Here is a 144,179-nt window from a genome sequence, read left to right on the forward strand (position 1 = left end):
ATGATGACAATTTCATCAAGACTTTGCCACCCATACAACCACACATCTCCTGCCACTGTCCTCTGTTGGTACTGTTGGCCAATAGAGGAACCATCCTTACTAATCTTTTTAGACTGTCCTCCTGTGGTAATGTCAATAGATAGACATTCCACGAAAATTCCTGGCCAGTGTTAGCAGAAAAAGGCAGGGCATCTGGGATCCCTGTCACCAAAGCATGAAGACAGGGAACGTGATGCACATGCTTATACTGGATACCTATCCAGGGCCAGGATGGGTCTTGTTAAATTTAAGACTAGTCCACAACAGCCACAGATACTCTTTGAAGACCTTTAATGACTAGTTTATTATCTCCTCCTCTTACCCTCAAGGTAGAAGTCTATGGTATTTAGGGTCCAGATAAAGCTGAACCTAGGTTCTGATAAAAGGATACTTGAAACCCAAGAAGATCCTGAAGTCTAAGTAGCTTTTTAGATCAACAGAATTGCCTCAGGGTGTATGTGGGTGCTGGGGGAAGGAGGATTAGGTAACCAACATTTATTAAGCACCTGCTCTATGACCCAGGCTATTCTAAGTGCCTAACTAATATTGTCTCATTTGATCCTTAGGACAACCCTAACAGGTAGGTGATAGTATAATCTCCATTTTGCTGTTGAGGAAACCGAGGTAGACAGAGATCAAGAGACTTGCCCAGGGTCATACAAATAGGATGTATCGGAGGCTGGATTTCATCTCAGATCTTCTTGATTTCAGGCCCAGTTCTCCATCTATCATGCCACTAGCTGCTTCTGGGTAGCTCAGACCTCTCAGTGTGATATAGAAGAAATGAAATGCTACAGTCAGGCACTCTGGAAAATACGGATTTTGGTCAGGGCATCAGGAAATACTTTTATACTGTCTAAGCACTGGCTTGAAATGTTGCTGCCATTGAGATCTTCAATTCCTTTCTCACTTGCTAAGCCACTAGAGGATAGCTGGCTCTCTGAAATGTTCCAGAGGTTCTGGCGGGGAAGTTAGAAAGATGATTTATCAGTATGATGAAAAATTCAACACCAAGGTACAAGAGAAGAAAAGCAATAGTTTCTGTCATTTAATTTGACCAGCCTTAATAAAACACCTATTATTGATAAGGGATGGATACTTGGTGGGGGGGAGGGAAATGGAGAGGGAATCAAAAAGAAAAATGAAAAACGGACCCTGACTAGAGCTCTGGGCCTGGAATCAGGAAGACCTGGGTTTAAATTCTACTTTGGATACTCACTAGCTGTGTGACCTTGGGCAAGTCACTTAACCTGTTTTACTCAATTTTCTCAGCTATAAAATAGGAATGGTAACAGCGTAATAATGGCACCTCTCCACAAGGTGGTTACAAGGAACAAAGGATATAATACTTGCAATGCACTTAGCACATTGCCTGGCACATGATAGGGGCTATATAAATGTTGACTATTAGTATTAATATCAGTATAAGAATTATTATGTAACTTCATTTTGCTGGGAAGCTCACCATCTACTATAATATATGTAGAAATGCTCTAGGATGAACTTTGCCTTTTCAAATAGCATTGAGTCCAAGAAACCAAATTAGAGGCAGGCAGAATGTCTGGTTTAAAAAAAAAACAATTCTAATTTTAGCCTAGTGAAGAATCAATGTCTTTTATCATCATTACCCTGGGCTACTAGCCACTAGCCTTAAGGCTATTCTTGCTCACTGACTGTCATGTGCTGGTTAATCTATCAGAGACTGGTCTTCTCCACCTAGAGAGTCACTTGGGTTTTGGCTGACTTTTTAGCCACTGGTTCAAACCAACAATGTCACTCTCTAGATGATGCTTTCTGACTTCTAGGTCAGGGCGAGACTGAGAGTCCAGCACCAATTAAAACGAATTCATCTTCTGACAACGAAGGGGAGAAAAAATGTTGATTCGAATAGAGCTTCTGACCACTGATTCCTTGATTCTAGGAGAGCTTCGGACCACTGATTCTTTCACTGAGCTGTTTAAACTACTTTTCTTGCCAGAGTGGAGCTTTAAAACAAATAACATTTTCATGTTTTAGGATAAAGTAATGTTGTAACTTTAGTTCAGCACCAGGTTAATACTTGTGAGGTAAGAGGCATTTGTCAGATTCCTCTTCAAATATATACATATGCATTTATATGTGTACACATAGATACACATAGGTACACATAGATACCTATGCACATGTGTATATATGTGTGTATATGTATATATGTGTATATATGTGTATATATATGTATGTGTGTGTGTATATATACATATACATACATATATATATATATTATATATATAAAAATGTAATGAAAGCAGACAAGGCATGTTTCTACCTCTAACATATATTTTAACTTCTATCCAGAATCAGTGAATACGGAGGGCAGAGTGGTGTTATGAGGCTTTGGAGGGAAGAAAGGGAGAGAGACAGAAGATCTTTTGATTTTTTCAACATTGTGACAATTTAGGAGCAGGGAAGCGAAGAGGGTGATAAATAGTAAACTTCAGAAACATGAGCATGACATGAAAACAATATTTTCAAACAAAAGGCTACTTGAGGCAGGGCGGTGCAATAGAAAGAGCTAGATTTGGAGTCAGAGACCCTGGCTTTGTACTCTGGTTCTGCCACTTACTCCCTTAGTAACTTGGGACTGGTTACCACTTGGGCTTCAGTTTCCTTATGTGAAAAATGAAGGGATTCAGGCTAGACTATCTCCAAAATCTCTTCTAGCTCTAAATTTATGATCCTTTGATTCAAAATGAATATGATACACTACCACAAATTGACACATTCTAAAGAAATTTATAGAAAACAGTCTTCCTGCTAAATCTCATGCCATTCCCCCAAAGAGAAGTAAATAAAGGAACCAGAATAGCAGAAATGTCAAAGTTTCCTTCCAGACATGTATCGGAGGTTTCTTGTATCACACTAGGTAAAGTGTGGTGTCCATGGGCAGAATCACTTTTTCGTTAAATATTTTAATGGTTATGTCCAGGATTCACAAATATGCTTTCATTTGGCCCACCTTCCCTCCCGCCACCCCGCCCTGGCCCGTCCCCCTTTTTTCTTGCAATATTTGTCTGTTATGTTGGAAGACTTAAATGAAAATGCCTTTTAGAAAAGAAATAAATTCATTTTTGGCAGTAAAGGAAGCAGTGTATTCAACTACTTTCTTTGATCATTCTACAAAACTTTTTCTTTTGATATGCACAATTCCAAAAGTATTTCTTATTGGCAAATGTTTTTTATATGTCATAGTCTATATATCCCCACTGAAAAATTAAGTTCAACTTGAAACAATGACATTAGAAGATTAATCATCAAGAATTATTCTAATGATATTATTACCACTGATATTTTTATAGTTTTAATTAGACATTTGGTCTCAGGGATCCCTGCTAGGCATCCAGAGCACTTCCTTGGTACATAAAAAATGAAGAACACCTGGAAAATGGTTCTCCAAATGGCAAATACAAACACTTGCCCCTAAGCCTACACTGATGATATACACAATCTCAGCTGGTTTGATTAGTAGACGGGCACATATTTCCAATCTGGAAACCAGGAACACAAATCAAAAGGACTTTTCTGTCTGATTGTCCTTCACCTCCCTTCTTTGGTTTAAAACAAGCAGTTAGAGAAATAAACATTCCCAAAAAAGCAACCCCAACCCCTGCATTATTAGGACTTCCAAAGTAAATAAAAAGTGGTAGAGCTGAGAGTGAATTGCTGCAGGAATCCCAGGGAGAATCCTGATTTTAGCACCACTGTACCAAATTTGTCATTTAGGAAAGCTCTTGTTCCCTTTATTGAGTTCCACTGTAGCGAACAATTTCTGCCTGCATCCCTCGTGTGTCCTTTTGGTTTATTATCTTTCACTGTGAATTGAGCCTCCACAATCAGTTTCCCAGGAAGCCTAATTTCACTCACTGCTTATACATACGATGAGGCACCCTCTTCCCTCCTCCTTCCTCTTCCCAATGTTCTTATCAAATGAAGAATTGTGGATAAGGGTTAGGTGCAGATAAACATGAGTGTAGCACTTCCAGAAAGGTCATGACCCCCCCATAAGGTGCTCCTTGTTATGCCTGACCTTCAGATTTTCATCATCAGCCCGCCTGACAACTTAATAATGCAGAGGTGCAGGATTCATTTCTCCCCTCTGAGAGAGCCAGCACGGGACGCCCTTTTCCCTGATTATTTCCCCGCACTCCCGGCTGCCCTTTATAAGCCAACCAGAACTCCATCAATCATGCTCCTCTCTTTCCTCTCCTCCTCAGCCCCCAGTCCTTAGAGCTCTAAAGCTGCCGTGTGTGTGCCTTTTGTCTGGTGCTGGAATGTGTATACAAAAATACCCAAAAGGGGAAAGGGGAGGGAGGAAGGGTACCCTACCTTCAACAAACAACGATTCACCTTATTTTTAAAGGAAAAAAATGTTCTTAAAAGTTTTCATCTACGTTTTAATACTGTCATCACTCTTAATAAGCTCAAAGAGGTGTTATAGCATGGAACAATTTGAAGGTAAGAGTGTCTTTATTTTGGGGTGATGGTCATCGTGCTTTTATTATTCTAGAAGTACTTAATGAAGGAGAAAACTGTCTTTTTGCCATGGATTATGACTGAAGCATGTATAGATGGCTCAATATTTTCAGGGTAATTATTACAGGTTTTATCGAAACAAAGTGGCAAGAAGTTTCGAAAGGAAGGAAATAAGTGCTTTTGGAAGGGGAGGATATTGATTGGTATCAAATTTTAAAGGCTATAATAAACCTGTTCTATAAAATATGTATCGACTTCACCCCTAGCCTTGCAAGTGCTTTCCAGTGAGCAAGAAAGTGATGCCTGGAGTGAGAGCAGGATGGGACCCACTGTAGGCATTGAACCACCATGAAGCACAGTATGCTTTGTGACAGAGTCAGGGCCAATGTCTTATGGCCTGTGGCAGCTGCCATTGCTATCCTGGAGAGGGAAAACATCTCCCTTAAGCCAATATCTCAGCTGGGTATGGGAACTACACTATATCCAGCCAGCACACTTGGATCCCAGGCTGCCAGTGGCAGCAGGATAGAGATCTGTGCCCAGCTGGATAGAGAAGTTAATGTGTTAGCCCAGCTCACATTAAGCGGCTGCACTGAATCAGACTTTTTTTTTTAAGAGGGGGGTAATGCAGAGAGGAAGGAAGGAAAAAAAAAGGAAATGAAAAAGAATTAGTTACAGGAGGCACAATAGAAGTACTTGTTTGTCTAATAACCCCAACAAAATAAGGAAGGTAGCCTAAGCCCTCTCCACGGAGAAGTAGGCTATAAGCTCCATATAAAAAATCCCTGCCAACATATGTCATTAAAAATATAAATCCATTCTTTATTTTCCAATGGAAGTTCAAGCCCAGTTTAGACAAAAAAAAAAAATCAAACCCACCCACAGTTTTATTCGCTTGGCCAGGTGTGGTGGGAATGGATGAGAGCCTCTGAATACCGTCTGAATTTAATATTAGAGTTTAATTAATACACTTGCATAAGACTGCCTCTTCTGGTTAGTGGAACCAAGCGTTTGGAAGTATATTTTAGGGTAAGGAGATGAGTTCAAGTTCCGGCTCAGCTATTTAGCAACTGTGAAACCTTAAGAAAGTCACTAAACCTCCTAAGCCTGTCTCCTCTTGTATAAAACAAGGGGGTCGAACTGGATGACCTCTGATGTTCCTTCCATCTCTAATACTCCATGCACTGTTTTAGATGCCAGATTTTTGGAAAACTGTATCAATGCTTTAAATATTTATTTACGTTTTACATTCCCCACATGCAATCCACAGTGACTATGTGATTTGTACTTACAAGATTAAAAAATAAAGATTTCTGATGTTTATGCATCGTTCTATCTATGACACTGAATCTGCTGACATTGACAAGGTAGGGCATTTACAATACCTTCAGAAATGAGTGAAAATACGCTGGGAGAAGAACAGGAATCAAAGAACACAAGCTTCTCATATAAATGTTGTACAAGAACAAACTAGATTTACCTTGAGGAAAGATTAGAGCTGAAACACAACACTGTTAAGGAACCAGTTTTGGGGAATAGCAAATTCACTCACAAGGACAACAAACATTTTTGTGTCTGACATGGCTACAAAACTACCCCTAGGGCAGGGCAAATTGGGCAATCACCCAGAACCTCAGAATTTGAGTTACAATAAATGGAAGAGATTGCCTAGTCCCAAACCCAGCCTGATCCCTTCTGCAGGATCCCTGACATGTCATTCACTGTCCCACTTATCTCTAGACCTTGTTTTCCAAGAAGAAAGGGGCAGGTAATTCCAGGCTTCCAAAATAAAATTAGCAGCAGTATATAGTATAAAGGGCAGAATGGTATAGTGGATAGAGAGCAAGTCTCAGAGTCAAAATGACTCTCTTTTTCAAGTGTTCAAGTCCCATTTCAAGACCCTTATTGGCTGTGTGACTCCAGTAAAGTCACTTAACTTCTAATTGTTTTAGGTAATCTTTAAGTCTGTAAGTTGCAAAGAAGGTACCAACTTTCATTGGTAGAGGAATATTCCTCACCAGGGAGTTCCATATCCTTCTCCTACTTTTTTTTTAAAGACTAGTTTTCCCTATCTCACCCAGGTTGGAAATGAAGGGGCTACTCACATGCCCCATCCCATGAGGAATCAGTGTGGAAGTTTTGATCCAGTCCATTTCTAACCTGGGCCAGTTGGCCCTTCCTTAGGCAACCTGATGGCCCCCTGCTCCCAGGGATGGAGGATTTAGGGGTAGAGGGATGGGCTTATTATAATTCTAGAATTAGTCCAGACCCCTCATAGGCTTAGCCCACTGCAACTCAGAACTCCTGAGCACATGAGATCCACCAGCATTAGCCTTCCCAGTAGATGTGATTATAGGCAAGCACCAACAACAACCCCTATGGAGTTCCCTAACCCAAGGAAATCACAGGTCTAGTCTCTATCCCTATATAATATATAATTAACACCAGAATGCAAAATCACCCTGCTCTACCCTTTTAACTCCCTTGAATTTTTGCTTGTCTTTTTTTGTGTTCCCACCCACTCCCCCAACACAGGACACATTTTTCCCCATTGACGGCCATACCTAATGTTTATGCTCTAGGCTCTGTTAATCAAGGCTGCCCTCCACATTCATTTTAAGCAGCCATCACCTGTATAAAACATTAGACAGTGGCAGCAGGGTCTCGTGTACTGTGATTTGCCCCGGGGCCCTCCAACCCTCTAGGAATGACCCAGCATTGTAGACAGGATAAGTAGGTGGAATCTCAACAGCTGTGTCAAATCAAATCTGTCCCTTCTCTAAGGGGCAATCTGCCACTGATGGAGATGAACTTTTAGGGCAGCCAATTAGAGTTATTTGGGGGCAGGGCAGCCTGGGCTAGCAAGAGATGCAGAAGAACTGGAGAGAGGGGACAGGCTTTGTCTGCTGCCCTCCAGGAATGATTTAGACCCCTTAGGCAGTAATATAAAGTAGTCAACATTGACCTTTGTGCAGTATGTCAATACTGTTATGTCCCTAGCCTCTAGCGTCCACCTAAAGATTTAGGTTCATTACTCTCCTATCAGTTTCCAGATAATTAACAGAATTTTTCTTAAAACAACTAGAAAAATTGTTTGTTCCTTCCTACTAGAGTTGCCTGTCCTGGATCACAGAATCATTATTCAGATAGGTGTTTCTTGTGATAATTAGGTCTGCAGTACTTCTTCCAGAGATAGGCAAAAAAAAACTTCTCTTTCATACCAGGAATTTTTGGCTTTCTTGTTTTTTCTCCCAAGCACTTTTTTTCCTCCATCTAAGGTAAAGAAATCACATTTGCTCCAAGTTCAGGCTCAAGTCCAGGCCATTAGTTCAAGGATTTAAACCAAATCTAACACTGGTTTATTTTGCTCTCCCAGTGAAGTAGCTGGTTGAAGCACTTGGAGCCACATCAGGCCTTGATTGGTACTTAAAAAAATATGAAAAGAAGTGTGTGAATCCTACCCTCCCCTGTTCTTCATTCCCCTAGATTAAACTAAGGGAATGAGTTTCAGCCCCTTCCCTCAGGCCTACCAATAGAGGAATGGATTTTAGATACTTGTCAGACTAAAGTTTAGACCACATAAAGTGAAATAACTGGTTATTCAAGGAAATTAACCAAAATGGGATGGGGAACAAGAAGGGTTTTTGTTTGTTTGTTTACTTATTTCTTCAATTATACTGGTGATTCAGGAAGAAATAAGGATGTCATTTGAACTCCCTGGTCATTGTGGCTATGTAGCCTTGAGTGTCCACCTTATTTAAATATATTTGCCCTTTGCTCCCAGGTTTTCTAAGCCATGGATTATGAATATAACACATGAAATCTGAAAGTATCTTTTAATTTCTTTAATTAAGTTTTTGCTAATGTTTTCTTAGATGGGTGTAATACTATCAATGAGCATTTGTTTTAAGTTAGAAAAGTGGCTAATGTACTCATCATGTCTGTCTAAATGTATTAAAAGGCTAATTGATATACCTACAAAATTACAGGAAGAAATGCCATGTTGAAAATTTTTACAAAAATTACACTTTTTTGCCTTTACTATTAATTGATTTCTTCATTAATATAGTAACCAAATAAACAAATGAGACATCTATTGATTGGTACTGATTGATTCATTATTGTAGGCAGCTAGGTATCATAGTGAATAGAGAGCTGGACTTGGAACCAGGAAGACCTCAATTCAAATACTGCTTCAGATGCTAGTTGTATGACCCTGGGGAACTCACTTAACCTCTCTGAAACTTGTTTCCTCATCTGTAAAATGTACACAATAATAGTGCAAGGCTATTGAATCAAGTGAGAAAATATTCATAAAGCATTTTGCAAAATATAAAGATCTTTATAAATGTTAATTAGCATTATCCACTATTTCTAAGAAGGCTAGATTTGGAATCAGAAGAAATGGGTCCATATCCCAGCTCAGGGACCTAATAGTTGTGTAGCATTTTAGGGAAGTCACAAACTCTTTGAACATTGGTTTACCTGGAAAATGAGGATGTGAACGTGCTCATATCTGCATGCCTCAAAGCATTGTCAAAAAGATAAATAAAATAATATATTCGAAATCTCTTTGTAAAGAGTAAAGCACTACAGGGACATATAATACTGTATTATCATTTTTTTCAACTACTGTAACTTATTCCAACATAAATTTGCTGTCCAGTTGGTGTAATCCTTTGATTCTCTTGCTTCTTTGGGGATGGTGGGAGGGAGCAGACATTTAAAAGTCACTAAGTATTGAATGAATCACATGTGGGACAGAAAATTCATTTTCTAGCCCCTACCCACAGCCAATGACAATACTTTCCATGCCAATCCATCTGCATGTTACTGCCAGATTAATTTTCTTAAAGCATTATTTTCATTTCATAACAGCACCTACTTGCAGGGTTGTTGTGACGATCAAATGGGATAATATTTGTAAAGTATTTAGCACAGTACCTGGCACATGGCAGGCTCTCTATATATGTTTATTTCCTTTCCCAAACCCCAGTGTAGATAGATTTTATTGATTTTTTTTGTTTTTATACCAGATTTCCCCCCTGTATCCTTTTCCCTCCCCTTCCCAGGGAGCCATCCCTTATAATCAAGATTTATTTTAAAGGAAAAAAAAAGAAAAAGGGGAAAATCAGTAAAAACAGATGACAACATTTAAAAAACATACCATTACCTGCCCTACAGCCCCACTCCCTATCTCTGCAAAGGAGTGGGGGAGTGGGGCCTGGGGAGAATGTCTTTTCATAATTCTTCTTCAGGACCAGGTCTGTTTTAAAACACTATTATCATCACTACCTTGCTCAAGAATGTTGATGGGTCTTTAGTACCTGCAGAATAAATATCAAAAGTTCTGACTTTGTCATTTAAAGTGACCCATAATCTGACCCCTCCTTTCTAAAACTATATCCCAGTAGTGTCCTTAATACATAAAGTTTTCCCTACAGTCAGACAGACTGATTGACTCATTAGTCCCTAAACATAATATCTACATTCCCTCTCCCAAACCTTTGCTTATGCCATTTGTCATTCCTTCCACCTAGAATTACCTTTCCTCTTCCTCTTTGTCTTTCTAACTTCAATAGTCTTCGAGATGAGTGCAGCTGTTACTTTCTTTAAAAAGGTTCCATGAAGGAACCTTCTGTGACCATTTTAACTCACATTGATCTCTCTCTCCTATGAACTTGTAGCATTAGTAGAGTCTATACTCCTCATTAGACTCTTTGAGCGAGCTCCTTGAAGACAGGGACTGTCTTTTGTCCCTTTTGGCAGAACTTAGCACAGTGCTTAGCACATAGTAGGCACTTAATAAATGTTGATTGATTGATTTGCAAGTCATTGGCTGCTGCCTGGCAATGTCTAATGTAGCATTGATTTATGCAGTTATTTAGCTCTTGTGCAGGGAATTCCCGACTTGAGAATACTGAACTTATGAATGACTACCCCTTCTTCCCCAACACACACACACACACACACGCACGCATGCATGCACACACACACAGGAGATAGCTGGGCTCTGCTATCCTCCATACCCTCTGAGTCCATATTGCTTTGGCACAGGATCTTCGCCTGGAGACACCACCACAATCTCCCCACCCCAAAACAATTTGAAACCTAAAAACATTGAAGGTGTCCCATGAACCTCCCATGTGAGCTAGTGATGTTGAGGAAGCAAAGGCACGAGGGGAAGAGGCAGAGGGTTTTTTGGGGGGGGAGAGGGAAGAATGGAGCTATTATTGAAGTTCTGGGCTCATACATAAAGGAAAGCAAGAACAATTTATGGGAGCTGATGCCAACCTGCTTATGAAGCGGCCTTCCTTTTCCCAAAATATCTTCTTCCATTTTGCCTGAAATTTTTCATTTCATTTTGTCTCTATCTTAAAACCTACCAATTTTTATTAACATAACGTGTTAACAATTTATATCCCATTTAAAATATAAATGCTGAAGAGTTAATAGACTATCATTCTTTAGTGTGATTTAGTTGAATGTCTTATCCTTCATAGCATCTGAGCAAAATCAACCACATTGAGGAAAGTGAAGTTTTTTATTGGAATGCCAGAAATCAGGGCTTTCGATTCAATTCATTGAGCATTGATTAAGTGACTATTATGTACTGGGCACTGAGCACATCACTGAGAATATAAAGACAAAAAAAAACACCCTGCTTTCAAAGAGTTTTCACTCTGGGGGTGTGGGAGGTGGGCAGGGGAGGAAGGACAACATGTATAGGGATAATTTAATAGAATAGAATATTTAATAGAATAGAAACAATACTAAGTGATTTTGGTGGGGGAAATGGAGAGGATTGACAGCAGAAGGTATTAAGAAGTACCTTAGAAGGTGGCTCTTGATCTGAGCTTTGAAGGGAGCTGGTTATTCTAGGCCTCCAGGTAGGATGAAAGGATAAAGGATCTAGAGTTAGGAAGGACCTTACAGCTTATTTAATTAAGTATCCACTAACAAAGCAACTATTCCAGCTTTTTGCACAACAATGTAGTTAACATTCCTCTGGAATAGTTTGGTTTGTTCATTCCCAACATTGGAAACTGTCCTCAGAATAAGAAAAGAAATAGGGTTTTAGAACTCCCAGTAATCTTTCCTATCTCTCCTCCATGCCTTTGATTTTTGCCTGGGATCTTCAAAAAGTTGGGTACTCTGTATTGGTTATTCTATGAGAAAGGAAGGAACCTAGGCTCACTCCAGCTTTGAAATGGTTAAGATCTTTTGGAGCAGAAATTCCATGCATATATACATAAATACACATGTGTATATATGTATGTGCATGAACAATGGAATACTTATACATATCCATATATACATAGACAATGTAGATATGTGTATATATGTACGTATGTGTATACACATGCACATATCAGGTGTTCAGTTCGTGTTTGTTGAATCAATTAAATAATATATAGATGCTCTTATACCATAAGATTTCAGTGGCAGGGGAAAATCTGGTTTATTTTTTCCTCTTCTCTGTCATAAGCCTTGCTGGAGGCATAAGAGAATGAATGAAAAACGAAGAGGAGCTAGTATCCTGTCTGCCTGCTAAAAGTATACCTGGACTCTGAGGAGAGAATTTACCTCAATATTTTTAAGCCTTAGTCTGGTAGCAGCTTCCTTTTTTCTTTTTTTTTTCCCTAGTCTGGGAATCAATCAGTCAGGCTAGATTAGGGTGCAAAATATTTACCTTTAATATATTATAATGAAGAGTTCTTTTATATGCTGCAATACAGAAATGAATCAATGATTACCCTTTTAAAATAAATCCATTCTCATTATTGTGGAATTCATATTATTTTGGTAACTCAAGCAGTATGACCTAATTAAAACTTGATATAAAAATTCAGCATGGCATATAGTACTTTACCTGTCCAAAGTAAACAGAGACAACACAATTTATTTTACTGGAGCATCCCTTATGCAAAATTACTTGTGAGTACTTCACAACCAATTACAATCCACTGTATATGCAAATTATTACTTTTTCAATTATTTATAGGGTGTTATGAGTGTTCATAGCCCTTTATAGAGCACCAAACACACAAAAAAGGCAAGAGCCCTGAATAAGCAAAACTAAAAGCAGAAAATTTTCACAGGCTTGTGGCATGGTTGAGAAACTAAAAGCAAAATGGGAAAGAAGCTGGAGATTGGAAGGGGGTAATTCAAGACTCATGTTTTATTATTTTCTTGGGGAAAATGTTAAGAATCAGAATCCAGACCAGCGCATGAAAATAGCAATGACAATAAGGATGACAAAGATGACAACATGAATGGGTTAGATCTGAACAGGAATAAATCAGAGAAATATTTAGCATCAGTCATGTTAGGTGGACTGAGAGAGGTAGCTTCAAGGATAGGTGTTATTAACCTTTTTTGCATGTATTATGGACCCCTCAGGCAGTCCGGTAATGTCCATGGACCACTTCTCAGAAAAATGGTTTCAAATGTATAAAACAGGATTATGAAGGAAACCAGTTCTAATTTTAAATATATATGCACCTAAAAGTAACCAATTATCTATGATATTATTAATATATATAACCAATCCTAATTATACATAAATATGTGTATATTCATATGTAATTAGAATTAATTTCCTTTGTAATCCTATCTATGTATTTAAAACCCATTATTCTGAGAAGGGGTCCATGGGCTTCACCAATAACCAATTATCTATGATATTATTAATATATATAACCAATCCTCATTATATATAAATATGTGTATATTTATATATAATTAGAATTGGTTTCCTTTGTAATTCTATTTATGCATTTAAAACCATTATTCTGAGAAGGGGTCCATGGGCTTCACCAGACTGACAAAGAGTCCATGACACAACAAAGGTTAATAGCTCCCATATATAATTCTATGTATATATATAAAATCATAAATACAATAACCCATTATATCATTTCATATATAAATAAATGCATGTGGCATATATATGTGTACATGTATGTATATATATGCACATGTGTGTATGTATATATACATATGTATATATACATATGTGTGTATATATACATACATACATACATACATACATACATATCTATATATATATATATATATATATATATATATATATATATATATATATATAGTTTACAATTTTATGAACCCTATTCTGAAGGAAGGGAAAATGTATGGTTTGGAGGAAAAAATGAAAGGAAAGAATAACAGAATAGATGAAATAGAAATACAGATTTAAGCAGAACTAGCTATAAAGTACTATGTAAATACAGAACAATAATGACTGTAGAGATTGGGAAAAAAAGGAGATATCAAAAGATACCACAGTTGACAAGAAAAATTAATGAGGAATGGAAACAGACTACAAAATGAAAAAAAAGTGCGAACAAGGTGTTCTTATTCATGGGAATGTAGTCTGTTGTTTCTACGATGTGATTTGAAGGCCATTATAACATCATAACTGCCTCAATAGTTCTCCCCCATCTAGTCTGCAATGGTACCACTCCTCTCTATAATCTATAAATATATATAAATATATATATTTTATATTAAAATTATATTATTATATATGAATATCTATAATCTATAAATTCTTTGCACTAGAATCACTTTTCAGATTTAGATTACAAATAGAAGGATGCTGTCTTCAGATGGCCATCCTTAGGCATGCCAATATCTTTTCCCTCACTGGAAAATTAGCATGGATTAATTCGAAATTATCCAATTGTCACCTTTCAAAGCAGAGAGAAAACAGCCAGAGGGGATGGCATTTCCACCTAGAACCCCTACTGGTCCCTCAAACTTGTCATTACAAAAACACACTGATTTCAGCAATTTACCCAACAACCTAGTTCCTCCTAGCTTTCCAGTTTCCTGAATTAGGAAAGATATGCTTGTCTTAATATATTGAGTCTGAAGCATTGTAATATAGAAAACAAATAGGATTTATTTCAATTAGCCTCAGAGAGTAGAAGTAGGACCAAAAGCACGGTGTAGGCACATAATAATTTTTTGTTGAAATAGTGGGTGATTGAATGGATTCTGTAAATTACAGGGAAACAGATTTTGATTCACCATAAAAAAAAGTTCCCAATGAGATTGGAGCCAGACTAAAAAAAGAATGGGCTGCCCCTGGACCTAGTGAGATTCCTGTTATTCTAAGCCATTCAAGAAGAGGATTCTAGGAATTAGAGCTAAAGGCAACCTCAGAGATCATCCAGGCTCTCTAAACTTTTCATTTTACAGATGAGAACATTGTAGCTAGATCAAGGTAGATCACCAAGGTAGATCAAGAATCAGAATCCACATTTTCTGACTTCAAGCTTTTTCCTTTCCTTTCCCAGAGGGAGGAAGGCTCAAATCTCTATGGAACTGAGTTATTATTACAATGCTATTTTAAGTCCTCATTGCCAAGCAAATTGTTTTACACACATATGCTTAACATTTTTTTAAATAATGATCTTGATGAATACAATAAGTTTTAGAAACTGTACCTCTTCACCAAACTGAAATTTTTTATATCCTTAACAACAGCTGAGAATCACTCCAAGAAGTATCCAAAGGCAAAGAGATCAGTAATTTTGCTTCTACTCTCTTACTTCTATAACCTAAAGCATTAAAGAGAAAATAAGAAAAGGGTAAATTATTTTGCTTAATAAAATGTTTCCAATTTATTTACATTTTCTGAATATTTTCAAGGTAGATTTCCTAGAGTACCTTTAAAAATGTTTCTCTTCCTCCCTATTCCCCAGTCCCTAACAGAATCTACTTTGCAATTTGAATTACTCAGCCCATGGTAAATCAAGTTTCTATAACTGCCATCACTTCTCTCTTTCTCTCTCCTCTCACCTGCCTATTTCTTAGAAATTTTAATTGGGTGCCCTAGCTTTGCCAGGATCTGTCTGTCATCTTCCAAGTCTTTGGCTGGTGGCATTGGCTTTCATCCCCAGTGAAGCACAGGGATAAGCTTTGAGGAATATGAGCATGTAACCTAACCATGGTTTCACAGAGCACTATATCGATCATAAGATTAAGGTTTAGGAGCTGAAAAAGATTCTTAGATTTTAGGTTACAGTTGAGAAATCTTAAAGTTTTAGAAACAGGTCATCTCCATTTGATGTTTGAGGAATACTCTGGAGTCAGACCAAAGGACTATAGAAACATCCAAGACACTGCAAATTGACTTGGCAAGGGGAGATCCTCTAGAGGAGTGAAGAAAACCAGTGAGATGTCGCTCGTGGCAGTAAACACCATATGCTTGACTCAGCATCCGGTGCTAGTGAGGTGACAGAGCCAGAGATACTTACAGATCTGACAAGTAGGGTAATATAGAGTAAATCAAGACATAAACACCTTCTCCTCCTTCCCTAAGGAGTTCCCCAGGACAATGTGTGTGGCACAAAGCCCCACTGAAAACCAGAAGCTTCTGACATTGGAACGGGGTTTTCCATATGGATTCTGAAATGAAGTCTGGGATGTTACTAAGCAAAGGTTGGATTTAAATTAATTACAAAATCAGAAGAGGAAGATTTTTTACAAGGCATCTGAATAAACTGAGATTCATTTCTGGTCTTGAGAAAAGAAAAGAAAAGAATGAGAAGAGAGGAAGGACAATTGCATGTAGTCCACTATTGCCAGCAATTTAGAGGGTTCAATATAAACTAAAAAGATACATTAATTGAGGACTAGTTAAAAATGTCCAATGAAATAGAAAACTGTATCTTAGAGAACTTGAGGAAAATAATAAATATAGAAAAAATGTCCCACAGAATCCCTAGTTTTAGAAAATAATTTTTAAAGCATGCATGAGCTCCAAAAGAGCAGCAAGATTGGTACTTCATAAGAATATTGATGAAGTAAAAAGAACTTAGGAAAAACCAACTTAAACCATTCAGGTTCTAATTTAAATAAACACATGGTGATGTTCTCAATCAATCAACAAGCATTTATTATGTCAAGCACTGTAACAGACACTGCGTTAAATACATGAAAATGAAAAAAGTTCTTGCCCTTAGGAAGCTTACAGTCTATGTTGGTAATAAAGGGTTGTAGACAATGTTTGCATCGGTATAGTAATCCTGGAGCAAAGATAAAGGCTAATTTCTACACTGAGGATCATTGACATCTAGAGCATAAACAATTCAAGTCCACATGTAAACAAATTACACTTACTTAAGCTGTTATGTTTATTTTATCTAATTTTTTAAAAAGATAAACATAAAGAAGATTCAAGTAACCAAATTGAAATCTGGGAATAAGAAACTACTACATATACAACTTTCATATATACATATTTATTATATAAATTATATAATATACTATATTAATACTAATTAATATAGTAATAACATAATATATTAATATATATTTAACAAATAATCATAAGTTCTACAATACTGCTTGTTAATTGGAGAAGAAAGGAGGGAGAACAAGAAGAAATAGGAGAGAAAAGGAAGGAAAGAAGAAAAAAGAGAGGAGGAGGTACATATAGAAGAAGTAATAATAATAATACTACCATTTATGTAGTACTTTAAGGTTGGCAAAGTGTTTTATAAATATTATCTCATTTGGTCCTCACATCAACTCTTTAGAGAGAGACTCATAGAGAGGAAAAGAGAAATACAGAGAGAAGGAATAAAAGGGGATCTTAAGAGAAAGAGAGAGAAGTTGTATTCAGCTATTGTCTGAAAGTTACTGTTCACTAGAACTGTGAGTTTTAAATATGTTATCAGCTTTTCTTGCTATCCTTTAAAAAGTACCCAACTCTGGCACCTTGAAGTGATCACAAACTACTTCTCCCTCTACTTCTTCACTCTGATCCACTTAGAATGTCAGTCTATGATGCCTCTTCTTATAGATATCCAACCCTTCGAAGCTCAGTTCCACATTTTAGGGAATTCACTTACCTGGCAAATATGATTCTTGTGCTACCATCAGTCATCCTTAGCAAACTATGGGGGAATAAAAAGAGCTTTTTTGTTTGCCATAATATACTGTTAACTCATATCAAACTTACATTTCACTACAACCCCCTGATCTGCTGCGAAAAACATATGTCTAGCCACACCAACCCCATCTTGTATTTCTGAAATTGAATTGTTTGAACCTGAATGTAAGGTTTATCTAGACTGAACAAAGCATTTAATCAAGCGCCTTGTGCTATTCTCATGGACAATATGGAAATATGGGTTAGGAAATAGTAGCCAACAGAACTAGCTGGACTCAAAGTTTTTTTCCTATGTGATGAGATAGGACCGATACTTTGGGATGATTACAGACCTGTTCCAGGAGCCTCCTCAAGGTCTCAGAGTTTGATACCATCAGCATAGGGCCAACAAGAGCATCTGGAGGACCTCCCCATTCACACAAGGAATCCCTCCATAACCTGCATTTCACCCTAGATCTGCTCCATCAAAGTGGTGAATATCTTGACAAACGAACTCCTTTGTTTTCTACCTTGCATAGTATTTATTGTCAGAAGATCATCGAACAGGGTTATTCCATTTGTCATTGTATTTGTTTATTTTCTTCCCTCCAGTGCTTCTACGTCTATGTCATGATGACTCCACTGCTCTCTTAACCTGAGCAAGTGCCTAGGGTCTTTGCCCTCCTCTCAATATCTTTCTGCCATGGCCTCTTCCATATCTCATAGGAAGCTTCCATTTTGGTGACAGGTGTAGGCTGGCCAGGCTTTATTCCCCTGTCAATTGTGCTTCTCACTCTATAATGGGTATCCTCTAGTCCTCAATCCACTGTTTTCATGGTCCCTTCTGCATGCTGTTTTTCCATCTTAGAATCCAAGTTCCCTGAGGCCAGAACTCTCTTGTGTTTTGCTCGTATTTATATTCCTCAGGCTTGGCACAGTGCCTGGCACGTAGTAAGAATTAGACGAATCCTTGTTTGTTTGCTTGTTACATTATCCAAGGAACCCATCTTGTCTAACCAGTACTTTATGAAGAACCTCTTCTTTTGACAAAAAAATCACCTGGCCTTTGTTTGAGATCCCCTAGTGAGGGAGAACTTATTTTCTGTGACAGATCTGGAATTAGAAAACTTGTGCTTAAAAATGAGGACCCCTGTATATTTCCTAAGAGACTGTGACCACGTCACTTAACTTCTCTTACCACAGTTTCTCCATCTGTTAAAATGGGGGTGGAGGTGGGCTAGGTGGCTTCTGAAGTCTGGTTTATATTTAAGACAGCTCTACATGCTCAGAAGTGTTTGTTTATGTGAATTTAAAATCTGTCTCTACAACTTCCACATGTTTCTTCTGGTTCTACTGTCTGTGCACAAATGGAACAAGTTTAATTTCTCCTGCACATGACAGTTCTTCGAAAACTTGAAGAGAGCTATCATGTCCGCCCAAAGCTGCTTTCCTTTAATTGATCCATGTACAGCATGTTTTCTAGCTTCTTTGATCAGATCTCCACTGATTTGTGCTTGATATCATACTGTTTAACATTCTTATGGATGACTGAGACAAAATCATTATCAATGACTTTGATGGCCTGTCAATCAAATTTGAAGATGACACAAACCTGGAGGCATAACTAATATACTGAATGTCAGAGTTAGGATTGATACAGATGTGCATAAGCTAAACCATTGGATTGAATTAAACATGATAAAATTTAATAGGAATATGTAAGACTTTACAGGGTTTCAAAAAATCAGCTTAACAAGAATAAACCGGGAAAAGCAAGACTTGATAGAATTTTAGGAAGAGACAGAAAGTGATCACTTGGACCCAAAAATAATAGTAATAATAATAATAATGTAACATTTATATACTGCTTACTGTGTGCCAGGTACTGTGTTAAACACTTTATTATTTTTATTTCATTTGACCCTCAAAACAACCCTGGGACATAGGTGCTATTATTATCCCCATTTTACAGAGAAAAGAAACTATAACAAAACAAGGTTAATTGACTCACCGAGGGTAACATAGCTAATAAGTGTTTGAGGTTAAATTCGAACTAAGGTCTTCCGGACATCTGGTCCAAGATTCTATCCACTATACCACCTAGGATAAAAGAGAAGAGTTAAAGAAACAGACACTACCAGTTATGGTAGTGTCGTAACGGGAGACTTCAAATACCCACATATTACAGAAGCTTTCAGCCAAAAGAAAAATGCCTGGAAAAAGTCTTGACTGTTTCAATGATAATTTATTTCTTCTGAAGATGCTGGAAGCAACTACGGAAATGATTCTTCTGCATCTGCTTTTGACAAATAAAGAGGATCTCATTGCTGAAGTCGAAATTCTGAGATCCTTGGGAGAAAATGACCAACTTATATTAGAATTTGTGACACATGAATGGAAAACCAAGTACAATCTAACATTTATCCTAGATTTTTGGTAGAGTAGATTTCAAAAGTTAAAAGAAAGAGCAGGTAAGATTTTGTGGACTGACTTTCTACTAGGCATGTCCAGGAATGTTGAACATAGATCAAGAAAATAATTTTCACAACACACACACACACACACCCACACACACACACACACACACATACACACACACAAATGATTCCAGTTAGGAAGAAAAACTGTGAGCTGTGAACTAGTAATAATTGACCAATTCGGATTTTTTAAAAATCATGTGTAGAAAATAAAAGGAAGGACAGGTAATGAAGACTTGGGCTCATATCCTCTTTCTACTATTACAACCCATTTAACCATTTATAAGCTATGTGATATTGCTGGGGATTTGGTTTCATCATTTATAAAGGAAGATAACAAACATTTATTAAACACCTACTATATGCCAAGCACTGCTAAACTCTATACAAATATTACCTCACTTAATCCTCACAATAACCTTGGCAAGTAGGTGCTATTATTATCCTCCTTTTACAATTGAAGAAACTGAGGCAGAGAGATGTTAAGTGACTTGCCTTGCATCATTGCAGCTCATATGCATGAGTGTCTGAGGCTGGATTTGAAATCAAGTCCTCCTGATTCTAACCACTATACCACCTAGCAAAAATTAGATGTGACTGCTAATTGGACTAGGTGACTTCTAAGATTTGTTCTATTTCAAAATCTGTGATCTCTTTTTTCTCATGACAACCTTGTAAGGTAAACACAAATAATTGTTATCAGTATTTTACAGTGGAAGAAGTTGAGGCTTAAAGGGATTAAGTGACCTGCTGACTTATGTTTATTTAAGCCTAGACTCGGACCCAAGCCTTTGGATTCCAAGGTTAGGATTCTTTTCACTATTTACCATATTGCCTTTTAAGATAAATAATAATGAAAAGAAACTGCATTTTTTTATCTATAAACTCTGCCAGGAGTGCTAAATTTAAAGACATTGTAAAGTACATCTTTTTTTTTTTAAATCACATGGGACCCCCTTTAAATCATGACTTTCAATTCAGACCCTTCTACTTATCTCCACTGCATTCCATTTGCAATTTCACAGTATAATTTCTCTATGCCAAAGCAATAGGAAAATCTATATTTTTGCCATTGTATCATTTTAGTATTCATGTTAATGTTATAATATAAAAATCCTACTTTAATAAGAACATCCATAGCATAAATACCCTATAATAAGACATTTTAATTTCAGTGGCAAAAATTTGTACTCCTGGAACACTCTCGCATGATAGATAAGAGCTCCCAAATTGGGTTTTTAAAGCAACCTCTGTACTACATTAGCAAAAATAAATATTAACTTATGAAATATATGATGGAAAATCTTTAGTACAATACCAAAAATTAATTCAAAAGGGGATATTGATCCTTAAGCTACCTAAAATAAAATGTATTAGGCAATTCCTAAGTGTCTTGATAGCAGTAACCCTGTACATTTCATACAATTTGGTTCATTACTGTGAAAAAGAAGACTTGTCGCAAAGCTGAGATCCTAAACAATAGGCAGGCGAGTCTTCATGATTTGTGTAGGAAATTGCATTCTATTTTATTTTCAACATCAGTTTCCATCACTAGTGCCCTGGAAATTTCATGCATAGTCTGGTATTCAGAGAAGGAAAGTGCATTACTCTTAACGACTTTCAAGTTCAAGTTACCAGGCTTTCCCTTAAAAGGGGTGAGGACTTGGAAAGGAGGGAAGAGAGCATGCATCGCAGTTCCACTACTCAATGTGTCAGTAAATTCCCATAAAATGTGCTATCAATTATTATAGGTGTATTTGAAAGAAATAGACAGTTGAAAGGGAATTTGGCCCTTTAAACTTAAATGTGGAGATAAAGAATACTTGCCCTTTCAGGAAATACATAGTTTGAAGGTGAAAGGTCTAAGTGGAATGTGACACTGATAGCCAATTAGCACTGTCCAAAGTTATGACTCTCTATAACTCCTCAGAAGTTGTATTTGAGGGACTTTGTTTCCCCATAGCGCATCAAAATCCATCCTATTAGTTCTAAGCAAGGCAGTTAAATACACAAAATTGTCTGCATAAGATTGATTATAGGTGATTTCAAGGGGCCTACAAATTCCTAAATGCAGGTAACCCAATACAATTATTTCTTGAACTATGTAATAGACAAGCAACTATAAATTTGTGCATATATTAGAACTTTGTAAACTGTATCCTACTTTAAATGTATCAGGAAAGTACCTTATTTAAAAGAATCCTAATGATGATTTCCTAATTTTAAAAACTCCTTATTTAAAAGAATTTTTTTTAAAAAAAAAAATTTTTAAAGAATAATGCCAACAATTGCCCCATAACAAGTTGGAAGTTTTCTTGCTTGATTTTGTTTATTTTCTAAAAGTATGAAGAAACTTGCATTTTTGTAGTACTTAAAGAAACTACAAATATTTTATTCACAACAATGGTGAGGTAGGTAATTTGACATTTCTACATATCTCTAATGTCTCTATTTTATATCTAAAGAAGGTGGCATCAAAAAGGTAAAGTGACTTGTCCACAGTCACACTGCCAGAATTTAAGAGAATTGACTCACCTTTTACAGTTCAGTCTAGCTAGTCTATTCATTATCCCTCAAAAATGGTTTCTTCATTCTCTACTTTGAACCTTTCCTCAGCTTATTTTCCCTGCCTAGAATGTCCTCTGAACTATTCTTTCCCTTCAGAATCCTTCTTTTTTTCCTGATCAAGTCCTGCAACCTCCATGAAATCATCTCCATCCTTCATGTTCAGTTCAATTCACTCAATACAGTTATTGCTACTGTGTATGAATGTATCTGCACATATATATATATGTATGTATATATAATAAATATAAATGTGTATGCATGTATACATACACATATACACAGTCACTATGTGTTAAATGAATTAGACTGGATTTGAGGATTAGAAAAGAGTATTGAGCATAAAGGATATAGTGCAAGCGCAGCATAGTGTGTATGGAGCTAGCTTAGAGTCAAGAAGTCCTACATTCAAGTCCTGTCTCTGATACGTCATGGCTGGTTGACACTGGGCAAGTCACTTAGTCTTCTGTGCCTTGAGCAGCAATCTAAGATGTTATATGCAACATAGTTACTGATTTGCATTGGTAAAGGGAAGTTAGTTTCTGGGAAATGCCTACAAGAATTAAATCACAGATTTGTATCTATATTCACACGCCCAGAGCAAGAAAAAAAACTATCGGTATCTATATATCACATGTCTATATCTCCCTCTATCTCTAGCCCTATCGTATCTATCAATACCTACACCTACAGTTATACCTATGCCTATATCAATGCTTCTGAGGCAGCTAGGTGGCCCAGTGCCTAGAGTGCTGGGCCTGGAATTAGGAAGACTCAACCTCTGTAGTTCAAATCTGGACTCAAAGACTTACTAGCTGTATGACCCTGGGCAAGTCACTTAACCCCATTTGACTCAGTTTCCTCATCTGTAAAATAAGCTGGAGAAGAAAATGGAAAATCACTCTAGTATCTTTGTCAAGGAAACCCCCAATGAGGTCATGAACAGCCTACAACTAAAAAACAATTGAACATCAATAAATATCTATACTTATAGCAAAATCTATAGGCAAAACAATCTTATCTATCTATGTCTATATTTGTATCTATCTTCTCTGTGTCTCTGTCAATGCCCATACGTGTGTGTATACAGATATTATATGTGATATATAGTCATATATGTACACACATATATTTCTGTTCCTACATTATATACATGTACACACAATGCACATGTGTATCACATATGTGTATATGTGCATATATCATGTAACCATACATTATGTATATACATGCATGAGTGTATGTGTGTATATGTAAAAAAAATTGCTTGTGAATGTATGTCCCATGACCTATGTTTTAATCATGTTTAATCAGAACTTCTAATGAAAAAACTGTATCAATACAACTTACCTTTAAAATCCTCAAAGGCAGGAATGATTTCATTTTGCTAGTCATATCTGCTGCTTCTGTAGCAGCACCTGTTACATAGGAGTTGCTTACTGAGGCCGTGTATGAAGTTCACACCTAACAGAGTTTCCCAGGGCACTGAGAGGCTCAGGAACATGGCATAGTTCCTAAATGCCCAAGGCAGAACTTGAATCTTGGTCTCCTTTATTGTCTAGCTCACTCATCAGAGCAGGTATTTAATAACCTCTTGCTGAATAAATGACCACATGCATGAATGCACATTCCTTCCTCTTCCCACCCACTTTCTGTATCTCTGCAAGTCCCTGCTTGACAGAGTAGACAAAGGGCAATAAGCAGCATTGTGGCCCGGCTGCCAAAGTAATTATTCTTCAGCAAAGACCTAACCCGGTGACTTCCCTACTTAATCAAGTCCTGGGACTTCTTATTGCCTCTAGGATAAAATATAAATGCCTCTGTTTAGCTTTTAATGTCCTTCACAACCTGGTTTCAACCCATCTTTCCAGCCTCATTGGCTGTGCCTTAGTCCCCCTGCCATACTCTAAAATTCAACCAAATTGACCTTCTAGCTGCTCCTTGCACACAGTACACTGCATCTTGTCATCATATTATGTCCAGAATGACCTTCCCCCTTGCCTTCACTTCATAGGGCCCCTTTCCTTTAAGATTCAGGTCAAGCACCATCTTCTGGATGATCCTTTCCTGATTCCTCCAAAACTCCCTTGTGGTTAACTGTTTTGCATGTGTGTGTGCTTATTCACTCTATTATGCTCTACATAGTTATACACCTACTTTTTTTCTCTTCCCCATTACAACGTAAGCTCCTTGCCATTAGGGATTGTTTAGTTCATCATATCTATATTCTCAGCACCTAGCATAGTGTCTCATACGTAGTCAGTATTTATAAAAGCTTTTTGGTTGAGTGATAACAGAGGAAGTTCTGGGCTTAGAATCAGGAGGATCTGTTTTCAAACCCTGCTTTCTGTTATTTACTAGCTTTGAGACATTTAGTTCTTACCTAGGAATTATCATCACGCCTTTGTGCATATGCCTGGTACTATATTAGTATGATATGACACAGGTCCTGCCCTCAAGGAGCTGCTTTTCTAATGAGAGGAAATCCACTTACAAAAATAACCATAACACAAAGGAGAGAGAGAGAGAAAAGTCCTATAGGAAGGTTGAGGAGGGGGCATATATAAGGATAGGCTGATAAATTTTAACAATCAGCTTTCCAGGAAAAAAAAAAAAGAATTGTAGAGAGGACACATTTCTGAGTCTAATCTGCATTATAACTCTTTCCATCACTTCCTTAAATCTAGAGTCCCAGGGGTGGGGAACCTGTGGCCTGGAAGTTACATGTGGCCCTCTAGGTCCTCAAGTGCAGCCCTTTGAATCCATTCAGTGAAAGGGCCACACTTGAGGACCCAGAGGGAGGGCCACATATGGCCTCCAGGCAGGAGCTTCCCCACCCCTGGTCTAGACTATTAACAAAAGAAGAAAGCAAGTCCTGATTGTACTATTTTCTGATTTTTAAGGCCTAAAATTAACTCACACTGACTTCAGCTTACACTGAAATCTTAACAAGAGCTCTCAGGAACTGGAGCTTGCTTGAGCACACTCCTGGAATATCACTGTCATCTAGGGGTTTCAGGGAAGGCTTAATAAAATTCTTCAGCAAAGAGGAATGGATGGTGGAGAGGAGCAGGGAATGGATAACTTGTTTGCAGCCTGCTGAATGATGTGAGCAAAGTCAGAGTTGAAAGATACCTAGATGAAATGGCACCAGGGAGTTTTGCTGAAACATAGATTACATGCAGATAGGGTAGTAGCCAGAGTAGAGGCTCAGCAATTATTTATGAAGGACCTACTATGTGCCAGGCAATATATCAATTGCTGGGGATAGAAAGGAAAATAATAAATAGAAACCGAAATCAATCAAACAAACAAACAAAAGACAGTCCCTGGTTCTGAGGAGCTGGACTTGGGGGAGACAACATCAAAGCAACTATATACAAACAAGCTATGGATAAGATGAATTGGAGATAATCTCAGAGGGAAGGCTTTAAAATTAAGGAGGACTGGGAAAGACTTCTTTGCAGAAGGTGGGCCTTTAGCCAAGACTTAAAGGAAACCAGGGAAGCCACAATTAGAGAGCTTTGATTGCCTAGAAAAAGAAAATTTTATTCAGTAGGCAATGAAAAAAACACTCAAGGTTTTTGAGTAGAGTGAACTGATGACACTAGTTCATCTGGGAGGCAGCAAAGCCACAATATGAATTACAGGTTGGAGAAGGTACAGACTGACTGCAGAATGTCACAATAGTGTACACTTGAAGAAATAAAGAGCTGAATTAGAGAGACTATGGTGGGAGCAGAAAGAATAAGACATTGCAATGATAGAAATGATAAGATTTAACAAACATTTGCATATGAATTGCTCTCCTATAGAACTCCTTATTTGGGCTGCAAATTTGCTTCTTAGCAAATGATATCTCATCTTGTTATTTATCATTTTACCTCCATATCGTGTCTCCTCGACTAAATCCTAAACTCCATGAAGGCAAAGACCATGTGGCACATCATTCTGCATCCCTAGTGCCCTACACTTAATAGGCTCTCGATAAATAATAATACTTGACATATATTTATTACTTTAAGGCCTGAAAGGTAATTTACATACATTCTCATATTTGCACCTCACAAAAAAAATACTTAAATAAATAAGAACTTGTGAACAGATCCATAACTAGGACTAATTGGTAGAATAAACCACACCTAAGCCAAGGGGCACAAAATACACCCTCACATCAACCTTTTCAGGAGAGAAACCTCCTTGTCACTGTTAAGGAGCCTACCACATGGACAGGTGATTGAGTCTAGACAGAACTGAAAGGACATTGCCTGAAGTGTGAGCTATGGCAGAGTTAGGAGGAAGCTTCCTAGATTAAATAATTTTTCTTCCTGACTAGGCACACAAGTCATTTGTTTCTACATTACTGAAGTATTGTAACTGCTTTTAGTACTCTATAAATTTGACATCTTGGGGAAAAGTCTCAATTGCTTCTCTCTATATAGAACTATATCGGTGGAGTAGGCATTGTAAGTATTGTTCTCTCCAATGTACTCATGAAGAAACTGAGATTCAGAAGTGACTTGCCCATAGTCACACAGTTAGTAAGTTTCAGAGGAGGGTTTTAAATTCAGGTATTTCCTGACTCCAAATCTCAGACTCACTATGTTATGTATGCCCTATAATTTGCTCCTTATACATTAAGTATCTAAAGGTGATAATCAATAGCAAAGGTGCTAGTAGACATTAATGAAACAGAGTTGAAAGTGATATTGTAAAAATTAGAAAGGCACATTAATCTACTTTTATTCATAAAACTCCAGGTTTTTGGTTACCTTGGAAAGAAGCAGGATTAAAGAATCCATGGTCTGATTAAGTAGTAAAAAGCTTCTGATTGACAACAGCAAATATAAATGTTTGCCAACATTGATTCACAATATTTAAAATGGAGATGAAGATGATAATGTTTATCATACAGACAAACCATCGTGAGAGTGGCCTGAGACCCTTCTCCAGTTACTTAGGCAGTTTCATAGAATGCAGCCTAAAATAGAGAGCAATGTTTTTAATAAGATCAGTTGATAAGATCTCACAGGCTTCAAGTATTCCTATGAAAGATAACCAGGGCTCAAGATGTAAACCTGAGTTTGGTTGGGACTGTCTGTGGAGGAGACAACTTTTGTTCTTACCGGGGTGGTGTCGCTCCACTTGTTCTTCATGCTAAGGACTGCTGATAACATTTATGTCAATCTTGTATCCATGTTATCAGGATTCCACACTTGTCTGCATCTGTGGTTTACAGATAAAGTTGGAATTTTTTGAAATGAGTAGCTGTATCAATCAATTTGCTGCTCAAATAATCAGCCAATGTTTATTTTCTAAGCAAGGGTGCTATATTAAGAACACATATGCTTCCAGTTGGCTACAAAATGCATGGGCTCTTGAAAAGGTTAAAGAAACAGAAATAGGAGTATGGGCATGTCTGTAAGGAGCCTGGTTAAGTATCTGAGATTTTTAAATGGCAGCAATGAAGATAAAGTTCCTATAAAATGGTGGTGTTGAGACAAATTCCAGTTTGGATCAATGTTTTGGGAAATAGACTTACTTTCCTTTATTAATCTTTCATTAGAAATTCAAAATAATAAAAAAAACCCAAATGACTAATGATAATATTGTCCCTGGGAAATTAAAACAAAAACAAAAACAACCATTGAAACTTCAAGTGGAAAAAAATCTTAAACTTATAATTCTTTGTTAAGCCTGGGGGTAAGAAAGGTAAAGCAACCTCAAATAAAGCGATAGAAACCATTCGTTTCTTTTCCTCCATTTTTATAGCCTTGATTTGGAATTTCACAATTATATTTCAAAATGAATTTTACTCACTTTAGTCAAAGTCTGACTTGCACAAGTCTTCTCTAAACTATGCTTCTTAAGGTTGGTTTCATCAATATGATGATGATACAGACAGCCACCATTTTTGCTTTACTAAACACCCCATCAATTGGCTTAAAAGTTACCACACGTAGTTGTGTGTCAGGCTTGTGTATGATGTCTGGAGTCTACCTTCCTTAGAGCTTACAGTGATCAAATCACAGGCTCCTGGCTATCTTTTATGGTATAACCCCCAATGAAGGCACAATCATTAAACCTGTAATCTGCTCACGTAGAAAGGAAGAAGAGATTGTCTATAAAGATGAAATCTGCAAATAGCACAATTTTTTTTTACCAGAAGTGCCTTAATTTTAAATTCATTTCATTCAATTAACGAGTATTTATTATTGTAGACATCTACTGTGGAAAAGACAAAAGTGAGACAATCCCTACCCTCAGGCACCTTATAGTCTACTGTGCATCATTGTAAATATTATTTTGTTTTGTTTATTTATTTATTTGGTCTTCATGGAAATTTTAAGTTGAGAAATACCATACCATAATGGATAGAAGACTTGCATTAGAGACAAGAATATTTCAGTTCAAATCCTGCCTCTGATTCATACTAGCTGCCTTACCTGGGGCAAATCATTTAACTTTTCAGTGTTCCAGTTGCCTAAGATTATAAGATGCAAATAAATTTTTCTACAACCAGAGTTCCCTACTCTGATGAAATCATAGGTCCAGACACCCCCTTCAGTCCTCCCTACAATAACACCCACAAAACAATGGCCAGACTTGGTTCTCATTTTCCCACTCTTGTTTTTTAACCTTGAAAAAATCATTAGCACTAAATGGTTGCAAATGTTATGTATGCCCTCATTTGTAAAGGGAAACAATTGAACCCACATGGTTGTCAGGGCAAAACATTTGTGAGCCAGAGCTTAGGCAGAGGATACAGTTGTGTTCAGAACACTCCAGTTTTGCTGACTTGTAAAAGAGTTACAGGATGCTCAGAATCAGGTAAACATTTGAAATGGGTATTGTCTTTTTTGTTGTTGTTCAGTCATTTTCAGTCATATCTAACTCTTTGCAACCCCATTTGGGGTTTTCTTGGCAAAGATACTGGAGTGGTTTACTATTTCCTTCTCCTGCTCATTTTACAGATGAGGAAACTGAGGCAAACAGGGTTAAGTGACTTGCCCAGGGTCACACAGCTAGTAAGTGGCTAAAGCCAGTTTTGAACTCAGGAAGATAAGTCTCCCTGATTCCAGACCAGGCACTCTATTCACTGCACCACTTAGCTGCCTCATGTACTCCCTAAAATAAACATGACCTTGGATATCTTTATCCTAATGAAAAGTAACAACACTGAGATGAGGCACTCTGTATTTGGGATATGTGCATCCTTCAAAATGGAAGTGGCTGAAATGCTCCTGCAGTCTTACTTTGGCTGTTGTTATGTAAACCAAAAGGAGGCATACTTATTCCCCTTTTGATACCTCTTTCCCTGAAAGATAATAAAGTTATAGATTTAGAGTTAGAAGAAGACTGAGAGGTCATTGAGTAAACTTTCATTTGTAAAATGAGAAAAATGAGGCCTTAGAAACATAATAGGCAATTAATCCAGTCACACAGTGGCAGAGTATGTCAGAGACAGAATCTGAATACAGATCTTCTAAGTCTAAAACCATTACTGTTTCCACTGCTGGTTGCAGACCATGCTTCACATCCCAGTTAGCCATAAACTCTGGCAGTCTTCTTGCCCTCCCAAAGATGCCACTGTAACAACCTCCAGAAACCTTGTCCTGAGAGACTTTCCATTTAGCTTTGGAACTATGAGCCTATGGCAAAGCTGACGTGATTGGTGGATGAGCAAGCACAGGGTCAAAGAGCCGACCCTACAATATTTTTCTGTCCCCAGATAATGTTTCACATCCCATTCAACCATCCATCCTCCATGCTCAATGCTTTCCCCTACACCTGGTCTCCAATACTTCACTTCTGGAAAGAACATTTCAATGTCCTCTATATTCCTTGTGTTTTCCCCATGGAAAACACCTTTCCCTGGCCACTTAGGTTGTCTCCACTTATTAGAATATAAAATGCTTGAGGGCAAGGTCTGTCTCACTTTTGTATGTGCATTTTGATCACTTGTATTTCTATCTTGAGTAAGCAAGCTGATTGTCTTGGTCTGGGGAAACGCTATCTTCAAATACATTGCCAACCAACATTTCTTAAAGCCCTTCCTACCGAATGCTTTCAATTTTATTGGTACTACTGTACTGTTCCTCCTCCTCCTTCCATTACTACTCCTAGTCCTCCTCCTCATCCTCTTTCTCTTCCTCCTCTTACCACTACTATCATTCCTATCATTCTTCTTGCTCTTCCTCCTCCTCCTCCTCCTCCTATCTAATACTTGTATAGGGCTTTAACATTTGCAAGGTACTTTATATATATCATCTCATTTTAAGTAAACATTGTAATGGCATCCTCTTTCTAGCTCAATTCTAAGGAATAAAGTTTCAAAATATTCCTCAATTAGGTAATATTGTTTTTGATAAGAACTAATTATACCTCACTATAATATGCCATATTTTTAAAAAATAGGCCTCCAAAGGATTTTCCATTTATCAGACTCAATTCTGTAGCCAGAGGTATTAGGAAAGTGCAAATTTAAGGATACAATTCATTGGACGTGAAGTTGACCATGACACGTAGTTATTTTTAGCCTCAAATAGACAAGCACAGAAGTGAAAATTCACTTGGGTATTAAAAGGGGCACTACAGAAATCCATATCTAATACATATTCCTAAATACTTTGGGCAGGAAAATTTACCCAGGAACAGAGTTACCTATTAAACAATTGTCTCTGTGCAATCTAATTAATCTCCCACAATCTGTCTTCATGAAAAGAATGATGTAGATAAAAATGAGCACAAGATAATATCATCTAGGGAACAGTGCTCAGTTTATGGGAGTGTATTTCTAGCCTTACTCATCTATATTTAAGGATTTTCAAAATTAATTCCATATTCAATCCAGGGGGAAAAATGAAAATATTCAATATGTCAATACCAATTGCATCTATAAAAACACAAACAAACAAACAAAAAACCCACATGTGTGTGTGTGGGGGGGGGGGGGATAAAGGAAAACTCAATAATTAATAATTGCTTTTGCAGAAAAAATTGAATTCAGTCAAAAAATTAGTCATTTATTAAAAACTAGCTGTTTTAAACATAACTGGCTAACTAATGAATCTAATTTTACAAACGCATATCTCTGAGCACATATAGAGTATATATAACACAGTCATAATATTAAAATAACCTAGTTCCCAGCATGCTATGAATTTATGGGTATTTCTAAAAAATAAATGGGACCCAAGAAGTCTCTGCACTATTTCTGTAAATTCATGCTTGTAAGGTTTGTAATTAAAGACTCAATTCTGAGGAAAACAAAGTATTTTTTAAATCCCCAGAAAGCCAATTTGAGTTTGCTGTTGTCCTGAGTTCTTTGAACTTTCAGAAAGATGGAAGTACAGTCATAGAGAAGATGAACTACTTCCCCTAGAGTGGTACAGCACGTATCTGTGCAGACTGATGCAGCCATAAGTCACTGGAAGCTAACCTGGGCACTGCCTGAGGAAAAGCTGCAAGTTAAAATCACTCCAGGTGGTCAGCAGAAGCAGAGGACCCTAGACGTTCTCATAGGAGGTTATAAATGCTGTTCAACCACAACCCACATATAAATATTGTAGATTTATATGTTCAAAGCTTAAAGCCTCACCATAAAAATACATTTAGATTTAGACTTTATTTTTAAATGATTCTGAAGTTAGTTAAGTACCCTGTTCATTCAAGGACTTCAATGAAGTTCCTAACCAATCAGAATCCTTGAGTCATACTACGTGACTAAAAGATGAAAGCAAAGGAATGATGTCCACATCTGGAAATAATGGAAAGTGATCCAGCTGTGGGAAAGGGACCATTGCATTAAACTGATGCTATGTCTACAAAACAAAGCAATGAGGTGAACTTTTTATTTCAATGTTGACAACTCATATAAACAACAATTCAGGTCAATATGGCTCCCATATTATCCATATTTGCTCTATATTGATTAGATTAAGTTTATCACAGTGTAGTTTACAGCTTAGGATGCTCTCTGGTGAAATCTCAGAATGAAAATTCAATGTTTTTTTTTCTCCACTCACACTTCATTAAACTATATCTACACAAGGCAAATATTTCCAAACGGTATTACATATTTTGGTCCCAAATGTTTTCTATAGTGAAAATATGAAACAATAAGGGAGGAAATGAATGTGTCCATGCACAGTCCGAAGATTTTGGGTATAGAATGTGCTTTGAAATCTCTGTAAAGGAGTTTATGCAATGGTTAATTTTATCTGAAAATATTGTTTTTATAACAATTTAACACACAGCTAAAAACATAAAACACAACTAGATCTGTCTGTAGGAAGAAAAGTGGAGAATTATTGCAGGTAAGTCAAAATGAAAAGTAAGTCAGTTTTGCCTTGAGGTGAAAGTATCTATGGTTCTGTTGGTCTGAGTAATCCAGGCAATTGTCTTGTCTTCCATTTTGTACATGTAGGTCAAGTCTAAGTGTACTGCTTTGTTCCCAACACATTTTTTTAAAAAATGGTCCTCTGAAAATGTCCCAACGTGTAATTTTGAGGGAAAATCATGATTGATAAACATCATAAAATGTAGATTTATCAATAAAGATGAACACAGAATAGGCTTTCATTTTGTTTGGTCTGGTTGTGGCCATGCTATATTTGAATTACCCAAAGCATCAATGGTAGCAAAACCAATCAAGCAAGCAAGCACTTATTAAATACTCAGTATATCCCAGGCACAGTGCTGTATTCTGGAGATGCATATACAAAGAATAAAACATTGTAGGAATGTAAGGAGCTTACATTGTAATGGAGGAGAAAGCAAGTACATATGTAATCATCTGCAGAATAAAGTAAAGAGGATAAATACAACTTAATGAAAACTAGATATATAAAAGATATTTGTAAAAAAAGAAGGCATTAGCAATAGATTGGGAAGCTGGAAGGCTGTGTTACAGAATTGGTACTGTCATTTACTTGCTTTTAGACATTGAGCAAGTTACTTAATGCCTTTGGGCCACATTTTCTTTTTCTAAAAAGGAAAGAGGTTGGATAAAGGAATCCCTGAGGTCCCTTAAATGATATGATGTCAAAAAATAAGGTTACAAGGCAAAAATTAAACACCTTTTCAATGCCAATTAACCAGATGTTTTGCAGACCATGAAACATTTCAAGATGGGTAGGGGTCAAGGTTTGGGTTAAATCTCACTTGAATTATCCCACCTCTAAAAATACCTGCAAATTAATAATATATATATATATATATATATATATATATATATATATATATATATATATGATTTGTGTAGTCTTTTATTGTGTATTATTTGCTTACCTCACCATTTGCACATACTTTTTAACATGGTAGTTAAAATAGATGAGCTCGAGCTATTTTTCATTTGTCCTTACTTAACAATCACCAGGCTCAGGTTTTTAAAAACACACTTATCTACAGCTCAAATTATGCGCATAAACATCCCCAGTGTATTTGTTATTAGTCTGCATGACACCTTGTTCCTTTAAGTTTGGAGTCCTTGGACTGGACTAGCAATAGTCCCTACTTTCTGAGTAGGCTAGTTAAGATGTATCTTGCTGTTTCGCCATATCTTTAGTATGCAGGGAGCGCAGAGATGGAGATAAAAGGAGAAATGTCTATCTTTGAGTCCTCTGCAATACGGAATAAGTTATCAACCCACTAACATGCATGTCTGAATATACTCCTTTGGCAACAGTGAGATGTTATCTGCCATGACATGTGAATTCCTCCCTCATGTCAATCCATGAAAGTACTAAAGAATAAACGCTCTAGTAAAATGAATGTGGCAATACTACTGGGACTTTGAGAGCATCATATTTTTCCCCAGCTACGTTTTTTTTTTAATTCTCTAGCTGAATCCTCAATATCCATATAAATTAGTCAGTCTGAACAACTACTTGAAAATCTATTGCTTTAATCTCATAGGCTAGGGGAGGGTGGTATTCTCCACTTAATGCTTGGGAGTCCCCCCCGCCCTTCTCCTCCAACTTTGCAGTGTTCCTTCACATTAAGCCCACACAGAAGTGACTAAGACACATTTTTTTTCCTGCGAGTTTTGCAGCTGTGAAAGCCAAATGAGCAGGCTCCTGTTTGTTCAAACCAGAAGGACCTGAATTACAAGACAAGTAGCCAAAATAGGCTATCTAGCATCCACAAAACACACATCCATGCACTACTGAGAAAATGAGGACACTTTCCAATGAACAAGACACTGTCTAAATTAGGCTCTTGCTTACTTATATTTGTTTTATCAACCTGTTTTTAAGTGTTACATGTCCCTTTTTATTCTTGAGTTAGGTCTGAGGTCAAGTAATGTTATTATACCATGTTATAGATGAGGGAACCAAGGCTTCAAGAAAGTAAAGGATTTGTACTTCTCACTTCATAAAAGATAAGTGATTTGTCCATTTCATCTCCAGTGATAGAAAGGGGAAAAAAATGACATTCAAGGAAAGTATTGAAAACTGAAAGAAAACTAATTTAGCATGGGAAGGAAGATTTTATATGTATGCTCAAAATGTGCAGAAGTTTTCACTTGGCAAACCACTCACTGTCTAAACATTTTGAATTGTTCTTGGGATGTTAAGAAGGGGTCACCAATCCTCCCTTCCAAACTCCTCTCTTTGGGATGCCCTAGTGATGTGGAGAAGAGGGATGGTGCTGTTAAGAATGACAACCCCAAGAGAAGGCGAATAGGGAAGGTGCAGGATTTATAGAGCATCATTTATGTGTTATGATTCTCTGAGGTCATTCTTCTGATGCTGGTGGTTCTGCTTTGGCATGAGAGAGTGAGATGGCTCCTGGGTGTGTTTGTGACTAAGGTCGGGGTAGAGACTATGAAAGCAATTGTGATTCTGGGTTTTGGTTGCATGAGGAATAGGGGCTAGGGCTCCGGAGAGGCATGTGGATACTGCTTGTGCAGCTAGCCTATGCCCAGGTCCTAGTGCTGAGCCTCAAGGAATAACATCAGCTCTTTGACAGCTAGCAGCTAGAATAGCCAAGGCCTGGCTGATGTATATATGGGGCTGAAATTGTTCTGCATCCTTAATTCTCTCCACAATAAAGAAGAGAATGCCCAGGGAGATGCCAATGGTTTAGAGCTTGTAAGTAGTTACAAATGGGAGCCATTTATCAGTGTGTATTTAGGTCTATGTCAGTAATAATGGTTTGGTGCAAAGCTTGTTGTATTTAGAGTCAGAGGACATAGGTTCCAATTCTGTTTCTATATTATTCATATACCCATGGGCATGTCATTTAATTCCACCTAGCCTTCATTTTTTCATCTTTAAAATGAATTAGTTGATGTAGTCTATGGTCCGATGACCTTATGACTTAAGACTTGCCTGCTTGGGATGAATGTACTAGAAGTGACTGTGGATGGGAGTAACAAGAGGAAATGTTGCATAGATATTTGAATAAAGAAGAGTTGAACGCCTTGCAGGTGAAACTCTGGGGTTCAAGTTTAATACTAAGAATTGAAAATTTAAAAAACACCTAAAGAAAAGCATCCAGACTGATTATTGGGACTTCTATGAAGGATGTCTAAGAGGGCAGAGACCAGAACTACACATGATAAAAATGGAATGTGATCTACAGTAATAGAGAAAGAACACACATTGATGGCATCATGGAGATGTTGAAGTGTTGATGTACACATCCCTACAACCCATGATTTCTTAGAGCTCTGTGTGAAGAATTCAAGAAATGCCCCAGGAATTTCAGATGGAACCTCCACAAGACCTGGGGCATAAGTTTTGCTCATCATTTCTCAGTCCACAGTGTGGCTTATGGTGGATCTTGGGAAAAGAAGCTGGCGCAGGATTTTAAAAGGGGCATCACAGTCTTTATTGGTGACCTGTTGCCAATGGGGAATGTTTAGGATAGCCTTACACTACAATGTTTAATTTCCATTAATTCTGAGAATTCCATTAGTGGCTAGATAAGGTCCGAGTTTGCAAACAAAGCTCTTGCCCTGAAGTCACCTCTAGTGATGGGACCATACTTATTTTATATTAACTAATCAACTCCACTAGTCTGACATTTTCAAACTTCTGTGTGCAGGTCTTTCTCACTAAGCTAAAAATAACGTTTCAAAAAGCTTAACTTTTATTTTATGGATCAAAGGATTTCCTATAATATTAAGACTTTTCATTTTCAAATATTGAAATTTTCTTGTTTCTCTCACAGGGGAAAAGATACATGATTAGGACATGGGATAGTTAAAAACATAAGTGGGGGAGTTTCTCTGAAAAAGAGAAAATGCAAAATAAAAGGACACCAGGTTTCTCAAAACACCAGTACCCAGATGAATTAGGAGAATAACATATAAAGTTAAATAAAATAAATAAAAATTAAAATATTTTAAATAGAATTTGTCTCAAACTCAGACGACCCCTGGGGACCTAACACAACTTAAGGAGTATGAAGAAAACAAAGGTAATAGAAAATAGTCCCTGCAAAGAACCTGCAATCTAGTCCTGTACAAACGACGAACAAAAATTTTAATTGCATAAAACCAGTGTTAAAGAGAACAATGTTAAAGATACATTTTCATGGCTCAGATTCAATCTGTCTCTGTAGATTGAATATGGCCCACTTGTGAAAACAAGCATCACATATAAGACTACCCATTATGGCGAATCCTTAATAAACTTTGTCTTTTTCTTTGGCCAAAAAAAGATACATATTCAACATAAGAGCTGAGGAATCTGAAGACAGGACATGATTAATTAAGGTCAGATTTATCAGGAAAATGTTAGATGTTCAATCTCTGATATATCTATGGTTATAGCTACACAGACACACACACACACACACAAAATACATATACACACACATACACACATTTTATATATGTATATGCATATATATTTATATGTATGTGTATACAGTATGTGTGTTTGTGCAGAAAAATGAAGTTAATTACTACTGTGGCTCCCATGAAAAATCACAGCTGCCGACTTTACTCATGAGTTTGAGCCTAAATGTTTAAGGTATACAAATGTGCTATAAAATCAGCTACCACTTTTTTTCTAAGAATTCAGAATAAATATATCCATAATGGAACATAGAATTAGCTATGCTAAGTTTAAGCTATTGATCCAAGGGCATTAACAGCAGGGATTAATGCTGATGTATTAAAGAGAAGAGAACCCTCTTGTCCACCATTTAATAAGTTGTACTCTTTCTAAGAAGAGACATAAAAATAGAGTGTAATGTGAAGCATCATTGTCAAAATCCCAGGTAACATTTGTGTTTATTTATAACCTGTGTTTCTGGTGCCAAATCTAATACCTTGTAGGGTTCTCTGTGACAGAGGAGTGTGGAGTCTGGAAGTTCTTACCAAACTATATCAGCTTTGAGAATAAAGTGTCTGAGGGCCATTTAAGTTGAGAGAGGTCTATCACCAGAGTGATCAGAGGGTAAAGGATTATCTGACCCTACAGCAAATTTCAAAGATCTTTTGTTATAACACCAAGGAATTATGACATGATAAAATCACCATTCCTGAAAGCTCTGAATCATACATACATCAGTATTCATGTGCATATGTATACATGTGTGTAGGTATATGTAATGGGGTGGATATGGGCATCCTCTGAATTGTTTGATTTGGGCTTGATGGTCATGCTTCGGTTCTGCTTCATGGGAGGTCCACTAGTCTAGTAGATCAGGGGATTTCTCTAATCATTCACATACATCTGTGACTTGGATATGTCAATATTTTAATGCAGCCATGATCTCATTCATATGGATGTTTCTGGCCTAGTGCAAATCAAGCAATACATCTAAACTTTCTCATGTAATACTTGTCCAATTGTCTCTAGAAGATTTACTTAACACACTGAAAGACTTTCTCTAGATCACTTGACATTAAGGAGTTACCAGAACAGTCTAATTTCTACCCATTTGTTATTCCTTTTTCTCACTAGCATGAGTGACCCACCTTTATCTCTGGTCATAACTCTCAGGTCATATAACTCTGACAATGATTTTTGGTGCAATTTGCTATTAATGATCTATGTTTATCTACTGTATGTTCTCTTCATTGACCTCTGACACTGTGATTCACAGAATTTTACAATACTAATATTAAAAACAAGATTTGGAGACAAATTGAAATCAATGGTAAAGTCGGAAATATATTTTTAAAAATATTGCATTTCACTACCTATCAACTCAGAAAAATGAGTAGATATAAGTAAAGACTTTATCTCTTCTGCTATATTTTAAAGGAATTTAGTGAATCCAAAATAATAACTCTCTCAGAAACTCCCTTAGCGAGCAAATACTGATCATATCTGCCAAGTGAAGAGACATGGCAACCAAAGACAGTACCACTTTAGACTACAAGTTCATTTGAAGAACAATAGTGGAAGGGAATGCTAGGTATAGTGCAACCCATGGAAAAGCTAAAAACAGCTGAGAAGAAAATAAGTTTGCAGAAACCTTAGTAGTATACCCACCCATGGAAGATGGCCTTAAGAGGATATGCATATTATTAACATGGGCTCTCTGATGACTATACTAGCCTGTTAGAGTTACACAGAAACTAGCCAATTAGAAAGGCTTGGGGCAGCTAGGTGGCACAGTGAGTAGAGCACTGGCCCTGAAGTCAGGAGGACCTGAGTTCAAATCTGGCCTCAGACTCTTGATATATTTAGTAGCTGTGTAACCTTGGGCAAGTTACTTAACCCCAATTGCCCTGCCTTCCCCCCTCCAAAAAAAAAAAAAAAAGAAAGGCTTCTGAAGCCTAAAACTGCTTGACATACCAGTGATCTTTTGAGAGTGAACCCTAGCTAAATTTGGAGATGCCTATAGCAGCCAGAAACCACAGAACCAGCCTTGACCAGCTCAAGGGCAACCTTGAATAGCAGCTGCAGACTCAAGACCTTGCTTAGGACTTTCTAAACAGTCTGTTGTCTGGCTTATTGTGTCTACAGATGTCTTCTCTCTTGACCCCCTCTTCATCTGTCTGTCTGTCCATCTGTCTTTCTACTCTCTTGCCAGTTTTCTTTTGCAAGCTCTTCTCAGATAACAAATGCTTCATAATTTGTGATCAGACTATGCTTCATTTAGGATCCTTTGTGGGGCCTGGGGTCTTCCTTTGACAGTATAAAACCAGAAGAGCAAGAAGCATATATGAAATAGAACAGATGATCTATTTTCATCAGCAAGGATAACAGATGCCATATTTGGATGTCTTGATATTGGATTTTATATATGAGGAAGTGCCAAAAGCACTTAAAAAGTTGAAGTTGGGAAAAAGGGTCTAAATCTGACTAGGTATAAGACAAGCAATCTCTCTGACAGGAGATATAATATTAAAAGTATTAAGGGATTAATATCTCTGAGGGGAAGACTACAAAAGAGTAAAAAGTCATCTATAATGCTTATTCCTCCCACTTCCTCTACACAGAAAAAGAAAGTGATTAAAAAATGTCAGCACTGGGGCAGAGCCAAGATGGTGGCTGTAAAGCAGGGACTAGCGTGAGCTCCCTGCCGAGTCCCTCCATAAACCTATAAAAAATGACTCTGAACCAATTCTAGAACTGCAGAACCCACAAAACAGCACAGGGAAGCAGGGCTCCAGCCCAGGACAGCCTGGATGGTCTCTGGGTGAGGTCTATCCCACAAGTGGAGTGGAGCAGAGCCCAGCGTGAGCAGCACAGACCAACCAGACCAGGAGCTGGGTGAGGCATGCCCTAGCACCCTGAATCCATGAGCTGTGGCAGTTACCAAACTTCTCAACCCACAAACACCAAAGACAGTGGAGAAGGTTAGTGGGAAAAGCTGCCGAAGTGTAAGGAGTTCTCAGTTCAGCCACCGCCCCTGGGGCAGCGGAGGTGGGACAGCTATAGAAGTACAGCTGAAGTTGCTTCTGGCCCCAGGCCCACCTGGTGGGGGGAATTAAGTGGTGGATCAGAGCTGGAGTGAAGAGCCTGCTGAAGATCTAAGTCCAGTTCGGGTTGGGGGTTCTTGGGGAAGGAGGAGTGCTGGTGTAGCAGAGCTGGTGCATCCCCCCAGGGATGGAACATAGTTCTCTAAACTCTCCAAGCAGTCATACCCCACTGAAAAACTCAAGGGTCAAGTTAGTTGGCTGGGAATATGGCCAGGCAGCAAAAACGCACCCAGATTCAGTCTCAGACTTTGCATTCTTTCTTTGCTGACAAAGAAGACCAAAACATACAGACAGAAGTTAACAAAGTCAAAGAGCCTACAACAAAAGCCTCCAAGAAAAACAAGAACTGGTCCCAGGTCATGGAAGAGCATAAAAAGGATTTGGAAAAGCAAGTTAGAGAAGTAGAGGAAAAATTGGGAAGAGAAATGAAAAGGATGTGAGAAAACCATGAAAAACAAATCAATGACTTGCTAAAGGAGACCCAAAAAAATACTGAAAAATATACTGAAGAAAACAACACCTTAAAAAATAGACTAACTCAAATGGCAAAAGAGCTCCAAAAAGCCAATGAGGAGAAGAATGGCTTGAGAGGCAGAATTAGCCAAATGGAAAAGGAGGTCCAAAAGACCACTGAAGAAAATACTATTTTAAAAATTAGATTGGAGCAAGTGGAAGCTAGTGACTTTATGAGAAATCAGGATATTATAAAACAGAACCAAAGGAATGAAAAAATGGAAGACAATGTGAAATATCTCCTTGGAAAAACCACTGACCTGGAAAATAGATCCAGGAGAGATAATTTAAAAATAATTGGACTACCTGAAAGCCATGATCAAAAAAAGAGCCTAGATACCATCTTTCAAGAAATTATCAAGGAGAACTGCCTTGATATTCTAGAGCCACAGGGCAAAATAGAAATTGAAAGAATCCACCGATTGCCTCCTCAAATAGATCCCAAAAAGAAATCTCCTAGGAATATTGTCACCAAATTCTAGAGCTCCCAGATCAAGGAGAAAATACTGCAAGCAGCCAGAAAGAAACAATTTGAGTATTGTGGAAACCCAATCAGAATAACCCAAGATCTGGCAGCTTCTACATTAAGAGATCGAAGGGCTTGAAATACGATATTCTGGAGGTCAATGGAGTTAGGATTAAAACCTAGAATCACCTACCCAGCAAAACTGAGTATCATGCTCCAAGGCAAAATATGGATTTTCGATGAAATAGAGAACTTTCAAGCTTTCTCAGTGAAAAGACCAGAGCTGAATAGAAAATTTGACTTTCAAACACAAGAATCAAGAGAAGCATGAAAAGGTAATCAAGAAAAAGAACAAGAAAAAGAAATTGCAAGGGATTTACTAAAATTGAACTGTTTTGTTTACATTCCTACATGGAAAGATGATGTGTATGATTCATGAGACCTCAGTATTAGGGTAGCTGAAGGGAATATGCATATATATATATATATGTATATATATATATGTATATATATATGTATATATGTGTGTATATATATATATATATATATATATATAGAGAGAGAGAGAGAGAGAGAGAGAGAGAGAGAGCAGACACAGGGCGAGTTGAAGATGAAGGGAAGATATCTAAAAGAAATAAAATCAAATTAAGGAATGAGAGAGGAATATATTGAGAGAGGGAGATAGGGAGAGATAGAATGGGGTGGATTATCTCACATAAATGTGGCAAGAGGAAGCAGCTCTGTGGGAGCAGGGGAGAGGCCAGGTGATGGGGGAATGAGTGAATCTTGCTCTCATCAGATTTGGCCTTAGGAGGGAATACCATACATACTCAATTGGGTGTCTTACCCCACAGGAAAGAAGGAGGAAGAAAATAAAATAGGGGGGATGATAGAAGGGAGGGCAGATAGGGGGAAGAGGTAATCAAAAACAAACACTGTCAAAAAGGGACAGGGTCAAGGGAGAAAATTCAATAAAGGGGGATGGGTTGGGAAGGAGTAAAATGTAGTTAGTCTTTCACAACATGAGTATTGTGGAAGGGTTATACATAATGATACACATGTGGCATATGTTGAATTGCTTGACTTCTTAGGGAGGGTGGGTGGGAAGGGAAGAGGGGAGAGAATTTGGAACTCAAAGTTTTAAAAACGTATGTTCGAAAGCAAAAAAAAAGTTTTTGCATGCAACTAGTTGTATCAGGAGGGCAGAGTTTATAATCTCAAAGAGGATCATAAACATGTCTGAAAGGTTCGGAATCGCCGGATAGAAGAAACTCTCAAAGTAGAAGGCAGAAGAATCAAAACATTTATTTAGGCTCCACAGTAACCAACCCATGAACCAGCAACCCCATTTTGATATGTTGATCAAAATCTTCCAGGCCCAATAAGTACGCCTTGCAAGAGTAACCAGGAGGCTACAGAGAAGCATGATTGCGTAAAGCAAAATCATGCTTCCCCCTCGATGGTAATAAGATTACCCACTGGCCTGAAGCCTCCCGTAGATCAGCTCTGCTACTGGCAGCTCCTGCCTCAGCTGTGTCTGTGGCTGAAACTGACGTAACTGTCGTAACTGCCTCTGTAACTGCCTCTGGCTCCAACTGTCGCTGTAACTGTCGCTGGCTCCAACCGGAAAAGGAAGAGAAGAGTCTTCAAGCTGTCCTCTCCCCTCTTATAGGGCTCTTGACATCATCAAGCTCCGCCCAAATGACCAGGGCCGATTGGTTCCTGAGTTGGCCCCTCCCCCTAGCATAGACATTAACACCTCCCCTCAGCCAGCCCCATGACTCATCACACAGGAAGTTCTGGTCCTGCTTCCCGGCATGCTCCCCGGGCCTCCTGCCCCGGAAGAGCAAGCCCCAGCGTCCAGGGAAGCTCAATGAGGTAAGCTGAGTCATTCAAAGAAAACAAAGGCCATTCTGGTTACACTCCACCCCTTGTTATAGGATACATAATCTAATCAGCCATGTATCCTAGAACATACATTGTGATCCAATTACAAAGGAAACTAAAACATATCATTCATTATAAAGCAAAACATATCATTCAGTGACATTCCCAAACATTGGTTAACGATTCAAATGCGATCCACCCCTAAATCCCAGCAAAATAATCTCTTCAATCAATCATCCCCAAAATAATTATTAATAATTCAAATGTCCACCTCTAAATCCTTGTATCCATTACATAGGATCAATAATATCATAACAATAAAACAACACAGCAAGGATAACACAAAATAAGTAAACAGAACACTATCATCATTTCCACCCCCCTTGAACGATTGGGGCTCAAAATCTTGGGGTGAGGGGTGAAGGTCTCATTTTCCATAGCTTCTTCATGCTGAAATTGGATGTAGAGATGGCCCTGCCCCCAAAAAGTCCCATTCCAGAGGTCATTTCTTTAACGAGCTGGCAGGAATTCCAAGAATGCTACATGCTTAGGCAGTCACCGGAAAGTGCAGGGTGCTTAAGCCTGAAGGAAACAAAACTAGCAACAAGGTTAGCCAAAACAAAGGACAAAAAGAATAGACAAGTATGGACTATAATTCTTCAAATAAAATCATCTCAAGTTTGGTTGAGATTTCAGTTATGCAAAGATCCAACATCAGAGCCAAACTCAGGTGGGAAATGTTTCTTTTCAAAAGGAACATAATGAGGAAGCCAAGAGGATCCCACCCTAGATAGAGACTAGGATTGTCCTCCCAGCCTCTCCCCAAATGTACAAGTTTTCATCCGTTAATCACACAAGGTCACCTTCAGTCTGAGTGGCTTGTGGGCTTGCAGGAGCAGTTCTTATTTCCCTATTTCTCGTGTTATCAAGTCCTCTATACATTCTGTATAATTCATTGGTTGGAATTCCATCTATCATTTCAAAACCTACTCCTGCTCTCAATAAAGCAGTAAACATTTCTTTCCTTGTTACTCTCCTTTGGCGCCAAGTTTGCTGGTTATTCACCCTTCTCTCTCGAGGAGATCTATCCCCTCCCCAGTCACCTAAGTCATGTAACTGTAAAATCTTATTTATCACTGTTGTAAGACGGCTCCCTACTTCTCCAAGTAATAAATTCAAAATTAGTTGTTTATAAGCAGGGGGAGCTGTCTTAATTATTAAATTCCTATGAGGCAGTTCCATTGAATCATTGTAATATTTGTCTGCAGTTCCTGTCATAATGGCAGTCTTCATTACCTCCTCCTTTAGTCTCATGATACAATCTCTAAGTGAATACCAGGGTCTGTGCTCAGTGGGCCACATAGAATCAGTAGCATATCTCTTATTGCATCCCACAGCGGCTAATGCCAACAGAGTAGTCCTGCTATCACCATCTCCTTGCTGATGATGTTCCCTAAAAGCTTGTTGAACTAGAGGATCATGGCTGATACCTATGAATCTCATGCAGTCTGTCCCATCTACTGATATTCCACCGGCCCCTTGATCACTGAGTCTTACCATCCAAGATATCAATGGTTCTCCTATTCTTTGGCTGAATCTACTCAAAATATCTGTGACCTCTTGCGGTGAGAAATCTTCCTGAATTTCCCTTGTAACTGAATCTTCACCTCGGGTTTCTGTCTTCCTCCTTTGTATGGGTCGAGCCCTTGTCTGATCATTTAACCATCTCCTATTCTCTGTGTGAGGCACATCCTGAACCCCAGTAGTGTTTTGTGCCTCAGCCCCTAACATTGTCTCATTCTCTCCCCACTCACTTCCTCTGCCACCATGGCTAGGACGAAGCAGGCAGTCAGGCTCTTTCTGGGCTGGGTTGAAATGCACTCTGGGCTTTTTTGGTCTCCTGTTGCTCTTAGCCACATTAATAGAAAAGTTCTCATTTGAGTCAGTTTGGTCTCCTGCTATCTGAGATTCCTCTTCTTCCTGTGGGGTAGGAGTGCCCCCATGTCTTTCACTTAATCTCAATCTTTCGTATACTAGCCGGTAGGCTGATAACACTATCCAGCTTTGCCTAGATAGTGATGCCCCTGACTGAATCCCAACTTCTCGTAAACACTTTTCCAAATCCCTAGGATCTCCTTTCCGTAGCCTTGGTTCCCAGTTTTCACAGGGTCCAGCTTTTTTAGCCAATTCTTTTGCTAGGGAGGAATAAAATGGATCCTCCCATCCTGGGATATTCATCTCTTCCTCTGAAATTGTTCTGCTTCTAAATAGAGATCTTATACCTAGCGATCCTGTTCGTGACGCCAAATGTATCAGGAGGGCAGAGTTTATAATCTCAAAGAGGATCATAAACATGTCTGAAAGGTTCGGAATCGCCGGATAGAAGAAACTCTCAAAGTAGAAGGCAGAAGAATCAAAACATTTATTTAGGCTCCACAGTAACCAACCCATGAACCAGCAACCCCATTTTGATATGTTGATCAAAATCTTCCAGGCCCAATAAGTACGCCTTGCAAGAGTAACCAGGAGGCTACAGAGAAGCATGATTGCGTAAAGCAAAATCATGCTTCCCCCTCGATGGTAATAAGATTACCCACTGGCCTGAAGTCTTTGTTCAGCTTCCTCCCGTAGATCAGCTCTGCTACTGGCAGCTCCTGCCTCAGCTGTGTCTGTGGCTGAAACTGACGTAACTGTCGTAACTGCCTCTGTAACTGCCTCTGGCTCCAACTGTCGCTGTAACTGTCGCTGGCTCCAACCGGAAAAGGAAGAGAAGAGTCTTCAAGCTGTCCTCTCCCCTCTTATAGGGCTCTTGACATCATCAAGCTCCGCCCAAATGACCAGGGCCGATTGGTTCCTGAGTTGGCCCCTCCCCCTAGCATAGACATTAACACCTCCCCTCAGCCAGCCCCATGACTCATCACACAGGAAGTTCTGGTCCTGCTTCCCGGCATGCTCCCCGGGCCTCCTGCCCTGGAAGAGCAAGCCCCAGCGTCCAGGGAAGCTCAATGAGGTAAGCTGAGTCATTCAAAGAAAACAAAGGCCATTCTGGTTACACTAGTAAATAAGATACACAGGCAATGGGGCGTAGAAATTTATCTTGCCCTACAAAAAAGGAAGGGAAAAGGGGATGGGAGCAGAGTGGGGTGACAGAGGGGAGGGCTGACTGGAGAACAGGGCAACCAGAATATAGGCCATCTTGGAGTGGGGGGAGGGTAGAAATGGGGAGAAAATTTGTAATTCAAACTCTTGTGAAAATCGATGATGATAACTAAAACCATTAAATAAATAAATAAATAAATTTTAAAAAACAAACAAAAAAAATGTCAGCACTTCCTAGAACTATATATCTTCTTTCTTCTCTCTAAACATCTTTCTGCATATGATACTAAATGGCATGTATCCTTGATGAATATAGAAAAGGTAAAATGGTACAGTGGGAAAAATGCTAGATTTCAAATCTGGCAATTAGCTTCAAATACTAACTCTCCTACTTATTAACTTGGTGACCTTGAACCTCACTTATTTCTATGGGGTTTATTGTTTTCATCTTTAAACTCATTGGGTAGAAGATTTGAATTAAATGGTGTCAGGATTTCCTTCTAGCTCTAAGTTTATGATTCTATGAAAGAGTACAGGAAGGCCATAATGGATAATTTTGCAGAGTAGAACACATCCCTTACTAACAGGTATTTTTAAAACTTCTGTTGTATATATTGAATTTTCATTTTTGAACCATGAATATATTTAGGATTTTTCCTGGAGTCAGGTCAGCATAATAAGCCAAGGCGAGAAATTGACCCTCTCTTTGGTCAGGCCCCCAAAATGGACCCAGTTCAAATTGATCCAGAATCTAAATCTTATAAGACTATGTTGTAAATGCTACTAGGGAAGTGACTTTGTTTGGTGTTCTATTAGATACTGCCCTCAAGTGAGTTACATATGATCATATATTTAGAACTAGAATGGGACTTGGAGGTCATCAAGTTTAACTTTTCATTTTAGAAGTGAAGAGGCACAAAGAGGTCAAGTGACTTTTCCAGGGTCACATAACTAGTAAATTCCTGAAGTAGAATTTGATCCCAGGTCCTCCTGGCTCAAAGTACAGTGTTCTATCCTCTATCCAGGGCTTCATAAACTTTTTCCCCTAGCAACTCCTTCAGCACTTCTTAAACTGTGGGCTGCGACCACAACGTGACCCGCAGTTTAAGAAGTGCTGAGTCTATACCCCGTCTCCCTGGGGAGACACATGGATCCTTACAGTATTTATCAATATGTATTTTGTACAAAGTTCAAACAAAATAAAAAAAAATAATGATAAGTTGTTGACAACTTTTTTGGTGACATTTTACTAACTGCTCTGAAATCCAGAATACTACAAAGTCTTTCAGTTAAATTCACAACAAAAGAAATCAGTCTATTTACAATGGAAAAATAAAGTAGATAAAAAATAAATGCTACCAACCAAGACATTTGGCAAATAATTTATACTTGGATCATTGGGTTAATTTATCCACAGATAGCTTGGGAAGGTGCTTCAGATGGACAATGAACTTAGTTCACTATTAAGCAGAAGGAATACTTCAGATTATATTATATCTGGGAAATTGTAGAATGATGTCATTGTCCTAAAACTGCTATTTCAGCAGATGATATCTTTAATACCAATATTTTTCTATTGGCATTATATGAATGAGAATAATGAGACTACCCAATGGTGGTTATGATGTTGTCAATAATGATTGTTGAATATTAGTTACAACTCCTGGCATGTAAAAATTTGTTTAAAATAATTAACCAAGACAGGAACAACAAGAAAGACAGGTAGTCTATATTATACCAGGACAAATAAATGCTTTCAACAGTGGTGAGTGATTGAATGATTTATACAGGCATTCACAACCTATGTATATCCCTTTCATTTGTCAAAATAGTTGTACCATTCACAAGAATGACTTATATATGTATATGTGTATATATATATATATATATATATATATATATATGTAACATACATAAGATGATATAATCCCACATAAAGATGTAAACAACCTAACCTTATTGGTTAATGAAGTTTGTGGGGTTTTTCCCCCTGGTTACCTTTTTATGTCTCTCTTGAGGTTTGTATTTGGAGATCAAATTTTCCATTGAGTTCTGGCCTTTTCATCAGGAAGGTCTGGAATTCCCCTATTTCATTGAATGTCCATCGCCTTGCCTGGAAAATTATGCTTAGTTTTGCTTGGTAATTGATCCTTGATTGTAGTCCCAGCTCCTTTGCCCTTCGGAATATCATATTCCAATTTCTCCTGTCTTTTAATGTGGAAGCTGAGAGATCCTGCGTGATCCTGACTGTAGTTCCACGATATTTGAATTGCTTCTTTTTCGCTGCTTGCAGTATTTTCTCCTTGAGTTTATAGCTCTGAAATTTGGCTATAATATTTCTTGGTGTTTTCAGTTTGGGATCTCTTTCAGGGGGTGATCGGTGAATTCTTTCAATGACTATTTTGCCCTCTGGTTCTAGGACCTCTGGGCAGTTGTCTTTGATAATTTCTTCGAAGATACTGTCAAGGCTCCTTTTTTCATCGTGGATTTCCGGTAGACCAATAACTCTCAGATTGTCTCTCCTGGATCTATTTTCCAGGTCAGTAGTTTTGCCAATCAGATATTTCACATTTTTTTCTATTTTTTCATTCTTTACGTTTTGTTTTATTACTTCTTGATGCCTCATAGATTCATTAGCTTCTACTTGCTCAAGTCTAATTTTAAATGAGTTAGTGTTTACATTTTGCTTTTGAGCCTCCATTTTCAATTGGTTGATTTCACCTCTCAGGGTGTCCTTTTCTCTCTCTAGATTCTGAATCTCCATAGCCATTTCGCCAATCTTATTCTTTAGGGACTTTTCCATTTTTTCCATGTTTTCTTTTACCTCCCTAATTTGGTTTTTAAAATCCTCTTTTAGCTCTTCCAGCAGTGCTTTTTGGGCTGGAGACCAGATCATATTAGCTTTTGAGGTATCTGATGTATCTACCGTGTCATTGCTATCTTCTTCTATGTCGATATTTTGATCCTTCCTGTCTCCATAAAAAGAATCTATTGTCCTCGGTTTTTTTGTGTTCTTCTTCATGTTGGTTTGCCTTTTGCTGGCTTTACAACGAATTTCTATCTGTGGATCTCAGGGCTTTCTGTCCCAGCTTTCTTATTCTGGGGGTTGTGAGTCTAGAATTATAACCTTCAGTTTCCTGAGGTGTGGGGGAGGGGTCTGGCTCCCTGGCGTCTCACTCCCTGTGGGTGCTCTCTAGCACTTGCTTTTCAGCAATGGTCTCAGCTGTTTGTTGTTTGAGCTGATGACTGGCGCTTCCCCTGGGGGAGCAAGCTTACGTCTGGGCTCCTGGCTTGGCCCCCTGCCGACTCTTCCCCTCTGGGACTAATGAGCTTCTAGTATTTGTCCTGTGAAGCCCCGCTACTCTCTCCTCTGTTTCAGTTCTCTTTTTTTTTTCCCGAGGAATTCTCTGGGTGAGGGGGGGAGGGGTTATAGCCGGTTACCTGGCCATTGAGTCTTCCGGAAGTTCAAGAAGCCGAGTTCCTGAGTGATTGAATGATAAAGCACTTATTAAGTGTTTACTATGTTTCAGGAACTGGCCTAAGTGCTGGAAATAAATAATGAAAGCAAAAGAGTCCTTTCCCTCAAGGAGCTTACCGACCAGTGAGGGAAGATAACCCACAAATAGAAGCTAGAAAGTGGATTTGGTTCATTTGGATAGGCTGTAAAGTGTTATGGAAGCCTGGTTCTGGACAGAACTAAGTGAAAGATTAGAACCCATTGTGATGAAGATAGTCTAAGGTTCCAGTGGGAGAGGAATGGGGAGGACAAGTGGGACAGCTGACATGCAGGCTTTAGGGTTCAGAAATTATCAGGAAGTTCTAAGTCTTGTAAACCTGAAGTATTGGTAGAATAAGGAGAAGTCTTTTAGTACCTTGGGTTCATCCTTCAGAAAGGATTTATGGAAAGATGAGCAGAATTTCATAGGACAAGAAGACATAGAGGAATTGAGAGCTCTGTCAGTGGAATCTGATAAAATCATAGATTCAGCAAAGTGTCAGTGTGTTAATAATCTTATTATTCAGCAGAATAGCACTTAACTATCCATCACTTAGCTGATTCAGTTAAAGATTTTCATAAATTTGCTTTATTTCCTGGTATCTCGAATGACTTTGGTAGATTACCATTGAAAAGGGAGATCATACATGATAGCTTAGGAAAGGAAGGCAGACTTTAAGTGAATTGATGCACCAGATCATCTCCTAGTTAAATAAGTTGATAACACAGTATCGGTTGCCTGTACAGCAAAATTAGCACCAACATTTAATGGTTTGTTTTCAATTTTATTCTACATGTCTGTGTCTTATTTCCGGATGTATACTGCAGACTATTTGTAACCTTGAAAGACATCTTAATGTTCTTTCGCATTCTCTACAACTCTTAGTGCAGTGCTAAGCATAGAGTAGGTATTCCATAAATCTCCGATTGATTGATCAACCAGGTCACAGACTCAGCTAAGAACCAAAGAAATTAGCTCTATTCTCCAAGTTGCCACTGGCCCACCCATTGTTATTGATAGGACTCACATATACAATGCATGGCATACAGTTCAAATAGCCTCACTTAGGTGGAGAGTGAGTTGAATTAGTGCCATCTGAACCTTCAGCAGTGATTTCTGTGACCTTGTATGTTATGAACCTTTTAAACTCTTTCAGTGATGGAAGCATTAAATTACCTCATTCTTCTTAATAGCAATTATGATTGTTTGAACTGAGAGGCACTTGCATTAATTGACCCCCAGACTTCAGTGAGCTCATTTTCAAACCTGGATTTTCTTTTTCCTTTTTTTTTTCTTTACGCAAAGCAAAAGTTCCCTGAGGGTGGCCCTCATCTAAGGTGACAGTATGATGTAATGACACTGAGGTCACAATGTCACAAGCCATTGTCCAAAAAGTGATAACCCCATGTCCACCAATCTACTCTTCAATACTGAGGTTAGTTTCAATCTGTTCAAATTGAATGTGGCTAGTTGGGCTCAGATATTTGCCCCAAATCATCCTCTCAAAGCTATTAAAGCAACCTGATCAGTATGAAAATCACAGAGCAGTAGACAGAGCTCGATGTGCTACCTTCCTGTGGAATCAATTTCTATTACAGTGACAATTTGTTTGGTATCTTCTTGAGTTTGATGCTGCTACTGCTTTAAAAAAAAGCTGTCACTTTTTTTCCTCCTTTTTCTCCCCTCCCTCCCCCTCTTTGGGCCTCAGCTTGTGTCTGTGCGTAAGTCCTGGGGTCTTGGGTGTCAAATGTCAGGCCTTGTACTGAGCTGTCAAAGAGGAGAATAGGCTGAGATGATTGATGACTGGAAAGCCTGAAATCCAAACCTCCGCAGCAAATGCTTCTTTTACAAAAAAGCTGGGGCTACCCACAGTGGCTATATTCAAGGTCAGTTCGCATACCATTACACCCACTGCTTTAGGCTTCTAACAAGTCACAGCATTCATAGAAAGGACTTCTGCTCTTCTCAAGCCAGAGCATTCCCTCTGCCTTCTACTCCCTCCTTCACTCTCTACTGGAAACCCTTTGCCAAAATGTTTAAATACTTAATCCTGATTTAAAAAAAATCTACCCCTCCCAACACATACACACTTCTCCCCCACCCCCCCTTTTCTTCAGGCTACATTTGCTAAGAAGAGCCATGGACTGAAGCTTTCTGCCGCACAAGTCAGATGACAAGATTATTAATGGGAGCAGGGCAATGTCATATCTCATTTCATGCATATTCATGAAGGGAGTCACACAGCTGGGACCATGCACTGTGGAGAGAGGGGAAAATAAAGAATGTCTCCCTCCTCCCATCCCCACCTCTACCCCCATTGAAAAATGTCATTGTGGAAGTGAGGAGACCTACTGGCAAAGTTTAAGAAATTGTTTTCTTTATTCTTTGTTTGTTTGTTTGTTTTGTTTTGTTTTTAAGGAAGGGGGTGGGGCTTTATTTAGAACTTGTGAACCAATCTTCTGCCCAAGGTCTCCTCTTTCTTCGCCACTAAATCAATCAGGAAGTGGAACATCCCAGGACAACCCATGTCGTTGCCACATTAACCAAAATGAGTACTGTGAGAAAACCTTAGCAAATGGTCACAGTGAAGGATGTGAATGACTAGGAAGAAGAAAAATACAAACCCAAGTCAGAAAGAAGTCATTCCAATGGTAATATATGTATTTAAAAAAAAGAAGAAAAAGTGGAATATTTTATCAATTGGAGATGGAAATGTTATTTGAAGGCTCAGCTGGACAACACTAAAATTATATATCTGAAAGGAATAGTATTTGGGAACCATTACAAACTAGTTCAAATGACTTTTCAGTTACAACCAAATAATTTCTCGTCTAAGTTTTAAAATTCTATTTTTGTAAATTAGATATGACAAGACACTACCTAATAGCCTTCGAGGACACCCTGTTGTAGTATTACTATAGATGTTCTGTACAATGTGACACCCCCTTTCTCTCCACCCCCCAAAAAAATACAAAGCCACAATAAATACAATGCTGACAGAACAGATTTGAAAGAAAGACCAGCTAAGAAAGTTGGTCCAAAGAGTGCCCCATACAACTCACAGGAAACAACAGCCCCTCCAGAGAGAGTGCACTTGATAGAGAACAACTGTTGTGAAGCCGTTACCCAGCTGCTTGACACAGTTATGTAGAGCAATATGAAGAGGCTTGCCAACAGATGTCTCCAGCCAATAAAGTTGGGCACCTTTGGTATTTTTCCCTTTTGTTTGTACCACAAATAAACCATTTCTTAGTTAAAATATACAGAGCACTCTGGGCTTGGAAGAGGATCTTTCAGGAAGTTTTTATTCAAATATGTCTAAAAACCATGCAACTATTATTTTGATTTGAATGCACTGGAAACTCCAACTTCTTTACAGATATCACACAAATATAAGAATGTTCAAGGAAGGAAAAGGAAAAACAAGTATGTGCTGGTAGGATATAATATTTTTCCTCATCACATCTCAATTCAGTCTTAGAATGCCCCTCCCCTCCATTCACCCATCATCTATGCAGTTAGATACCTTAAGATCCACTTCTCTCTAGAGGAAGGAAATACTGATTCTCACTTCCCAATTAGTCTTCTCACAAAATTCCCCATACACTCTTTCTCATAAAAAGATGACCAGGGGCCAAAGGACTTGAGGGAAAACAAACAAATGCTCTCCCCCTTCTCATATCGATATGAAGAGAAAGTCATAGAAATCAAAAAGTTGTTAATAGTATTGTCTACTAATAGTCTGCAAAGCAGAGAATATAACGACTCTAAGGGTTATCAACCAAGGGAGGTTGGGTTGATGAGTTACAACCTACTCATAACACTATAGCCAATCATAGGGCTTGTCTCCAACACAACCGTAACTACCTTTCACTCATTATAGCTTAACACTCCTCCACTTCATCCCCCCCTGCCACTGGTCAAGAGCCTAAACTTCCCTTCTAAGCCAGTTGATCAATTCTTCTGGGAACCCAACCTAACTTGAGCACCTACAGTAGCAACTGAATAGTTGCTTTGGAGAAGATGCCCATCCCTACTCCTGCCTTGTATATTCTCAGAGGTCAGAACAAAGTATTAATAAAGGTGGTAGCACAATCAAAGGACTTGGAAACCATTGACTGAAACTAGAGAGTTTAGAAGATTTAGAAGATGCACAGAGATAAGAGAGTTTTAGAAACAACCCAACTTTTTCTCTTTTCCAAATGGAGAATAGCTTGGCAATGTGAAAGTAAATATATGCTTAAATAATAGCTTAGTTTCAGTACCAAGAAAAGCATAACAATTTAAAATAATGTTTCAGATGTCATGCTTGGTCACAGGCAGCAACACATTGTAGATGCAAAAGAGAAAGTGTGGCATATGGATTTAGGTATGACTTAGGAGTCAGAGTAAGGCCATGAAACATAATCAGGCAAGTAAAACACATTCAATGAGTATAAGAAATAAGGGTCCAGTTAGCAATGAGTTAGAAACTAGGCAAGCCAAATAAATGTCAGAAGGAGATAAAATACTAGCAAAGAGCAAGACAGGTGGTCAAAAGTCCAAGCAAATATGAATCAAAAGAGATGGAGAAGATTGGAAGAAAAGGGCATAATTAATAGATGTAAGAAAAGATCTTGATAACTGAGACTCCATCCAGGAAATTGGGAATAAGAAAGATAACATGGTGTAGCAGTTGGAGAGCCAACCTCAAAATCAGAAAGACTCCAGGTGAAATCTTCGCTCTGCCATATATGTGACACTCATTAAGTCACTTAATTTCTCAGTGCTTTAGGCAACTTTCTAAAGATAGAAGTTACCTTATATTTCTCTTGACTCTTGTATGTCAAATCTTCTAAGTTCAGGTTTTTTAAGCAAAATCCTGAAAGTCTGACAATTCATTAAATATCCTTATTTTTCATTCAGGATTATGCTTAGCTTTATTGGGTATACTATTTTAGGCTAGGACCCCAGTTCTGTTGCTCTTCAATATACAGTGTCTTAAGAACTGTGGTCTTTTAGTGTAGCCACTGCTAGGTCTTGTGTGATTCTAATTGTGGCACTGCCATATTTAAATTATGTTTTTTTTTTCCTTGTTGCTCATAATATTTTATCCTGGAGCTGGGGGTTTTGGAATTTGACTATGATATTCCTGTAGGTTTTCCATGTAGGATCTCTTTCAGGTGGTGATTGGTGAATTTTTTCTATTTCTAACTTTCCTCTCATGTTCTAGTGCTTCAGGACAATTTCCTTTAATTATTTCTTATATTATTGCATAATGATTCTTCTTTTAATCATAGCTTTCAGGTAGTCTGGTTATTCTTATGTTTTCTCTTCTTGATCTGTTCTCCAGATCAGTTGTTTTTCTTATGAGATGTTTCACATTCTCTTCTATTTTTTCATTCTTTATATTTTATTATTTCTTGGTCTCTTATGACTTTACTGACTTTCCCCTGCCCAGTTCTGATTTTTAATGAGCTGTTTTCTCCCTTAGGATTCTGGATCTCCTTTTTCTAATTGGTTGACTTTCTTTTCATAATATTTTATTGTTCTTATTTGTTTATTTGTTTATTTTAGTTTTTCCTCAATCTCTTTCATTTGATTTTTAAAGTCTTTTTTAAGTTCTTCTATGAATTCTTTTTGGGCAGGTGACCATTTGATGTTACTCTTTGGAGTAGAGGAAGGTTTCTTTGCTTCAGTATCCTCTTCTAAAGATGAACTGTTTCTCTATTCCCATTGTAACTTTCTATGATTGAATTCTTTCTCCTTTGCCTGTTCATTTTCTTTTATTTGTAGAAGCTTAGTTTTTGTAATCACCTCTAATCCTGAGGTATGGGGGATGGTGCCTCTGGCCTCATATGCTTGTTCAGTTCTCCCCTCTGGTCTGGAACTGAAATCAAGACTTCTAGCCTCCAGTAAGTGCTCATAGCCAGTGGTATCCCCACCCCACTGCTTCTACACTCACTGAGCTTATGCTAGTTCTTTCTCACCCAGGACCACCGCTCTACAACACAGCAGGGTCTGGCGTTTTCTGTCAGTATAGGTTCCCTCAATCTTCCTTGGCTCAGACACCCAACTCCCTTCATTATCCTGGGGGTAAAAGTTCCTGTGGGTGGGGGTAAGGCTGCCCCCAACCCAATTAACCCCAGTGCTCACCATTGTTGTTTAAGCAGAACTAGCCTGGAGGTGTTTTCTCTTCATAGGGCCCAAACCTCAATCTAGGATTTTTCTTCAGATCTTCTCCAATTGTCGCAGGAAGACTACTGTTCTACCCCAACTCTTATTTATTTTCATCTCTCTATGTTTGCCCTGAGGCACTATTTTATCCAATTTGTGGGGGTAATCTGGAGAGCTTGGAATTTTCATACTCCATCATCTTCCCAGAATCCTCTCTTCATCCCTATTTCTATTCATCATTTCCCTGGATATTCTAATGTTTTTTTCTATTTCAGAACAAATTTTGGTATTGTTTTATCAAATTCTATAAAGCATTCCCTTGGCAGTTTGATTGCTATAACATTAAAAGTGTATAGTAATTTTGGTAGATTGCCATTTTTATTATATTGCACAGCCCAAGTATGAGTACTGAATATTCCTCCAGCTATTTAAGTTCTTTTTTAAATTTTCTTCAAAGAGCACTTTGTAACTGAATCTATGTCTTTTGTGTGCTTTGGTAGGTCATTACTCAAATATTTTATGCATTTTGTAGTTATTGGGAATGGGATTTCCCTTTCTATTGTTGCTTCTTGCATTTTATTTTCATTATATAAAATACTGTTGATTTTTGAGGATTTATTTTGTAGCCTACAACTTTTCTCAATCTATTGTCTCAATAAGTATCTTTGCTGATTCCCTGGAATTTTCCAAGTCAACTACTATATTAGCAAATAGAAATAGCTTTGCCTGTTTCTTTGCCTAAGTTTATGCTTTTTATTTCTTTCTCTTGTCTTTTTGCTGTTGCTATCACTTTCAGAAGTATATCAAATAATAGAGGGGAGCATGAGCATCCTTTTTACTCCCATATTTACTAGAAAATATTCTAGTACATTCTCATTGCATATGTTTGCTTTTAGTTTTAGATAGATGATTTTTAAAGTATTTTAAAAAAGGTCCTTTTTTAGTAGAACCTATACTTTGTAAGGTTTAACATAAAAAGAGTGCTGTACTTTGTCAAAGGCTTTTTCTGCATGTATTCAGATGACCATGTGATTTTGAATATTTTGGTTTTTAATATGATTAATTATGTTGATTGTTTTTCTAATGATGAACTCTCCTTTCATCCCTGGTATAAATTCCACTTGATCATAATGAATGATTTTTTGGCTAATTCTCTGTAGTCTGACTGATGGGATTTTGTTTAATTTTTTTGAGTCAATGTTCATCAATGATATTGGTGTATATACACATACATATATACATACATGTATATGTGTAGGTACATGTGTATAGATAAGTAGATAGATAGATAGATAGATAGATATGCTTTTTTCTTTCCGCGTTTAATCTTTCACTGGTTTGGGTGTTAGGACTACATTTGTCTCCTTAAAGCACTTTGGTAATGTGCTTTATAAATTTTTGAGAATAATTTGTGAAGTATGGGTACTAAATGTTCTTTCAAAGTTTGATAGAATTCTCCCATGAATTCATAAGGACCAGGAATTTTGTTCCCCAAATAGTTCTTTTATAGCTATGCCTATTTATTTTTTTCAACAATTGGATTACAATTTCTTTGGCTCATCTGAGAGTTTGGGTATTTCATATTTCTGAAAGTCATCTATTGCTTTTGTGTTTTCAGTTTTGTTAGCATATAAGTTTGTAAAATACGTTCTGATTCTTCTTTTAATTTCTTCTGGTTTTGCTGTGATTTGACCTCGATCATTTGCTATTTTTATGCTTTTTTACTTAATCAGATTAGCTAAGGTTTTTTCAGTTTTATTAATCTTTTCAAAGAACCAACTTTTACTTTTACTTGGCATTTCTATGAGATTTTTTGTTTTCAATTTTCTCTTTCCCCTTTAATTTTAGTATGTTTACTTGTTGGCTTTCTAATTTTTAAAGTGCTATTCAGTTTATTAATCCACTCTTTTCTTCTATTTTGAATATATATACACATGTGTGTACATACATATATACATATATGTATGCATATATGTATGTATGTGTATATATATACATATATGTATATATATACAGTAAGGATATGATCTTTCTATTGAGGACTGCTTTATTTACATCTCAGAAATTTTGGTATGTTGTTCCATCATTATCATTTTCTTTTACATAGTTATTCATTGTTTCTATAATTTCTTCTTTTATACACTGGAATTCATTGTTAAGTCACCATTTGTAACTGTATCTTTTATTTGTGGTCCCTGAACCAACTACTAATTTTTTTTTGTTTTATGATCTACAAAGTATAGATGAACTATTTCTGTCTTTTAAAATTTGTTTTCACTATCTCTGTGCCTTAGTAAATGGTCGTTTTTTTTTTTTTTTTTGGTAAAAGTTCCATGAAGTACTGAGAAATATGTACATCTTTTTTTTTGCTGACTCATTTAGAAGATACCATGTCTTTTAGCTCATTTCTCCAGCAATTTTCTCAGCTGCACATTTTTCTTTTTCTTTGTCTTTCTTTTAGAATTATCCAAAACTAAAAGAGGGATATTGATGTCTCCTATCACTGTTGTGTTTCTGTTTATGTCTTCTTGTTGCTCAGATTATGTTTTCTTTATGAATTTAAATGCTTAGGCATTTGGAGTGGATAAGTTTATTACTGATGTTGATTTGTTTTTGCTTTGTCAGATAGCATGATTGAAATTCCTGCTTTTCTGAATTTTCTTGATGCAAAGTATATATATATATATATATATATATATATATATATATATATGTATGTATGTATATATATATGTATATATATATATATATATTTCCATTCCATCAGTTTTATTTTGTGTATGTCTTTGTTTTTTAAACATCTTTCTTGTAACCAACAGATTGTAGGGTTTGTTTTCTTGTCCAATTTGTCAGTTTTTTAAAATTTTATTGGATTGTTTAACTGCTTATGTATAAATTTATAGGAGTTAGATGCATATTTTCCTCCATCTGTCTCTTATATCTTATTTCAAATTTTGACCCGCCACCCATCTTCTGCTAAAAGCGCAGTACTATGCTCCCTCACTTTACCTTAATCTTTTGTAAGATGGCCATGTTCCCACTGGTTCTATTCCCCATGCCCCTGATCCCTTACTCTCATTTGTTACCATTTGGGGTTTTGTGTTTTAGTTCCTTTTTCTCTCCTGCTTTAAATTAGATTGTATATTATATAACCAGATAAAATATGTCTGGTTATATAATCTTCCCCCTCCCTTTTTTCACCTCACTCAAGTAGACTCCTTTTTCCTTTCCTCCCTTCAACTAGTTCTATTCATTAGGTGTTTTTTTGGTCATTTTTGTACCCCTTTCCAAAAAAAGATTTCTGTCACTCTCTTCCTTATCCATCCTCTTTTTCAGTTTCCTCTCGATCTTTATTCTCTGATTCATTACCCCCACAATCATCTGGTCTCTCTTTAATCTGTATTCCTTAGGTAATCAAAGTTTCTAAGGTATTCATTCTAGTCTTTACTCTTTAGGTGATTTCTGCCATTACCTTGTAGAATTTGTCCTGTAGAATTCTCTTTTCTATTGTAACTCACACTCAGAACAATGCCAATTATTGCAGGTGACTACTGATCTAGGTACTCCCTTGGTTACACTTTTGTTTCCATTTGCCTCCCTGGGTCCATGCTCTTCTACTCTGTTGGGTGTGAGATGCCCCCAGATGCCCCCAGGAATTCCAACTACCCTGTCCTCAGGTAGGACAAATTGACTTTTCAAACACTAAATCCCCAGGGCACACCAAGCACAAGGTCCCCATCTCCCTTCATAGATCATCTTTCTTCATTCATGAGAGCATTATCAGTGGAAGCCTCTCCCACCACCAAAACAAAGCCTCTTTCCTTTCCTACCTCCATTTTCTAGCCTTCTCCCCCCAATCCTTTCCTACTCCCCTGTGTTCTCCTCTTTCTAAGAGTCCAGGGTCACTTCCCCCTCCTTGCTAGCTTTTGATTTGACCCCAGCATATTTATCACACATTCTTTTGTATCTTCCTGCTGTCCCCTCCCTTCACATGCCCAAGTATATTGTAATATAGTCCCACAAAAAACAATAAAAAACACTAATTTACCTGTAGGCAGGGTGCTGCCAGGTTATATACATGACCCAGGCCTTCTTCTTTACTGTTATTTCTACCAGATTTCTGCCTTCACCCTTGTCTCCTTGTGTTTATTTAGAAGGAAGTCTCTTACTAGTCTCTTTTGTGGTCATTCTGTTGCTGTTTCTATCCTTGGCAGCTGCATTTGTTCACTCCTACATTTCTCTTGCTGGGGTGTTCAAAACGAAATAATTTCTTCAATTCTAATTTTCTTTGTAAAATGCTTTGATTGCCTCTTTATGATTGAAAATCTATATTTTTTCATCTATGGTTAAGCTTAGATTGTCAGGGTAGGTCACTGTGAGTTGCAAGCTGGGTTCCATTGCTGCAAGGAACACATTATTCCATTCACTTCTACATTTTCTGGTGGGTGCAGGATAATCTTGCATTATTCAAATTTCCTTTCCTTTGTATTTGTAAGGTTTTCTCCTGATGACTTGCAGAACTTCTTGTTTTCTGAATTGAATTGTTAGACTTAATCACTGTCTGTCTTAGAATCTGCAGCCTTGCTTTTTGTTGTGGTTGGTGTTGTTTTTCCTGGAAGTAATCTGTGAATTCTTTCAATTAATATTTAATTTTCTATGTTCAGAAGTTCTCTTCTATTATTTCTTGCATTATGGTGTTGAAGTTTTTTGTCCTGTCTTCTTGTGCAAGACTTGTGATCCTTAACTTGTCTCTATGTAACTTGTCATGGAGATCAGTATATTTTGCTTACAGAGTGAGCATATTTTCTTTTAAAGACATTGTTTTTGGCTTTTCTTCCTTTAGATTTTTCTTCACTTCTGTATATTTGCATCAACAATCTATTGTTCTCTTTTTTAATCTCTTTTCCAAGATTCATTATCACAGATTCCAGTTTTTCTATTCTGCCCATTATTTCCCTAGGCAGGCCATAAATTCTGCTCTCATAATTTTCACTTCTCTTTTGAACCACTCAGAGACAGTATGTTGTAGTTCCATATTTTCCTCATGTTCCACAGGATACTCTTTCTCGTTAAATGTTGGATAATTTTCTTTTGTTCTATAGTATTTAGTAATAGATGCCCAAGGGGCAGCTAAGTGGCACAGATAGAGCACCAGCCCTGAAGTCAGGAGGACCTGAGTTCAAATCCAGTCTCAGACACTAACTGCGTGACCCTGGGTAAGTCACTTAACCCATTGCCTCAAAAAAAACATAGATGAACTTATTCACTAGATCTGTAGGCTGTATTTCCTTCTGTTGTTAACATTTTACTAGTTAATTTGTCTGCCTATGTTCAAGGTCTTTGAGTTTGTTTCTTCCTGAGACCTGTAGTCATTTCTTTCCCCCACTCCTCATTTTCCCTTATTCACTTTCTCACTCTGTCCCCTGGGATGGCAGTTTTTCTAGAGAATTGTATCTCAAAGCATCTTATCCTCCTCCCTTGCTGGGCAATTTGTGGTCTCTACTCCATGTGACTTTTGGATGGTCAGAACTGGCCTCGGCTAGATACTGAACTCTTTCCTTCATATGTAGTGGAGTGTGATATGACTCCCCCCCACCCCCACCCCACAGTGTTCTGCTCTGGTGTCCTGTCCCACTTCTGTCCCTTGGTTCTCTGGCCTCACAACATGTCCATTCTCTTTCCACTCTACTAAATTGCCTCTTTATATTCAATTCTGTCATGGTATCATCTACCCAAAGTATTATCTACCTCTTTTAATCCATGTTTCTCATCTCAAAGGACATATTCCAACTCTGATATTTATCAGTTATGTAACTATGGTATACTGCAAAGAAATATGGGTTCAGAGATGGTCGTCCTGTTTTATATCTTTGCAGCATTCAGCAAGCCACAGTCTCTCTGAGGCTCGCCCTGAGCTCCTTTGATTGTTCACAAAGCCCCAGGACTTCCCTCTTTTTGGATTTTTTTTCTGATTGTTGATGCCCCCCCCCAACTTTCCCAAACTGTATTTTGCATTTACTTATTGATGTATGTGTGTTCCCCACCCAAATGATGATCAATTTAAGCTCCTTCAGGGCACAAATTGTGCTTAGCACAATAACTGGAATATAGTAGATGCCTAATAAATTTATGTTGATTTGAACTGAATTGATTTTTTTAAATTAAGTAGATAAGAGCAAATTAAGATTTGAATAAAAGGTCCACGTAATATGAGCTAGTTCAGTCTTTATACTAATTTATCTGGCATAGTATGGCAGGTAATGTTAAATGAAGACACCATACCTTTCTCCAGCAAAAACAAAACAAACAAACAAATAAAACCTTATCATCATTTCTGCAGGGTCATTCATGTATATTTTATCCTACTGTTTTATTGATAATTTTCCTAACTATGGTGCTATAGAATTAAAAATATTTTCTCATATTTATTCTGGTATTTCTTTTAGACAGGTAGTGAAAATAGCATGAATATTAACTATTCTTTATGTAAAAAAACTCAATCAATCAATTACCATTTATTAAATGGTTATTATATTCCAGGCATTGGGTATGCAAAGTCAAAAGAATCCTACTCTCAAGGACCTGAAATCTTTTGAAGGGGAATGGAGGTAATAAGTATTTATATAGCAACTATTAGGTGCCAAGCACTGTACTATATGCTTTACAAATTCATTTTTGAGGGAGACAACATGTGCGCGTATGTGTGTATGTGTGTATTTTATATATGTGTGTGTGTATGTATGTCTATACACACATATGCACACATGCACACATGTGCACACACAGACACAACACACACAGACTACATAGGCATACAATTTTGAGGCTTGAGCCTCAAAGATAGTTGTAATCACTGGAGCTGAGTGGACTGTCTGTGGGAGTTTACTGATTTTATCTAATGGGTTGTCGTAAAGAAAGTTTTTTGTAAACTTTAAAGTGTTATATAGAGGCAGAGTGGTTTACTCTATAGAGAGTCACCCTCAAAGTCAGGATAATTTGGGTTCTAATTCCACCTCTGACAAATTTTGGTTGTATTACCTTGGGCAAGTCATTTAACTTCTCCATCCTCTAGAAAATTCTCTGGAAGAGTTCTTAACTTATGTGTGTGTGTAAGGGCAGTCTATTTAAGCCTATGGACACTTCAAAAATGGTTTTAAATAGTTAAAATTAAATACATGGTATTTTGAAGGAAACCAATTAAGTCAAAGTACAGTTACACATTTTTTTTAAAAATTACAAATTCAGGGACCTGAGGTGAAGAACCTCTGTATTTAAGATTATAAATTGCAGAGGAGGTACTGACCCGCATTGGCATAGTGAGTTTCCTTATCTAGAAGTTCCCTATACTAATAAAATGACACATCCAATCCCTATGTCTCTTTTAAAGTATCATATAAATTCATGCATGTGTTTGTATATATGTGTACAAATTATGTATTTGGAAAGAACATTATTTTTGGAGGCAGAATACCTGAATACCAAAGCTAACCTTTCTATATGTTCAACTGATCCCATTCCATACTGTCTCCTCCAAAAGACTGCCCTTTGTCATCTCTGCTGTTGCTTATTTTCAATCCCCTCCTCTCTACTGGCTCATGCCCTGCTGCTTACAATCTTAACCATGTCTCCACTATTCCAAAAAAAAAAAGCCTTCATTTGATTCTTTCATCTCTATTAACTATCATCCTATTTCTCTTCTGCCCTTTGCAGATAAACTCCTTGAAAAGGCCATTTGCAATGGATGCTTCCACTTTCTCTTCTGTTGCTCTCTTCTTAAGCCCTTACAATCTTGCTTCTGTCATTATCATTCCCAAAACTGCTCTCTTTAAAGTTACCAGTGATCCCTTAGTTGCCAAATTCAATGGCCTCTCTCAGTCCTCATTCTCCTTGATCTCTCTGTGGCCTTTGACACTGTTGATCACCCTCTCCTCTTCTCCTTAGGTTTTCATTATACCACTCTTTCCTGGTTTTCCTCCTGCCTATCTGATTACTCCTTCCCTGTCTCCTTTGCTGGATCCAACTCCAGATCATGCTTTCTTCTCTTATTCCTTTACAATACTTCACTTGATGATCTCAGCATCTCTCATGGATTTAATTACCATCTTTATGCTGATGATTCCTAAATCTACCTTCCCTGCCCCATTCTCTCTGTTGATTTCCAGTCTTGCACCTTCAACTGCCTTTCAGACATCCTGAACTGCGTGTCCAGAAGACATGTAAAATTCAGTATGTCCAAAGTGGAACTCTTTATATTTTTCCCTAAATCTTACCCCTATCTCCACCTCCCCACACTTTCCCTATTATTATAGAAGGCAAACACCAGCCTTCCAGTCCCTCAGGCTCACCACATAAGAGTCATACTCAACTTCTCATTATCTCTTACCTTCCATGCCCAAGCTGTTGCCAAGGGCTGCAGATTTCACCTTTGCAGCATCTTTCTAATATTCTCCTTTTTCTCCTCTGATACTGCCACCATTCCAGTGTAGACCCTCATCACCTTATGCCTTGATTACTGCAATAGTCTGATGGTGGATCTGCTCAATAAACTCTAGTTTCTTCCTAATGCCTCTGTGGGAAAATACAAAAATGCTCCATCCTGGCAATTAAAGCCCTTCATAATCTAGCCCCCTCCTATCTTTCCAGTCTTTACACCTTAATCCCCAGAAGGCACTCTTCAATTTAGTGACACTGACCCCCAGCCTTTCCACAGTCTCTCAGCTCCAGATATTTTCTCTGGCTGTCCCCCAGGTCAGGAATCCTCTCCCCTCTCTGCTCTGACTACTGACTTTCCTGGCTTCCTTTCAGTTCCGACTAAAACCCACCTTCTACAGAAAGCTTTCCCTAACTCCTCTTAATTATAGTGCCTTCTCTCTGTTAATTATTTCCCTATTTGCCCTGTATATAAATTGCTTTGTATATATTTGTTTGCATGTTTTCTCCTCCACTGTAGTACAAGCTCCTTGAGTGCAAGGACTGCCTTTCACCTCTTTTTGTATGCCTAGCACTGAGCACAGTGCCTGGCACATAAAAGGTGCTTAATATATGTTTATCATATTGTATTATGTCGTATTTCTCATTCCAACTCTAACACTTAGTAGCTGTATGACCCTCAGAAGGTTTCTCTGACTTTGCTATGTGGATAACATAGCAATTTGTTTTGGGTTTGTCGTAAGGAAAGTGCTTTGCAAGCCCTAATGAACTATATAAATGTGTTATTTTATTATGATACTGATATAAAAATGAGGGTCATTATGAACCTGAAAGGTACCCAGATGCAAAGAATCTGAGTCATATGATTTTAGAGCAATCTCCGTAGCCATGTCATCCAAACCATAGCTGACGAAGAATCTGTCCATGGCTCTACACCTGACAAGTGGTCATTTAGAAGCCTCAGCTTCAGAAACTGCTGGGTGCCAGTTCCATAAATTCAACTTTGACAGTTTCCTTTCTCCTATATCCTACTCCTTGTAATATATTTAAAACAGTCACTTAGCACCTCTTAGCAAGCATATCAAACATTAAATTTTAAAATCATTAACCTGTAATGATTTGGTTCATATAAAGTGAATGAGACTTTAGTCCAATGTTCCCTCAGAGCCAGCAATGTGAAATTGGGTGACATCCTCAATTTCTGAAGCATGTTTCTCAAGCATGAGTTTGGTGATACTGCTAAATATAAAACCATATATTAATTTTCTGTATTTTAGGTTACTACATCATTTCAGTAATCATTCAAGTAGTGGATAATTTAAAGCACTAAAGAATGCCATTTTTCTCACATAGATAAACCAAAGAAAAATCAAGTGCTAAAGATTAAAACAGTGGGAAGAACATGACAGTGATATCAGACGGAGGAAACAACATGTTAATGACATTCAATATTCTCCTTGTGTCAAGACATCAGCATTTTTATTGCCACTATTTCTCAGCATACACTATTAGAATTTATTGAGTCAATCTGTCTCCATCACCTGTGATATAATATATTTTATTCAATAAGATATAGAATAATATTTATCTTTCAACTCCAATGACTGGTTTTAAGGACAAGTGCTTATCAACCAAGCATTATGAGAATGGTAGGAGTTGTACATTTTAATACTATGGGTAGTAATTTTAAATTTTATATATTAGACATTAAGAAGAGTCCAGACTTTTATCCAAGAGATTGCCAGGATTCAAACGTTATAGAAAATCACATAAGCAACACATCTTTTTGTGTTCCATCTTTCTGAGATAGTTAGGTACAGTACTGGAAAGGGAATATGGATGGAATGACCTCTTTTTTTAAATTGTTTTCTTTTTATTTTGGAGGGGGGAAGGCAGAGCAATTGGGGTTAAGTGACTTGCCCAGGGTCACACAGCTAAGTAAGTGTGTCAAGTGTCTGAGGTCAGATTTGAACTCAGGTCCTCCTGACTCCAGGGCTGGTGGTCTACTCACTGTGCCACCTAACTGCTCCCAGAATGACTTCTTAAAATAGTCTTAAAATAGTCCAGTACTACTGAAAATAGTCTATGAGCCTATCCCAGAACAGTAGGTGGAAGTCCAGCCCATTACTGACTGCTTTTACATTATCTGGAATAGGGCATCAAGGTGATGCCATGGGTAGAGTGAAGGACCTGGAATCAGGAAAACTGAAGTTCAAACCTGCTTTAGATGCTAACTAGCTGTGTGATCCTGGGCAAATCACTTAACTTCTGTCTGCCTCAGTTTCCTCAGTTGTAATATGAGGATAATCACAGCCCTTACCTCCAAAGGTTCTTGTGAGTCTAAGGTGAGATAATATTTATAAAATGCTTTGCAAACCTTAAAAGGTTATGTAAATGTTAGCTATTATTATCAAATAGTACTTTGGGACATTCTTTGGAAAATGTCTCAAAGATTATTAGAAAATGATTAATTTAGAGTTGTGAGCCAATCTTAAGGTAGTAAGTGCTACAAATTTTTGCTAGTACTTTGGCACTGTTGCTGCCTTTGACATCCCACAGCTCTAATTTGAAGGGTAAATGGTGCATTTGGGATGAATGTAGGTATGTGGGCGGTATTGTAACTTTCATTAACTCTGACTGTGTTGTTATTAGGCCAGTTCTCAGCTTTGGATAGTCATGCTCCGTCAAGTGACTTTGGAACTAAACGAAAGAGTTAATTTTTCCCCCTTTATGCTTGATAAATCATGTATTTTCTATCCCCCCCACGCCCCCATCCTGTCCAGTTTTTCTTTGGATACTTGCAGACAAAGTGCTGTCACAACATTGCTGTGATTGAGTTGGTATTTGGTGGTTTCACCCCTAGAGACAAAGGGGTCCAGAACTCCTGCTGGTAAAAAGCACTAATTCATTTGCAGTTAGCTTTGCTCACCAGGAAATCCCCTCTCCCAGCCTCTGAGAGCATGGCACTGCACATGAGCTACTTCCTGGCAGGCAGTTTATTGCTTGATGGTGTGAACTATTGCCGACCTGCATCAGTAGGCTGGGCAGCAGGTAAAATACAGAGAACAACATCTGCTTTCCAACAAACACATGTCACTTCAACATGCATCATGTTAAACCCAAGTGCACCCAATCGCATCCATCTAAAAACCAAGGGTTCTTCTTAACCTCTTTTGTGGCATGGTCCCCTTGGGTAGTCTAGTGAAACCCCTTATGCATAAAATTGCATAAGATTACAAAGAAAACCAGTTATACTGGAACACAGCTCGATCGAAATATTAAAAAACAAAACAAGTTCACAGTCTGAGATGAAAAATCATTGATGGTTAGGTGGTTGGTCGCCCCACTCTCTCTACCCTCAACTTTAGGCTAATCTGTACTGTACTAACCAATACCATACTAATATATACCAACTACAAACTTTTCTTCTTTTACTCTTGACTGTTGTAGAAATTAGTTCCTCATCTTTTGTAATGCGTTTCTTCCTTATAGGTTTGTCTAAGTTTGTACTAGGCTCCTGAGTGGTGGTTTATTTATTATTATACAGGTCAATGCAGAAGTAGAGACGGAAATGACAGCTGAAGATCATGTCTTGGTCCCATCTGGTCTTGTATAAGTGCATGTTTTTACATAACCTAATTGTATCTTCTTGTATCTTCTTAAAGTCTCCTTTTTTTTTTTTAGAAGAGTGTGCTCCTTCTTTTCTTTGGCACCACACAAGAGAGTAACAATAGGATTAGAAGGAATGTATTTGGTTTGGGGTTTGTCTTTAAACTTTGCTGAAGCCAAAGGAAGGTGTTATATTTTTGGCTTAGAGAGAGAGCGGCTGGCACATGGAAGCTCAGCCTGAGATTTCTGGCTGCTTTCCATAAATTTGAGGTTGCTTTGGGGTGTGTGTGTGGGGGGGTACACTTGAGCATTTGATCACACATGCAATGGTGCATGGAGATTGGGGGTAGGTTAAGTAACTAGGAAATAGATGTGTAATGTTTGGATCAGATTTCTCCTGCAAGTGGCCACTTGTATTGTCCACCAAGAGAGCAGCATGTACCTGGCTTGAAGGAAGAATCATAGAGTGGGGTCAGGGGGTAATTACCCTCCCCAACCCTCTTGAACTCAAGAGGGAATAAAGCTCTTGTTCTTATGTGTGTTAAGAGGGAGGATCAGACTCAGCATATAGGCTACAATCAACTTCCAATTACCTGCCTGTCCAGAAGGCTAAACAGTGGATAATTATGTGTGTGGATAGCTTATACATGTATCATTGACTTCAGTATACTTTTAAAACTGATATTTAAACATGGGTGTGACTGATGTATACATCCCTTTAATCAAAACTATAGGCCAGACTGAAGGAGCTAAAAGCTAACTTCCCCATCTCGACCCTCATTAATTCAGTCATTCTATTAATCAATCAATAAAAATTTATTGAGCACCTCCTGGGTGCCAGGCACAATGTAAGGTGCTTGGGAGAAAAATAAAAAATTCAGGAGCATCATCTCTGCATCCCTGTATCAGGGGGCAAAGGAAAACACAAAGGAAAATATAACTAACAATAGAAGCCAGTACAAAACAAGGAGCAAATGAATGTAATAATAAGTGTTACGTACATTAAAAGGAGGAAGGACTCCTTTTAGATGGGCTTTGTGGAAGGCAGCAGGAATTAACCTGGGTCAAATGAGAGAATATTTGCAAAGCACTTAACTGTGTCTGACACATAATCAGAACTTAATCAATGTTTATTCCTCTTTCCTGATTAAAGAAAAGGTAGGATTCAGATAAGTAGAAACAACCAGGTATGTGCTGGTGGTTTAGGCAGATAGGTAGCATAGTGGATCTAATGCTGGACTTGGAGTCAGGAAACTCTGAGTTCAAATGTTGCCTCAAAAAATTACCGGCTGTGTGACCCTGGGCAGGTTGCATAGCCTCTCTCAGCCTTAGTTTTCTGATCTGTAAAATGAGCATAATAAAAGCACCTTTCTCACAGGCTGGTTGTGAGATAATGTAAATCAGTCATATTAAATGAGATAACAAATGTTAAAAACACTTGGTAAACCTTAAAGTGTTATATAAATTAATTGTTCTTCTGAGGACAATTCAGGGCAGAATATTTGTATAGGGGAGTAGTAGACGTGAACACTGGAGTGTAGTTTGGGTCTATATTGTGGGGTGCCTTGGAATGCCTGACCAAGGAGTTTAGACTTTGTTTTCAACTCTGATCACTCATTTTACTTTCTACTGGGGAAAACTTTCGACAGGTTTGGGTCTTCTTGTGTTTGATACAGGAGTATAACACTCAAAAGGCAGTGACAATTCCTTTCAATGACCAATCTACCACATGTACCTTAGAAATATTACTGTGAAAACTAATCTGAAGTGATTGTGACAAACCTCAATCAATACACAAATAAGTAAATATGAATACACAGATGAATAGTAATGAAAGATTAGCAGAATAGTGATGTGTCCTTATAACATTTGTATCTGAACTCCATTAAAGTATGGAAAATTATAATGATAATGGTGTCACATTTTTATAGTGCTTTAAATTTGCCTAGAAGACAGAGAGAATCATCAGGACCAAGAGACTGGGATTAGTGGAACAGTCTCTCACAAACCTAACTGCAAGGAAGAAGTATAATGAGGTGTCAAAGGATCAGCCAGGAACTGGAAATAGAATCCACTGCTAGCTGTGTTGATCTCAGGGACTGTGAGTGGCTAAAGCGGGTCAAGTACAAAGTCAAGTACACAGATATAGATAGAACAGGAATTAGGCATATGGATAATCGATTTATACAAAAATTCCCTTTAAAAATCAGACTGCTACAATCCTTCCATGGTCTTTAAAGATATATGCCGCAAGAACCAGATAGCTCTGCCCAAATATTTCTCTTCTAACTAGATCTCACAGTGCCTTAAATGCCATCATTAGATATTTATTCTTTTGAGTATCTTTTAAAAAATCAAACATTCTGAGAGTAATATGGAATTAGGTCAATAATCCAAGAGTATTTGATTCCTAGATTAGAGGGGGTATGTCAGGAATAAGGTATAAGTGTTAGGTCACCAACACCTTATTATAAATTTATCAGATTTCTCTCCATGAAAACAGAGACTAGAAATATTATGAGATCACCTGATGCCTTTGAACTTGGGTAGGAAACAGATGTGAATGGAAAATTCAACATCTAAATAGGCAGATGGGAGAATGGGCATGAGATGTGACTAAAAAAATGGGAAGGATGGCTAAAAGTAGAAAAGAGAGAGTATAATTAGGGGATTGGGGGGACTAGTGAAGACAAACTTTGCCTACTGTTAGTGCTACTGGGAACTGTCTTGTTTTACTTCTATTGCCAGATGAGAACATTACTGTAGTGTACTCACTAGTATGGAAGTTGACATTTTTTTAGATAGAGGAGCAGTAAGATAGTTAATAAACACATTTTATTTCTCAGAATCTTGTCAAAGAATAGCAGGTTAAGAATATCAATGGGATTTCTCTTAACATAAGGAAAGCCTAATAGTTATATGGCACTAGATGCACATACACACATTTAATACATTTCCTTTTAACTTTTATTTTTGACTATTTAACAAATAAATCCTAATAGAAAATAAATTGGAAAGAAATGAAATGCTTTAGCTCAATGCAATCAATAGAGCTTTTAAACACAATAATTAAAGACTAACATTTTTGTTGTTATATTTATTGATTTTAAATCTAAAAAAGGAAAAAAGTCTGGGGCACAAAACTTCCAAGTATTATGATTTCATTAGTAAGGTTGACTATTGTCAATCAAATCAGGTCATATGACTCCTTAGAGGTCAGAAACAAAGAAATAATGCATCTAGCTTATTTTTTTAATAGCATACAAGAGAAATTAAAAATTACAGCAATCTTAGGAAACTTGTTTTGAACATAATTCAATTGGAAAGGGCAAGTCATTTGACTTGTGGTCAAGGTAGGTACATCCTGAAGCGCATTGAATGCACCCTGGTGTTATTGCCGACATTTGCAGGGTAGGTATGTCAGAGGTGTAATGGGGAGTTTCTAGGGTGGGACAACTAATAAATCTGATATTCTGTTGGATTAGGGCTCCTGTCTATCAACCCATCTGTCAAAGTGAGATTGTCTTAGAAATCTTTGCCCTGCAGCTGTAACATTTGCAATTAAGAGCTTTAGATTGACTAACAGCATTTACTGGAAAAAAGGAACTTAATCTTCAGTTCTAGCAAAAAAGGGAATTTCTCCCTTAAGACTGGAAAGAACTTATCTTTAAAAAGAGTCTTATAATATCTAACTTAAATCCTATGCTTAATTTATTCCTATAAAAATATATGTGTACTCTGAATTATCTATCAACAAATGATAATTACTAATAGAGCCTTATCAATCTATTAATTTCTTCATATTAGGGGAATCAAAAGAAGTAAAGGTGGTAATCACAACTTATACAGTTCCTAGGATCGAAGATTTAAAATGGGAAGGACCTTAATAATAACATAGTTCAATACCTCGATTTAGAAACAGGGAGAGTAGGGTCTAGAGAACTGATGTGACTGGCTCAAGGTCATTCTCTTAGTAAGTAGCAGAGCTAGAATTCCAATAGGGGCAAAATGACTCTAAATTAGGCATTCTTTGTATGTCAAAATGCTGCCTTATTTACATGTTGAGCTCTCAGAGTGGCAATCATACTCCAATCACTCGGTAATTTCATTAATATAGATATTCCCCAGAATATAGAGAATTGACATCAATGAGATAACATATATTTTTAAGTATTAGAGGATGATGAATACCATATTAGCTCAGTGGAGAAAAGGGGTGGCAATGGAATGAGTGCCAAATTTGCAGTTAATTGTATCTTTTCAAAAATTGGATTCCATGAATGTGAAATATTATTCATAAAGACAAAAAAATTAAAATGGACTATAATAGGTGATTGATAAGTGATGATGAATCTTGTGTACTGCAACATTCTTTTTTCTCCTTATAGTATCAAAGTACTTTATAGATATCAATTCATGAACAACCCAAGTACTTCCATCCAGGTAATCAAACCATTTTCTAGTAGAACATTAATCAAAGAAATTAGCTATAACAAGGACATGATACAATTGAGAGAAGAACTGAAGAAAATGGTTTTCTAGCATGCACATAATTTTTTGGGGGGTGAGTATATGGTGGGTATTTGGACCAGCACACATAAGAAAATATCACTGGATTTTATTTTTAATTTAATGCTAATGCTGACCTAGAATCCTTCTCACAAGTAGAAAGACTTTTCTAGGAGGCATGGAGTTTTTTCAACCAAATGACAAGACAAATTTGAGATATGTGTGTTTGTATATAGATATGTATATATATATATATATATATATATATATATATATATATATATATAAAAATATAACATATATATGGATATAAACACTACATATACACATACTGCATACATACAAAGAATCATGGATTTGTTCTCAGATGACTTACAAATTTGAGACAAGGTTGTGCATATACAGAAATATATATACATTTATATAGGTAAAATATGCATATATTAACATAATTACACATACACATGGAGAGAGATAGAAAAAGAAACATACACAGATATAAAGGAGAGAGACAGAAACAGAGAGAGAGGGAAGCAAGAGAGAGAGGGGAAAAAAGGACATAGAAGAGGGAGAGAGACAGAGAGAAAGAGAGAGAGAGGAAGGGAAGCAGAAGAGAGAGGGAAAGAGGGACACAAAAGGAAAGGGAGAGAGAGAGGGCAGGGGTGGGTCCCTACTTCTGCAATTTATGGTCTTGAATTGTTGCACAAGGACCCTGAGAGTTAATGATTTGCCCAGGGGCACACACATTCTGTCAGAACTGTCAGATGAGGGACTTGAACCCACATCTTCCTAATTTCAAGGCCTGATCTCAATCCATTATTACAAAATGTCTCTGTTGGAATGATATAAGAACGATACATGAGCAGACAACACCAAATAGTTATATCAAGGAAGAATAAGCCAAATAAATCGCTATTTAAAAAATCACCTGAATGTGAGTAGTATGTTCATTATGTTTATAAAACTAAGTTAAATCACCTTTGTAAGCAATACAAATATTTCTGTAGTCTAGTAATTGTGAAGTAGAAAACTCTACACTCTTTATTAGCCACCCATCGTAAACTGTTACTCAAACAGGGAGAGCAAACTGAGATTCTCCAGGCTAGATTCAATTTGCAGGCAAGTTCTTCAGTGCTGCCCCCTTATTATTAAAAAAAAAAATAACTGCAATATAACTAGTTGGTTTTTGAGAATCAGTTACTGCTTCATAAGTCAAGTAATTTCCTCACTTATCCCTGTATTGCCAGAATGAGTGTTAAAAGAATTAACATCTTGTAGGTAAATTTATGGCTGTTAGTAGTGTGAGAGCAGGAGGTTACCAGTCCCTATAAGTGCCAACTGGCACTAAGGCACCAGAAGTTTCAGATAATCCTTTTTCCAAAGAAGCAAATTGCTAAGTCACTTCTAAAGCCAACTTAGTGGCTTCCCTTCAACCAAAATATTTATATAGTATAGATACCTTAAGGAAAGGGAAAAAGGTGGGAAAAGAAACCTATTCCCTCCCCCCCCACCCCCCCACCCCCCCACACACACACGCACGCATCAAATTTTTGTAATAGATTTTACTCTGAATCTCAGGCTTCTGCTTGAATTTCATTTCAAACATTGACTGTAACTTATCAGCTTATCCCCACTCCCTACCCCTATCCACCTAGTTAGTCATTAAAGAAGAAAATTTCATTAATAAGCCATGGCTATAAAACATGAAATCAGAGCTCAGCTATTGAAGAATAGAAACCAAACATCACTAAAAAGGATTAGTTTCTTTCACTGTCTAGAAATTTTTCATAGAAGACCTTAGCTGCCCTTTTGATATTAAAACTTCCTAACAAGTATTACATTGGAGTTTTAAATTAGAATTTGCTGTCATTGAGACAGTTATAAACTGTTAAATAGGCCTCTTTCATACTATGCTACTGTAAAATGCAGGTAAAATACGGTCCATAATGCTCTTCTCTGAGAAGTGACACGATGAAATTTGCTGAGTCTGTGGGCTATTTTGTGTATATATGTATGTGTATGGTTTTGTGTGTGTGTGTGTGTGTGTGTGTGTGTGGTGTGTATACACAGTTAAATGGTACAGAGGATAGATCAGGGCTGGATTTGGAATCAATAATACCTAATTTTTGATCTTGTCTCAGCCACTTCTCAGCTGTGTGACCCTAATGCAAATCATATAACCTCTCAACCTCAGTTTCCTCACCTATAAAATGAGGAAAATGACACCACTTACCTCACAAGGTTGTTAATAAGATCAAATGAAATCATCTTTGTGAAGCATTTTGCAAACCCTAAAGTACAATATAAATGCTACCTATTATTATTATTATTATTATTAATCATTTTCTCTTCCCTGAATCTTATAACCCCCATTGAAATATTGTGGCTGAAACACTTATTAATCTGTTTTTTTTGATACCAGTCAAACAAAATTGTCACTTTCAAAATAATAAGCTTGAGCAAATATTCTTTATTCTTTACCCATTTTATTACTGCAATTATAGTTTTTTTAACATGTAAAGAAATTAAGGCAAACTTAATCTTTAATCATCTCTGACTTTTATCCTTCTATTTCATAAATGCCTCTGCTTATGGATCAATTATGCTCTGTTCTTAATTTTTTTCCCCTTCTTCCATAAGCTCTTAATTTTTTCCCCATCTTCCATAAGCACTGAACCCTCGCAGTATCAAATCATTAACTGTATTTGATCAATTGCCCCCCCATCACATTTTTAAAGTTGTCATTTTGTTTATTTTATGATGTTTTCAAAGAAGAATAATACCTTTCAATGGCTGGTTCTGCCAGTCACATAATGGATCTTGCTTTCAGTTATCTGACCAGTAGAGCCCATAATTAGTACTTAATTATAGTTTATTACGGCCACTTTGGTCAGGGAAAAAAGAGCTGCTTTGTTACAGTCAATGAAGTATTTAAAGTTATGTCCTGGGTAGGGATGGGTTTATTAAACACATGGGTAAGCAATAATAAACTTACATTGATCTAGCAACTCGATAGCTCTCTTTTATGTGCTGTTCAAAAAAAAATCCAGATAGAATTTAAAATAGCTTGGCAACACATGCAATATCCTAATGCGAGGCTATCATAAGACTATTATGGGTTTGCATTTATAGGTATAACTCTTTCTCTTCAATAAAAAACTATTTTCTCAAAGGCATGGCATATCAGTATCATACCCTGAAAGGTCAGTAGCAAGATTGCACCATCTCTCACTTGAAGATTTTTGAGTCATTTGGAACTACAAGGAAAGATGATGCTGAGTTTGTCAGTTTTCTGAACTATGGGGTGCAGAACCTTGGTGCAGGAAAGTGGGGGAAGAATTGGCACAAAATCCCCTCACAGTGGAATAGAAGTACAAAGAAATGACTAAAATTATTGTATATTTTGACTATAAATACAGCATAAATAATACAGCATTTCCAATAAAAACTAAGTTCAAAAAAAGTCAACAAGTATGAGATTCATATAGTGAATTTGTTCTGACTAAAAGTAAATGCAGCATACTGATTAATATGTTATGCACAAACAAAATCAAATATGAGTCATTATGCATTAAATCTCATTGTGGACATGATCTGTCAGTGACATAAGCTCATAACACAGGTGAGTTACGTTTCACACTGCTTGCTACATTTGAATATGAAGTGTATAAAGTTGAACAATCTGTGTAGAAATTAAGAGTGCAGTAATAGCAGTTATATTTCTCAATGTCATTCACTTTTGTAAGTAAAAGAAAATAAGGCGACCTCCCAAAACGAACAAAATCCCTGCAAGTTGTAAAAATAGAAATGACTCCAGAATAGTTAAAGATTATAGTTTAAAATATTCAACAATTAAATGTAAATGTAATTGTCTTAATTTTTATTTTCTCTCCTTTTTAAAAGTGAAATTATAGCTCCTTGTGATGGATAAAATTGGTCTGAAGAGAAATTTCACTGGAGTAGCTGAAACGAATATATACCAAGACAACAGGGTAAATTTAAGTAATAAAAATACAGAAACACAAAATAAAGAGCCCTTATCTGGAATATTGATCCATTATATTTATCATCGAGGTTCAAAAGTAGTCATTGATATGCAAGGAAATGGCATTTATTTTATTGAACATTTTAGCTGTTAATAGCATGTAACTCAGTAAACTGGAATATCTTGTTAGTATACATGTAGAGTTCAGCGAGAACAGATATTTTTCCAGAGAAAATCTGATGAGAAATTTCTAGAGTAATTTTAATAAGAAAAAAGTATTTCTTTAAAACCAAGTATGTGACATCAAAGGAATTACTTGCATCATATGCAGGTACTTATAGAATTGCTAAATATATAAAAAAATGTTAAATAAGAGAAATGTTGGTGCTACCTGCAATAACTGATAAATTTGAAGTAAATACTTGACAAATTATTTTCAAAGTAGTTTCAAAAGGTTCCACTTTCCAAAAATACAGTGGAAAAAAAAAATTCCATGTTTGAAGACCTTTTTGATCAATTACCTAAGAAGCTAAAATCTTTTTGCTTTGCATTGCATGTGTCTATAACAGTAGATATAGCTAAAGAAGCTTATTTGTTTACATATTTAGAATATGCTTTTGAAGCTGATGTTGGAGAAGATTTCTTACTTTGAAGACCTACTTGTGGCAGTGACACATTAAGAAAAAATTTCAAAATAACTGATGGATTTTTTTAAATTAAATGATATGTGGGAGAATTGGATTGTAATCTACTATCAGCTGATATGGTAAAAAAAAAAAAAAACTCAGGTCTACAAGCACCTATTCTAAATGCAGTTCGTTATACAATCTGGTCTCATTCCATCCTTCACAGGCAATCATTTACATCAAGAAATGTGAACGAGGAGCTATATAGTTTTTGCAAGTTGTTACATGAGTAATCAACTTTATAAAAAACAGTCCATGAAAAGGAAGGCTTGTTTGTACGATGAGGTCGGGGTAGAGTTGGGGACACTTTTCTATGGCAAAACATTTTAGCTGTCTTGTACCAAAGTACTTGGAAGGATTTAAAGCTAAAAGAAAAAATTGCCATTGTTTCTTAGTGATGATAATGAAAATGGACAAGAACAGTTAAACTATTTGCCTTGTGATAATAAATTAAAATGGATTTGAATCTGAAAATCTTACTATCTGCAATTGATTAAGGAATTTCATGGTTTATAATTTAATCAATCAACAGATACATATTAAATATCTATGATGTGCATGGCACTGTGAGATCAAATACCAAAAAAGATTTTTTAAAAATTCCTGTTATCAAGGAGTTTGCTTTCTATCATGAGATAGCATGTACATATGTAATAATACAGAATAAATATATACAAAATAAATGGAAGATAATTAAACACAAAGGAGGGCATAATGATGAAATACTTCGTGGAAAAGGTATATCTTTCTAAAATTTTATATTTTTCTATTCACATTACTTATTTTCATTCTTCCCTATCTATTATTTCCTAACCTATATTATATATATATATATATGCATTTTACAGTTGAGGAAACTGCTGTACTTAATAAATGCTTGTTATTAATCAATGAAAGCACTGTTCAGTTTTCCAAATATAATGCCCCCTAACATAGGAGAGAGGCAGTTAAATGGTGCAGTGGATAAAGTTCCAGGCCTGGAGTCAGGAAGACCTGAGTTCAAATCCAATCTCTGACACATAACATCTCTGTGACCCTGGGCAAGTCACTTAACCCAATTTGCTACAATTTTCTCATCTGCCAAATGAGCTGGAGAAGGAAATTGCAAACCACTCCAGCATTTCTGCCAAGAGAACTTCAAATGGCGTCACAAAGAATCAAACAGGAGTGAAACAATTGAACAACAAAAATTGGGAGAGAGTGTGGAATAAGAGAAAAAGCACTGACTCTATAGTCTGAGAAACTGGGTTCAATTCCCATTTCTGATACTCCTTGTGTAACCTTGGACAAGTCAATAAACTGCTCTGGGCAGTAAAAGGGAGGGGATGGACCAGATCATTAATGAGGTCCCCCTCCACCTGCCATCTATGATGTTATCGTCTCTTCCTATTCAATTATCACCCCAGGTCACTGTCTGTCTTCAGCATTTGTCCAACACACACACACACAGACACACACACACACAGACACACACACACATGCACACACGTGTGCCCAACTGCATGCCATTATAATCTTAGCAATACATATTTTCTTCCATTTTGTTTTTCCAGTTTAGATGGTTAAACTGATCTCTTTCAAATTATTGTTAGTACACTAACGGACACTTTACCATTCTATAGCTTACTGAAATAATGGTATATTATAACTATGTGAATATATTATAGTCTTGTGAGGAGAGGAGACAAAGAGACTTCTGGCACTGTAGCACTCTGAAGTTTGAGGAGAAAATCTGAATATAAAACATGTGACAAAACTGTAATTAAAATCTAGATAAAAATCAAGTATAGCAGATCTCCCTAAAATCTAGGGAGGAAAGAATAGAATGTGAAGCCTGAGGTCACAGAACTTCAATATTAATCATGAAACTATCTTTCTTTTCCCTAGCTTATTGTATTTCACTTCCTTTCCCATCCTTTCTCCCACCCTTTTCCATGCTTCATTACTCTTTATTCTTTTCTTTAGGAAAAATAATGTAATTTATTCTGCATTTTCAAGATATGAGTAGAATCTCCCTTCTCTCAAGGTGAACTGAACTAAGCTAAGCCCTCACTTTAAGAAAGGCTAGAGACCAAGATCTATAAAATATAGATAGATAGGTAGTTAGATAGATAGACAGACAGACTACTTACTACTATCATAGATGCTAGCACTTTTTGATATATGTATATATTCTCATATATGTGCACAGATATATATATATATATATATGTATATATACAAACATATGTATAAATACATACATGTATATATTTATATATCCATGTTTGTGAATTTTGGATGGATCTATTAAAAAAAGATACTGTTCTGTAACGTCATACCTTTCTTATTTAGTTGGAAAGATTGTAGGCCCTGAAATCTATAGTGACAATGTCTGATCGATTTGTTTCATTCAAAATTTTATTCTTTATCTGGATGAAGAATTGATCACATATCACACTGAAATAAATAGCTAAACAGCAAGTTTGTTCACAATACTGGGTTGAATGTTAATTATGCCTGACCTTTTTGATACACTTGGCTTAAGTAATTTATGTCTAGTATTGTATAAAGAATTGCTTTTAAGTAGAACTCTGCATTCAATTTAGTTCTCCCTTCACTCTTCCCAGTGAAGAAGTCATTTTGTTATCTACTGTACGTATAACACAGCAAAGTGGTATCACTCTATCTCAGAAAGAACCGAGGGAAATGGAATTTGCACAGGGATGCCTGGGCTGCATGCATAGGCGAATTTCTATTGTCCGTTATCATTTATATATAATATGAACCATTCTACACAGTTTGCCTCTAATCCCCATGCTTGTTAAGGCACTTAAGAGTAAAATTCGTTGATCTCTGGGCCTTTTGGAGTTCAAGGTCAAAGTGATTATTTCCTTCAAGAAAAAAATGAACGTGGACTCATCACATTTCCAAAGTTCATTTCTTTTCTGTTTCCCTCATTAGAAGCCAGTCCAAAAGCTTATCTGGAAGCTTTTATACATGATATCAACCCTTTGCCCTCACACCAATTATAGAAAAATGGTTTTTACATGTCTCTCTCCTTGAATATTGAATATTCATATATGCTATCATGTTCCACCACGAAATCATACAAAGATAATATAAGCTCATACTTTACATGGTAATGATGTGATCTCATTTCAAATAGCAAAAGGAAAATGAGCATATTTGAAGTTTATATACCTTAAGTATGTTATCAATATATATTCATTTAAATGTTAAAAAATGTATTCCCATATATGCTTGAGTGGGTCTGTGGTATGCAATGATGTAAAGTCAAATAGAAATGGATCCTTGAAGGTCACATTTTGACTTAGAAAACTACAAATTAACATTATCCATGTTGTATTATATTTTTATTTATTAACCATTCCCCATTTACATTTTCTATTTAGTTCAGGTCCTACTATGGAGCTTTGAAGGTTGGAAGTGAGTTTGATTCCTCTTGTGTAGTGGACATAGTATTGGTTTTGGATTTAGCAATTCTGGATTTACTTCCTACCTCAACCACCTAATAGCTAAGTGAGAATTAACAAGTTTCTTACTCTCTAAGAATTTGTTCCTTAGATATAAAATAAAAATGTAAAAATTTGCATTATCTCACAGGATTAGTGTGAGGAAATTGTTTGCTAACTTTAAAGCACTATATAAATGTGAGCTGTGATGATGATTGTGATGATGATGAATATACACATGGAGAAGCAACATGTCACAGTGGATTGAGAGCCAGTTTTGTAGTGAGGAAGACTTGGTTTCTAGTCTTATCTTTCACATATACTAGCTTTATAGATCATGAGTTCATTCTCTAGGCAATTTTCTACAGCTAAAACTTTGATGAATTTCTGATTTGCACTGCAGGAGGGAATTCACCTTAAGAGCTGACTACAACAATAAAATCATAGGCAAAACCACCTCAAATAAATGTTTGCACACATGTTTTGTGTGCATGAATGTGCACAAGAAGAGAGTAATAGAATTTGGGAGCTGAAAAAGATCTTAAAATTTATCTAGCTTCAACCCTTGTTTATAAATGAGAAAACTGAAACCTAGAGGGGCTTTTATTTACTGTCTTTCTCTCTGTTTTTCTATTTAAGTCTCTGTATGTCTCTGTCTCTATTCCTGTTTCTGTCTTTATCTGTCTGTCTCTGTTTTTCTCTCTGTCTCTATACACAGAGACATATACATGGTGTCCAAAAGTCTTAGTGAAGTTTTAAGCCCTAATAATTTAAATAGCTAGAGACAGACAGATGTACAAATACTATGAACCTACAATCTATGTATTTGTTGGGTAAATATACATAGCATATCCTTCTACAGCCTGGAACATTAGAGACTCAAAATCTTCAAACAGCTAATGATTTCCCTTCAGATGCCTTGTAGTGTTTGAGTTTTTTTAATCAGAATGTGTGAATTTCAAGGGATATTTTGGAAGTCTAATGTATTCAGACTATGCTACTTAGAGACCCAACAATATTGCAATAACATAGACCTGTCTCTTCAAATGACCTCACACCCAAGCAAAGTTGCTACTGATCACTGATCAAGGTATTATGCCTCTTTGTACTCTTGGTAACACCTAGGTTTTTTTGTTAATAAGAAGAGACATATCATAAGGGGAAACTTGGTTCTCATAGCCTTCCTGAGAATCAAAGTAAATTCTGAAGGGCTAAAGGGAAGTTCAAACCATAATAACAAGATGATAATGGCAAAAATAAATTCTCCTAAGTGTTCCTCCTTTTCTTTAAAGAAGGACTAGACTTTCAAGAAAAGAGACATCACATGGAAACCTATTGAGAATCGAAATCCGATGATATGTGAGCTTATCAGCAGTTTTGTTTTTAAGAAAATCTGAAGTGTAACATTCTACATATTACTATTAATGGACTAATGTATGGGCATCTGCTGCTTTCATAAGCCATTTTTCAGGAACTTCCACTAGACAGGACACTTGAATCCTTTTCTTTAAAAGTTATAATGAAACTCAAATATGCTTCTCCCATTAATTGGCATGGTAAGTGAGTTTGCAGAAGTCCTTTGATCTTTTGCTCTGGGCCTACTCTGTCTAAGGCTATAAAGCACTGGTAATATGTGTTTTCTTCCTCACTTCAATACAAAGCATCTCATAGAAAGGGTTAAGGAAAAGGTGAAAGGGTCACACTTGACTATAATTCTATACTAGTGCCGAAATATGCAGCCAGAGCATATAACAGACTAAAATTCTCAGTTACCAATTGTACATTTCCCAGTGAAATTGTAAAGCCACACATTTTCAGGGAGCTTTGATGGGAGTTGTCAAGGTCACAGGGCCCATGTTTGACCCGTTTTTATCTCTATTTCACTGTAAATTCTGATATTCCTTGTAAGAACCAAATTCAAACATGGAATGTATTCAGGCAGTTTCCAAATTGGCAGCTTCAACAGAATCTCTAATACTGTGATCTATATGATTAATTGTTACTCAGTAAGCATGTATTGGTGCATAGCTGGCCACTTCAGGGGAGATACAAAATTATTAGAAGATATAAGGATACTTCTAAGGAACTGCGATTTAAATCTTGGAGATGCTTCATGAAAACAATCATTTCAAAGATTTATTACTTTGCTACTTACACCACTATCACACTTTTAGATGAGGTTTGTGTTCATGTTTCTCCTCCCACTATTGCAAAGAATATTTTATTTTATACCTCTCTAATGCCTTGTCTAATATGTATAGACTGAAAATTTTACAAATGTCCTATCCTGTTGCTTCATAATGTCATGTTATATTTTTGTTGTTTTTTTTTTTTTTTTAGCTATGCCACCAGAGCACAAGCTAAGGTAGTTTCAACCAATCTGTAAAAGTTTTGAGAAGGGTTCCAGTGCTAAACTATGGTAGGGAAAGGCTCATTACCAACTGTTGGCCATTAGGTGGTTAGTTTTTTCACGGAGACAACAGATGAAAACAAGAAAGATGAAAAATAGCCCTCGGTCCTATGTGACCCACTTCTCCATGACAATGGTAGAATGCTAGAAATGGGGGCAAAGAGTATAGAGAATCATGCAAATGTTAGACCATCTATAAAAGAAATTTCAGTGCTGGCATTCAAAATATGGAAATCTTTTCTAATGACTAATGAGTAGGTAAATAACTGTAAAAATAAAACCATGTATGTGTAGATAGAGCAATAGGTAGATATTTTGTTTCTAAAGACTAGAAATGAAAATCACAACAAATTTGAAGAGTGACTCACAGGTCCTACATAGAAAGGTAAATAAAGGAATTTACAAAGTTGGCTTTATCATGAACCCAAAGGAAAATCTCATGGGACATATGGTCATCTCTTTTTATAATAATCATGATAAGTAGAAGGAAAAACTACAATAACTGCAATATAACCAGCAACATCTTCTGCAGAGAATGAAGAGATGACAGAATTCTTGGAGAACTCAGTATCTTCAGTCTTAAGTTACGTATAAGGACAATACAATGGAAAATAAGTTGACAAATATGGTTCAGGATTAAGAAAAAGCCCCCAAACTTAAAGGAGCCTCATACCTGTATATCATGAATACTTTATTTGAAAGAAAGTCACTGGACACAGTGAGTAATAAAGAACATCACAGAAAATGGAACTGACCATATCTTAATATATTAGAAATTACTGGTTGTCATGTAGGAGTCAGTTTTGAATCAGATATCTGTGTGCAGTCAGACCATAGAGCAAAGGTCAAATCAGTAACAAATTAGAAGGACAAAGATTGAAAAAAAAATTCCATCTACAATTATGACAGTTGCAACTTAACATACTAAAATTGTTTTCAAACCACAAAACATTTTAAAGCAACTAGTATATGCAAAGCATTTTGTTAATAACTGGGTATATGAATACAAAAACTGACTCTGACTTCAGGAAATATACATTCTACTGAGGAGATAAAACAGGCTAATTTGAGTAGTTAAAGAATCCTAGTAACTGGAAGGACAATTAAAATTATATTGAGAAGTTGGCACCTGAGCTGAGTCTTAAAAGAAGTTAACAACTGTGAGATAGATGAATGAGGTAGAAGTACATTCTAGGCACGGAGTGAATCTTGTAAGAATTCAGAGATGGAAGACAGAATGTGGAGATTTGGCAACAGCAAGTCCAACAGCACTGTTACTGAAATACAGAATAAATGAAGAGGATTAATAGAAATTGACTGGAAGTATAGGTGGAAGGCAATTTGTGAAGGGCCTTGAACATCTAAGGAATTTATATTTAATCTTATAGGCAAGCTTATAACTAAAGAAGGCTTTTGGTCATTGTCAGAGGGTGGGATGGGGAGGAAAGGATATGGTCAGATTTGTGCCTTAGGAAGATTATTTTGTTATCTATGGGGTGAATGGATTGGAGAGAAACTGATAGAATGTTATAAAATAACATATATAATATATAACATATTATATATATATGACCTTGATTCAAATTCTCTATCAGAAAATTACTATCTGTATAAATCTGGGCAAACAAATTAAAGTCTCTGAACTTGCGTTTACTCAGCTGTAAAACAGAGTGGAGAGCAACTACCTTAGTTGGTTAGTGTGATAAAATGAAGTAAAATACATAAAGTATTTTTGCAAACCTAAAGAGCTATATAAATATGTGCCGTGATTTTTTGTTGGTCCCAACTTGAAATTTCAACCATATAAGGAACTCCCAGTGTAGAAACTCCATCTGCTAATGCAGATTGGCAACTCATTTGTAACTAATATTCATAGTACTTCTAAGGGGTACTGAGAGGTTAATTAATGACTTGCCCAGAGGTCACATAGAAAGTTATGTATCAGAGACTGGAGCTGTTGTTAATCCATTAATTATTTCCCTAACTTGATATATTCAGTATGTTGGAGTTTTGGCTGTAATACCAGCACCCTCTAAATTTCAGGTTCTATGACAGGACAAAATGAGGCACTCATAAATCATTGAATATTTAACAAAGGAGATTTACTTAGCTCTAATAAAGCAATGGTATACAACAAGGATACAGAGGCACTTGTCTTCTTGGATGTGATCACCTGATCTCCACTAGAAAAGCTTCTGGTTAACAGTTCATCAGGTATGGCAATTCACATGATCTTAGATACATAGCAAGTCCTTGTGGTTGAGACTTTTTATGTCCCTAGATGAGACCAATCAGGTTCTGGGGGAACCTTTGCTATCTTTTAAGTAAAGTTGTAATTAGGTGAGAAGAAGCTACATCCTATGGTCCTAATTCACATTAAATGAAAGGTGCTTTCACGGGCTACCTTCTGCCTTTCATTCATGAAGAAAATGAAGTTAGCCAGGTAGAATTAAGTAAGGCACTGTAGAACTGCCAACTCTTGGGGCAGGGTGAGGGGAATGAAGAGCAATAGGCAAAAGAAGCAAATTAAAGTAAATCCCAAACAAGCAGGGAAGGGTAGTCTAGTAAAGGCTTAGTGGAGTGGATCAAAGAATCCAGGCGAAGGTTAGCCACTCCACTATGAGAATTCTCTATACAGTCTCTCCAGAGAGTCTCATAGACAAGAGGAAAGGCTATGAGATGGATAATGGTGCAATAAAATGAATCTGGAATTCATTGCATGACTGAACCAATGGGTAGTTATTAAAGAAATTAGAAAAAGTGCCACAAGACTCCATCATTGACTCCATCATTGCTGCTAAACATTTTAGATCAGTCTCTTTAAATAAAGGCATAGATGGAATACTTATCAAACCTATGAAAATCATGTAAATACTTTCAGGAGGAATTGACAACACATTAAACATCATATATAGAATCTTAAAAGTGCAAAAAGAAGCAACTGAATCTTGGTAAATGTAAATTGAGGGTGTTGATCTAAACAATCTCCAAGGTCCTTTCCAGCTTTAGTTCCTGATCCTCTTATCCTATGAAACTGAAATTTAATAGCAGTAAATATGAAATTCTATACTTGCAGTAAAAATCAACTGCATAAGTTCAGACTATAGAAAATATAGCTAGACAATAAAACAAGAGAGCATTGAGGAAATAAGGCATTTTCTTACTCTTCAGAATCAGTATTCAGGATGAAGACATATTCATTATTCATTCATTTTTTTTCCATTTTGTTTTGTTTTATTTTTGGCTTGCATTTTTAATTTACTAGAATTGCAAAAGCATTATTCTTTACTACTATTTATTGTGAATTTGAGAAAACATGGAACAATATTTGTGGTGGCAGAGTCCTCTTCTCCTCTTCCCCAAACAAGAAGCTGCAAGCTGCTATCAGACTCAAACCAGTCCAGAGCACCCATGGAGAAAAGTTCACCATACCAGCATTCCCTCTCCAAAATTCTAACTGTAACCTTGACAATGGCTAATTCAACCAGGTCATCCATTAATTAAACCACTACCTTAGCACATCTCACCAACTGTCAATTGCAAACTCCTCTAACCTAGTTCCCAATATTGAACTTCATAAATCTTTATTATTTTAAATTACCATTTTTGGCACAGAACCCTTTCATGTGCTATCGTCTCCTGTATAACTTGGAAAGAGCACTGTACTTTATATCAGAAACTTTGGCTTGAGTACCATGTAAAAGCCGAGTGACTTTGAGCAAGTTGTTAACTTCTCTAAGGATTACAATACTTTTACTATGCACCTTACAAACTGGCCATTGGGGAAACACTTTGTAAGCCAAAAATAATAAGCTTTAATGCCTGTCATAGTGACAAGAAGGTAACCCTGAGTTCTTGAAGGCTACACCTACAAAAAACAAACTCTGGGAGGTACTTGTCAGCTAGAAAGGATATGGATATATTCAGACAACAAACTGAGTTGCTGTCTAGGAATCGGTCCAGCTAAATATAGAGAGGCATATCACCAGTAGGTTGGCCACTAGGTGATAAATTCATGGGAATTCATATAAATGTGAACTACTAACACTAATCAAGAAATCTGAGATCTTTAGGGTACTTTCATACATTTGTTGTATTGTGACTTTGGCATCTATTTCACATCCTCTTCTACTCTCACTCCAGCTTTCTCCTTCCTTCCATTCACCCATTCACTTAGCAGTATTTATTTATCATTTAATAAACATTTTATTTAGTAAACATTTTATAAGTGCCTACTACATAAGAAAAAAAAAAACTGTACCAGTCACTGGTTAAGATGCAAGACTAGTTTTGTGCTCTCATGGAATCTATGTTTTAATGACAGCAATAAAGTACAAACATAGACATGTATAATATATAGCATTGAATTAGTGTGAAAGAAAAAATATGGTGAGAAGTCTGAGAAAGGAAGTTATCTTTTTTGCATTTTCTTAATCCTTTTTTTCTCCAATTACATGTGAAAACTACTTTTAACTACTTTCCAAATTCTCTCCTGACCTCCCTCTCCAATGCCCTCATTGAGAAGGCAAGCAATTTGTACAGTCATGCAAAACATATTTTCATATTAGTCATGTTATAAAAGAAAACATAAGTGCCCTTCCACCCTCCAATAAAAACACCAAGAAAAATAAAGAAAGTTTAAAAAAGTATAATTTGATCTTCACTCAGACTCCCTCATTCTTTCTCTGGAGGTGATAGTATTTGTCATCATGAGTTCTAGAATTATCTTAGATCATTGCATTGCTGAGAATTACAAAGTCATTCACAGTTGGTCATTATACAATACTGTTGTTACTGTATACAATGTTTTCCTGGCTCTGCTCATTTAATTTTGGTTTTTCTGAAAGCTTCCTGTTTATTATTTCCCACAACCCCTCCAACACATGTCATTTTCCTTTTCTATTAGCCAATCTGATATTTGTGAGGTGGTAACTGAATTATTTTAATTTGCATTTCTCTAATCAATAGTCATTTAGAGTATTTCTTCAAATGAAATAGATAGTTATGATTTCTTTGTCCGAAAACTGCCTGTTCATATCATTTGACCATTTATCAATTGGGGAATGATTTGTATTTTTATAAATTTGACTCAGTTCCCTATCTACTTGAAAAACAGACCTTTATCAGAGATAATGTTGCAAAATATTTTCCCAGTTTTCTCATAATTTTGATTGCATTAGTTTCATTTGTGAAAAAACTTTTAAATTTTATATAACCAAAATTATCTAGTTTACATTTTGTAATGCTCTCTAAATCTTTGATTCTAAGTTCTTCCATTATTCATAAATCTGACAGATAAATTATTCCATGCTCTCTTAATTTTCTTATGGTATCACCATTTATGTGTAAATCATGTATCCATTTTAACCTTATCTTGGTATAGTGTATGAGATGTGGTCTATAGCTAGTTTCTGCTACATTGTTTTCCAATTTTCCCAGTAGGTTTTTTTTAATATCAAATAATGAGTTTTTGTTCTAAAAACTTGGATCTTTGGGTTTATCATATACTATGTTACTATGGTCATTTATTATAATGTAATTTGTACCTAATCCATTCCACTGATCTACCTCTCTATTTCTTAGCCAGTATCAGATTGTTTTGATAATTAGCGCTTTGTAATACAGTTTGAGATCTGGCTAGAACACCTTCTTTCACATTTTTTTTCATACATTTTCTTTATATGCTTGAGGTTTTATTCTTCTAGATGAATTTTGTTATTAATTTTTACATCTCTCTAAAATAATTTTCATAGTTTGATTGGTATGGCAATGAATAGATTAATTCAGGTAGAATCATCATTTTTATTATATTGGCTCAGCTTGCCCATGAGCAAATAATATTTTTCAATTATTTAGATCTGACTTTATTTGTGTGAAAACTTTTATAGTTCTGTTAATATAATTCCTGGTTTTGTCTTGGTAGGTAGACTCCCAAGTATTTTATATTTTCTACAGTTATTTTAAATGGAATTTCTCTTTCTTTCTCTTGCTGCTGGACTTTGTTGGTAATATATAGAAATGCTGATGATTTATATGGGTTTATTTTATGTCCTGCAATGTCGCTAAAGTTGTTAATAATTTCAAGTGGTTTTTTAGTTGATTCTCTAGGATTTTCAAAGTATAACATCATACCATACGCAAAGAGTGATTCTTTCATTTCCTCATTGCCTGTCTAATTCATTTAATTTCTTTTTTCTTCTCTTATTGCTATAGCTCACACTTCTAGTACAATATTAGATAATAGAGGTGATAATGGGCATCCTTGCTTCACCCCTGATTGTATTGGGAAGGCTTCTCACTTATTCCCCTTACAGATAATGTCTGCTAATAATTTTAGACAAATATTACTTATCATTTTAAGGTAAGCTCTATTTATTCCTATGCTCTTTAGTATTTTTAGTAGGAATGGATGTTAAATTTTGTCAAAGGCTTTTTCTGTATCTATTAAGATAACTATATGATTTCCATTGGTTTTGTTACTGATATGGTCAATTATGCTGATAGTTTTCCTATTATTGAATCAACCCTGCATTCCTCCTATAAATCTCACCTGGTCATAATGTATGATCATTGTGATATATTGCTGATATATTTACTAGTATTTTATTTAAAATTTTTGAATCAATATTCATTACTCTATAATTTTCTTTCTCTGTTATGGCTATTTCTGGTTTGCATATCAGCACCATATTTATATCATAAAAGAAATTTGGTAGGACTTCTACTTAACACGTTTATCCAAATAGTTTATAAAATTTTGGGATTGACTGTTCTTTAAATATTTGGTAGAATTTGCTTGCTTGGTCTTGGGGTTTTTTCCTTAGGAATTTCATTGATAGTTTGTTCAATTTCATTTTCTAAGATTGGGTTATTTGTTTTATTTCTTCTTCTGTTAGTCTGGGTAGTTTATACTTTTGTAGGTGTTCTACCATTTCATTTAGATTGTTAGATTTATTGGTATGTAATTTGGCAAAATAGCTCTTAATAATTGTTCTAATTTTGTGTTCATTGGTGATGAATTCACCCTTATCATTTTTGATACCCTTAATTTGATTTTCTTTTTCCTTTGTTTAAATCAAATTGACCAATGGTTTATCTATTTTTTTTTCATAAAACCATCTCCTAGTTTTGTTTATTAAATGGTTTCCTTACGTAACAATTCTATTAATCTCTCCTTTGACTTTTAGGATTTTTAATTTTGTGTTCAATTTGCAATTTTTAATTTGTTCTTTTTCTAGATTTTTTTTATTTGCTGTAGCAACAATCTGCTAGCAGCCACTGTGGGTGTGTAAGACCAATAACACCAGCATATAAAAGGGCTGCTATCACAGGTTTAGATCTGCTTTTCTAAGGAAAGTAACTTTAAGGGGCTAACAATCTCAGTTTAATCAAACATACATATATCATTCACTTAGTTCAGGGGAATAAGATCAGCCCCCTGAACTTTTCCTTAAATAATTTGGATGTTATGCCATTTGGTGCATATATATGTAGTGTTAGTATTACTTTAAAACCTCCATGGTACTGATGAGGGCACAGTCTCTGGGAACCCTTTGAACCCTTGAACTCTCCTTGAATCTTCCCACTTGATCTGGCCTTGGCCTGAGGCTATAACCATTAGGCCCAAATGCCTACCTTGCCCAGCCCTCTATTGTCCAGCTGTTTCCCACCCTTAATCCTGTTTCCCATCCTTAGTCCTGATCAAAATATATATACCCTAGCTCTGTTACCCTAGCCCTCTATTGTCAGTCATTTCCATGTAGCCTTCAGCTATTTCCCACCCTGGAGTCTGACCTCATCTTGGTCCCATCAAGCTCCTCCTTAGACTCCTCCTCAAGTCCTCCCTAAACCCCTCCTCTGGTCACCCCAGACTACCCCTCAATCCCTCCCACAATCTTTGTGTATATAATCTCCATCTTGCCTCCATGAAGGTGGTCAGATCCAATCTAGCTCAGATTGATCTGGCCCGCTTTCCTTACAGACATCACAAGGGGTGGGATCTCTTGGGGCAGGCCTATTTGGCTAACTCTTAATAAACTTTATCTTTTCCCTTGGCTGAGAAAGCTTGAGTCGAATTCTTTCGGCAGGACCCGGTATGTTGGTACTTTGGGGTGTCGAGCACCCCTCACCCCAAACCCTCTTCAGTACGTTTTAGCAAAATGTAGCATCCCTGGTTATCAAAGAATTGGTGGAAATTTAAAAGATGGAAACATAATAATAGGTAATATAACATTCCCCCCTCAGAATTGGATAAATGAAATGGAAAAAATAAGTAAGATAGAAAATGTAGAGCTGAACAGAGCATTATAAAAATTATATTTGACTGACCTCAACTGTCTTTGAATGAGAATATTAAAGAGTTTATGTGTTTATCTGCAAACCAGTGTACAGTAGTAGTATATAAAGAAATAATAAACAAACGCAAAAAGGAAACTATAATAAATGTATCCCTTATAGACATGAGTCAACAAAATAGAAATCAATAAGAAATATAAACAAAAGATACAAAACTAAATGAAAACTAAGCAATCATGTTTTGAATAATGAGGGGGTGAAAGAACAAATTGTGAAAGCAATAAATGTGTTAAATATACATATCAGTAAGGCAAGATTCATGACCTTGATGATGACCATGAATATAATCATATAGTTCAGAATTGCAAAGCATAAGAGATTCTCTAGGTAGAAGGGAAAGGAAGTATAACACTTATTTAGACACCAGAGGATCAAACCCCAAGACTGATAACTCCAACCCGACATAGCAACAGTTGTATTCCAAAGCCAGTAAGTCCACCTCAGTGTAGCAGCAATGAAATTATAACACAGTATTATAGCAAAGAACCAAGTCATCCTGTAACCTTCCCCCTGCTGGGGCCTTCCCATAAGTGCTCACTAATCCCAACTGTCTGCTTGCCTTCATTCTCTCCCCACTCAGTTCTCTGGTCTTCATAGCTCTCTGGTCTCCACTCTCCACTCTGCACTCTCTCTGCAGCTCTGTCATCTTGGAGTTCTTTCTTCCTCCCCTTGGGCTAAATTCTGTCTTTAATGGCTAACTTCTGGGTCTATATACTCTTCTTAGGGCCTGAGGGCTTCATGCCCAATCAGTGAAAGGGTGTAAGCCTGGGGCTTAGCACTTAGTAAGTAAAGGGCGTAGGCCTGCCTCTAATCAAGCCTCCCTTAACTAGCCCCCACCCGAGGCCTATTGAATGGATGGGAAAGATCTTTAATCACTGATTGGCATCACAATATAATAACAATGAGACAGCATATCAAGAGTTAGGGTATACAGCTAAGGCCATCCTTGGAGGGAAATTTGTATATCTGAAAACATATTAAAAATTCAAAAAGATATAAGCATGTAATTTTTAATATAAAAATACTGTAAAATACAAATTAAGAAATCTTTAAAATTAGAAGTGAAATATAGAAACTTAAAAGTTTAAAAAAAATCATTAGATAACTTAATCAAGAAAAATAGAGGACCAAAAAAAGCAATGTGAATTTATAACAAATAGAAAACAAAAATTGTCAGAAATGTTTACACAATTGTACAACTATGTAACTAAGAATTCAAAGTAAATTAGTGAAAGTCAACAAGAACATGAATACCTGAGTCAAAAAAAGGAATATTTTAAATGACCTAATCTCAAGTAAATAAACTGAGCAAGCCATAAATGAATAGTCAAAGAACTCCATCACTAACCCTCAGCCTAGACAGATTTTCAAATGAATTATATCAAACAACTATAGAAAGAGCTCTAGCAAAGTCCTTTTATGAGAGAAATATGGTTTTTCAATCTATGTATAGTACCTATTCAAATAGAGTTTGTTGTCCACCACCCAGAAGAATGTGAGCACCTTGGAATGAGGAAAGCTTTTGTTTATACTTTTCTTTCTATTTTTTATCTCTACCAATTTGTACAGTGTTCATCACATGGTAAGTGCTTAGTTAATGCTTATTGACTGCCTGATACTGAAGCCAATGAACAGTAAAGAAAAGAACAATAGCTATAAACTCATCTCACTGATGACAGAATGTCTCACTGATATAAGAATGCTGACTACAGAAATATATACAGAAAATAATTCACTATAATCAAGTTGAAAACATAGTAGTTATAGAAGGATGTTCTAGCATCAACCAGTCAAACAATTATCATTTATTAAATACCTATACTAAGGGTATGCAAAGACAAAAGATAAAAGGATAAAAGAACAATTGTTGTCAAGGAGCTAACATTTGTTTGGAGAGATAACATATACAATATATGCAGAACAAATGCAAAGTAATTAGGGAAAAACAACATTAGTAGTATCAGGAAAAGCTATATTTAGAAGGTACACTATAGCTTGAAGGAAGTGAGGAATTCAAGATGTACCAGAAATACATTCTAGGAATGGAAGATGGCTGATACAGATGTATGGAGATGAGAAATGGAGAACAGTGTGAGAGAAAAAGAGTGGACAGTGTATCTGGAAAACAGATTTCAGGGAGAGGAGTAATGTGCAATGAGGCAGGAAAGATAATTTGGGGCCAGATTGTAAAAGGCTTTAACAGTTAAATTTATGAGTTAATATTTTATCCTAGGAGAAGAAATAGGAAATCAATAGAAAACAATTAGTGCAATTAACCATAAATAAATGACAAAAGAAATTAAACCACATCATTATTTTAAAGGAAACACAGAAAAACTTTTATATAATATAGCACTCATTCATGTTCAAAAACATAAAAAACCCATATTTTTAAAACCCAGAGATACACTTATTTGTTATGATGAAACACTAGAAGTGTCCCTAATACAAACAGGGGTAAAACATGCATTCTCCCTCCAAATTTCCTGCAAATGCTAACTATAGCAATAAAACAAGAGAACCAAATTAAAATGTGTAAATATTGGCCAAAAAAAAGAACAAAATTATCCTTATTTGCAAATGATATAATGATGTACACAGGAAATCCCAGGGAGTCACCAAAGATATTAAATGAGATAATTACTAGATACAGTTAAGTAGTTATATATAAAATAAAGTCATCAAAATATTGATATTTATAGATAACATTATAAAAAAGGAGGGGGAAATAACAATAAGAGAAACTGCAATCAAAATAAATTGAAATGCTTAAACACTGTAGGGTTGTCCTACAAGAATGCCCATGAGATTTATATAAATAAGTCTATAAAACACCATATAAATAAAGACAATTAAGTGCACAGACATTCATTGTTTAAGGTTGGACCAGGCCAATAAAATCAAACTGACAACATCATTTAAATTCATTTATTAATTTAGTGCTATAACCATCAGTTAATTAGAAGGACACTTTATACTGTATAACCATACAGTATAACAGGAGGAATAGATTTAAAATCTCAGGGGAAATAACAAAAAAGGATAAATATAAAGAGCATTACAGTACCAGATCTCAAATCGCATCATGAAGCAATATTAATCAATCATTTCGGGGATGATTTCCAGTTACATTATGTATTTTAAAATTATTTCGAAGGGGATTTATTTTTCTATCTCTTTCTGCTAGTCTTTTCTTTATAGAAATGTACAGAAAAGTTATTAATTTTTGTAGAATTATTTTATATTCTAGACTTACCAGAAAACAATTAAAAGAAATCCAGAAATAAAGGAAGACAAACAATTGGAGAAATATTATTTGTTCATGGTTGGGTCATGCCAATATAATAAAATGGGAATATTACCTAAAATAATTTAAAGATTTCGTGCCATGCTAATTAAACCATACAAGGTTTTTAAATTAGACACAGGTAAAAAAAAATAATAAAATTTAACTAAAAGAACAAAATGTCAAGAATTTCAAGGTAAAGACGGGGAAAAGTAGGAATGAAGGGAATGTAGCAATATCAGATCTCAAACTATACTGTGATCAATCATCAGCACTATTTGTTATTGATTAAAAAGAAACTTATTGATGGGGTGGAGCCAAGATGGTGGCTGGAAAGCAGGGACTTGCGTGAACTCCCCCCCAGGTCCCTCCAAACACCTATAAAAAGTGGCTCCGAGTAAATTCTAGAACTGCAGAATCCATGAAAAAGCAGAGGGAAGCAGGGCTCCAGCCTCGGACAGCCTGGATGGTTGTGGGGTAAGGTCTATCGCATGGAGCTGGGAGAGGGGAGCAGAGCCCAGTGTGAGCTGTGCCTGGACCAACCAGACCGGGAGCCAGGAGGAACAGGCCCTAGTGCCCTGAATCAGTGAGCTGTGTCCATTACCAGACTTCTCAACCCACAGATACCAAAGACAATAGAGAAGGGTAGGGGGAAAAACTGCAGGGGACAGAGTGAAAGGAGCCACCGCCCCAGGGGCAGCAGAGGAGGTACAGCTACAGAACTACAGCTGCAGTTGCTTCAGGCCCCAGGCCCACCTGGTGGGAGGAATTAAGTGGTGGATAAGAGCAGGAGTCCAGAGTCTGCTTAGAACTGAGTCGTGATCTGGGTTGGCAGTTCTTGGGGGAGGAGTAGTGATACTGTGGCAGAGCTTGCTGTGTAGAAATAGCTCTGAAAACAATAGCCCATCCCCTCAAGCTTGGAAAAAAGTACTCTATACTCTACAAGCAGTCATACCCCAATGAAAAACTCAAGGGTCAAGTAAGTTGGCTGGGAACATGACCAGGCAGCGAAAACAGGCTCAGATTCAGACTCAGACTTTGGAATCTTTCTTTGGTGACAAAGAAGATCAAAACAAACATCCAGAAGAAGTCAACAAAGTCAAAGAGCTCACATGACAAGCCTCCAAGAAAAACATGAACTGGTCTCAGGCCATGGGAAAGCTCAAAAAGGATTTGGAAAAGCAAGTTAGAGAAGTAGAGGAAAAATTGAGAAGAAAAATGAGAGTGATACAAGAAAACCATGAAAAACAAATCAATGACTGGCTAAAGGAGACCCAAAAAATACTGAAGAAAATAACACCTTAAAAAATACACAAACTCAAATGGCAAAAGAGCTCCAAAAAGCCGATGAGGAGAAGAATGCCTTGAAAGGCAGAATTACCCAAATGGAAAAGGAGGTCCAAAAGACCACTGAAGAAAATACTACTTTAAAAATTAGATTGGAATAAGTGGAAGCTAGTGACTTTATGAGAAATCAAGATATTATAAAACAGAACCAAAGGAATGAAAAAATGGAAGACAATATGAAATATCTCATTGGAAAAACCACTGACCTGGAAAATTGATCCAGGAGAGATAATTTAAAAATTATTGGACTACCTGAAAGCCATGATCAAAAAAAGAGCCTAGATATCATCTTTCAAGAAATTGTCAAGGAGAACTTCCCTGATATTCTAGAGCCACAGGGCAAAATAGAAATTGAAAGAATCCACCAATCATCTCCTGACAAAGATTCCAAAAAGAAAACTCCTAGGAATATTGTCACCAAATTCCAGAGCTCCCAGATCAAGGAGAAAATACTGCAAGCAGCCAGAAAGAAACAATTTGAGTATTGTGGAAACACATTCACGATAACACACGATCTAGCAGCTTCTACATTAAGGGATTGAAGGGCTTGGAATATGATATTTGGGAGATCAATGGAGCTAGGATTAAAACCAAGAATCACCTACCCAGCAAAACTGAGTATCATGCTCCAGGGCAAAATATGGATTTTTAATAAAATAGAGGACTTTCAAGCTTTCTCAATGAAAAGACCAGAGCTGAATAGAGAATTTGACTTTCACACACAAGAATCAAGAGAAGCATGAAAAGGTGAACAAGAAAGAGAAATCATAAGGGACTTACTAAAGTTGAACTGTTTTGTTTACATTCCTACATGGAAAGATGATGTACGTAATTCATGAAACCTCAGCATTAAGGTAGCTGAAGGGAATATCCATATATACAGACAGAGGGCACAGGGTGAGTTGAATACGAAGGGATGATATCTAAAAAAATAAAATCAAATTAAGGGATGAGAGAGGAATATATTGAGAGAGGGAGAAATGGAAAGATACAATGGAGTAAATTATCTTGCATAAAAGTGGCAAGAAAAAGCAGTTCTGTAGGAAGGGAAGAGGGGGCAGGTGAGGGGGAATGAGTGAATCTTTCTCTCATCAGATTTGACCTGAGGAGGGAATAACATACACACTTAATTGGGTATCTTACCCCACAGGAAAGAAGGAGGAAGGAGATAAAAAAGAGGGGACAATAGAAGGGAGGGCAGATAGGGGGAGGAGGTAATAAAAAACAAACACTTTTGAAAAGGAACAGGATCAAGGGAGAAAATTGAATAAAGGGGGAAAGGATAGGAAGGAGCAAAATTTAGTTAATCTTTCATGACATGAGTACTGTGGAAGGGTTTTACATAATGATACACATGTGGCCTATGTTGAATTGCTTGCCTTATTAGGGAGGATGGGTGGGGAGGGAAGAGGGGAGAGAATTTGGAACTCAAAGTTTTAAAAACAGATGTTCAAAAAAAAAGTTTTTGCATGCATCTAGGAAATAAGATATATAGGCAATGAGGCATAGAAATCTATCTTGTCCTACAAGAAAGTAAGGGAAAAGGGGAAAAGGGGATGGGGGGTAGTGTGGTAACAGAAGAGAGGGCTGACTGGGGAACAGAGCAACCAGAATATATGCCATCTTGGAGTGGGGGGAGTGTAGAAATGGGGAGAAAATTTTTAATTCAAACTTTTGTGGAAATCAATACTGAAAACTAAAATATTAAATAAATGAATAAATAGGAAAAAAATACAATGACCATACACGATTCCAGAAGCCCAATGATGAAATGTACTATCCATTACATAGGGGTGCTGAAATGGAAGCAAAACTGATACTGGAGTATTCTACAGATCTCATAGACAAACACAATGAAATATTATAGATGAGAAGCTTGGGAAACAAGTCAAGGGAATGACATGGGGGAAAATATAATAATGACACAAGACTTCAGGTGTCTGGATATGTCTGATTCTCTCTCTCTCTCTCTCTCTCTCTCTCTCTCTCTCTCTCTCTCTTTCCTTTCTCCCTCCTCTCCCCCCACCTCAAACAGTACCTCTGATAATTTCTTGACTTACTTAATGATGATTTCATCCCTCAAAAAGTGAAAGAACCTTGGGGAATGGCTGAACAAGTTGTGATGTATGAATGTAATGGAATACTATTGTGCTATAAGAAATGATAAGCAGACAGACTTCAGTAAAACCTGGAAAGACTTATATGAACTGATGCTGAGTGAGGGCAGCAGAACCAGGAGTACATTGTACACAGTTACAGACACACTGTGCAATGACTAACTTTGAAAGACTTGGTTCTTAGACAACTTCAAAAGACTCATGATGGAAAATGGTATCAACATCCGGAGAAAGAATTATGGAATCTGAATGCAGATTGAAGCAAACTATTTGCTCTCTCTTTTTGGTTTTCTTTCTTCTTTCTTGTGGTTCATTCCACTGGTTATAATTCTTCTTTGCAGCATGACTAATGTGAAAATACATTTAATGTGAATGTATGTGTAGAGTCTATATAAGATTGCATGCCATCTTGGGGGAGGAAGAGGGAAGAGAGTGAGGGGGAGAAAATTTGGAACTCAAAAGCTTGTGGAACTGAATGTTGTAAACTAAAAATAAACAAATTAATTTAAAAGAAAAAAAGAAACTTATTAATCAATGAAATTGATATGGTAAAATCCAGGAAACAATTGAACATAGTAGTACAATATTCAACAAATTTGGGGATGCCAATTCCTGAGGTAAGAATTCCCTATGTATATTTTATCTATATTAAGAATAGGATGAATGCTTCCTATGGGCATTCCTGGGGATCTACCAACATTTATAAAAAAAAAACAACATATTTCTAAGGTTCCCTAGAAGTAGTTCACTTACATATTGATTGTGTCAATTATGTAAATATCATAACACATAGATAGTGATAACCACAACTTATCAGAAATAACATCTATTAATGATTTTTTAAAAAGCAATAGATTGGATATGTTGATAGTTTAACTCTTGTTCTTAACAAATTATGAGGACCACAATAAATATACTACTGGACTTGGAATTAGGAAGGTCTGGGTTCAATTCCTGCTTCTGACACTTAATAGAGTTGTATGACAATGGGCAAGTCACTTAATCTGAGTCTGTTCATTTGGAAAATTGAGGTTTGTAGTACTAGTACATGTTTGTCAGGATTATAATGAGGTTAAAATAGGATATTATATATAAAGTATTTTACAAACTTTAAAGTATAATTTAAATGACTACTACTATTGTTACTACTATTAACACATCCAAGTTTTGTTTCCCCCCCACCCTGTGTTTTTTTAACTATGGTATTTAGGTTTTTTCTTAGTCTTACTTACCAGGAAGTGATATTTATTTTCTAAAAGCTTCTTTTAAGGACAACAGCCATTCATTCAATAAATTATCTGGTTGGAAGAGAAAACAAAGTACAAAGACTTTAAGGTTTTGCTTCTCAAAAGAATAATCAGTGAGAACTTTTGAATCAAAGTCTTAGACCAGGGATGGGGAACCTGCAGCCTAGAGGACACATGTGGCCCTCTAAGTCCTCAAGTGCAGCCCTCTGACTGAATCCAAACTTCACAGAATAAATCCCCTTAATAAAAGGATTTGTTCTGTTAAACTTGAACTCAGTCAAAAGGCCACACCTGAGGACCTAGACGGCCACATGTGGCCTCTAGGCTGCAGGTTTCCCACCCCTGGCTTAGACTATATATGTCAACATATGTTTAAACTTTATAAAGACTTGTAATGAAGAGAGGTGGTAACTTCCTCTCTTGTACTTATTCATTTTGCAGATATTAAATACAAGAGCTACATTTCCCAACTGAATTTCAGCTGGAATTTATTGGGTAATACTCACCCATTTCCACTAATGTGCAATACAGTGCCGGTGCTGAAAGAAGAAAAAAAGAAAAAAACCTCAGTCTCCCAGTTCTATGCCAGCTCAGTTCCTTGGGGAGAAGCAATGTTGCTGCCACTGGCATCCAAACAACCTGGCAGGGCTTCAGTGTTTCTATCAAAAAGATAGGTAAGCGAAAAGGGATAAGAGATATATTGTGGGTCTGGCCAGAACCCATCCCACCCTGCAATGTGGTTCAGAACTATACTGGGGACACAAATAAATAAGTTGAAATTTTCCCATTTGAAAGAGAGTGAATAAAGAAAGGTTGTATATTCATCTTAGCCGCTATGACTATTAGTGCTGTTTTAAAAAAAAGATCATTAGGCATCATTATGGAACTAAGCCAGTCTCTGACTTTCCACTCCTCTCAGAGGGTGAATGCAGACAGCTTTGTCAGGGCTATACAAGGCAAATTTGTAAAAATTGGGTATTTAATGAACCAGAACACCTTGGTTCATAGCATCATGAGATTTGGAACTGTACCCTTCTGTATGTTCTTCCATGTACATTCTTTTCTCTCATCCTCCTTCCCATTGTACCCAGCAGGCCTAAAATAAATTTGGAGAAATACCAAAAGGAACAATAAAATGGCCTTCAAAAGTCACATTTAAAAAAAAATAATTTAAGGGTAAGTTGGAAGTTTGGGCATATCACAGTTTGGAAAGCAATAATACCAGCTTATTGACAACATGCCCAAATAATTTTTCTTTGTTTTTGTTTTTGTTTATACTATAATTCTGACATGCTGAAAGCAACAGGAACACAGAAGAGATATAAAAATGGGACCCTGATTTTCTTTCCCCATGCCCTTAAAACTACAGTTATACTATTAAATATGACTTTATCTGCACTAATGTGACCAGACCTTAAGCTTCTTGAGGACAGAAACTGCCTTGTGCTAACTAGATATCCTTAGCATCCTATGTATGGTGGAATAATGAATAGAGAGCCCTCAACATCAGGAAAATCTGGTTTCAGGTAAATCCTACCTCTGACACATACTAATTGCATGAATCGGCAAGTCACTTAAACTCTCAATATCCTAAATAAATTTCTAATAATATAGGTTGCAAAACAGATGCTAATCTCCATTGGTAGAAGAAGTTTCCTTATTAACAATCCCTACATCCCTACAAAAATCACAGGGCTGCCCCCACCCCCTTCTCCATATGATAGAAAAGTGTGCTCAATGCATAATTGTTAGTTTGATTTCTGATATGCCAACACAAGGGAGTGAACCTGAGGAACAGAGAGCCCTGGGATGTTCACCAGAGGAACTAGAGTGACTAGATTTGAAATAAATGGAATGGAGTAAGAGGTGACGGACCCGACTAAGAAAAGTGGGTGGGGGAGAGGGACAATGGACTAATCCATCAAGAGTTGCAGATGGGGTCAGTGATTAAATTTAAAAAGAAGAATAATATACAAAAAAGGGAAGGAGTGATAAAGGAAAGAGGAGAGCAGTGTGAGAAACCTCCAGTGGAAGGAGGTCTTTGGAGGAAATGTCAGAAGAAAGAATCCAGGATTCGTTTGTTATAATGAAGGACATTTGCTGACCTTAGTCTGTACATAGAATGATTTAGTTGGTTTAGTTTTCTTCTTATCATTCCAAAATTAAAACTCTTTTCGAACACAATCTTGCTTATTTGGTATGAATTTTATTAACTCAACTAGCTGATTTTTTTCTCATTTTTCAATCAGTTTGTTGGACTTGGTATAAACGCAGCCTCTGATGAGGCACCATAAGCCTAAACACATTTTGCTGTTAAGGGATAGCATGGTTAAAAATGGCTTCCTCATCAAGCTATTTGACAACATTAAAAATAGTCACTTCGAAAATAGAGCCAAATTCCCAGGTGAAGCTTTTGTGTGTCTAGCTTCACAAGTAATCTGCTCCTTTCAGAAGGACAGAGATTAGGGAAGGGCTTGGTCAAGGGGCAGCAGAGGGCACTCCAGGCCAGATCAGGTTAAGTTGTGGTCACTTTATCTCTTGTTGTTGACGCAAAGCTCTGAGGCCATGGCCCAGGGTTTTCCTGCAGAATGTGTTTACAAGCAGGTCAAGGACTTGTAGACAGATAACCATTAGCAAAACAACTTTTCTATTGACAAAGGAGCAAAGAAAGGTGTGTTTGCAGATGAATTATCTCCTGCTTCTTAAAAAAAAAAAAAAGTCAAACCAAAACACTAAATCCCAGCTTTCTGTTCATAGGGCCATTTATTTTGGCCCAAAAGATCAACTTCTGCCTTCTCAGAATCCCAATTAGGGTGGATAGTTATGCTACACTACATTGATTATACACAAATCCTCACTGGAATTTACCAGTGGACAGCCAGCACTGGAAAGTTGCCCATTTCACTTTGGCTGAACTGAAGAAGCCTTCTTATGCCAAACTTAGAAAAAAGCTTGGCTAAAATGTTGAAATAGCCTTTAAGTACTTTTAACACTGTCACCAAGTGTAGGGACAACCAAGTAGATTCTCTGCAAAATTTGCTTAATCTTCCTACCCTGAGAATCTAGGCAGTAGTCTGTCTGATAACTCTGCGGTCTCTGAGTCCTGACCTTTGTTGTAAAGACATTTTGGGCCTGACCATAAATTTACAAAGGCTTAGAACAGAGGCTCAGAATCCCCAAAGTGTATATACACAAAGGAAGAAGAGCCGTGAAGTGAGTGAGCAAAGAAAATTAAATACAGCTATCAGAAGCAACATTAATAAGATGCTTAACTAACGAATGGCTTTAAAGCTTAGAAAACAGCAGCCTACTTTTCAACTCACTGTGACTGAACACTTGCATACAAGCGGTGAGGAAAAGACTGGCATAGCATGTTCAGTCTTATGCAAAAGAAGGGTACTCACATTTTCAATGAAGGAAAAAAAACCTGAGACCTGGGAATCTGCACATGGGGAAAATATGAGCTGTCTCGTTAGAAGTATAGTTCTCAATTAGTTTTCTTTTTATCCCCCCTTTTCTTTCTTGCTCTCAGCCCCCTTACACACACCCACACATACACACACAGCTCTTTGCACTTGTGAAGGGTCAGAAAGGTTCTTGTGGACTTCTCTCCATAGAAGTCCTGACAATGTGACATGTGCAGTCCCGACAATGACATGCCACTCAAAACCTCTCCCTTCAGATTGTCCCCCCTTTTAAGGAGACAGCCAACGTGAATGAAACACTTTTTTTTTCCTCTTCCAGGGAAAGTCTGACTTGCCTTTTATTAACCAAGATACAAAGTGCTACTCACATGCCTAGGACAGTACAATTCTTTATTCTCTTAACTAGCAATTTGTTTGACCCTCAATAACAGTATGAAAACTCCACAGTGTTCCATCTTTTTTTATTTATTTTATGTTCTTATTACTCCACGAGACATTCCTATAAAAACATTGTCATAAACCATAAACTCTTCCTATTAAAAGGACATTTTAAGAGGCTTCATTTTAACATGGTTCTGTCACTCAAAGTGGGAAACTTTCTGCTAGTTCCCTTCCAAGCTGTTAAAGATTAGCTCGATGTAGATAAGACTATTCCCCAAACTCATTATCTGTCTTCCAAATGCACCTTAAGGACTACTTAATAAAGTCAAGGTTATGTGAAGAGTATTTTACTGAAAACCAGTGAATGACTATTAATAAATCTGCATTACAGATTGGTTATTTTGTCTCTGTCTTTCATCTTAGGGATGGGTAATCCTCCCCCTTTTTTTTTTAAACCACAAGTATGTGTAGCTATGTGTCATAGGGCACCAATGAATCTGATATCAGTTGTAGGAAGGAGCAACAAAATATCATTTCATCTAATTTAAAATGCAAACTGTGCATTCAAAAGCATACTCCCCCACACAAATACGTGAAAGTGTATTGCAACTCTGAATTATCCACCCACCTACTCATACCCCACCACCCAAATGAAAACTTCACCCTTCCATCTCCACTCATGCAAGTATATTTTAAAACAATGGTCTATTATTGCTAAGAAGGAAATTCTGATTTAGTCTTCTGCTAAGAAGTTGTTCTGGGCCTAAATATACCAACATTTATTTCCCCAGCTATTCTAGTCCTAGTATAAGGTTCAATAGGTGGGTGGGGTTAAGAAGAAACTTTAACATGTAGCAAAGTAATTAATAGTTGAGAATCTAATAATAGGGTGGACCTTCCTGCTGCCCTACCCCCTCTTCCAAAATAAAAACAAATAAACCCAAAACACTATTAAAGGAACCTGTTCTTAAATTGCATCCTCTTCCCTACCAAAGCCATATGCAATTCCTTTCATGCTGGCTATGTGATCAAAGATCATTCCTTTTTAATATATTGTACCATATCTAAAACCTGCTTACTTAAAAAATTTTTAATGGGAAATTTTGCAAAAGCTGATCTTTGTTATTACCATAGCTTTCTGGTTGAATTTAGATAAAAAATACAGGGCATGTGACTTGCTTGTCTTGTACTATTGATAATGCCGGTCGCCACCAAAATCAGAATGCTCAGACATATAATCACCGTAATAACAGCATGTGGAGAAGGAGACAAAAGAACATGTAACTAGAGGACATACCACCTTGACTCCTATGAATTATACCAAAAGGCATAATCATGTTACTAAGATTGCAGCTCACTACCACCTCCCATGCAGGATCATAAATGGGTTAACACTGTAAAAATGAAGAATGAGTTGCGAGACAGTCACTACAAGTCCTAAAATAATAGGACTGAGCATTAATGAGGTCACGAACTCTAGAAAAAGGGTCTGCTGTTTGACAAACTTAAAAAAAGGATGATGGGAACTGATAATAGTACTACTTTACTAAGGAGGGGTAGAAAATGTACGGAAAACAAAGGTGACTCTGGTAGTGGATCAGAAATCTATACAAAACTGGAGACTCATCTAAGCAGAACCCATTATTAGGGGGAGTGTTTTAGTTAGCTAAAGCAGATCACGACTTTAGAACTGCAAGGGACTTAATATGTTATCTGACCCAGGCCTTTATTTTACAGATGAAGAAACTGAGGCATATAGCAACACAGTGACTTGCCTGAGGTTCTGCAAGGAGTAAGTGGCAGAGCCAGGATTTGAGTCCAAGTCTTTGAGATGCCAAATCTAGTGTACTTTCCACTGAACCACTGGTTGTCAACTTTTTTTTTTTTTAATGGTACTTTCAGATACTTAACACAGGGCATTTTAATCTTAGTATCAGGTGATTAGAATATCCTGGGTTAGGACCCATATTGTTAAGAATGGAGTGATTGAAGTTAAGATCATTACCAGGAAAGGCAACTTAGTCTTTGTCTATAGTTAATCTTCTCCATCCACAATGGTATCCAGAAATCATCTGGTCATTTTGCAGTGCCCAATCCTCTGAACACAAAATGGTCAAGAGAGTTACTATTTGGAAAAAAGTACTTTTTTTCCTAAATTTACTAAAATTATAAATTTTCACCACTATTTGAAAAACAATATATTTGGCATGTCTAACAAATAATTAGTAACACATCACCTAATAAAACCAAAAATAAGATGAACATAGTAGATTGTGCATAATTAATAGAGACTAAAACCATAGAGCTATAAGAATCTTTTTTTAATGAACTGAAAAGCTTCTCAAACATATCTCACTAATAACCCCAAGGTTTTCAATTTATTTTTAAAACTTTTCCCTCCAAGACAATATGTGTTGAGTATTTTGCAAACCTTAAAATGCTAGGTAAATAGTAGTTATGATAATTAATATTAATAAATAGATTTTTCTCAATTGTATTTTACTTTGTTTCAGAAAATGCAACTATTCAAATAAAATTAAAACTAATGGTCTTCCCCTTCAATTTTTCTTCCTCATTTCAATTTTTTTCTCTTAGTATTTCCTCTTTGCTTAATTAGTCTTCATTTATAATTTTATTAAAAAATGTTTCTGACAATACTTTAATAATCCTTTTCTACTCTTTTTTTTTTAAAATTTGGATTTACTCATTAAAACAAACACTTATAAAATGTCTACTATGTGCTAGGGGGAAAAGACTTTAGGCAAGCAATAAAAAATTCATTATTGACCTCAGAAAGTTATTTCAGTAAACTTGCATAGACAGAAGTCATATTACAAGATGTTGACATGGAATGATTGGGTAGTGATGGAGAAAAGGAAACTATTCTTTTTTAGATGTTTAGCATGAAGGAGAGGGGAGAGGAAAATAGCTCAAAAGTATGTAAGAATGAGGTGAAGTCTCTTAATTGTTTGGTTGGTTTAGTTTGGCTTCTCCTTGAGAGGGGAATCCTGAACATGTGAAGTATGCAGGGAAGGAGCAAGTACAGAAGAAATGAAGATAATACCAAAAGCTACAATAATAGATAATATGTGTATATATAGTGCATTAAGGTTTATGAATTACTTTGCATATATTATTTCATTTGATGCATTAAGTAGCCAATTTGATTGATGGGGCAATATCGTGGAAGAGACCAAAGGGAATGGGATTGAAGATATAAATAGGGCAGGAGAGTAAGTCTTAGCAATAAGGAAGACTTCATATTTCTCCCAGACTGGAAATGAGGAGATGAAGGGTGAGGACACTGAGAGGATTAGAAAAATGGTCAAAAGAGTCAAGGTAGTTCATACTGGATGGACATATATCAATAAAGTGGGTTATCTCATTTGAGTAGGAAGAAGGCAGAGGTTGTAGAGGGGGAGAAAGGTTGAACAGCGAAAAAAAGTTTGTGCTGCTATTGTGAGAGAGAATATTATAAAGAGTCAGTAAGAGAAGAATAAAGAACTGCCATGAAGAAATAAGAACCCAATTGAGATGTGGTGGCAAAAATTTATAATAAATATAATTAGCACAAACAGATTGGGATCTAGTCTTCATAGCCTTTCCATATTCAAAATATTTTTATTATTCATCTATCCATCTAGCTATGTCTTGGTGTATATATACACATATATATTTATGTGTGAATGTGGTTGTGTATATTTACATATGTAAATATCTACCCACATTTATATATGTGTGTCTCCAGATACATATATAAGTATACATGTATATGTGTGTATGTATATACATACACTCATATATAGTTTTGTAGAGACCTAGAATTTCATCAATTTGGGAAATAATCTCCAACGATACAAATATTCAACTTACCTGAAATTTATCATGTCAGAGTGCCATTTAAGGTATTGAAGGGTCAATGACCTTCCCATGGTGGATGGTCCCATATATATCACTGTGCTTCCTCTCTAGTGTTAGTTGACATTTATATAGCATGTTTAGTTTTACAAAACATTTTATATATATGATCTCATTTGACACAACTCTTTGAGGCAGAATCTGAACTGTGGCCTGTTCAAGGTCAGTTAGTACTTATTACATGCTTACTATGTGCCAAGCATTGTGCTAAACATTGTGAATACAAAGAAAGCTAAAATAAAGTAGCTGTTTTCAAGAAACTCACAATCTAAACCATATGCAAACAACTATGTACAAACAAGCTAAATAAACACAGGATGGGAGATGATCAGCAAATGAAAATTTTATCATAAGGTGGATTTGGGAAAGGTTTCTTATGGAAGGTGGGATTTTAATCTGACATTTGAAGGAAGCTGGAGAGCTCAAGTGGAGATGAATGCAGCTGCTCTGCAATTTAGTGTGATTGGGGAACTGAGAGGTTAATTCTGGCTCAGGGTCACACAGGTAGTATGTACCAGAGACAACACTTGAACCAGGCGCTTCTGACTCCAAGGCAAGCTGTCCATCTACCATAACATGCTGCTTCTCTATTGTAGCCATTTTGTTAACATTCTATGTTAGAAATAAGAGTGTGAATCAAGTAGGGGAAGAGCCTCATGCATCGGGGATTTTTTCCATTGTTTTACTATTTATAATACTGTAGAACTTGTAATTAATGACAATTGAACAAGACAAATTTCAGCAACTACTGATTTTTAAAAAGATAATCTGAGTCTTTGGCTAAGAGGAAATTTTTAGAATCATCAGAAGCCACTAGGTTAAGTCACGTAGTACCTGGATGGTGGAATTGGGACTTGAATTCAGACCCCTGGCCAGGGACTTAGGGTCAGAGGCTCAGGATATGACTTATCTGACTGTGCACATCCACCTCTACTGCCATCTCTGAACCCCAATCATGGATCGTAGAAACCTCAAAGTTCAAAGATGTGTGGAAGACAGTTCCCTGCCTAGTCTGCTGGTGACCTCCATATAGAAGTGAGATTTCTGTAGGTAGGCCCAAAATTTTGCCCTGGAAGGCCACAATTTGATGTTTGTTGGTGTTGACAAGAGATTGCTAGAGGTACTGGATTGGAAGGAAACCAGTAGAGCTTGTGAGGCAGGCCTACATTAGCTCCTTGGGCCTGCACTGCACATTGTAGAAAACCAGAAAGAACGTTTCCTTTGCCTACTCCTGGTCCACCTTTGACTGAGATGTCACCCAGTGGGTCAAGCCAGAAACCATGCCCAGAGCAGTACTTAGCCATTCAGGCTATCACCAATAGACATAATAACAAACACCCATTTCCTGTGCTTCAGGTTCATGAAGTCATTCAGAACTATGAGCAGGTAGTCCTGGGTCTGGTGGAGCTTCTGGGAGGAACTCAAAGTGGTTTCCAGATTATCCTTGTGTTAATGGATGCCTACTCATGATCAGTCAAGGCTTTATCAATAAAGGAAAAAAAATCCTATGGAAGTGGCCAGGGCCCTCAGGGCCCTGATCCTTCCTTTGTTTGGTCACCCATTGCTAATCCCATTCTTGGTCACCAGTCTTAAGGATCCATTTTTAGCCACACCAATCAGAGCTTTCATTTCTGCTCCAGGGCTTGGGTGTGTTCCCTAGCAATCCAGACATTGTCAAGTCATGCTTTCAGCCAAAGATCAATAGTATCCTTTTTTCAATATGTAGCAGCATTAGAAAGGCCTAGTAGGGTCTGGTGAAAGGGGAGCCTGAGAAATTGAATTGGGTATTTAATAGAGCCCTCTTTTTTCTGAGGATGTCAGTGACAAAGATTAAAAGGAGAAGCATCTTCCAGATACTCTATGACCACCCTGGGGCACTGCAGGGTGTTCCCTCCCATTTTGATGTGGTTGCAATAGACACTGGAGGAGACAGTGGAAGAAACACCCATGATGATATGGAACCCATTGAGACAGTTGAAACTATAGAACATATTTGATACTATGCCCACTCATGGGGCTATCCAGGCCAGAATGCACAGAACGACCCATGCTGAAACCCAGGCAGCAGCCCAGGCCAGAACCCATGCAGTTGTCTTTTTCCCTACCAAGGATGAATTCTTCCACCCGTGAATATCATTCCATCTCTTTTCATATCCTCTGTGATGTTACTTCATTGAATATCACTCTCTCCAGTTTCCAATCTCTACATTTCTATGGACTTTTCCCCCTCTGCCTACAAAAGATGCTTGAACATCTCCCCATCCTAAAACAAGTTAATAGCAAAAACAGTGGTCTTGGTAGTGCCACCTCCTCACTCAATCCTTCTACCTCTCTTTTCTCCTTCAATTCTAAATTTCCAAAAAGACCAATCTGGAATCTTTACCTTTACTTCAAATAAAGCTCTCACTCCTTAATCCTCTCATGTCCCTTCCTCCCTGCCCCACCCCCCAAAACAAAACAAAAAACCCAACAACACTGGAATCTGGTTTTTGAAACCACTATTTACAAGGTCCCTAATGACATGGGATTACCACTTTGATGGCCTTTTATCAGTTGTCTTCCTCCTTGTCCACCCCCTCCTTCCTGATACTTTCTCTTAGTTTCCATGACACTGCTATCTCCTTACTCTTCATCTACCCTTTTGACCTCTTTTCTCTGATCTCTTCTTATCCTTGGTTTGTCTTCCTGATCACAGACACCAGAAAAATGATGTTAGCCTTTTCAAAAATTCCTGCAGTATTTGGATCTTTTTTTTTTCTTAACAAATTCTAACTGAAATCACAATTATTTGTGCATATGTCTTTACTTTGTAAACTCTTTGAGGTCAAGTATTAAGATGGTTTTCACCTCTCTAATGCCAGCACCCAACACAGGCCCTGCCATTCAGTAAGTATTTCATGTGTTTGTTCAATTGAATTGAATTTTTTTTATCCCTTAAATGTGGGTATCTTCAAGCTTTCTGTCAAACCTCTACACTCTCTCGGCAATCTCATCTGCTCTTATTGCCAATTATTTTATTTATTTAGACAATTTTTATCTTCAGTCCAAAGCACTAACCTGAACCCCAGTACCACACTTCTAACTGCCTTTGGGGCAGTTACACAGTAATGTTCTTTCAACACTTTGAATTTAACATATCCCAAGCTGAACACAATAGCTTACTCCCCCAAATATGCCCCCACTTCATGTCTTTATTTCTGCTGATGACATTACCCCACTTACCTAAGATCAAAGCAGTGAAGTCCTCTTTCATCTCCCCCACCCCATCCCCCCTGTCTAAGTACTTACTGAATCCTGACAATTATACCTTGGTACTATCTCTTGCACCCTTACCCTTCTTCTTGCCCTTCTCTTTGCCACTCCCTCGGGTCTCAGGTTCTCACTGCCACCATACCAAGCCTTCATCACCTCTTACAAATAGTACTGATAACCTCCTAATTGATCTTATTTCTTCCAATACTTCTAATCTTCATATAGTTACCAAAGTAAGACCTAATGTTTTTGCCACTTTCTTACTCAAAAACTTCCATGACTCTCTATTGGCCGTGGTATAAGAAAGAAACTCTTTATACTGGCATTTAAGGGCACTCAAATCTAGCTACAACCTGCCTATACAAACTTCTTTTACTCTACTCCTCTTCAGACTAGACAACTAGTCACCGAACTTGCCTACTGTCTTCTATCTTTGTCCATTTGTACATATTGTCCCCAGGGCTTAGAATGGTTTCTCCCTGAGAGAAATGACTATGTTTCTATTGTTAATACCAATTATTATACTAGGACTGAAGTTTTTTTTTTTTTTTTTCCCCCTTAATTTCCTTATTCAAGGACCAGCCCTTGTAGGTCAGACAATCTCTGAAGGACAGGGCTAATGATGAGATTGGCCTAGCCATCCCAAAATATTTTCCTCAATTTTAGGCATGACCCCACCCAATTGAGAAAGCTTATTTCTGATTAAAGTGTAAAGAGAATCTAATCTAGGTGAATTCCAGCCCTAAAAAGCATTAGGCTGACACCCAAGAAACACCCACATTGTTCAACTTAAGTGGTCTGGGTGGAGATTTTTTTGTCCAGACAGCTGGAGGCAGCTGGGTTAAGCTTTCAGCCCACCTCCTAGTAGACTCCCTCTTTGATTATTCACCATTCAGGTTTGATCTCCTGCCTGTAGGTGCACCCACTTTTCCAAAGGTATTCAAGCCTTTAATGATCTTCATGGTTTGTCTTTGGTTAGGTTGATTATTGGCTAGCCTAATTAATAAATTGTTTATTAATTTCCCAGACATTCTGTCTCTTGGACTTTTCATTCATCTCATCCCCAAATTTGTACTCATTGAAATCCTTTTCTTCCTTTGGTTCTAAGTTCAAGTACCAATTCCTCCATAAAACCACCCTTACTTAATTCTACATAGAATCCTCTCTCCTTGAATTTAGCCTGTCACTATCGTCTCTCCCATGCAATTAATCACCTTCTTACATATATTGTCATTTTTAGCATGCAGTTCTCTTCCCCTCACCAAACAATGATCTCCTTGAAGGCAAGGACTATGTTGTTTTAAATTCGTAATCTGTTCTCTGTGCTCAATGTAGTACCTTACATGTAGTAAGCACTTAATATATGCTTCCTAAATTTAATAAAATGATAGCACAGATAAAGTTTGATGAATTAATTCTCAAAGGTTTCAATTTTTTTAAATGAATTAGAACCAACAAAAAATACTGCCCTGTCCCCAATATGGCACAAAATGATTTGACCTTTTAACATTGTCGAATCTGAATATCACATGAAGATTAACTGTTGTGGGGGGAAAAAGAAAAACAGCAATCCATCAAGGCGAGTGATGGAAATGTGTATTAGTTACCAGGTCTTTATAAGAAATGCACTTTTGAAATGGGGCTTAGGGGAAGACAAAATCACATAATATAAAGTCCCTTACTTTGAAATATGTAGGCAATGCGGCAAGAAATAGCTTTACTTCACACTTGTCAAGAGACAGAACTTTTATTACCAAGGAATTTCACTTTTGCCGCTTATTCTTAACACAGTGACCAGCCAGGGGACTGAGAGGATTTGCTGATCTAATATAGATAATGATTTCTTAGGTTTGTTCAGATTTATATAGACAGCATCTGGGGATCAGGAATTACATTTAAAATGTAATAAAATGTTCTTGTGCACTTTAACTTACAAATACTGTACTTAAAAAAGTAAACATCAAATAATCTCAGGTATCTTTCAAGAAAATGTTGACATAGCTCAAGGAGCTCACACAGATATCTCTGAATAGTTTCTAAGTAAACTTAATAAACTCATTTTCTTATTCTGTCACTGTACTGTAAACTATCATAGCTGGGAGAAGAAGAGATCCTGAGCCATATGTTGTCATTTTCTTCAAAGTATGTATTTTCAGGTTTAAAAATTGAATATTTTTAAAAGCATAAAGAAGTCTATTCCAAACAAAATGTACACATATATATGAGTATCTGTTACAAGAGATAGTAAATGACCATGCTGGTAATGGCTCATAAAAATACCAACTACAGTGACTAGATAACCCTACGTTACCTTAAAATATGTTCTCTAAAATATGAAACTCTTAAAACATCTGCTCTCCCAGAGTCCTAAAACCTAAAACAAAGAACACTGGACTTGGAAGTCAGAAGACATAGGCTCAACCATTTATTAGCCTTTTGACCTTAGGAAAATCACTTAAGCTCCTTGAGCCTCAATTTCCTCGTCTGTAATATGGGAATTAAAATGCCATTTAAATCACCAAGTTGTTACAAGGAACAAACAGAAAAGTGTACACAAAAGTACTTTGCAAACTATATAGTGATAAGTAATGTAAGCTACAGTTATTACTGTCAAATCCTATACCACAATATTTTGTCTTACATCTTCCCACTCTTTTGCAGAGGTGGGAGGTCCATGAATGTGGAACATTGCCTATAGTTTCAGACTTTTTCCTTGGTTGTGTTGTTTTGTTTTTAACTCCCTTTTCCTCTTTTTCTTTTTTTCCTTGAAAAAAATATTCTTTGTTACATAGGATGGCTTTTATCAGGGAAGGAGGAGGCATCTGAGAGCAATAATGGGAGAAATTTAGTCAGTTTAAGAATAAAAGATACTAATAAAATTTATTTTTTAAAATAACATTTTGCTTTAAAATATAATATTGATTATATGACCAGTAAAATGTCAAATTAGTCACTTTTTGCAAAATCTTCAACTCTCCAACCCTAAGAGGAAGATATAAGGTACCAGACATAGAATAATTCTTGCTAAATCCGCAGGAGAGGATGACGGATTACACCCCAACCCCTAACTCCATTTCCATCCTGAAAAAGAAAAAAAATCTTATGAATTAATTCTTTCATACTTAAAAGTGTCATTCTGTATCCCTTCGTCAAGGGACTCTAATCATTTTCACCAGCAAATTTGCAGGTAAAGACTCTTACTACTGCAATGACTCTGGTCAGTAGCCACCAAAAGTTATGCCTTGCAAGAAGCAAATGATATCGATGTTGATTTTAACTAGCTATAGAGAGGAAATGAATGAGACTATTTTTTTTCTTATATGGGTAACAGAATTGGCCCTAATGGAAGTGGAACTAGAAATCCAATTTGGGGCAGAACTGTCCTCTACCCCCAGAGGTAAGTTGATTTCTTTTCTTTTCTTATCTTTTCTTTTCTTTCTTTCTTTCTCTCCCTCCTTTCTCTCTCTCTCTCTCTTTCTTTTTCTCTTTCTCTTTCTTTTTTTCTTCCTTCCTTTCCTTTTCCTTCCTTCTTCCCTCCCTCCTTCTCTTCTTTCCTTCCTTCCTTCCTTCCTTCCTTCCTTCCTTCCTCCCTTCCTTCTTCCCTTCCTTCCTTCCTTCCTCCCTCCCTTCCCTCCTTTCTTATCTCTTTCCTTCCTCCCTCCCTTCCTTCCTTCCTCCTTCCTTCCTTCCTTCCTTCCTTCCTTCCTTCCTTCCTTCCTTCCTTCCTTCCTTCCTCCCTTCCTTCTTCCCTTCCTTCCTTCCTTCCTTCCTCCCTCCCTTCCCTCCTTTCTTACCTCTTTCCTTCCTCCCTCCCTTCCTTCCTTCCTCCTTTCCTTCCTTCCTTCTTTCCTTCCTTCCTCCCTCCCTCCCTTCCTTCCTCCCTTCCTTCCTTCCTGCTTTCCTTCCTTCCTTCCTTCCTTCTTTCCTTCCTTCCTTCCTTCCTTCCTTCCTTCCTTCCTTCCTTCCTTCCTCCCTCCCTCCTTCCCTTTCTTCCCTCCCTTAAGACTGGGTCTCCCTACGTATCCTGTCTATTGCAGGTTGGAAGTTCAGTAGTCACTCACAAACTTGATCCTGCTACCGAGGATTTTAACTTGTTTCTAAGCTGGGCTCCTTTGCCTCTTATGAGGTAGCCTGATGGCACTCTGATCCTAGGTATTCAAAATATTGGTGCTGCTCTTGTTTCAGACATCTCCTTGTCCTACTGTAATTCAGTATTCTCAAGCTCAAACAATCTGCTAGCCTTAGACTCCCAGGTAGCAGGGATTAAAGGGGTAAGCCACCACCACTAGCAACCCAAGATGGTCTGTTCATGACAAAAACTCTCCTTGGTTCTAGTGATGTTATCTTATACACTCAACCTCCACCCTACAAGAAGTGCCAGACATGGATTCTGCCTAATTATATGGAGAAAAGAAAGACAGTAGAAGAGAAATTTGGTGGGCCAAAAACATGCTATCATGATGGGAGGGAATAGAAGTGAGGGTGTGTGGGGGCATTAAGAATGAGGGATCTTATCCCAAGGGGGAGAAGGGTTTCTACTGAAGAACATTTCTTTTTTTTTCTTTTTTCTTTTTCTACTTTTTTTTTTGCAGGGGGGAGGACAGGGAAATTGGGGTTAAGTGACTTGCCCAAGGTCACACAGCTAGTAAGTGTGTCAAGTGTCTGAGGTCAGATTTGAACTCAGATCCTCCTGACTCCAGAGCCAGTGCTCTGCTCACCGCGCCACCTAGCTGCCCCCCAAGAACATTTCATTATGAACAGAAGTTGTGTGTCTGAGGTGGGACACAGGGACTTCTTGGTGGTTTTAGTCTGAAAGGAACTAAGTTTACAAGCTGGTAGATTACCATCTTCAAGAGATAGCTGTGCTTTTATGACTGGAATCCTGATATGGGAGAAGAGATAAATGAGTTCTTAATGGCAGTCAACACCTACAGAAGATTGAGGCAGTGGTGACTAACCTTGCTTTCATCATTAATTTATATTTTTTTTGGAGTGAGGCAAATAAAACAACAACAATAAAGTGAAATAGTTCAAAATCGATAAAGGAAGAAAAAGGAGATCATATGGAAAGACTTCAAACCTTATTCTTCAGAAGCTATAACAACATGAAAAATGTTAAGAAAATAAAGAATATATATGTGTATATATGTGTGTGTATATATATATATATATATCCTATAAATCAGATGATGATATGAAGAATAGACTAGACTACAAGAGAAAAGAAACCATAAGATTCACAAAACAAAGAATGACTTTTTGGAAAAAGAGCAGCAAAAGAAAATTGCTAGAGAGGGAAAAAGGAGAATGATTTTGAAATAAAATTCATTTTTATAACTGTTTGGCAGTGAACTGCTTTTCAAATTCTTCAGCTTCATACTTTGACAAAATATTCAAAGAGAAAATAGTTAAATGTAAGAATTACTCTGTTTTTCAAAGTTTTTACTCATGAATGAATAACTAGAACCCTTGCTCCAGTACTCAATTTTTTTTCCTTCAATGCACCTGAATTCATGTCCAGATATCAGTCACATGCTAAGTAACACTATTCCAAGGTACCTGGGAAGAAATCCCTGGCGTGGAAATTTAAAGTAAGTACATCTATGCCTTTCCTCCCCACCATGATAGCACTTAAGACAGTCAGAGAATTGTAGTCCAGTTTCCTTCACTTGCTACATGGTGTCATTTAGAATCATAATCTGTAAAGTTTAATATCATTTCATAAATTCAAGCTTACACTGTGAGCCTTTTAAATGAAATGATTCCTCTCTCCTAACTACTTAACTAATGAGTTACACACTTTGTTTAAGAGTCCCTCTGTTTAATGCTATAGAGATATATAATGATACAGTTTCTACATCTTATTTTTTCAAAATATTACTATTCTTTAAAATAGACAAACTAAGAATGCTTTAACTATTACATTTTTTATAACTTTCAAAGAGCAAAGTTGCCAGGAACTATACCAAGCACATAGATGAGAAGACGAATAAACACTCTCTGCCCTTAAGAAGCTTACATTCCTAGTGATATTTCCTCAACTTTTAATAATCTGGCTTTGCCCATTACTACTCTACTAAAATCGATTTCTTTAAAGTCTTCTAATGGCCACCTAATCACTAACTTCAATGTGTTTCTTCAATCCTTAACCTCTATGCAGTTTCTTACACTGCTGGCCACCCCTTCCTGATGGATATTTTCTCTTCCTTCAGCTGCAGAGTCAGCAAATCTTCCTGGTTTGCCTCCCTCGTCCTCATAGCTGTTCTTTTAACTTCCATGGTTTCATTTCCTCTTCCTTAAGGTAGGTATCCTTGGCCCACTTTCCTTTATTTTATGTACTCTCTCCCTTGGCCTCTCATTCTCTCCTTTAGCTTCAACTACCACACCATTTACTAAGTGTGTGATCTTGGACAGCTTATTTAACCCCTCTGGCCTTCAGTTGCCTCTTCTGTAAAATAAGAAAGTTGAACTTCATGATATCAAATAGCACTTAAATGTCAACTGAATTTAATGAAATTTTTCAAATAGGATTTATTGTGGATTGTGTTCCAGGTCCTATGCCAAGTGCCATACAAAGAAAGGCAAAACAAACAAACAACAACATATACCAGTTCCTGCTTTCAAGGAATTCACAGTTAAATGGAGGAGACAACATGTAAGCAGCACCACAGTGGTAGCAGTGTCCAAGGAGAGAAGAGAGAAGGGGGCATATACCAGTAGATGTTACAAAGGTAGAAACAACAAGACTTAGCAGGTAATTCGATGTGAGCCATGAGACAGTGAGGAAGCAAGGATGACACCTAAGTCATGAGCCTGGATAACAGAGAGAATGATGTTATGCCCAACACTAATAGGGAATTTCAGAAGAGGGGAGGGTCTGATGGAAAGATGAGAAGTTCAATTGTGGACACATTGAGTTTAAGATGTCTATGAGATATTTAGCTTGATATGTCCAATAGTTTCAGTTGAATAATGACATTAGAAGACAGACTACAAAGATATGAGAGACAGAAGAAAAGAATTGAAGTATCTATTGTATATTGACAATCTTCTCAAGGAGTCCAAATAACTAGTAAATAAAAGAACGAGGACTTTGAACCCAGAGTTTTTTTCTATTCTGAGAGAATATTTTGAATTAACTTTATGAACAGATTGCCCTTAGTTTGGAGGGAAAAGGAGATAAGATTTTCTGAGGCAGATAAGTTCATGTAGAAGAGCTTGTTCTGTTCTCTAAGGTGAATTTGGTGTTAGGTACCTTTCATTTTAAATAGAATGAATACAGTATTATTTTATGTTATATAATACCTGCAGTGATACAGGGGAACAAACAAACAAATTTGTGTATGTTCTTGGAAGGGTTAATTCAAAGGAGGAACGTGGTATCTCAAATGAGAACTTAAAGGGAATCTGTACTAATCTAATAATTACAGCAGAATTTATACTTCTACATAAAGTGTTTTTTACAAATGTGAGTTTGTCCAGGTTGGACATGGGTAAGGAAGAGAAGGAGCAGAAGAGCAACCAGTACATGGTGCAGAGGTATATAGAGCCCAGGGATAGAGAAACCTGAGCAAGATGAGGAACACACTGGGCTGGAGCCAGTCACTTGGGGGCCTGGCCAGAACATAAAGGGGACATACTGGAGGAGGGGGGAACAGATGTGTTGGGGTGGGACACAGATATGAGAGGATGGGTGACAAGTGGGAACTGGGGACAGACAGGAGTATCTGAATGTGGAGGGACAGAAGACAGACACATGAAGTCTCACACACACACACATACACACACACACACACACGCACATACATACATACATACACATAAATGTGGGTGGGCAGAGCAGGTCAAAATTTTCTGTCTTGGTGCTCAAGCCAAGACCTCAGTCTGGTGGAGGCAGAGGTGGTGCTCTCTGGGTACATCTGTTCTACTCTCACTTAAAAGTTTTACAATTTTTTTTATTTTTTTTTTGGTGGAGAGTGGGGGCAGACCATGGAGCACTGAAAGGAGGGGCAAGAGTGGGGAGAGAGAGCAGGAGAGGGAGGGAGAGAGAGAGAGAGAGAGATGGAGAGAGAGAGAAAGAGAGTTAGAGAGAGGGAGAGAGAGAGAGAGAGGGAGAGAGAGAGAGAGAGAGAGAGAGAGAGAGAGAGAGAGAGAGAGAGAGAGAGCACAGCATTGTACAGTAAAGTTGAAATAGGTGTTCTTAGGGAATGCTGATTTCTTTCAGAATTTATTTATGTAAAGAGAGAACTACCTGTAATTTCTTCCCTCTTAAAATATTATGTATTCCTACTGGTAGGATTTCATTAGAGTAGTTTGTTTGGTTTTATAAAGTGGACAGAATAAATGCCACTGAAATAATAATAACTTACATTTATATAGTTCTTTAAGCCTTACTAAGCTTTGCATGTATTATCTCATTTGATTTTCACAACCACCTTGTGCTCATCATTTCTTGTAGCACAACAGTATTGTATCATAGTCATGTACCATAACTTATTCAGCCATTCCCCAACTGAAGAGTATTCCCTCAATTTCCAACTCTTTGCCACCACAGAAAGAGCTCCTATAACTATTTTTGTATATATAGGTCCTTTTCCTTTTTCTTTGATCTCTTTGGGATACAAACCTACTAATAGTGGTATTGCACATTTTAATAGGTACTCATTGAATTAAACTGGATACTTTCGCAGGCACCATGTTACCATGTTATACCCGGTTAAGTCTGAATTTCTTGAGGTAGCATTCAAGGCCCTGCTGGATGGATTTCAAACCCACCCATTCAGGCTTATCACCCACTATTACCTTTCATGCATCCTGTTTTCTAATCAAAAGTATTTCTTGTTATTTTCCAAATGCTCTACATGTGTCTTCCTCTGTGTCTTTGTTGACATAGTTCCCTAAATGCAATTAAACAAGCACTTATTAAATGCTTATTAAGTTCCAAGTACTGAACTGGGCACTACAAACACAAAGACAAAAATTAAACAGTCCTTGCCATCAAGGGGCTTACGTTCTACTGCTAGGAAGCAACTCATAAGTAGGTAAGTAAATATAAAATATATATGAAGAAAATACCAAGAAATTCTGTTCAGGGAAGAACACTTAAAACTGGGGAAGTCAGAAAAGAACCATGTAGAAGGCAGAACTAGAGAGCTAGGTATTCCAGGAGGCAAAAATGAAGGGATAGAACACTCCAGGTGTGGGAAACAATCCATGCAAAGGTAAACAGGTGAGAGAGGGAATCTAACATATAGGAAGTAGGTCAATTATTTAATTATAGATGATATGCTAGAAGGGATAGTTAACATTCTAGATGACATCATCAGGATCTAAAAGACTCTGTCCACCATGTCTATATGGGCTAAATCTAAAGTGATAAAATTTCAGAAGAATAAAAATCTATTTTCCTTCTTAGGTTCTCTCTATCTAGAATGCCTCTGCCCACCTCCATCTCTGCCAATCAAAGTTGTAATCATCCTTCAATACCCTTTTTAATAATTGCCATCTCCATGAAGGATTTATTCTTCTTTAACAGTTCCAGACTGAAATCATTTGACCTATCTTTAAGCTCTAGTAGCTTTTGTGAAGAATGGTGCAGAGAGGAAGTCTAGCATGGAGGAAGATTAAATTTTGAGTCAGAAGGCCTGAGTTCAATTCCTAGAAAATAAAAGCTTGTGACTTTGCATAGCCTTGCTTCATTTATATCCAATTCACTTGCAGGTCATGACATCACCTTCCTGATGTCATGGTCCTCTTCAAGAATGAAGGACAAAAAACAATAAAGCTTACTAGTTCTCTGACAATAAGCAAGACCATTTCCTCACCTTCAAAACGGAACCAACAAAATTTAAACTGGCTACTTCATATGATCAATGTGGGGGAAAATAACTTTATAAATAACTTTATAATAAATATATAAATACCTTTTATTTTATAAAATAACTTTTTTATATAGGAATATGACCTATTTTTTACCTATATTGTGAAACATCACTTTACACCTTGTACTTTATTTGCGTGCATGTTTTGTCACTCCTACTAGGTTATAAGCTCTTTGAGATCAAGGACTATGTTTTATTAATCTTTATATTTACCAGAATACTTGGTAGAATGTCTTACTTAAAATAGTTATATTATAAATTATTTATGAATGAATAAATGAAATTATTTTAAGCTAATACATGCTAATGAAATAACACCTAGATTAAAATATATGTATACAAACACAAACACAGACACAGACAGACACACACACATATATACATATATATATATATACATATATATGTATATATAGTAACTATTGTACCATAGCAATTATAAACAGACTGGGTCAGCCTTTTTAACTTAATATTTTAACCTATGGAAGCAAATTGGTTGAAGACTGAAAATTAGGGGACTTCGTTGAAAAAGAATATAAGCATGATTCAACTTAGAATTCTAAAGATTGGATACCCAAAATTAGCATGAATGCCAAGGAAACAGACTTAAAACACACTAAATAATGCACAGGATCACATAAGAAAGAAATTAAAAGCAATAAGAAATCCAGCAGAGAAAGAATACCAAGTAAAAGGAAAACGTACTATGCTATACAACAAAGATGACAAAACCTAGAACTTCATAATGAAAATGGTGGTCAGGTGGTGGAATTGCTTTGAACTACCTGAAGCACTCCCCTCCTCTGCCCTATATAAATCTCAAGGTATTTTGTTGTTCCAACCAGAATATATGCCTATCTGGTTGGCAGCATTTGGTGCTAGTAGTGATATAATGTTATTAGATAATGTTCAGTATAGGGAGTAACGTAGGAAAGAAGTTTTAAAAAAAGTTTCTATATCTGCAAAGTAGGAGGCAATAGACTAGATATGAAATAGTCATAAGCATGCTCCTACTAAAAGCTAAATGTATACTGCTTAGATCTATCCAAAAGAGTATAGAGTGCAATACACTGATACTTTAAGGACCTGACACTTTGGATACATAGCAACTGTTAAACAGTAAGTGCTTAATAAGTGTTTTTACCACTTGTACATTTGATTCATTCATTCATTCATCATTATTTCTTTGTCCTATTATCTCCAAAGATGCTCTAAAAAGTACTATCAATGCAAATAGTGTGTCCTTCTGATACAGAACCCAACCTGTCTATAAATTATAGTCCTAAAGAGTTTCCTCAGGATCAGACACATAAGTGCCCCTGATCACATAAATATCAGAAGCAGAATTCACACTCAGTCCTCTCTAACCCCAGTTCAATCAGCTATTCATGATATCACATTTTTTTTCAAAATGCAATTAGCCTTGAAAAACAAGAAAAAATAAGCTATACAAGAAAATCATTTCTTGATGTGTAGAGACCTGTTGTCTCACTTAAAACACACACATACACACATACAAACACACACACACACACACACACACACACACACACACTGTAGGGGAAGTGAGAAAGCAGAAGTTAGAAGTTATAAATTAATCCAAACATTTTGGAAGGCTATTTGGAATTGTGCACAAAAAGTTACTAAATAGTGCATGCCCTTTGAAGAAGCTAAGCCTATACTCTCAAAATATCAAAGAAATTGGAAAAAGATCTCTATGTAGAAAATGTTTACAGTATCTCTCTTTGTGGTGGCAAAGGATTAGAAACTAAGGGGCACCCATCAATTGTGGAAGGGCTGAACAAATTGTGGCATAGGAATGTGATGCAATGCTATGCCGCTATAAGGAATGAGAAAAAATACCGTTTCAAAGAGAAATGGAAAGACTTATACAAACTGAGAAAAATCAGAAGAACAATTCATACTCAGTTCTAAAAAGGAATAATTATGAAAGACTTGAGAATTCTGATGTTCTAAATCATCAACCGTTATTCCAGAGGCTGGACAAAGAACACTGCCTACTTCATAGCAGAAAGATTATGTATTAATATGTAGAATAAGAAATATATTTTTTGACTTGAACAACTTTTTTCTTGAATGTGTTTGTGTGATATAGTGGTTTTAGATTTCTTTCTTTCATTTTTCTGTTTTTCTTTTTCTTAGCAAATGGGAAGAAGTGGGAGAGAGAAAAATGAATGCTTGATACCAGTTGGTCAGTTTTGCTGTACTGTTTTTTTTTTCTCTTTAAAAAGAAATGTACTTGTTACAAAGAATGGCTTGCCAAGTAGGGGACAGGAGAAGGGTATATTAAAAAAAACACATGATTTTAAACAAAAGGTATCTATAAAATATTTCAAAAGTCTCAATAGGTCCCAAGTGATATTGATGCCAATCAAAGGCATCAATTAAATTTTTAGAAAAGAATTAGGGAGTAACAGGCAACAAGAAGGTGTGTGGAATTTAATACCACTCAAAGAAATACAGACAGATGGATAATGACCAAGCTAAATTTTAAGGAAAGTTGTGTAGATTCTAGCTTTACATCTTTCACTAACTAGCTGTGTGACTTTTGTTAAAACCCAACCTTCCTGGGCCTTCTTCTACATCTGTAGAAGAGGGGGGTTGTTCTATATTGCTGAAGTCTAAAATTCTCTGATTCTAAATTTGTCAGTAAACATCCTATGTCACTACTCTTTATGTTCTTCCCACACTCATAAAACCAACTCGTGACCAATGAGTTCTTTTCTTCTCAGTTGCTGTCAAAACTTGTTTTTCTAGAATAGATTTGAAGTTTGTTAACAATAAGTTTGCATAAAGGAAAAAGATCTATCACTACTAGGGATATCTGAGTTCTAACAGGAGATTGATTCTAACACTAATTTTGGAATTACAAGAACCAACCAGCTGGCCTAGTGTTCCTGAAATCACACCACCATGTTGTTGTCTAATCCACCCATGCATAAACCCAGCCCTAATGAGAACTCTTCATTTCACATTGATTCTATAAAAGATTCCAATTTCAGAAAAAGTCGTAATGTTAAAGAGGTCAACAGAATAACTTTTTTTTAAGAGGGGAAACTGATAAGGTTTTAATTCCAGCTTATCTATTCAGTTTTCAAAATAAAGCTCCCCAACTGTATTTTCACATCTATTTATGCTCTGTGATTCAAATAAAAATAGTTATGAAAACTTGTCAAAAGATAGTCCAAGACAGTACAGATATTAGCAATGATTTTTTTTCAACCCTTTTTGGCTTGAAAAAGAGAAAGCTAATGCATATTTGGCTTTAGGGCACTTTCTTAAGGTCACAGAATAGTACAACTGTTACTAATTAAGCAAATAAACAAGTAAATAAATGCACCTTTCTAAGTCTTGGCTTTTAATTCTACACTGCCCATTACTGGAATATGTCACTTTACCCAACATATTCTCATAGAGTTCTCTGTGCAAACATTAACATATGTAAGGATTTTCTGGAGAGTGAATTAGCTCCCAGGTTAACTGTACCTGGTCAGTCTTCATATAGGAATTGAATTTGCAAGACTACCGTTGATGAGCTGTTTTATTTTTTAATGCAGGGTTTCCCCTTAGCCAAGGTGGCAGAGGAATGTTTTACTCAGGCCTGTGGTTGAGTTTTGCCACAGAATTAAACAAAGGCCTCAAAAAGGGCCAGCCAGGAAGTTCAAACAGACTGGGAAATGCCTCACAAAACACGCCTCCCTCTTTTCTTTCCAAGTTAATTAATAACTCTGTAAATGTTGTAACTAATCTAACTTGGACTTACAAGAGTACTTGGCTTCTATCCCTTAATTGGTATCTTTACTGTTGTGGAGATGACTGTAAATTATCAAAGAGACCTTTAATAAGGAATGGGGACAAAGTGAAGGTTTGTTATGTCTGTGCTACCTTCCAACATTTAAGATTAAATATTTGGGAGAGGGGGAGTTATGTCAACAAGACATAAGTGGATAAAGCAAATTTTAATGGTGTCAGGCCGGGCCTAAGAACTGTTCATCGTACGTCTTCAAGAAAAAAAAGCTGAGAAGAAATGTAGCTTAGATGCTACATTCCTTTCAGATGTTGCTGGATCCAGCTGCTATTTAAGAAAGAAAGAAATAATTCCAGCAAGAATAGATTGTGTAAAAAAATATTTATGATAACTAGCATTTATGTAGCATTTTACGGCTTGAAAAAGGCTGTAGATATATTTTATGTCATTTCTCATCATAACAACACTGTGAGGAAGATGCTATTATTACTAATTTACGAATGAGGAAACCAACGATGAGAGGTTAAGTGACTTTCATAAGGTCACAGGAGCTAATAAGTATCTGAGTTGGGATCTGAACTCAAGTCTTCCTGACTCCAATCTTACCCATGATGTCATCTAGTTTCCTATTTTTGTTTAAAGGGTAAATTTAAAACATTTCTTTGTTTAGGTCTCATGTTTGTAGCTTCATCCCACCAGTGCTGCTCCTTCTGACTGGTGTTATTTTAAAGGACTCCAGTTGTGTGTATGCTATCATAAAACACACACATAGTGAATTTCGAACTTTCATGATCAATACATTTTGAGGCCATTACGGTTACAAGTTTCTCCTATGCTTTCATTAAGTATTTCACATTAGCTTTTGGCTCATACTTTAGACAAGGGGTGTCAAACAGTTAGCATGTAGCCCACAACACTCCTGAGTGCTACTGAACCAGATTGAAATGTAGCTCCTATCTGATGTTAATGTATGGATGTATTAATAATAAAAAAGAAATGTATAAACATATGTGGTTTTCTAAGTCAATATATGGGCTTCAAGGATCCTTAGGTATGGTTTAGTGGCCCCTATTTCTAGTTGAATTTGTTACCACTGATCTAGACTTTTTGGGCTAGAGGTTCTCTACTATATTTGGTTCATTTGGAAGCACAGAAAAGCAGGGTAGCCTTGAAAACTATGTGCAGTATTTATTACATAGTTCATTTTTTTTTAAGTAAACTGTGTGAAATGGAAATTCATGGTTTTATATTGAATCCTGTTTTTAGGTTCTGCTGTGTACATGAAAATTTTTTCTCTTTTTTTTTTCTTTTTGTATTTAAGTTCAAAATGATTTTTTTTTAAAAAGACAATCATCTTTGACCTTATACAATAATTCTTATAGTTCCTGATTGGCTAAGACACTCCCAGGTCTTACTGTATGTTTCAATAAATAGTTGCAAGAGTACTTATTTTTTATGTATAAAAAAAAAAAAAACTCCTGTTGGGGCATAGTAACCAAAGTTAAAACTTTTATAGGAATTACATTCATAGAACTTTAGGGATGTGAGGGGTATTAGAGGAGTCAGTCTCAAGGCCCTTGAGCTGTAAGCTGCTCACAAAAGACTGTAATGCTCCTGAACCAGATTGAAAAGGAACTGGCAAATGTTTCACAAAATACTTAAAAATTTAATTCAACATAGCTAATGCTAATTTGTGGTTTTCTAAATCACACAGATATCTGTTTTTCTTTTATTTTGATACCATTGATCTAATATACCTCCTTTACCTTAAACATGAGGAAATTATGGCTCTGACATATAAAATTACTTGTCCAAAGTCACACATCTATTCTCTCTAGTTCTTTATCCTTTAGTTTTTTTTAAATTATTCAATTCAATAATTAATTATTCAAATTAGCCATTTACTTGCAAGGGATAATAGATGTTAGTGGCCTGAACTGGCAACAAGCTATACACTATCACAATTGTAAAGTAAGGCTACTTTATGTATTTCCCATAGTTTAACAAGAAATTATTCTGTAAATTTATACATGGTGCTCCCATCTAATTGCAGGGCTGTCTGCTTTTTTATATGTTTTCGATACCCCCCAAAAGATAAGTGGTCAAAGGATATGAACAGGCAGTTTAAAAAAATTACAACCCCCCCCCCCCACCAACAAAAACAAAAAATGTTCCAGATCACTAATAATAAGAAAAACACAAACAAAAACAATTCTGAGATTTTGCCTTATGCTCATCAGAATGGCAAGACTGAAGGCAAAAAATAAGTCCATCCATTCAGTAGAAAGGGCTATTATTATTGAATGTTGAACTATTAGCATAGAAGAAGGCATGTCTTATCAGACATGGTCAATATATTAGTTTCACCATATCATATATGTTTCATCATACCATTTCTTATGACCGTCAGCTAAAACAACCTATAGTAGAAACACTGATCTTAATTAACTGCAGACTATAGAATCCTGGAGCTGAAAGTCTCCTGGAGATCATATTGTCCAACCGACTCATTTTATTGATAAGGAAACTAATACACAAAGGTTTTAAATGACTTATCCCTAAGTTCATACATAGTAGGAGAGTCAGGTCTAGAACCAATGTCCATTGTATGTTGCAACATTACAAAAATTTTTCTCTATAGCATAGTATTATAGTTCTAAGTCTAAATAGTGAGATAGATTGAGTGGGGAGGGGGAGACCCTAAAATTCATTACTGCTTGAATTATTCATGTCCTGATATTTTTAAGGTTACAAGTAGATATATAGTATATTTGGTGCTCTCTTGCTTCTCTTCCCACCCTCCCCTCCTCACCCCTCCCCTCTCCTCTCCTCTCTTGTCCTGTCCTTTCTTCTTCTCTTGTACTCTTCTCCTTCTTCCTCTTGCTCCCCCTTCCCCTCTCTGCTAAGCTTCATTTGATAGCTGTGAACTGTGGATAAAGAATAAATATGGCTTTTCTGTGCCCTAGGACTATCACCTGACTTATTTATGTCTGACCTGGTACAGCACTGCTGACTTTGGAAAGTTTAATTGAGGCTGGAATTATATGGCATAGCTTCAGGCCACCTGAATTTAAAGGGTGTGAGACACACACAAACACACACACACACACACACACACACACACACACACACACACCCCACAGTGGAAATGTATTGGTTTGTTGGGTAGTTTATGTGTTTGTGTGTCCTGGACATCGTCAAAACAGCGGTTTTAGGAGATAGAAGTGTAATTTTTAGTGGTCTGCTTCTTAATATGATGACAGGGTTGATTTCTTTAGGGGTAAGTATGGTTTCTCATAGACCAAAGATTATAGATTATCCTTGAACTCCCAATAAAGGCAGCCTTTCTTAAACATGGAATTGATTAACGTGTCTGTTGAGGAGGAGGGGGAATGAATATATCCAGGTGCAGCAATTCAAGTTATAAATATTGTTTGAAACATTACTTAAGATAGTTAAAGCACTTGATAATTACTGGCCATTCCCACATTAGCTTAAAGAAAATTTAAAAGCATAAAAGCAAGCAAAATCGTTCCCAAAGGAGCTATTTGCCAATGACATTGAAAATCTTTCTAAGCCATCTCAACCAATTAATGGCTATATTAATGTAATAAGAAAAGAGCTTAGACTTTATCTACAAAGTTTAATAAAATTCCAAGCATCTCTGTCTTGAGGAATAAAACAAACTTTTTTTTGTTTGTTAATTAACTGTATTCAACATGAACCATGCCACCAACAATATATGCATATATTTATGATAATAGATGACAATAGGGAGATTATTTTGGACTATACTATATCTTAAAATCTTATGATTATCATCTCTAGATAAAAGTGAAAAATAAGGTAGATAATTCTAATGTCATATATTTGAATAAATGACCATCCCCCCCATCCCAGGATATATGCTTGTGAGTGTGCATGTATTTGAGTGTGCGTACATCTGCTTATCTCTTCCTTTCTTCCAAATGCATATAATTAAATTTGTATGTTAAATATGCATATGATGCAACTTCATTGTAAGCAAAGATGTTAATACATGAAACATCTGGGATTTCAGTGTGAACATTGTTCTCACCAATAAAGATTTAAAACTGTCTAAGGCTTGGTATACAAATCAGACATTTTCCTGAGACAGAGAGAGATAAAGTCATTCACCCTGGATCACACAGTCTGAGGCTGAATTAGAACCCAAATTCCCAACTTTATTCATATCTACTATATAACACTTTCTCTTCATAAAAGAATATGATCATGTCAAAATCTTACACCAAACCAACAAAATTTCTTTTGGAAAAGAGTTCGATATCTTGTACATGTTTTGCCAGGAGGTACAGAATTTATAAGTTTTATTTTACTGAGAGCCAATGACAAATAGGGCAATATAGTGCAATCTTAATTATATTTGAGACTGGAAATATGGAATAATGAGCCATATAGTTCCTAAAAATGAATTACCCAGTGTGGAGAAGAATGAATAGTGTGTAATTAGTAATGACTCTAGATTTATACAAGATGTCCCATAAGTCTTAGTGCAGTTTTAAGCTTTAATAAACTAACTAGCTTAATAATAAGCTTATATAGTTTAATAACTTTAATGTCTCAAAATTGTATAAAGTCCTTTGAAATACTATGTATATTTGGAGCTAGAAGGGAACCAAATTAGGTCATGTAATTTAACCCCCTCATTTTACAGATGGATGAACCTCAGAGAGATGAAACCATGTCTAAATTCATGCACATGGTAAGTGATAGAGTCAGCATTAGAACCCAAGTCTTCCAACCCCCCAAACCTCATTCTTTCCATACACCATGTGGTCTCCCCAAGATTATTACTTTGTTTTGTATTAATAAGCAGAAGAGTGGTTTCTTATAAATCGTGAAGTCTTCCAATTTTTTTTTTTTGCAGATGATATTGTGCCAAATGCATCGGGCCCCCAAATATTACAGAACTACTTTAATAAGACCTTCATTCTTGATGGGCAACTTGATGATACACTCTGGCTAAATGTAAGAAATATTTTTTGAAATGAATTGAATTGAGTTGAAATATTAAGGTGACATGTTTTATTCAAATCTTGGTTATAGTAGGTTTTTAACCATGGAATTTAAAGCATTTCTGAAAATAACACTGGAAATTCATTCTAATCATTTCTTTAAACCGCTGAAATATATTGATGAAACCTGAACTAAAGGACTACTTCAATGACCTTAGCCTGGGTTCTTGAAGGCCAGGGAGCATAAACTCTGATAGGTCTTGCTAAACAGCTAATTTTCAAGGATGGGCTAAGAGACAGAATGTCATCCAAAGACTGCCTAAATTCAGAGAAGTACTGAGCCAAAGGAGGTTTCTTTTTTTTCCTTTTTTTAGTGTAGACCTGTAATTTTATCAGTATAGGAACTCCCAGTGTGGAGATGCCCACTAACAATGCAGAGTTTCAACTCATCTATAAAAGCTGATCACCACAATTTTAGCCACTGGGTGATTAAGCTTTTGGCCACTGTAACTCCAGAAACAATCTACTAAGGCAAGGCAGGATTTCAATGTGCCTTGGCAGGGGAGGGGGGAGTACTCATAATGATGAAATCATAGATCTTTGGAAGTATCAAAGAAATATGTTACTAAAGGTAAGTTTAGATTTGGTCTAGAAAAATATTTACTGGTATCTGGGAGTGTTATCTTGATTAGTTCTCACAGATTCTGGGCTTTTTCCCAGACCTGGTAATTAGCATTAAGTTTTGCGAATAAAGGAAGGTAACAGAGTAGCTGAATTTTTACATTTCTGTACCACCAACCAAATTTCTTACTAATTACCCTTCAATGGATCTATAATCTTATTAATATGAATTTTTTTGGTGTTCAGTCATAAAGTCATGTCCAAATATTTGTGATCCCATGGACCATAGCATGATAGGTCCTTCTATCCTCCATTATCTTTCAAAGTCTGTCCAAGTTCATGTTCATTGTTTCCATGACCCCTATCTATTCATCCCATCCTTTGACATCACCTTTTTCTTTTGACTTTGATCTTTATCAATATCAGAGTCGTTTCTAATGAGTCCTGTCTTCCTGTTATATAGCCAAAGTATTTAAATTTCAGCTTCAATATTTGACCTTCTGGGGAATAGCCTAAATTAATTTCTTTTTTCTTTTTCTCTTTTATCATTTATCTATATATTTTCATGATTTAATGTTTTATTTTCCCCCAGTTACATGTAAAACAGTTTTTAGCTTTCATTTTCTAAAAATTTTGAATTCAAATTTTCTCTTACCCTCCCTCCCCTTCTCTATTGAGAAGCTAAGCTCTTTGATGTAAGTTATACATTTGTAGTCAGGCAAAACATATTTCCACATTAGTCATGTTGTGAAACAAAAACACAGACTATAAAAAGAAGGTACAGAAAAAAATATGCTTAAATCTGCATTCAAATTGCATCAGTTCTTTCTCTGCAGATGGATAGCGTGTTTTTTTTTTTGTCATTGTCCTTCAGAATCGTCTTGGATCATTGTATTGCTGAGAAAAGTTAAGTCATTCACAGTTGACCATCATACAATATAGCTGTTATTGTATACAATATTCTCTTGGTTCTGTTCACATCACTTTTTATCAGTTCATATAAATCTCAGGTTTTTCTAAAAGCATCTTGATCATCATTTCTTATAACACAATAGTATTATGTCACAATCATATACAACAACTTGTTCAGCCATTCTGCAGTTGATGGATATCCCCTCAATTTCCAATTCTCTGCCACCACAGAAAGAGCTGCTATAAATATTTTTGTACATGTACTTTCTTTTCCCCTTTTTTATGATCCTTTTGGGATACAGACCCAGTAGTGGTATTGCTTGGTCAAAGAGTTTACATGGTTTTATAGCCCTGTGGGCACAGTTCCAAATTGCTCTACAGGATGGTTGAATTGGTATACAACTTCACCAGCAGTGCATTCATGTCTCAATTTTTCTACATCTACTCCAAAATGTGTCATTTTCCTTTTCTATCATATTAGCCATTTTGATAGGTGTAGTATGGTAGGTCAGAGTTGTTTTAATTTGGATTTCTTTAATCAATAGTTGTTTAGAGCATTTTATATGAAAATAGATAGCTTTAATTACTTTGTCTGAAAATAGCCTGTTCATATCCTTTGACCATTTATCAAGTGAGGAATGGCTCTTATTTTTGTAAATTTGACTTAGGTCTATATACATTTGAGAAATGAGCTCTTTATAAGAGAAATTTGCTATAAAATTTTTTTCACAGTCATGATTACGGTGTATTTCCCTCCATTCTATTTTTTCCTGTTTATCCTACTGTCTCCTTTCACCTTGACATCAAAGTAGTCTTATACATCACTCAATTCCTTTGTGGTTCTCATACCCAAAGTTCCATATCCTGTCTCTGTGATGTTGCACTGATTGTTCCCAGGCATGGAATTTGTTCCTTCTATACCTCTGCCTTTAGGAATCCCTGTTTTCTTTCATGATTCATCTCAAGTGCTGTTTTCTACAGCCCACATTTCCTAGTTCTTCTCCTCCTCCCCAGCCTCTAGTGCCTTCCTGTCTTAGGCTGCTTTGCATATGTTTGCACAGGCTGCCTTGCAAATAAAAATATTTTCTCATTCATTACAAACCAAACTCCTTGAATCAAGGGAATTTTTCAATTTTTGGTGTTCCCAGGGCTTCCCATAGTTCCCAGAAGAGAATAAATACTTAATAAATGATTGTTTATTGATAATCAAATAGATAAATAAATAGATAGAGTATTTATGAAGAGCTTTCTCTAGGTGGCACAGTTTATAGAATTCTGGACCTGGAATCAGGAAAATTCATCTTCCTGAATTCAAATCTGATCTCAGGCATTTCCTAACTATGTTACTCTGTTTGCCTCAGTCTCCTTATCTATACAATGAGCTGGAGAAGGAAATGACAAACCACACCAGTATCTCTGCCAAGAAAATCCCAAACGGGATCACAGAGTGTTGAACACTACTGAAAAACAACACCATATGCCAGGTACTATGCTAAGCATTGGGAATACTAACATAAACAAACAAGAAAATCTCTGCCCGTAAGAAGCTTACATTCTAATGGGAAAAGACAACACAGAAAAGGGAGCTTAAAAAAAAGTCCAGAGACTAAGGAGTGGTATCCAGGGATATCCCAAATCAGGAATTATTATATTCACTTTGACTGTATCGTTTGAGTATTTTAAAAAGTATGAATTTGGCTGTCGGGTGACACCATAGCAATAAGAATTTTTCCATTTTTTTTTGCTTTTTCTTTACCTGATAATATTTCTGATGCTTATGGCAATTATTTTAATGATGTTAGTTTTAAAAAATCACCATTAAAATATTTCCCATTTGGATTTGGAAAAGCAAGTTAGAGAAGTAGAGGAAAAATTGGGAACAGAAATGAGAAGGATGCGAGAAAACCATGAAAAACAAGTCAATGACTTGCTAAAGGAGACCCAAAAAAATACTGAAAAATATACTGAAGAAAACAACACCTTAAAAAATAGACTAACTCAAATGGCAAAAGAGCTCCAAAAAGCCGCTGAGGAGAAGAATGCCTTGAAAGGCAGAATTAGACAAATGGAAAAGGAGGTCCAAAAGACCACTGAAGAAAATACTGCCTTAAAAATTAGATTGGAGCAAGTGGAAGCTAGTGACTTTATGAGAAGTCAAGATATTATAAAACAACCAAAGGAATGAAAAAAATGGAAGACAATGTGAAATATATCCTTGGAAAAACCACTGACCTGGAAAATAGATCCAGGAGAGATAATTTAAAAATTATTGGACTACCTGAAAGCCATGATCAAAAAAAGAGCCTAGATATCATCTTTCAAGAAATTATTAAGGAGAACTGCCCTGATATTCTAGAGCCACAGGGCAAAATAGAAATTGAAAGAATCCATCGATTGCCTCCTCAAATAGATCCCAAAAAGAAATCTCCTAGGAATATTGTTGCCAAATTCCGGAGCTCCCAGATCAAGGAGAAAATCCTGCAAGTAGCCAGAAAGAAACAATTTGAGTATTGTGGAAACACAATCAGAATAATCCAAGATCTGGCAGCTTCTACATTAAGAGATTGAAGGGCTTGGAATACGATATTCTGGAGGTCAATGGAGCTAGGATTAAAACCAAGAATCACCTACCCAGCAAAACTGAGTTTCATGCTCCAAGGCAAAATATGGATTTTTAATAAAATAGATGACTTTCAAGCTTTCTCAGTGCAAAGACCAGAAGTGAATAGAAAATTTGACTTTCAAACACAAGAATCAAGGGAAGCATGAAAAGGTAATCAAGAAAAAGAACAAGAAAAAGAAATTGCAAGGGACTTACTAAAGTTGAACTGTTTTGTTTACAATCCTACATGGAAAGATGATGTATATGATTCATGAGACCTCAGTATTAGGGTAGCTGAAGGGAATATGCATATATGTATATATATATATATATATACACATATATATATATGTGAATGTGTATGTATGTATATATCTATGTGTGTATATATATATATGTGTGTATATATATATATATATATATATATATAAATATATATATATACATAGAGAGAGAGAGAGAGAGAGAGAGAGAGAGAGAGAGAGAGAGAGAGAGAGCAGACACAGGGTGAGTTGAAGATGAAGGGAAGATATCTAAAAGAAATAAAATCAAATTAATGGATGAGAGAGGAACATATTGAGAGAGGGAGATAGGGAGAGATAGAATGGGGTGGATTATCTCGCATAAAGGTGGCAAGAAGAACCAGTTCTGTGGGAGGAGGGGAGAGGGCATGTGAAGGGGGAATGAGTGAATCTTGCTGTCATCAGATTGGGCCTGAGGAGAGAATACCATACATACCCAATTGGGTATCTTACTCCACAGGAAAGAAGAGGGAAGAAGATAAAAAAGGTGGGGGGGGATGATGGAGGGGAGGGCAGATGGGGGTGGAGGTAATCAAAAACAAACACTTTGGAAAGGGGACAGGGTCAAGGGAGAAAATTCAATAAAGGGGGATGTGTTGGGAAGGAGAAAAATATAGTTAGTCTTTCACAACATGAGTATTGTGGAAGGATTATACATAATGATACACATGTGGCCTATGTAGAATTGCTTGACTTCTTGGGGAGGGTGGGTGGGAAGGGAGGAGGGGGGAGAATTTGGAACTCAAAGTTTTTAAAAACAGACATTCAAAAACAAAAAAAAAGTTTTTTGCATGCAACTAGAAAATAAGATACACAGGCAATGTGGAGTAGAAATTTAGCTTGCCCTACAAAAGGGGAAGTGAAAAGGGGATGGGAGGGGAGTTGGGTGACAAAAGGGAGGGCTGACTGGGGAACAGGGCAACCAGAATATACGCCATCTTGGAGTGTGGGGGGGAGGGTAGAAATGGGGAGAAAATTTGTAATTCAAACTCTTGTGAAAACCAATGCTGAAAACTAAATATGTTAAATAAATAAATTTTAAAAAAAAGAAAAAAAATATTCCCCATTTGTTTCTCACTTCCACTTTTGTTTCCTTTCCACCTCTTCTTTCATTAGGTATGGACAAGTACAAACTAAACCTTATAAGTAAGTGTAATCTCAAAAGCAATTTGGAACCAAATATTTCTCACAAACAGCCAGACACAACTGAAACAACTGAACAATAACAACAAAATTTCTCTGTTAGTATTCATCATACCGGTGCTTTTTATGGTAATAAGAATAAAAAAGGTGACTTTCTAGGAAGTTAATTCTCACTTAATCACTAAAAAAAAACTTATTTTAAAGTTAAAATTCTAGGCATTTCTTTAGCTTTGAGAAGACAAAATATATGTCTTATCTGAAAGCAAAAGGACCGGGGAATTTTCTTGAGAAAACTCTATTAGTTTTGGCCCTGAATCATTTTGTACTCCAAGGCGAAACTTGCCTCTTAATTCCAATTATCTTTTGTTTTCCTAATTTAGCATTCCAATTCTTGATGATAAAAGTTATATCTGTGTGTGTGTGTGTGTGTGTGTGTGTGATTTCTAGAAGATGTTGTAGGACTTCATAAAACTGATCCACTCTGGTCTCTTCATCATCAATGTTTGGAACACAGATTTTTATTAATGTGATGTTGAATGGTTTACCTTGGATTCAAATAGATATCATTCTATCATTTTTTAGATTATGCCCCAGTATTGCTATCCTTGCCCTCTTATTGGTTATATGTGCTACTCCATTTCTTCTAAGGGATGTTTGCCTACAGTAGTATATGTAGTGATCACCTGAATTAAATTTGACCATCAAGATGTTGATGTTTAATCTTTCTATCTCCTGTTTAACCACATATACTTTACCTTGGTTCTTAGACCATACATTCCAGTTTTCTATGCAATACCGATCTTTATGGAATCCAATTTTCCTGCCATTACCAGATGCATCCACAGCTGAGATTCCTTTAAGTTTCAGCCCAGCCACTTCATTAGTTCTAGAGTTACTTGTAGTTGTCCTCAACTCTTCTCTAATAGTGGTTTGGACACCTTCTACCTTGAGGAGCTCATCTTTTGATGTCATCTCTTTTAACATTTAAGTACTGTCCATGGGTTTTTCTTGGCAAAGATACTGGTGTGGTTTGCCGTTTCATTTTCCAGTGGATTACTTTTTATCAGAACTCTCTATTAAGACCTGTCCATCTTGGGTAACCCTGCACAGCATAATTCATGCTTTCAATGAGCTATGCAAGCCCTTTCACCATGACAAGGCAGTGATCTGGGGATGAAAGAGGGGTGGAGATTTAATATGAATAATCTCTTCCAATGATACAAGGGGAAAAGTGAAAAGAAAGATTTTTTCGGTGCTTACTATGTGCCAGGATGTGTGCTTGATAAATATTGTCTCATTTCACTCTCAATACAACCCTGGGAGGTAGGTGCTCTTATTATCTCTATTTTACCATTGAGGATACTGAGGCAAACAGAACTTCATTGACTTTCCTAGGGTCACACAGTTGGTAAGTGTCTGAGGTTGTGAACTCAGATCTACCTGACTATAACATCAGCACTCTATCCACTGTGCCACCTCGCTACACCTGATGCCTGTAGATTTCAACTTATTAGCACCTTCTCATCCCATGCAACTTTTGTTCTGCCCCTCTGCAAATCAACTGAAGAGGACCCATCCAGTATAATGGAGGTCTGCCTTCAGAGCATTATAAGGTTGGCACTCAGGCTCTCCATCTTTTATGCTTCACTCTTGATATCTGACCAGCCCACCAACTTTCCTAATATTTCATTTCCTTGATGATTTATTTTATGACATTTTGTATGTGGAAGCTTTATTTGGAAATATGTTATGTATATACCCATAGTATACCTCCATTGCTCTTTGGAACAATTTTTATTCTTTAGATATTGTGATGATCTGATTTGTATCCATGTAGCAAAAATGGGAGAATCATTGTTTGCTGTTGTTCAGTCATTTTCAGTCACATCCAACTCATCATGACCCCATTTGGAGTTTTCTTGGCAAAGATACTGGAGTGGTCTGCCATTTCCTTCTCCAAGTCGTTTAACAGATGAGGAGCTGCAGCAGACAGGGTTAAGTGACTCATCCAGGGTCACATGGCTAGTTAATGTCTGAGGTCAGATTTAAACTCATGAAGATGGGTTTTCCTAACTCCTGAACTAGCACTATATTCTCTGTACCACCACTGGCATTAAATGAAAGGCTTTTTGTTTTTTTTCTTTTTTCAAGGAGTTTCAGTACATTGAAAGAACTATATAATTTCCTACATGTTACCCAGTCTCCTCTCTTATTATTCATTTCTGGGCCCAGCTGATTATTCATCTGAAGCATCTGGGAAAACAGATGTGCCAACAGGTGAATTCAGTGGGCTGCCTATCAAACTGAATAACACAGATGCACAGGAAGTATGCTTCATCCATTTAATCTTTCTGTGTGGATTGTTAAAACAAGCTGTCTCAAGTGATTGAAGTTCTCATTAAGAAGGCCCTGGAGTATTCTGGAGTTGATACATTTAGCCCAATGCTACTTGCAAACAGGAACACTTAGAAGATGTCAAGATTTATAGAGAATCACTCTTGTACACACTAAGACCAAATAAACAGCAGCTTCAAAGAGATTATTTAGTATTGTGGAATGAGTGCTGGATTTGCAATCTAAAATGGGTACTAATCTTTGTTCTGCCCACCACTTGCTATGCGCATGACTTCGGACAAGTCACTTGACCTTCTATTAATTTCTTCACCTAACAAAAGGGAGGTTTGTACTAGAGGCGGTCTAAGAGGTTATTTGAGCTCTAAATATATTACTTATTCTCTTATAATGTGTTACCTATATTCATATCAATAGTGTTGGTCCACCTTTCTGAGGATACAAAGGAAAAAGTGAATGTCTCCTTGTTCTCAGAGAGCTTACTTTTTATAGAGGGAATATGGCAGGTACATAGATAAGCAAATATAAGATAACTTGAGAACAAAGTCAACATAATTAGCTGGGGGATGGGGATGAGGAAAGGCTTGGTCTGACCCTTCTAAAGCTGTATTTTTTCAGTCTGTTCTTAATCCTGGATATCCTCTTTGGCCACCACATCTGATATCTTGTGGCTCAAAGTAGATTTGAGACTAGGAGTAAGCCACCGAGGTGTTGTTGGTTGTTAGTTGTCTCTTCATTTGTGAAGAGGACTAAGGACATCACTAGTTGATGTCTTGATTTGTGTATGAATTGGATTTAAGTGAAGCAGAGTTGCGCAAAGTCAGCCTCATTCTGTCTTCCAGAGTCTGAAGTCTCTGAAGTCCAGTGGCAAGAAAAAAGTCAAGACAACCAGTAATGACCCAGGATTCAGTGTATGACATTGACATCTTCAGAGTCTGACCAAGCCCTAAGCACTCCATAGCACCTGTTCCAACTATCTTTATTTTTAACTGCCTATTGCACTGGGCAAAGTTTTCACATGCATGGGGTAGACATCCCCTTAACTCACTAATGGGTTTGAGGCCTATTATGTATCCTCAGCCTGGTTTAGCCATGGAGGTAGAAGTAGCACATATGGTGATAATCTGGGGAGGAGGGGAACACTTAGGGATAATTTTCAGTATTAAATTTTTTAAACAAACTTTTAGGTCAAGAAATTTTGATCCTCTTGGTTCTACAGGTATTAATTTATGACAGGAAAAATTTCATGCACTATTTTAGTATCTCAGAATCTGCTGGATGGTAACACAAGACACACGATTCTTAAACCTTACCTAATTTGTACAAAGCCCTTAACTTTGTTCTAGTTTTTTTTTAAGTAAGAAAATAACATAATAAAAATTTAGACTTTTAAAAGAGATGCTAGAATGTGGTATTTAAAAAATGTTTCCACTTAACAATATATGTGTATACACACAAATAAATACACCTGTGTGTATACGTATGTATGCACGTATGTGTATGTCTGTGCATGTATATATGTGTGTAAAAATATATACATACACACATAAACATATATATATATATATGTATATATTTACTTGGATTGGCATATAATTTAGTAGAGGCAGATATGTGGTACAGTGGATAGAGTGCCTGGCCTGGAGTCAGGGAGATTTATCTTCCTGAGTTCAAAACTGGTCTTGGCCACTCACTAGCTATGTCACCCTGGGCAAGTCACTTAACCCTGTTTGCCTCAGTTTCCTCATCTGTAAAATGAGATGGAGAATGAAATGGTGAACCACTCCAGTATCTTTGCCCAGAAAACCCTAAATGGGGTCACAAAGAGTTAAACAGGACTGAAATGACTGGACCACAACCATAAAGGGAAGCTTGGTGGCATAGTGGATACAGTACTATACTTATAGTCGGAAAGACCTGAATTTGAATAGTAAGTTACTTATTAGCCTCATGACCCTGAATAAGTGACACAAATCCTCAGCCTCAGTTTCCTTATCTAGAAAATGTCAATAATAAAAACACATACTTCACAGGATTTCTGGAGGATCAAATGAATGACATATTATAAAGTTCTTTGCAAACATTAATATTCTTTATAAACATTAATCTGCTAAAATAATGATGCTTGTATATAAATATATACACATATACTCACATGTCATATCATAATATATTAGCAATTTTAAAGAGAGGTCTTCTGGCATTTCTAGTTTAAAATACGCACATACACTCATACATAAAAATCCTTTTAAATGGTAATAAATAGCATCCCTTTCCTTTCCTCCAAATTCAAACAGGTTGCATTATGGTATAACCCAGGTAATAGTGGTAATACACATCTAACATTTATATAGTGATTTGCTATTTGCCAAGAGCTTTATCTTATTATCTCATTTGAAACTTAAAGCAACCCTATGTGGTAAATGTGCTTATTATCCCTATTTTAGAGGTGAAAGAACTGAAGGTAAAAGAGGTTAAGTGACTTGCCTGGGATCACATTTGCCAATAAGTGTCTGAGGCAGGATTAGTACTCTATTCATCCTTCCATTTAGCTGCTTCTACTAATGATAGACCAATATACATTATATACCCAAACTAAACAGTAATTTATATCATATGTGCACATATATCCCTTAAGATGTATATACACGTGTATACACACACACACACACACATATACACAAATGTATATATAGACACATATATGTGTATACACAATAGAGGATATAAAATATAAATTTTTCTGTTTAAATTTTAAATTTCTTCCTAACCTAACCTAACCTAAGCCCATCTTCCCAATCTCATTGGACATTAATTCCCCTCCCATATCCTGTAACCTAGCCAAAATGACCTTCTCTGTTCATCTCTGTATCCCATCTCTATGACTTTGCACTGGATATCTCACATGGTTGAAATGACTCCTTCATTATCCCTGTATCTAATAGTCCTTCTCGCCATGTTAGACAAATTTCAAGAACCATATTTTTCAGGAAGACTTTCTTGTTCTCCTTTCCAATTTTCCTTTAAGTTAAGTATTTTGCGTGCAAAAATCTATTTATTTTCTGTTTGTCCTGCATGTATTTTATAAGTACTTGTTTTCCCCAGTAAGCTCCTTGAGAGCTGGGATGTTTTATTCTTTATTATTGTATCTCAGTGCCTAGAACATAGTAGGTGCTTAACATATACTGGTTGATTGATTGATTCCCCTATAATATAATCTCATTGCATGAATCTGATAGTAATTGCTGTTGTAGTTATATGATCTACTTCATTGGATACCACTGTAGGTGTATTCGATTCAATAAACAACACTTTATTAATTGTGGTGATATAGTATATAATTATAAATACTTTTAAGATCACAAGTGTACCAGATTAAGTTGAATGTATACTATAAACACGCACATACACACATACACACACACACACACACACACACGCGCATGGTGGAATAAAATGAGATAAACTGAATATCTACTAGCCAACAAGCCTGATCTTTCTTACCATGGGCCGTCCCATGATAGTTATAAACTGTTTGATTCTGGGATTCTCAGAAGCAAAATCTGACAGATGCACCACATTATGCATGAAGTGCTTTTATGACATGGGCTATTGTCCACTGGAGACCAAACAGACACCACTAAGATCACTTCACCTCAGACCACAGACCTTACTCGTGATGCAGGCCCCGGAGGAATTCTCTTCCCATGAAACCATGATTCTCTCTTTCAATCTGCTTTCTTCATCTCTCCCTCTCTGAGGGGAAGAACAAAGGCACTAAGACTAGCTGGAATCATGGAAATGAAGTATCTGGTCATTCCTTTACTTAAAACAAACTCAAGATTTATCAGATTCAGAGTTATCAATTGAATCCCTTTCTATACTTAAGTCAGATTTTACAGAAGAGTGTACATGCAGGCCCCCAAAGCCAAGTCTCACTGTCTGTCATTTAAAGTACCTTTGGCTCCTTTGAGAAAAGATGCTATATACATTTAAAATAATAATAAAAACAATAAAATAAAAAGACTGTAGGTTTTCCTTTAAGAGTATCATAAGCATAGTTATAACCACTGGTTTTGCTGCCTCAGTCTGGATCCCCAGTGATTTCCAGAGGCACACAACACTATATGCTACTGCTTTTACCGCCAGGCCCCTACACAAGTTTATGGGGATACTCCTAGGAGAGTCTCAATAACATCTACTTATTCAAACAACAAACTTTATTGAAAGTCTTGTAAGGTATCACTCTGAAGCTGTCAGAATCTTTTAACATTATTTGAGTGGTTTGTTGTTTGTAAATGAGTAGAAAAAGCATTGAGAAAGATTTTGTATTGCTGGAGGACCATAGGAACAAAAAATGTTATGCCAGGACAGACATATTTCTGTTCCTTATTTATTACATTTTTAATAGAAACTCAGTGCAGGCCTTATCTGATGTCATTTGGTTTAAATTCCATGGTACTTTTTTGTATTTGACCAAATTCCCTTATCTCCTACTTGCTTGTGTTCTGCTGTGCCAGCATCCAAGCAGCTGATATACTTATCTGCAGTTTTATAATAAAGTTTTAGCTTCTATAGAGTGAAAAGCAGATAGAGACAGAAATAACTATTCCTTAGATATGAAGCATACCAGCTGCCCATGTCCATCATGTCCTTCTGAAGCAACTGTCTATGTTCTCAGCTGACTTTAGACATCCCAATGCTTATTTCCATTGCTTCCAACAGGCCATGTTTCTGCAATGACTGTTGTCATAGGGTCTTAGAGAGTCAGACATGTAAGAGGAATCATGAGGAAGGAGAAAAGAATGACCTAGAACAGGCCTGCACAACGTGAGATATGCCCAAGGATTTTGGGCGGCCCTCAAAAAATGGTCATGAACCACCCAGAAATCCTCTGGTGGGCTGCAGGTTGGGCAGGTCTGACCTAGAAGAAAGATGACCTGGATCACCAAAAGGTAGAACAACAAATGAATAGTGATATCCAGATAGGCTGGATAAACAGCCCATTTCCTCCTTTTTTTGACTCAAATGTACTGAAATTCCCTTTATTCTACAAATTAACTTTAAAAAGAGAATTTATTTTATTAACTCTGATATGGGATTACAATTCATCCAGTTTTAACCCACAGAAACTCATAGCACAGTACTTGGCACATAGTAGAAGCTTAATAAATGTTTATTGATTGGTTCTGATGTTAAACCAGTTTAAAATCATAGACATCCTTTTAAAGACCAGTTAAAATGCCACCTCTTCTCCAAAACCTGCCTTAATCCTCATGCCAAATTAGAAGTGATTTTTCACTATCAACTCTGATGGCCCCTTGTTTGTACTTCTCATATGCAATTATGACATTTGGTTTTCTATTGAGTTACTTGTTTATAGATTTTTATTTTCTCTTACATATAATAAATTCTTTGAAGTCAGGGAGAGTGTTTTGTTTCTTTATATTTCCTAATGCTTGATAGAGTGCTCCCCTGCCTAAAGTAAACATCAAAGAAATGAACAGAAAACAATAAAAATAGTCACATTTTTATTGTGAATTAAGGTTTTGAAAGCTCTGAAAAAGTAGTATTTAGCGGGAGTGGCAAATATCCAAAAAATTGGTTGAAAAATAAAATTGTCTACAATGGTTGAAAAGTATGGGTTACAGAAAAAAAAATGCAAACTGTTCAGAACAGTAGTGACTAGAGGACATTGTCCTCACAGAGACTTTACATGAAGTATATTAAGACTTAGGTATACCCTTCAGTATATTGTGGCGGGGTTATGGTCGTCTTTTTAGCCAGCTAGGTGGTGAATTGGATAGAGTTCAGGGCTTGGAGTCAAGAAGATCTGAGTTCAAATCCAACCCAGACACTTCCTACCTATGTGACCCTGGGCAAGTCACTTAACTCTCTTTGCCTCAGGTTCCTCATCTTCAAAATGAGCTGGAGAAGGAAATGGCAAACCATACCAGTAGCTTTGCCAAGACAACCCCAAAGGGGGCCATGAAGCCAAAACTGAAACAACTGAGTAACAACAACATACTTTGAACATTAGTCTATGAGGAAAGGAATTATGCTTCTAATGGTCATTGTTCACAACTTATTAGAGGAAGAATCTCTGTCAAGTCATGTGTCTCCTGAGCAAAACAATACCTTCTTGGCCTAAAGGCAAAGAATTAATGCAGATGGTCTCTTAAATTTCCCTCTGGCTCTAGGGTCTATGATTGTATGGTTCTAATAAGAAAAGGGTTGTTTGTTCACAGCAGCATTGGATCAGACTAAAAGATTCACTCCATTCTTTCAGACCATCTGCATTACAAACATACGCAGTGAAGACCCAGAAGCACAATCTGGGGTAAGTTGTGGATAATTGAAACACCCTACTCTGGAGACCACATCTGATTCCATGAGTCTGTGTAGTCATAGCCAAAGCTGATACCAGGTTAAGTGGTGGGGGAAACTGATGAATTTTTGCTCTGACATAGGAACAATTTGGTGGTTCTGTGAAACTCTGATCCCTGAAACTGACAAGCTGACACTTTTCACTGATAGTAAATTTACCAAAACTCCTTTTTTAAATGTTCATAAGGAAGATGGAGAACCTCTCTTTCTCCCCTTCCCATTGCCGACAGATGTTTTGCTTCTGTGACAGAGTACAATAAACCTGTGAAATAATGAAGGAGGAACTGGTACTGAAAAGCAGGCTACTTTTGAAGAGAACAAACTGATTGGATTATTTCCTGGATGTTATGCGGTGACAGAATGTGATAACTATACCTTTTCATTTCCTATACAGCCTCCAGGAGATGGAAGATTTAGTATCCTTTCGTATACTTTTAAGTCTAAGAAACTTCTCCTTATGGCTTCTTATGAGTCCTGGAGGCTGGGAAAGAAATCAAGTTGCTTTATATTTGCAGCAGAGACCCATATTAAGTTCCTTCAATTTGGGCTAGAGATGCTGGTGGCACTTTGCAAATGTCAACACTGACCTGCCGAAGTTGTACATCTAAAGCTCTAAGCACGCCTTTCATGTCAGCAAATGAGGTATTTTCAATCCCAGTTCCACATTTTTGCAGCTTTGCCAAGTTCCAAGCTGAGACTGTCAACATTACTATAACTTGTGATCTTGCACAGCCATCAGTTTAAAACAATTTCCATTCACATTTATTCAGACCTAGATGCAAGCAGGAGG

The sequence above is a fragment of the Trichosurus vulpecula genome, chromosome 8 (genome assembly GCF_011100635.1).
Source record: "Trichosurus vulpecula isolate mTriVul1 chromosome 8, mTriVul1.pri, whole genome shotgun sequence".
NCBI lineage: Eukaryota > Metazoa > Chordata > Mammalia > Diprotodontia > Phalangeridae > Trichosurus > Trichosurus vulpecula.